The 144,179-nt window shown below is 43.5% G+C and overlaps 5 protein-coding genes and 3 non-coding genes across 10 annotated transcripts; 2 read left to right on the top strand and 6 right to left on the bottom strand.

Moving 5' to 3' along the window:
* Positions 1-29,148: 29,148 nt before the first annotated feature.
* On the top strand, positions 29,149-55,738 carry LOC134469149 (very long chain fatty acid elongase 4-like). 3 transcript variants are annotated; one of them, XM_063223225.1, is made up of 7 exons: positions 29,149-29,422; positions 35,381-35,471; positions 40,896-41,083; positions 42,424-42,504; positions 50,027-50,198; positions 52,754-52,881; positions 53,732-55,738. In XM_063223225.1, exons 2-7 carry the CDS (start codon positions 35,405-35,407, stop codon positions 54,032-54,034), a joined length of 939 nt encoding a protein of 312 aa, XP_063079295.1. In that variant the 5' UTR covers positions 29,149-29,422; positions 35,381-35,404; the 3' UTR covers positions 54,035-55,738. The 3 variants fall into 3 exon arrangements, with proteins under 3 accessions (XP_063079295.1, XP_063079296.1, XP_063079297.1); XM_063223226.1 differs by lacking the exon at positions 29,149-29,422 and adding an exon at positions 29,986-30,016; XM_063223227.1 differs by lacking the exon at positions 29,149-29,422 and adding an exon at positions 33,247-33,307.
* A 10,207-nt stretch (positions 55,739-65,945) lies between these two features.
* tcp1 (t-complex 1) lies at positions 65,946-81,708 on the bottom strand. Its single transcript, XM_063223224.1, has 12 exons — positions 81,589-81,708; positions 80,807-80,892; positions 78,635-78,763; positions 77,855-77,952; positions 77,439-77,549; positions 76,126-76,307; positions 73,954-74,080; positions 72,722-72,897; positions 70,970-71,093; positions 69,977-70,169; positions 66,955-67,118; positions 65,946-66,540 (listed from the first exon to the last, which is right to left on the bottom strand). The coding sequence occupies exons 1-12, from the start codon at positions 81,659-81,661 to the stop codon at positions 66,327-66,329; spliced, it is 1,677 nt and encodes a 558-aa protein (XP_063079294.1). The 5' UTR covers positions 81,662-81,708; the 3' UTR covers positions 65,946-66,326.
* LOC134469569 (small nucleolar RNA SNORA29) lies at positions 71,991-72,129 on the bottom strand. The gene has a single exon (XR_010039035.1). It is a non-coding gene; the product is annotated as a small nucleolar RNA SNORA29 (small nucleolar RNA).
* Positions 76,849-76,987, bottom strand: LOC134469570 (small nucleolar RNA SNORA29). The gene has a single exon (XR_010039036.1). It is a non-coding gene; the product is annotated as a small nucleolar RNA SNORA29 (small nucleolar RNA).
* LOC134469568 (small nucleolar RNA SNORA29) lies at positions 78,045-78,183 on the bottom strand. The gene has a single exon (XR_010039034.1). It is a non-coding gene; the product is annotated as a small nucleolar RNA SNORA29 (small nucleolar RNA).
* A 1,278-nt stretch (positions 81,709-82,986) lies between the features above and the next one.
* Positions 82,987-94,966, bottom strand: LOC134469147 (RING finger protein 212B-like). Its single transcript, XM_063223223.1, has 14 exons — positions 94,885-94,966; positions 93,546-93,646; positions 93,299-93,351; positions 93,089-93,166; positions 92,876-92,982; positions 91,075-91,123; positions 90,808-90,836; positions 90,596-90,639; positions 87,353-87,377; positions 87,176-87,239; positions 86,827-86,887; positions 86,578-86,611; positions 83,601-83,693; positions 82,987-83,436 (listed from the first exon to the last, which is right to left on the bottom strand). Exons 1-14 carry the CDS (start codon positions 94,887-94,889, stop codon positions 83,433-83,435), a joined length of 747 nt encoding a protein of 248 aa, XP_063079293.1. The 5' UTR covers positions 94,890-94,966; the 3' UTR covers positions 82,987-83,432.
* Positions 94,967-108,084: 13,118 nt separating this feature from the next.
* Positions 108,085-124,742, top strand: fez2b (fasciculation and elongation protein zeta 2b). The gene is made up of 8 exons (XM_063223222.1): positions 108,085-108,446; positions 110,021-110,129; positions 112,579-112,695; positions 115,931-116,084; positions 118,915-119,276; positions 123,275-123,350; positions 123,599-123,664; positions 123,845-124,742. Exons 1-8 carry the CDS (start codon positions 108,142-108,144, stop codon positions 123,859-123,861), a joined length of 1,206 nt encoding a protein of 401 aa, XP_063079292.1. The 5' UTR covers positions 108,085-108,141; the 3' UTR covers positions 123,862-124,742.
* Positions 124,743-128,395: 3,653 nt separating this feature from the next.
* si:ch211-57i17.5 (usherin) lies at positions 128,396-137,145 on the bottom strand. The gene is made up of 5 exons (XM_063222417.1): positions 136,662-137,145; positions 132,539-132,917; positions 132,221-132,292; positions 131,382-131,573; positions 128,396-129,264 (listed from the first exon to the last, which is right to left on the bottom strand). Exons 2-5 carry the CDS (start codon positions 132,860-132,862, stop codon positions 129,175-129,177), a joined length of 678 nt encoding a protein of 225 aa, XP_063078487.1. The 5' UTR covers positions 132,863-132,917; positions 136,662-137,145; the 3' UTR covers positions 128,396-129,174.
* Positions 137,146-144,179: the final 7,034 nt, after the last annotated feature.

Below are 144,179 nucleotides of genomic sequence, written 5' to 3'. Positions count from 1 at the left end.
GAAGGGTAGTGCGTGCTCGGGACCAGATTCTGTGACAACGTCGAGCACAGGCAAGCGCAGATGGACAGGAGGCGTTTTTCTCTTGACTTTCGAACAGGGGCGGCTGATAGCCGAAGACACAGTGGAAGGGTGACAGACCAGTGGCGGAGCTCGGGAGGGTGTTAAGAACTGAACTGAACTCAACTGGAGACTAAGACACAAGGAGCAGGCACCAACACAGGTTTTGGGGTGAAATGAGCAGAGATTCTTTATTATTGTCAGGTGAGGCTTAAATAGAGGTCACATGACCTGGCCTCAATCACAGTTGTTAATTGAGAGCACTCAGTTAGTCTCTAGGCCCTCAACGAGCATCAATCAACACCCCCACTTGTTCTCACATTTACAACAAGAAAAACAAAAACAAAAACAAAGACATTTCAAGGAAAAACAAAAACATTGCAAAGAGCAAAATCACCTTTCAGTTCGGCAATCACCCAAACAGAGACCTGTAAAAGGCAAGAAGCTTCCCTTTTGTAGCTGGCTTTGTGAGTAGGTCAGCAACCATTAGATCTGTTGGGCAATATTCCAAAGACACATCACCATTGTTTACAGTAGATCTCACAAAATGGTATTTAATATCAATGTGCTTACATCTCTGCCGACTAACTGGATTCTTTGCCAACGCAATTGTCCCCTGATTATCTTCGTAGATCACTGGTATGTCATAATTACAGTCAAGGTGTTTAAGCATTTGAGACAGGTACAGACATTCCTGTGTAGTGGCAGCTAATGCCATGTACTCAGCCTCACATGTTGATAGCGCTACAGTTGGTTGCTTTTTGGTCTTCCAAGAAATCAAAGGACCATTCTTACATAGGCTAACACAATAACCAGATGTACTACGTCGGTCAATTGCATCTCCTGCCCAATCTGCATCACTGTAAGCCACCAACTGTAACCCATCATCATGTTTCCTGTAACACATCATCTTATCACTTGTGCCTTTCAGATATTTCAGTACGTGTTTCACAGTTGTCCACTGCTCTTCTGTTGGCGCACTGAAATATTGTGAAAGTTTGCTCACAACAAAACTCAAATCCGGTCTAGTGCATGAACTGAGATAGATTAGGCTACCCACTGCTTCTCTGTATTTCCTGGGGTCACTCATCTTTTCAGCACAATCACTGTAATTCAGCTTCGACTCACAAGGTGTCGACCTGGGTTTACAGTCTTGCATGTCAAACCTTTCCAGCAATTTATCAACATAACTTCGCTGTGACATAGTCACAACTCCATCACATTGGTCAAACGTGATACCCAGAAAATTCTTCAGTCGGCCCAAATCTTTCATCTGGAATTTTTCAGTAAGCATTTTCTTGACACTTTTCATTGCCCTCTCATCACTAGCAGCAATAACCAAATCATCAACCCATATCAGTACTATCACTTTGTCATGTTCGGTTTCTCTTTTGTAAACACAATTATCAGCTGGATTTTGTTCAAAGTTGTTTTCACAAAGATAATCATGCAACATTCTGTTCCAGTTTCGTCCTGATTGCTTTAACCCATACAATGATTTCTCCAATTTACACACCACTTTCTCATTTGTCTGAGTTTTTACGTCATAGCCTTCTGGCTGTTCCATGTAAATTTCATAATCAATCGGTGCATGTAGGTAGGCAGTTTTAACATCCATCTGATGGAGAATCAAATCTTCTTGAGCAGCTTTCTGCATCAACACTCTCACACTTGTAAGGTTAGCAGTAGGAGAAAAGGTTTCTCCATAATCTACACCCATCTCTTGACTGTACCCTTTGGCAACATACCGGGCCTTGTACTTGTCAGATCCATCAGCATTGGTTTTGATAGCATACACCCATCTACCCCCCACTGCCCTCTTGCCCTCAGGTAAAGTGGTCAGAGTAAATGTGTTGTTATCCTTCAATGATTTCATCTCCTCATCCATTGCATCAACCCACTCTTTTGAATTGGATGAAGTCACAGCTTCTCTGAATGTCTGGGGTACATTACACACCATCCTGTAGCAATAATCAATGCTGATCTGTGCATGATCACTCCGCTCACCATAAAAATCTGGCCTCCTTCTCTCTCTAACAGGATACCTCCTCTCTTCACTTAAGGTGTCTGAAGAATGTGGTTCTGCTTTCATCACAGGTGGCGGTGGACTTGTCTGGCTACTGTCTGGGATGTCAAGCAACTTTGGGTTGTCTGGGTCAGATCTGGTTGTGCTGTACTGCACACCAACATCATCGTCATCAGTCATGTCATCAGTCATCTCTCCATCAACACTGGACATAAACCTCACCAGTCTATGTTTTGTCACTCTTCTGTTGTCAGGATTATAGACCATATAGGCTGGGCTGTTCTTATCATAGCCCACGAAGATGCCTTTGTCAGACCTTGAGTCTAGCTTCTTCCTGTCCTGCCTATATGCATAACACACAGTACCAAATTTCTGCATTCTGGATAAATTTGGTCTCCTTCCTGTCAGCATGAAGTAAGGTGTCTGTTTGGTGCGGTTATTGAAACATCTATTTCTAATCACTGCTGCTGTCTGAACTGCATATGGCCATAACTCCTTCGGTAACTGGCTTTCCAAGAGCATGCATCTAGCCATGTCAAACAGCGTTCTCCAGTTGCGCTCAGCAGTGCCATTTTGGTGTGGCGAGTATGGTGCTGATGTTTCATGTCTAATTCGGTTTTGGCGAAGTAGTGTTTGGTAACCCTGTCCAGTAAACTCCGTACCATTATCAGATCTGATGCAGGCAACCTTCCCGTATGGGGCTATATCAGCTAGAAACCTTTGGGTTGCATCCACTGTATCACTTTTATTTTTCAGGAAGTACACGAACACAGCACTGGAATAATCATCAGTAAATGAAAGTGTGTACCTATACCCATCTTTAGACACTGGATCAATGGGACCGGCTAAGTCAGTATGTACCAACTCCAAAGCTGACTTGGCCCTCACATCAGGCTTCCTGTTCCTGCTCTGAGTGAATTTTCCCTCAACACACACTTCACATTGCAAAGACTTGGGTGTTTCACCCTTGATTGTCATACCATCAACCACACTCTGTAATTTCTGGACATCATTAAAGTTGCAGTGTCCCAAAATCTCATGCCACATCTTAAGGTCATGGCAAGTCATGCATTGATCATCACAGTCATTGTTCACAGGCACAGTAGGCAAATAGAACAACCTGTTATGTTCATGAATGAGAAAACGTGTACCGTCTTTGTACTGCAGAACATCTTCACCCTCCTTGAAGATCACCGTTGCCCCACTGGAAGTTGCAGCTCTCACAGAGAAAATGTCCTGGGGATAGGAAGGAATGTACAGCGCCTGCTTCAATGTAGCGCTGATGTGCCTTCCTTTGCTGTCCACCAGACACACTTCAGCTTCTCCTCTGCGCTCTGCGACCCCCTTACACCGTGTGCCGTCAGCCAGCTCCACACAGTGCGTCTCGGCCTGGAACCTTTCGTCGAAGCTCTTGAACCTGGCCAGGTCGGTGATGATGTGTGATGTTGCACCGGTGTCCACCATTAACCCCTTTCTGGTGACACCACTCCCTGGCCGACGATCACTGCTCTCCAGCATGAAGGCGAAGGTGTTGTCCGTCTCCTCGCTCACCCCTCGCGCATTGTCCTGCCGCTGCTGTCGCCGTCCTCCTCGCCATGTGGTACTCTTCCCCGGGCTGTACCGCTGTGGAACACGACACCGTCTTGCTATGTGCCCTCTCTGGCCGCAACGGTAGCATTCGATGTCACTGCTCTCCGTGCTCTGCACCCTTGCGCCCACTGGACCACTGGACTTCTTTGGATGTGACCGGGCCCCCATCACGTTGTCGTCAGGTGCAGCTGTGCGCATCCCCTCTGTGTTCTCATAGCTGCGCAACTTTGTCTTAAAATCAGCAAAACTGAGAGTCTCATCACTTTGGGTCACAAAAATGGAGAAGGGCTTGAAAGATTCAGGCAGTCCCTTCAGAACCATGGCAACTAATAGTCCATCACTTAACGTCTCTCCAGCACTCCTCAGTGCAGTGATTGAGGTCTCTGCACGTATGACATAATCAGTCACACTCTCAGTGCTTAACTTTTGCAGGGAGGTAAGTTCTGTGTACAGACTCACGATACGGGGCTTACCCGTGCCAGCATAATAGTCTCTCAGGATTTTAAGTGCTCCACGTCCATCATCTGCCGCCTCTCGCATGACCAGGGACAAACTTTTGTCATCGAGAAACTGGATCAGCTCAGCATATGCCTCTGCATTCTTTGCAGCATCTTCAGCCAGTGCAGCTGCTTCCGCACCAGCAGCAGGCCCTTGCAGAATTGTGTTCTTCAACTTCTGTATATGAAGATGGCCCAAAAACTTTGTCTCCCACAGTTCATAGTTCTTCTCATCTCCGTCGAACACCAACCGAGACCAACGAGAATTTGTTCTTTCACTCATTTTGCCAATGCTAGGACAAATTCAAACTATCATAAACTTAAGCGCAGGGCAGCGCATTCTGGGCCCATAACCTGTTAAGAACTGAACTGAACTCAACTGGAGACTAAGACACAAGGAGCAGGCACCAACACAGGTTTTGGGGTGAAATGAGCAGAGATTCTTTATTATTGTCAGGTGAGGCTTAAATAGAGGTCACATGACCTGGCCTCAATCACAGTTGTTAATTGAGAGCACTCAGTTAGTCTCTAGGCCCTCAACGAGCATCAATCAACAGAGGGAATTGTGGGCATATTCCACCCACAGCAGGTGTTGAGCCCACATCCGAGGGCTGTGCGAAACCATGCAGCGAAGGGATTTTTCCAGCTCTTGGTTGAGCCGCTCAGATTGCCCGTTAGACTGGGGGTGAAATCCCGATGTGAGACTCGCTGATGCCCCCAGTAGTCGGCAGAACTCCTTCCAGAAGGAAGACGCAAACTGTGGACCCCTGTCAGATACCACATCTTTTGGTAGTCCGTGAATCCGGAAGACCTTATCCAGAACTACCAATGCAGTTTCCTTGGCAGAGGGCAGTTTCGGAAGTGGGCCATTTTGCTAAATCTGTCCACGACTGTGAGAATGACAGTGTTTCCGTCAGATGAAGGGAGTCCGGTGACAAAATCCAGTGATATATGTGACCAGGGTCGCTTGGGCACTGGCAGGGGTTGCAGTAAACCAGCTGGGGGACGGTTGGTGGTCTTGTTCCTAATACAGGTATGGCAGGCCCTCACAAAGTCTTGAACATCTCTCATCAGTGATGGCCACCAGAATCGCTGGGAGAGCAGACGAATGGTGCGTGAGACACCAGGATGGCAAGCAAGATGGGAGCTATGACCCCACTGGATCACCTGAGACCTCAGATTTCCTGGAACAAATAGGCAGTCCGTGGGACAAGTGCTGGGGCCAGGCTGATCTCGGGCAGCTGCTTTAACCTGCTCCTCAATGCCCCAGGTCAGAGCAGCAACTACACAGGAGTTTGGGAGAATGGGCTTGGGGTCCTCTACTGGTGCTTCGGCCTTCTGGAACATACGGGAGAGTGCATCAGGCTTGACGTTGCGTGATCCAGGCCGGTAAGAGAGGATGAAATTGAACCGTGTGAAAAAGAGGGACCACCGGGACTGACGTGAGTTCAGCCTCCTGGCTGTTCGGATATATTCCAGGTTCTTGTGATCCGTCCAGACAAGAAATGGAACAGTTGAGCCCTCAAGCCAGTGACGCCATTCCTCCAGAGCAAGTTTCACAGCCAGCAGCTCACGGTTCCCAATGTCATAATTTTGTTCCGCTGGGGACAGCCTGCGAGAAAAGAAGGCACATGGATGTAGCTTTCCATCTGATGCTGCACGCTGGGAAAGTATTGCCCCGATCCCCACATCAGATGCATCCACTTCCACCACAAACTGTCGGTCAGGGTCAGGCATTTGGAGGATGGGGGCAGAAGTGAAGCGTGTCTTTAGTGTCTCGAATGCCTTGTCGGCTGCTGGATTCCACCTGAACTGCACCTTAGTGCTGGTGAGAGCAGTTAGGGGAGATGCGACTGCACTGTAATTTCGGACGAATCTCCTGTAAAAGTTGGCAAAACCTAAAAATTGTTGCAACTTTTTCCGATTCTCTGGTAAAGGCCAGGATGCGACTGCAGTCACCTTTTCAGGGTCCATCTGAATGCTCCCCTCTGCCACAATGTATCCTAGGAATGACATGGATCTGGCATGGAACTCACATTTCTCCGCCTTGACAAAAAGTGAGTTTTCAAGGAGACGGTGCAGGACTTGGTGGACGTGACCGATGTGTTCTGACATGGTTTTAGAAAAAATCAAGATGTCATCTAAATAAACAAATACAAAAACATTGAGCATGTCTCGCAGGATGTCATTCACCAGGGTTTGGAAGACTGCGGGGGCGTTAGTGAGGCCGAAAGGCATGACCAGGTACTCATAGTGTCCGGTTGGTGTATTGAATGCCGTCTTCCACTCATCGCCGTCCCTCATGCGCACCAGATGATAAGCGTTCCTAAGGTCCAGCTTAGTGAACACTGTGGCACCCTGGAGGAGCTCAAAGGCAGAAGACATGAGTGGCAGGGGGTAACGGTTTTTGACTGTTATGTCATTCAATCCACGGTAATCTATGCATGGGCGGAGTGAGCCGTCCTTCTTGCCAACAAAGAAGAATCCAGCTCCAGCAGGTGAGGATGATGGGCGGATTATCCCGGCAGCTAGGGAGTCAGTAATGTAGTCATCCATTGCCTTTCTCTCTGGTGCTGACAAGGAGTATAGACGACCCTTAGGTGGTGCGGTGCTGGGCAGAAGGTCAATGGCGCAGTCATATGGCCGGTGAGGAGGCAGAGAGGTGGCTTTGGACTTATTGAAAACTTCTCGGAGACTGTGATAGCAAGCAGGAACATTGGGAATGTCAGGGACAGGGCTGGCAGGCTTGGGGTTGGTGGGCAAGACAGCATCCTTCAAGCAAGTCTGGTGGCATCTCCTTCCCCATTCTCGTATCACTCCAGTCTCCCAGTCGAGTTGGGGGTTGTGTTGGCGCAGCCAAGGATAGCCCAGAATGAGAGGTTGACCTGGTGAATGTAGAAGGTAGAACTGGATGGACTCCCGGTGATTTCCAGACAGAAGCATGGTTACAGGGGCTGAAACGTGGGTCACCATGCCGAGTGGGTGTCCGTCCAGGGCACGTGCGGGAACAGGTGGGGATAAGTTGTGGCGTCCCACGCCCAGTTGCCGGGCAAGTTCTGTATCCATGATGTTGGCCTCTGCTCCGGAATCGACAAGGGCGGACAATGTATGGGTAGTGTTGGTTAGCAGGAGGCGGAGCTGGAGCATGGGCTTACGAATGGGGGGAGGCTGGAGACGTGTTGAGCTCACCCGGATCTCCCCTACACCTGATGAGCTCTGGCTTTTGCTGGGCAGGAAGCAACTCTGTGGTTCTCACCTCCACAGTATAGGCACAGGTTGGAAGTGAAGCGCCGCTGACGCTCTTCAGGAGTGAGGGTGGCTCGGCCTATCTCCATGGGCTCGGGCTGGCTAGACTGAGGAGTGACTGTGGAAGGCAGGAAGGCAGAAGGAGTGCTGCGACCACGGGTGGCTGACTGGTTCTGGCGTCCTCTCTCTCGCCTTCGGGTCTGAATCCGGCGGTCAATGCGGGCTGCGAGGTCAATGGCGGCATCCAGGGTGCTGGGAAGATCGTGGGAGACAAGCTCATCCTTGATGTAATCCGCCAGGCTCTGATAGAAGGCATCCACCACAGCTGCCATGTTCCAAGGGCTGCGGTTCACCTGGGTTCTGAAGTCGATTGAGTAGTCTGCCACGGTTCGGTTGCCTTGATGCATGGTCAGGAGCTCACGGGATGCTTCAGAACTCGAAGAGCCCAGGTCAAACACCTTAGTCATCTCAGCAGCAAACGCTTCGAAAGTGGCACAGGCTGGGGTTTTCCTCTCAAACTCAGCTGCTCCCCAGAGCCGAGCTCGACCGGTCAGGTGGGTGATTACATATCCAACTCTCGCTCCCTCTGTTGCAAAGGTCCGGGGTTGCAGTGAGAATTGGACCCTACAGCTTGTCAGGAATGCTCGCACCTGTTTTGGGTCGCCATCAAATCTTTCAGGGTTCCCGATCTTGGGTTCTGGAGCATTTGGAGAAGGTGATGTTTCAACTGGAGCTGGAGCATCGGATGGTGCAGCATTGGGTTCTGGTTGGGGCGGAGAAGACGGGGTTGTCAGGCTCGTGAGTTTCTCTATCACCTGGGTCAGCTGCTGTTGTTGTTGCTGGAGTTGCTGTTGGTGCTGCTGGCCTAGCTGGATCAAGGACGCGATGTCGCCTGTCAATCGGGTGACTTCTCCCTCAGCACGTTCAAGACGGTCCATGGCATTGGGTTCGTGCGCTGGTTGCATGATGGTCAGTTCGTACTGTCAGGTACGAGGCAGGACAACCAGATGCGAGTCACGAACACCAAGTGTTCCTTTATTGAAGGGAAAAGGGGAGGGGAGAAGAGTTCTGTGTTCAGAGTTCAGGGTTCGGGGTGTGTCAGAGGTTACCGGGGTTCCAGGGGTTCCAGGGGTTCCAGGGAGATCCAGGGGTCACCAGGGTTACAGGGGTTACCAGGGTTCCAGGGGGATCCAGGGAGTTCCAGGGGTCACCAGGGTTACAGGGGTTACAGTGAGACCAATTGAGTTTCAGGGGTCACCAGGGTTACAGGGGTTCCAGGGGTTCCAGATTCTGAGTGTGTGTTCCCCCAGGAGTAGAGCACGATCTGGAGGGCTGGAGGATCCGTGGAGTCCTGGGGGGGGGGAACACACACAACAGAGCAGGTCAAGGGAGGCAGCAGTACAGTTCAGGGAATATCCAAAATCGTAATCGTATGAGAGAAGGCTGGTCAGATTTACCGGGAGTAAGACGTAGTTGGAGAATCGCTGGATGAAGGCAGGTCAAGATCCGGGGCAGGAGAGAATTCGTGGTCAGGTCAGGCAAGGTTCAGTAGCAGAGATCAGTCTTCAAAGTAGTCGGCCAGCAGGAACAGTGTTGCTTCACAGACGAACTGACACTGAGTGTGTGGAGACCTGGGTTTAAATACTCACACAAAAGGCAGCAGGTGACAAGGAACAGGTGGCAGAGTTAATGAGCACTGATCAATTGAGCTTCCTGATTGGCTAGAGGGTGATAGAGAGTTAGAGTGTGATTGAGAGTTGGAGTGTGAGAAGGCGTGACAGCTGGCAGTATGTGGTGGAAAGTTACCCAATTAGTGGCGCATGGAGCAGACTCGTGACACCGGGTGGTGAATGAAGAACAGTCCCCCAAAAGTTGTTGTGGCCAGGCTGACAGCGGAGAAACTTAATTGATTTCTCCACGGAGGAGGGGCGTCAGCACAACGCGAGGCCACAAGCACAAGTGAAGGACGGGAGCCCGCATATTGGAATGCACCCTCTGCATCTCATATACCTCAACGACACCAGAGATAGTCTAACAGGAGATTAAACACTTCAGAGAGCGCCCATAGGAATGAACGGGGGAAATTGGCTACGCTAATATGGCGCGTGCGTGCATATATCTGACCTGTCCGGCAACAAGAGCCAATTGCTTGCTGAGCTGCACTGTCATTTATCAAATCATCTCGCCGCCTTGACGCTTGCGCTTTTACGATATCTCAAACCTAATCAGTATGCCCTCAGAATATGCTTCCGCTGGTCGGTTGCTGATGACATGTGCGGTTCACATCCGGTAACTACACTTCTGATTTTTCAACAGAGTCCGCGGACACTTGATCCGCGGCGCAGAACGTGTCCCGTGAAATTCCGCGCATGAGCAGTTCAACACATCAGTAAGAAAATTATGATTTACAGCGTTGCTTTCATATATACGGCCAATCTGAGATTTTTTTTGAGCCATTGTGAACTAGTTTTCATTGTGATTCCAACCATATGGGTTGTGGGTTGCTCCTTTGTTCCATTTCTGTAATCATTCATTTTAGCCCAAACATATCCCCCTCTTCTGGTTTTCCGACAAATCGGGTCTTACTAATCTGAATTAGAAGCCCGACGCGTAGCCAATATGGCCGCCGAGTGTTCTATCTCCCCTTGGCAACAGTATCTCTGACGACACTCATTCACTTCTTCTACAGTGGAACCACCTGTGCATGTTGACATCTGCTCTCCACTGCCACCCACTGGTCTGTTGCATTAGTGAGATTATGGAACAGCTTGTAGACAGAGCGTGGTCTTGAAAAGATCACATAGACCAGGGGTGTCAAACATACCGCATCCGGCCCGCCAGAGGGTTCAATCCGGCCCGAATGTTTAAATTTTTTGTTTTGCTTTTTCAAAGAAATATCCGAAATGCGCAATTATGCCACTGGGTGCAAAATCGAGACCTGCATGACATTAAGTCAAGTCAAGTCAAGTTTATTGTCAATTTCTTTTCATGCACTGGTCATACAAAGAATTTGAAATTGCGTTTCTTGCTCTCCCATGCAGACATAGACTAATCTAGGTAAGGACATAGACAGTATAGACATAGACAGTACTCATACATGGACATAGACAGTATGGACGTAGACATTGCTCATACAGACATTTAAAGTGCAAGACTGGACAACAGAAGACTTGTAGAGAACATACATTAAGAGGAGGTATTTTGTTGTGCTTTTTCTAAAAGTCCTTTATAGCGTTCTGACATAGTAATAGTAGCATTTGAAGAAAATAAATAATAATAAAAAAAAAAAAGGTTTATTAAATACACCAGCAGCAGTATGTGTGTGTGTGTGTGTGTTTGTATGTGTTTTTTGTGTGTTGGTCAGAGGGGGTTCAAATAGTGTGTGTCTGCTCCATGCACTGGATTCCACTGATCAGACCGCAGACTCAATCACTGACATATTATGTGTAGCATGTTTCATTGCTGCCCAATTATTTGGATTAACAGTAAGCAATGAAAAAGCATGTTGGCCTGGCGAAAGCATCCTTGCTCGGTTCGCTCACTGTTTAGCCAATCAGCAAACAGTTGAGAGTGGTGACGCAGAACTCACCCGCAAAGTCTGTTACTGATTGGTTAAGGTAACACTATATGCTTTTGCGACACTATATCGTACCAGTCACGCTAATAAAGCACAATATGGGTTTTAATTTGTATTCCAATGAATTTGAACTCCAATGAATTTAAATGGCAGAGTAAGATCAGACCATCTCCCACCCTCCACGGAGACGGATTCCTTTTAGTTTTCGCCAAACTGTTTGACGGAGTCAACAGTCGGCTTTCGTCCAGGCTAGAGGTGACAGAAGTAAAAGTTTAAAAAAAAAAAGAAACACAGGAAATGGGATCTGTGTGCGAAACTTAAGTTGTTGGGATCAGAAGTATAGGCTAGTAGTCTGGTGTGAGTTTCTCAAAAGAGAAGTTGTTAGCCTGTTAGCAACTTCGGTAGTTGCCAATGGGAAAATGCATTGAAAACAACAAAGTAGCTAATGTAGTAAGAAAGTTGAGAAATTCACCCCTGGTGTGTTTTTGGTGTGCCAGTCCCAAAGCCGCCAGAGAAAGTCACATTTCCAAATGTTGGTGTTTTGAGTCAATAATCTGAATTTTACACAGACCAAAGGCATGCAGGAAAAATGGTTTGGCTTGTATTGTAAATGCAAGACAGCATTCTCTCTCTCTCTCTCTCTCTCTCTCTCTCTCTCTCTCTCTCTCTCTCTCTCTCTCTCTCTCTCTCTCTCTCTCTCTCTCTCTCTCTCTCGCTCCTCTCCCAGACATGTGAAGAGTCGTGCATGTTCAGTGACTCAGTCACCGCAGCCTTTCCCCACAGACATCTACCTCTGAAAAAGGGATAGTGAGTGAGAGAGAGAGAGAGAGGGGGGGGGGGTGGTGGCGATATTCCTCTAATCATGAAAATAAAGTAACAAGAAGCAAATGTCCTCTCCTGGTCCATGGTAGCTAGGAAGCTCGCATAGGCAATTACATAGAGAACATTTTGTGGTGGTGAACTTCCAGTTTTGTCCTTTTGTGTTTTTTTCGTTTATAAACAGCAAATTAGTGTGGAAAACAAAAGAACGACACTTAAGTATTTTAAATAGGCCACAGTGGCCTATAAAGCCAATCTCTTTCTCTCTCCCTCTCCTCTCTGTCTCTCTCTCACACTAACACACACACACACACACACACACACACACACACACACACACACACACACACACACACACACACACACACACACACACACACACACACACACACACACACACACACACACACACACACACACACACACACACACACGCTTGATATCTGCCTCCAGGCCATGTCCAGGCCAGAGGTAGTGCTGACACACAGGTGGTGTTATGGGGTCAAAGGTCATGGGAGCAGAGCAGTGAGGCCTGGCCGGCCGTCAGGGCAGGGCCGGTCGTCAGGGGGGCTTAGCTCTAACGCGGCCTGACACCAACGCAGCTCTGCTCTGCTGAGAGGCTTACTCTTACAACACTCTAGAAACTTCCGCCTCACCACCGTCACAGAGAGAGAGAGAGAGAGAGAGAGAGAGAGAGAGAGAGAGAGAGAGAGAGGGAGAAAGAGAGAGAGAGAGAGAGAGAGAGAGAGAGAGAGAGAGAGAGAGAGAGAGAGAGAGAGAGAGAGAGAGAGAGAGAGAGAGAGAGAGAGAGAGGCTAAGAAAGACATACACACAGAGGCTTAGCCTCTCTACAAGGCCCCATTCAGACACATGAGGGACGGACATAAGGAACAGCACAAATTGCTAATCACCTCCCAGACGGACATTATATGAGTAGAGTAAAGAGAGAGACAGGCAGATAGACAGTATGTGAGTGGAAAGAGAGACAGACAAACAGAGACGCAGATAGACAGACAGACAGTATATGAATATAAAGACAGAAAGGCATGCAGACAGTATACGTTGGAAGAGAGGCAGGTAGATAGGCGAGCAGGTAGACAGCAATATGAGTAGGAAGAGACAGGCAGACAGACAGAGAGACGCGGCCTGCCGAAGAGTGTTAGGAGCAGGGTGTGTGTGTGTGTGTGTGTGTGTGTGTGTATGTGTGTGTGTGTGTGTGTGTGTGTGTGTGAATTGTATCTGTGTGTGTGTGTGTGTATGTTTTGAGTTAGTGCAGGTTGAAAGTTCAGTCACAGATGTAGTAGTGCAGGTGGAATGTTCCAACAAGGAATGTTGTTAACCCAATGGTCCTCTCTCTCACACTGTATATGTAGTAGGCTAAAGTGCACATCCCACTTCTATTATAAATGGTGAATTTGTACTGTGACAGGCATTTGATGAAGCTCATATCATCATATAATAATAATATATAATAAGAATACTTCTTATTATTGTATTGGTATTGGTTATAATTAAACAATAAATATAACTGTATTTGTATTGGTTCGTATTGAGCTGAAACAGGAAACGGGATATTAAAATGCGTTAAAATGCAGCAGGGCAGCTGACAGCTTTGGCCAGGCCCAGGACAAATTTATCTGAAAGGGCCACCATTTCAATACATGTAAAGTACTGTGGACCCGATTTTGGGCCTCCTCTCTCCCTGGGCCTGGGACAACTGACTCGTTTGTCCCCCGGCTTCCCTGATTAGGAGTTTAGGACAGTACAAAGAGTTTGGACCAGAAGTGCAGAGGGACAGAGGCAGATTATGGAACAGAATAGCACAAGCTTCCGTAACCAAGACAGCCAGGATAGAGAGATATATTTATTCATATTTTATAATATGTTTCTATCTTACATTCATATATTATATTTATTGATTTATAAGTGTTTTTTTGTGCTTTTGGGGGTAGGGGTGGGAAATAGCCCAGGCCGGACTTGAACCCTGGTCTGTGTGGTACTGGTCCACTGGACTCGATGCATATGGTACGGATGCAGGCTGGACTCAAGCCTGGGTACCTATGCATATGGTACGGATGCAAGCTGGACTCAAGCCTGGGTACCTATGCATATGGTACGGATGCAGGCTGGACTCGAGGGTGGGTACCTATGCATATGGTACGGATGCAGGCTGGACTCGAGGGTGGGTACCTACGTATGCATATGCTACAGGTGAAGGCTGGACTCAAGCCTGCCTACCTATGCATATGGTACAGGTGAAGGCTGGACTCGAGGGTGGGTACCTATGCATATGGTAGGCCTACGGGTGCAGGCTGAACTCGAGGGTGTGTCCCCACTGGTCACTAGAGGGTGACATTTTTCAGGAATTCCCGTGGGTCACAGGATTGCCATGGAATGGGAGTCAAACGTTTTATCAATTCCGTGATTGGGATGGGACAGGAATGAACAATGAATATGAGCGGGCAGGATCAGGAATAATAGTGAATGGGAGGGGCAGGAGCTGGAATGTCAAAAATAGATGAGGTGATTTTAATCTACAATGCTGTGCGAAAGCCTGCCAACCCCTCCTCTTAGTAATACAAAATTAAATAGACTAATGCCCCCCCAATGGCCCAATGGCAGCTAAGCACCGCCCAGAAGTCATGCCCATCTAGAAGACCACAACTGTTAACCGTTAACCTTTTACTGTAGTAACCATGGTATGTCATGGTTACTCTAATAGCGCATTCAGGCTGACTGAGAACCGTGCTGGAGCCCGTTCGCGAACCAGCCGTCGTGTTCACGCCACAGATATTTGCGTTCGCGAACCGGAAAATTGGTTCGCAATGCGAACCGCAAAATACTAGGTTTTTCTCTGCGAACCGTGACAACAGCGTGGCCGTCAGCAGGTTCATCCGGGTAACACAGTCACGTGCGGAAAAAGTTCAGAGCCCGGTATGAACACTGGCGGTTCGCAGACAAACACTTCAGTGCCGAACGTAACTGGTGCGAGCACCGACACCGGCTCCGTTCTGGTCGGCCTGAAAGCCCTATAAGTACTCTGAACCAACCATAGTATTGTTATGACTTATACATTTATACATGACTTAGGCCTACATATTTTTGGGGGGTAATCATGAAAACCGTGGCCTTTGTTACAATACTGAGAATCTTTGATTCAGCCTCCTCTAACACCTATATTTCAGACCAGAGCAGAGAAGTGGTTGCCTGGTTACCACCAGACCTAATCACAAGTGAGATTTCAGATCAAAACGATTGTGTAGAACTAAAGGCAGTATGGGAGTTCCCAGGCTAGGGAAGTGGGTCAGAACGGAGGCGTTTTTTTACCGGCAGTGGCGAAAATACATGGAAACAGATCTGTCCTTCCACACCAAACTGTCCCATCGATGGGCCCATCTGCAATAGATGCTACCACTACTAGCTCATGATAGACCAAACTTGCATTATTACATTACATTACACTTAGCTGACTTAACCCCTTGAAAGACCAACGTTCTAAGGGACTCACTAGTTTCACGCTGTCTCGTCCCTGAGGGCTGTACTCTATATGCTAGGCCACATCAATCCTTGCCAGAGGTGCATCTTGCCACCAGGCAAGGCAGCCGCTTGGGGCCCCCAAGCCCCTACATAGTGAATAACAGGCCACATTTTACCACAGTAGCGGCGATTTTGGTTCAAATGCTCTTTTTTTGCATTTTCCCTTGGGGCCCCACCTGACCCTAGAATCACCCCTGATCCCTGCCAATAATAGTGCACATTTAGACAAGACGCATTACATTTACGCAGAGCAACCTTTGTAGATGTGGCTGCAAAACGGAATTTGAGGCAGCATCATATCCCCACATCACACTAAATTAGGACAACCGTATCTCTGTCATTTCGTGAAGTATTCACGAAAAAAATAACTTTAAAATTCGTGGTGCATTCACGTTATTGCTCGTTTTTCGTGGTTGGGCCACGATTCCGCTGCCTATTCATTTGAATTGCCCGACTGCTGCCTAGCGACCCACTAGTTTGACGCCCTTTCGGTACCGTCACATGGTAATCAAACATTTCAAACAAGCAATTTAGGGTTAGGGTTAGGTTTAGGGTTAAGGTTAGGGTTAGGGTTAGGTTTAGGGTTAAGTAGGGTTAAGGTTAGGGTTAGGGTTAGGTTTAGGGTTAGGGTTAGGTTTAGGTTTAAGGTCGTATGACATAAGGCGTAAGTACCGAAAGGGCGTCGAATTAGTGAGTCCTGAGTGTATCAGCAGTGTTCTGTCAGCACCCCCTCCCCGCCCCTGATGAATAGGCAGCGGAAGCGTGGCCCAACCACGTAAAACGGCCAATAACGTGAATGCACCACGAATTTTAAAGTTTTTTTTTTTCGTGAATACTTCATGAAATGACAGAGATAGGGCTGATTAGGAGCATGTGAGATACTCATGAACGGCTATCCGGGTACTTTGCTCATAAATGTCTCATTAACTTACATGCTACATAGGCTAGCTTAAATGAACACAATCCATGCTTCAGCCACGGCTGTTTGGCTATATTATTTGAACAGCCGGCAACACAACACGTTTTCGGCATGTTGAGCGTGGACAACGCTAGTCTACAGGTCCTTGTCTTTCATTTATTCTTTCTCAACATCATCAATTGACTGTTTTGGCTCTTTTCCCCCATAAATGGACGTAACGCACATGGAAAACGTCACACCGTTCATGAGTATACTGCTATGCATAGGCCTACACCAAGCTCTAACCACGAGGCCACACCTATCCCTGCCTGGCAGCTTGGCTCTGTCACTTTGCCCTGCAGGTGTCACCAGACTGCCTTCAGACCTTTATCCCATTTCCCTCTTTAGCCTACTGCACTTCCTTCTCAATGACTGTGGGTCTTTCTCAAAACCTAGGATAGTGTCCTTCCAAGTGTATCAGCCTAATTAGTCACACCCAGTGATTGGATACTCATTGGTGAACTCTACAGAATACCCAATCACTGGGTGTGACTAATAAAGAGTATGCAATCACTGGGTGTGACTAATTAGGCTGATACACTTGGAAGGACACTGTCCTAGGTTTTGAGAAAGACCCAGTATCTCAAAGTCAAGGATCCTGGCTTTGCTAGGACGTGAAACGCCCAGTGATTGGACACTCTTTGGTGAACTCTGCAGAGTATCCAATCACTTGGCGTTTCACGTCTTAGCAAGGCTAGGATCCTTGGCTTTGAGATACAACCAATGTCCCTACCTATCACCACACTCATGCTTTGCTCTGGACCTATGAGAGGGTTTATTGGATTTCATAAAGCCTTATTTTTACAGATAGAGTGTAACTTTATTTTTATTTTTTTAAATATGTGCTACCCATTCACAAATTTGTCTGTTCTTGAATACTATAGTAGTACATGGATATGAACTGATCTGACCAACGTGCTGCAGACAAAGATGTCTATTTCTAGTAATTCAAAATGGCGGTCATGGTGGTCACCTAGACAGCCCTTGCTTGAGGGTGCTTCAGCCATAGATAGAAGTGTAGGAAGAGTTAAGGGTTCAAACTTACAACCCTCTGAACTTAGGACTGCTTGCCTCACCATTAGGACCCAGCAGTGCATGATAAAAAAGAAAAAGAAAGAAAAGAAAGCCCACCTGGGAAACTCCAACTCCCATTGTCATTGTGACACAGCACTCCACAGCACACAAGTGAACACTGCACACTGCAAAGTTGCATTTATGCCTCACCCGTGCAAGAGGCAGCCCTGAAAGGGAGCAGTGCGGCGGGACGGTACCATGCTCAGGGTACCTCAGTCATGGAGGAGGATGGGGGAGAGCACTGGTTAATTATTCCCCAACCTGGCGGATCAGGAGTTGAACCGGCAACCTTTGGGCTATAAGTCTGACACCCTAACCGCTTACCCATGACTGGCCTAGTAGATCGCAAAGTGGATCTTATCTACTTTTGCTTGTGGAGTAAGTAGATCGTGTCGTGGACATGGAGAACAGAGATCAAGGGCGGGTCATGGTGTTTTGGCTCTGTACAGCTGGGAGCTGGACAGCTTGGCGTCATAGACGGGATTGCCCCTCTGATCCTACTGTAGAGTACTTACCTGAAGACCTCCAAGATTTCCCTTTCGACATAGCAGCAGGGCATTCTGTGTGGCGTGGTGTCGGCAGGGCTCTAAATTAACACCAGACAACCGGCCAAATGCTGATGAAATTTCAATTTGTCTGGTAGAAAAGACCAACTTACTAGCCACTTTGACCCATTAGTGAGTGTGTGTTTGGCTAGTAAGATTAACATCTACTGGCCACTTTGGCTGGCGATGAAAAAAGTAAAGTTTAGAGCCCTGGCCTGTGTCAGTGTTGTGTAGTGTAGATTAGAGTAGATTAAGTATTAGGGATGTGCAAAAAAATGTCGTGATCCATATTTTCAAGATATACGGCATCGATTTATGACAGGGTATCGCGATGCTTATTTTTACGATACATCATTTCATGACAATTGTTTAATATTTAATAATAATAATAATAAAATAGAATTTGCCATTGGTTTATTTTGTTCAGTTGAGAGTAGGTAATATTTATTTTGTAATGGAAGCTCTCTCCCAGATGCTAAAATGTTTGAATGAAATAAATTGACTTATGAATGCTACACAGCAACTGACAAATAAGCTGAATTTGTACACACATACTGAAGTAATTATTGAATCGCAATGCATTGCAATGGATCGCAATGCATGGGGCATGTTTATCATGATGCACATTGAATTGTGAGCCCTTTGCCTATCAGTATTATCAAAGATTTTCAATATGGTTACCAACATCAAGCGGATTACGCGTCACCAGTGCAACGAAGTGGGATCAAGCTTGAGATCAAGCCCAGACTCCTAAATGGGTGTGACTTACTCATTGAACTCCATTCATTCTTCTAACCTCCTAGTCTCCTTAACGGACATGGTAGGCATCTAATAACAGCTTAAAAGAACATACGTCATGGATTCTGGAAAAAAAAAAAATCTTACAAAATGTCATATAGTGTTCTATTGTGTTGTGTCGTGTAGCATATATCGCACGTCAGCAGTTGACAAGAAATGTAGAGCTGACGCTATATGATGTGTGGACCATGGCTAATGCCACATTATGTAAGGGGACACACTCTCTCTCTCTTGCTCTCTCTCTCTCTCTCTCTCTCTCTCTCTCTCTCTCTCTCTCTCTCTCTCTCTCTCTCTCTCTCTCTCTCTCTGCCTGTAGATTGCTATTTATCCAGGTTGTGTTGTTATCCGTTGGTTATCTGAAGGATTCAAGTTGTGAGTAACTGATCTTCTTGGGGCTTCATATTTTTGACATGCTAGCAAAGGTTTGTTTAAATCTGCTCTGATGGTTTCCCTTCTGAAAACACTGAAGGTTTTTTTTAAGAGGCTTCTCTCTCTCTCTCTCTCTATTTCTTTCTCTCTCTCTCTCTCTCTCTCTCTCTCTCTCTCTCTCTCTCTCTCTCTCTCTCTCTCTCTCTATCCATAGGTTACCCAGCTTCATACATTTAAAGCCTATTCAATATACAGTGTATTTTAAGCACTACTTGGGCTCGTAGTTTTACAAAGTTGCAGTCTCCTCCCTGTTGGCGAATAAATTCTGTCTAATGAGAAGGTAAGGGTTAGGTTGCTGTGCAGGAACTAGCCAACAAGTTTCAAAATGGCGACAATTAACTCCTAGTGTTTACAGCCTATAAAACAAGCTGTTCCAGTAACTCCTCACAGGAAAGTTATGACCGCAGAGTTGCTACTTGTAATGTTTATTGGTGTGTTGTGTTGATGTTTACTGGTGTAATATTTTCAAATGAGAGTGCAGTGTGCAGTCTTTTGTGTATTTCATCCATTGAGGATTGAAGCACAGATGCAGAGATGTACAGATGTTCTCTTGCATCATGCATGCACAGTGTTGCCAGATGTGTCTGAGCAAATCCAGCCCAAAAGGTTCTCAAAAACCGCCAAATTCCGCTAAATTCAGCTAAATTCCGCCCAATTTTAACAAATTGCATTGATTTCTATGGGCACAAAACTGCCAAAAAACCCGCCAAATTGCCAATTTTTCCTGTTTTTACCCGCAGAATGCCATCTCAAGTAGCCCAATTGGCGGGTAATCGCCCAATCTGGCAACACTGTGCATGCATTGTGTCATGAATAGTGGCAATGATAAACATACAGTATTTCCATGTGTGTTATGATGTGAATTGTGGACAGTGGTGTAGTCTACTTATCCATGGTGGGTATACTGTATATTTGAGCATTTTTTGAAGTGGGTATACTGTATATATTTGTGCTATTCAAAACAATGGATCAATCAATTTTAAGTGAGTATAAATCCCTGAAATTTAGAGGTGGGTATACTCCGTATGCCCGCGTTCTACGTAGACTACACCACTGATTGTGGATAATAAACAGACCCCCTGGCCTTAGCCCCTTAGCGCAGAGCCGGTTATAACCTTACTGTCACCGAAATTGTAATGGCTATGTCCTCATCTATTATTTAAGGCTCACAGCAATGTCATAGCAATGTTGTCAAGATGTAGAGAGAGAGAGGGTCTGAGGCACTCTGAAGTCCGTACTGAAGTCCTTACATGTACAAATAAAGGACTTTCAAAACGCAATTCAGAGTGCCTCTTTCCCTCCCTCTCTCTACTTCAAGTTTGCAATTTTGGATACCAATGAGCACCTGAAGGTTTTTACGTAATTACCCCACAGACGCAACTCATCCCCTCTCTCTTTCCCTATGTTGTTGCAGTTGAGTATTTTCAGCAAATAGTGAATAGGCCCGCCGTGGACCCCTTCTGCACTAAGAGGCTACATCAAAACCTTGAGGAGTGTGTGTCATGTCAAATGTCGAAGACGCTTTGTGTTGTATAAATACCCCCACCCCCACCCCCCATTTCTATTGAGAGGGCATAGCAGGGGTGAACCCAAACTCTGCTAAAGGCCCTGTACTTGTGGCTACCAGTTGAACACCGCAAAAACGTTCCCACATCAAAAACTGCTGCGCGTGGGTGTGTATACTTAACTACTAAAATGTTCTATCTGGCACACACACACACACACACACACACACACACACACACACACACACACACACACACACACACACACACACACACACACAGAATGAGGGGGAGAGAGAGAGAGAGAGAAGAAAAAGGAAAACGAGAGAAAGATGGCCACTAAAATCTGTCATAAAATATTAACAGGATTGCTGTACACCCTCCAAGCAACGTGTTTGAATTGTGAGAACTCGGTGTAAACCCCTTCACCCTCATTAAATTCTAATGAGGTGGGAGTTGGGACTTTGGGACTGATTCTAAGTCACTAGTGACCTCCCTCTCTCTCTCTCTCTCTCTCTCTCTCTCTCTCTCTCTCTCTCTCTCTCTCTCTCTCCATCTATAGTTTACCCATATAGCTTTATACATACATGGGTAGATGACGGATAGGCAGCAAAAAACATTTTTTTCACAAAACATTGTTTATGAGGGAAAAAAGTATATGTCTACGTAATGCAGCAATTAATCTTTCAAAAAATCCAAGTGGTCACAATGTTGGTCTATTCATTGATTATTTATTTACGTTGATAAAGCAATTTGCTGAAAATATGTCCTTTAGTGTGACGTTAAGAAATAAATATATTAAGTAATGTAGAAATGGCTTGATGGAGTTTTATGAACATTGTTACACTCTTCATATTTATTGCAATTTTTTAAAGTCTTAATTTAATGAGAAATTACCATTTAAGTATTTTTTCCCATTAGATGTGAGATTATTAGAAACCTTCGAGGAAAAACAGGGATATCTTTCTTTTAAATGTTCAAAATTGTCCAAATTTATACTAACTTTTCAGGGACGATAATTTGTTCTTCCCTAATGCAATATTCAGTGTTTATCAAACATATTGTTTAGCTCAAACAAATATTTGAGCGTTTAAAACATGTCACACCGTAGGACATTCATGTCACGCTAAAGGACAGAAATGCAAAACTGAGCCAGAAACAAATATATCAACATGATTATTTTGTCTTTTGATCATAATATAATGTTGTAGTCAATATGGACCTACACTTTACACTTATAAGTCTTTGAATCGTCGATTATCAGCCTAATGTAACTCTTAATGACAGCCATGCGGTCATTGAATGTAACCTGCAGAGGTCATAAGACTCATACTGAAGAGTGACCTTGGCATGACCATCACACTTTTGTAGGTATGCTATGACTGTCACACCATTGAACCTGTAGAGTGTAGTGGCCAGTGCCTGTTTGGTATCTCAAGCTGGACAGCACATTTATGCTGTATATAGAGCTCTCCACAGCATACTTTATTCATCTATACTCCTCTATATACTCTCTCACTGATCTTTCCTTCACTGTTACCGTTATATTTTATGGTTTTAAAGCACCATTAATGACATTTTATATCATTTGACAGTATCTAAAATCAACAGCAAATATTCATCAACAATGCATCAAAGTATAAATTCCAAAGGCCAATAAAGGAATAAGTAATTTGAATACACAATATTTATCTAGTCAAACAACAAAACAAAAAATATGTACTACCAGTTGTTTTAAAAGCTATTTCTCAAATATCTAGTCCATTGGTGTGACCTGTTTGTCCTTTGGTGTGATACTCCAAAGTGTCACACCATAGGACTTTTACCATCACACCATAGGAGTTTTACCATCACACCATAGGACTTTTGAGCTTTTGAGTTAATTTAAAGCCATGTCGTTGCCAACTGAAATACAATTTCACCTTTAGTAAGATGCATTTTCATACATCTACATAAGAAAAAAATATGAAAAATATACACTATTTTCAAAATGTATTTTATGGCTGTCACACCAAAGGACTACAAAACTAATACATCTTGTGGTAGCAAAACATAATTGATTGACTGAAGAACTCTGAGAGAAAAATCTAAAATCCACCCTTGTCATTGGCTTCTTAAGGGTCTAAAGTCACAATTTATGTAACGCTGGAGCTTCAACAATAGATAATTATCCACAGAATTAACCAAAAAAATGATGTCACACCACAGGACATTATTTTCTGTGACAAAGTTTCATAAGTCCATACGGTCTCAGATAAACAGGAAAAAAATTAAGCATTGCCACTTGCTAAAATAGACACCTTGAAAAACATGCCAGGGTTGTTTAGACAAATGACTGAGCTTTGATTATTTATTTAAAAATGTTTTAATATGGAGAACCAGGCTTGCCTCAGTCACACCATAGGACAAATGTGACATTTGACTCAAAATTAAGTATACTTATTTAAGCTCTGGATTTATTACACATTACTTTTTCACAACAACGACATTAGTTGAATCATTTAAAGCATTGACAATTTTGAAAGCATGAATTTACTTAATTTTAAGAGCCTGCAACAGCAAAATTCACACGTCACGTCATCTACCCATATACAGTATATACTGTAGCCTATATATACAGTAGGCCTATACATGCTGCATAAACAGGGCTCTAAATTAACTTTTTTCATCACCAGCCAAAATGGCTAGTATACTGATCTAGCAAACACACTCATTAATGGGTCAAAGTGGCTAGGAAGTTGGTCTTTTCTGAAAGCCAAACCGAAATTTCACCAACAGTTGGGTGCTTGGCTAGTGTTCATTTAGAGCCCCTGTATATAATACGGGTCAGTGACGTTTCAGCAATAGTACATGTCAGGGTGGCACAACCATTGTCATTCATTCATTTTATTTATTGTTTATTTAGCAGGGACAGTGCACAGTATACAATTGAGCCAGATTACAGCCACAAGGCTAATTTTCATCTGTAGTCCCTGGACAGGAATTGGTGTTAAGATTAAAAAAAACAAATAGGATTAAAATTAATAATAATTTGACAATACAATTAAAAGGTGCCCATGTGCAAATATAGGCCCACAATATTACATGGCCAAGAAGGCATATCTAGTTAAAATAATACACCACAGAAACAAAAAAAACAAGATAAAACCACAGCCAGTGCCACTATTGTGGATTTTGTCTTGCTTGTTTGTTTTAATGAACTTAGAAGCATATTCATAGCAACAACCAATTCCTAATTAATTTATGGGCATTACATGTCGTTACTCATACTCCACCTGCTGTCCGAGTCCAAAAACACGTCTTCCACCCATATACTGTGTATGCTGGCCCGCAGACAGGGGGGGACATGGAGGGTATGTTGTCCTGGGCCCAGGGAGATAGGGGCCCAGAATTGGGTTCCCATTACATTGCATGTATTGGGTTGGGGGCCCTTTCAGGTGACTTTGTCCTGGGCCCGGAAAAAGCTGCCAGTGGCCCTGTACAAATGTATGTGTGTGTGTTGGGGGGTCACACCATTCCTATGCAGAACAAGTGTAACTAGAAGCACTCAGAGAGCACAGACTTCCGCCAAGGAAGCTGCTTAATAGAACATTTGACTATGTTACACCCTAAGTCTTTCTGCCTTGTTTTTGTGGAGTACCCACAATTCAATTTCTGGTCACTAGGGGCCTCCAGCAATGGTGAAGAATCTTTTAAAAAGTCCTGGTTCCAGTTCGTGATCCGGATCACCACCAGAATTTAATCACTTGTTCCTTGGGTCATTATCAACGACTCCACAAAGTTTCGTCCAAATCCGTTAATTAGTTTTTGAGTTATGCTGCTGACAAACAAACAAACAAGCAAGCAAACAGACAGACAAACCAACGCGACCGAAAACATTACCTCCTTGGCGGAGGTGATGAAGGCCATATGGTAGTACTTGTTCTGCACTGCAATTATGAATCATTCAACTGAGGAAGAGAGAGAATAATCATTCAACTAAAAGCCACGCAAGACGAAAGACACAAGGGGTTCTGCATACACTCACAAGGAGAGAATCAGACAAAATGTGGCATACACTGTCTGAAACACTGAAACAGCATGCGAATCTTATATATCCAGTTTGTTTGAGTAATGATATGAATCAACATAGACACACACACGCACACGCACACTCACACTCACACTCACACGCACAAGCACAAGCACAAGCACACGCACACGCACACGCACACGCACACGCACACGCACACGCACACGCACGCACACACACACACACACACACACGCACACACACACACACACACACACACACACAAGCAGAGACTCTCACACACAGGTACACACTGTGTGTTGTATATTAGCATGAGGACATTGCATAACATCACTGCCAATTCACATTTTTGTATGCGCAGAATGTATGCGTGTGTTTGTGTGTGTGTGGGTGCGTGCATGTATGCATCCGTGCATATTTTTGTGTGCGTACGTGCGCACGTGTGTTGTTACTTTTTCAGTTTGCCTCTCATTTCTTCATGCTGTAGCCTAATTTGTACAATGAATTCTGTCTTGTTCTGCCCAGACATTGCACAGACATCTTCTCTGGGTCATTTATTTTGTTGAAATAATCTGTGTGTGTGTGTGTGTGTGTGTGTGTGTGTGTGTGTGTGTGTGTGTGTGTGTGTGTGTGTGTGTGTGTGTGTGTGTGTGTGTGTGTGTGTGTGTGTGTGTGAGTGAGTGAGTGAGTGAGTGAATGAGAGAGAGAGAGTGCGAAAGAGAGAGAGAGAGAGATAGAGAGAGAGATAGAGAGCAGGGGTTGTATGCTCTCTGCGTTAACGTAATAGATTGCAAGAAGTGAGTTGCTATGAAAGTATTGTGGTCATCAGTCAGGCAGGTATCTGATGTAAGGCCCTGTTAACATTGCTGTTTGTGAACCATGGGGCTGTGCACAGATCTGTCCAAATATATCAGAGTTCTTTCCTGGAAAGTTAAGAGGGCATGAGAACAGAGTAGTCATTCCACACCAGAGAGTTGTGTCCACATTGGGGGGCTCTAGGGCGGCGTTGAGAAGGATACAGCTGAGAGGGAGTGGTGCTTAGTGGCCATTGAGGGGCATTAGTCTTTGGGGGGCCTTGTCAGGCTTATGATGAGGTCAGGGGGACGTTGGGAGGCTTGTGATGGAGCCAATTGGGCGTTTGTTCAAATTGAAAACCACTGGCCTAGAGTCTAGACCAGGTGTCAAAAACGTTGTGCCCGCGGGCACCAGGTAGCCCTCCAGGAGCTTCTGAGGTGCCCACCAAGGATGTTATTAAACAGTGACGACCAGATTTTAGTCACAGTTAATGCTTTTCTTAATTTAAATACATATTAATAATAAATATTTATTATTTATAACCTATAGGCAAATTATCATTTAATACTAGTGTGATTTGAGAATGATGCCAAGAGATCAGTAGAGGATTTTGAACAAAAGTAGTCCTCGAGTAGCCCTCAGTAGCCCTCGGTTAGCCCTTGGTTGCCCTCAGACCTAGAAAGGTTGGGGACCCCTGGTCTAGACCTATACCAATGATTCTCACCTTTCTTGAATACACCCCCCCACACCCCCCTTGACCTAATAAGCGTACCAACACCCCCTTGACCAAATCACAATCAATACCCCCTACGGTACCCCCTTAAGATTTAAAAATGCAATTTTTGGTCCCACCATACTCTCTAGTGTTCAGTTCTGCATTTTTATTGAGTCGGCTACTCCATTGTCAATTGGTTAAATTTTTATATGGTATTTTGTTAGACCCCTATCCTTCCTTGGTGCCAGGGCTGGATTAACACACAGAGAGAGTGTGCGTGAGCGAGAGAGACAGAGAGAGAGAGAGAGAGAGAGAGAGAGAGAGAGAGAGAGAGAGAGAGAGAGAGAGAGAGAGAGAGAGAGAGAGAGAGAGACTTTATGTACATATTTTTGTGTACTTTTATGCCTGTATTATATAGAGAGAGCAGGAATTTGCATGTGTGGTCGAGCCGTTCGATTCAACATTTTTACTATGTTTTCCCTTCAGCAGAATCTTGCACAGCTAGGCCTCCTTAGTTTTTAATCGACCCAGGGGTCTGTCAGTTTTTTTTCCGCAAACGCCGGCAGTACTTCATAGGGAACCACCCCCACATTCAGCATTCAATATCTCCAAGAGCAACATCTCCACGTTCCCCGCTCCCGACTGCCCCTTAAATCACCACAATGTTATTTGCAGATGTCTTAGCATGACATAGCTGTCCCAGAGCCATCTAATAAGAGAGTTGTGACAACCGGGGACCCGGAAGTCATTTGGGGATGTGATTCACATAGATTTAAAATATTTCTAGACAGCAACTTTCTGTTTGCTGGAGACTAACACAGAACCATTACATACCAAACAAAGATTAAGTAGAAACGAATTACATTTGGGCCAACCTTTACCACACTTTTTGTGTTCTACGGCCACCTCCTGGAACTAAGTAACTACTTCTATTGGAACTTTTGTCAATGGCAATTTACATGTAAAAGGCTCCGTGAGGCTCCATGAGAGCTGCCATTGCTGTGGAAAGAATGAGGTCTATGGGAATGACATAACTCTCTTATTAGACGGCTCTGGACTAGCCATGAAAACGACAACCACCGCAAAATACAACCAGAGCTGCCAAAAGGATGAGTGATGTCATTCATTCTTCTGGCTCTTCATTGGCCAGGATTATTAGGAAGTATACTTGTGTCACTGGTGAGATGTAAAATCATATTCAGGACAAAAGTATATGGCATATTTGTCATTTTCAGCTCAGAGACTGTCACATAAATCATAATACTTGATCATGTTCATGCCCTGAAGAAGGCCATATGGGCCGAAACACAAAGGTACTCTAGCCATTTTTTTTTTTTTTTAAGTATAACAGTTGAGTTCCTCTGTGCCTCGGATTCTCTACACCCTAGAGCACTTAGGTATATCGAGGATGTGCACCAAGGGGGAAAAGATGAAGACCCTGAAGCATTCAATCTCCAATGTGTTGTTTTTTTAATGTTCATGTTTGATTATATTTATGATATTGAAGAGACAATTGCAGCAAGTTGTGTCCATGCAAATGAGCATGTATCTGTTCAGACACTTAAGAGTATGTTTTGATGGTTATTGCAGTGGTCTCAAAGTGGGCCCAAGGAGGATCAACATCACAGAGGTTGGGGGGTTGTGGAGAGAAAGGATTGTATTCAACAGTATTCACTTGTATAGGTAGTACATTTAGGCCTACCTTTTCTGTGAATCTCAAATTTAAGTTTAGCAATCACAAGCAGGTAATTGGAGTGCTTCTGGGTCTTCACCTTTTTTCCTTGGTGCTCATCAGTGTAGGGGCTCTCAAACTTGGTCCAGGAAGACAGATGCTGAGGCACTCAAGGTTGCATTTTTTTTCCTTTTTTATTTGGCTACAATGCCTACGCGTTTCGGCCCTTATGGCCTTCTTCAGGGCGTACGCCCTGAAGAAGGCCATAAGGGCCGAAACGCGTAGGCATTGTAGCCAAATAAAAAAGTAAAAAAATTGCAACCTTGAGTGCCTCAGCATCTGTCTTCCTGGATCAAGTTTAGCAATATTGAGGGATATTGGCATTTGGAATGTGTTGTTCCCGTGTAAATCTGGATGCATTTTATTACTGGGACATGATTATGTATGGAAAATTGCAGTGAAGTAAAATATTGTACAAGGTGCAAACAAAGTGAAATTAAAATGTTTTAAAAGCTTTGTGTTTGCTGTGCTTTTAGCGTTGTGTGAATGCCTTTCAAAGAACAGTGAAATGCTGCCACGCAGTGGTCAGTTGTGCATGGCGCAAGACCATTACGCATCAATACTCAGAGATATAAAAGTAAATTCCATGGCTGTTAAATGATCTGCCAAATTCTCAGATGCTCAAATACAGAGGGTATCCATAGTAATCAGATGGCAATTGAGCCTATATTAGACTACCGGTATATGATATGATATGATATGATATGATATGATATGATATTATAGGCCTATTATATTATATTATATTAAATTATATTATATTATATTATATTATATTATATTATATTATATTATATTAGGTTATATGTGATAAGTACATAGTACATAGGCTACACCTACATTCCAGGCGCAGTGCAACTTATGGACTAATAGACCTATTAACCAAACTGTCTGCAACGCATATGGTTCCTGCTCTTTTAACATAAAAAAACGAATTAATACCAGGCAACCAGGTTGTATTTGGGTAATTACTTAGGCCCAATCTTCTCAATTAACTGAGCGTTGTGGCCGTGGCACTTGAGTTAAGAAGCTACTTCTCTTTAACCACAGGTCCTCGTTTCCCATCTGCCCGACTTATTCTGAAATAGGCTTGAAGGCTCGGTGCCCAACCCTGACCCAGGAACGGCTGTTCGGACTGTTAACTCTTCAACCACGGGCACAGTCAGCCTTTCATCAAATGAATGGCCCAAGCCTAGGAAGCAAGTCTCCAGCAAGTCCCAGCCGCACATGCGCTTTCTGAAACGGGCTGCACCGGTTTCCCGGCGAAAGGGATGCGCGCACACGCTCTAACTTACGTACCTCGTGGATGCATCTAGTTCAATTTTCTACACTTTTCATTTTCAGTGTGGGTTACCAAATCTGTCACTTCATGACGCACTGTTACCGCCCGTGTGTAGTTTCCGTACCATTGTATTAAGCCGTATTGTAAGTCGTTGGCAATTCTTGGCATCTCACCGGATGTATCAAAAGAGACTGTAATCTAACTAAGGTAAGAGAAGCTTCATCATGTTCAGACTATCTAGCCTACTTTGTGGGATAGGCCTATGTTATTTTAAACAATCAGTAAAATCCGTTTTTGGGGGACACAAGACATGAATTAGGCTAGTTTTAAATGGTGTATTTGAGAGTCACTCCTGAAATGAACGTAGTAGGCTAGTTTAGTCGTCGCTTGGATTGCACACTGGTTATTTTTACACACCCAGCTTGGTGTAGGCTATGCATAACGGTATCTCACATGCTCCTAATTTAGTGTGATGTGGGGATTGGGTATGATGCTGCCACAAATTCCATTATGCTGCCACATTTTTTGCAAAGGCTGCTCTGCGTAAATGTAGCGTCTCGTCTAAATATTCATTATTATTGCATCAGATGTAAGCTTGCAACTTGTTGCAGATCAAAGGCCTGCTGTAAGATACAGGCGCAGCCGCATCCTGCTTTCAATGGACGTGGTCTGTTATGGTTACATTGTTTATATTCCAAGTCACTGGTTTGTTGAAGGAGAACAAAACGCAGTTGTTGCTTTTAGAACCAGGCAGGGCTGTGGGAAATGGCATGTGGTTCGTTTCGCTAAGTTGCGGCACTGGTGAGCATCGCTGTCAACGTTACCACTAGAGAGGATGTTGGACGAGCCCGGGGTGTGTACTTACATCTAAGCTCGTAGATCAAATGGAATTAAGCCGCCTGATATGTCCGCGTCAAACCTGCTGACACACGCGCCCTCGGGCTTTGTGTTTCGGGCACCCGCGCGGGTCCACTCAGGGGTTTGAGTTCTTTTTTTCCCAACCTCCCGGGTGACTCTCCGTTGATGTGAGGCTAACAGCTCTGTTTACTGGAGTATTTCAGTGTTTCGTCGTGTTTGATTGGCGCTAGTGTTACATCATTGGCTAAAGCAGAATTTGCTAGAAATCGCTGGAAATACACAGTGTTTAGTGTAGGTGCAGCGGAGAAAGTTGACTTGCCTGTCTAGTTATACGGACACATGACACCGACAGAGAGTATCGTTTCACAAGCCAGTGTCCAACAGCTTTTTTCCAAGACAAACGGAAGATCTCATTAATTAGTGATGGTTGCAACGGCTAGGAAAGCCTCCCAGCAAGTGCCCTGGGAAAGAACAACTGCACCCTGTAACTTGGCCAACAAACCCAACAATCGTACGAAGACTCTGGGAATAATTGAACAGTAGTATTGAAACGTTAAGAACTAAGTGTCCTCCCTCCCATGGGCGTAATTTTAGGGGGGGGGGGGGGACATGTCCATACCACTTTTGAGATAAACCTAGCTTAGCACTTTTTCACAAATATAATGTAAAAACAGCTAACACGGACAATTTGCAATTGAAATGTCCCACCACTTTCCACGCCAAATCTACACCTTTGCTCCCTCCCACTGAGATGTATGTTAGAATAAGGGCTGTGATCAGGAAGGGTTAAATTCTTCTTGTTTGTGTTTATCAAGCTGACCTCAGGCTATCTGCTGCAGACTCATAGGGTTATACACAAGTAAACTGATTTAGAAGTATTCAAAAGTAGGCCCTATTACTTTACAAGTTAGAATGGCGTCCTCTTTGTCTGCCTGTGTTAGCATACGCACACACACACACACACACACACACACACACACACACACACACACACACACACACACACACACACATACACACACACAGAGAGAGAGAGAGAGAGGAGGTTGAGAATCCCTGTTAAAGTCCAATCCTTTGTAATGAACTTAAACTTCTGTCACCATAGGCCACCAGAACTATAGCCTAAGCAGGTGGCCACCAAACAGAAGGCCTACAGAGCTAGCACTTAGCACCTAGGTCCCCTGCCTTGCCTACCACTAGCCTGATTACCATCGACTTTCAAATCTCTTCGAGACTTGCTCTGACCAAGAGCAGATCAATTAGTATTTCCCAAATGGCAAGGTCGACCCGCCTCCCTTGATTTGCTAATGGCTGTATGCTTCCCAACAAAGTGGGAGGAGTTCCCGATTTTTTTGGGAGCTCAGCAACGATATTTGTATTACTCTTGGCCTGACTAGAAGTAACGCTGAAGGTGTTGCGTCACTAGGAGGGCACTGCCTGGCTAGCCTACCACATCCTATCAGAGGAGATGATAGGAGGGGGGGTTGGTTGGCGTCAGTTGTCCAAGAAAAACGGTCAACCTGAAATTGGGTCCTCATTACATTTTATGTAGCCTATTGGGGCCTGGCCAAGGCTTACAGAGGGCCTGCACCCTATGCTGTGAGGACAGTGGAGTGGTGCATGGCTACCTGGCTCTGTGCCCTGTTGCACAATGCCAAAGTCAACGTCTCATAACTTCACAACCCTGGTCCTCAGTATCCTCAATGAGTCTATGTTATAACCTTACGGTCACCAAAATCGTAATGGCTTTGTCTTAATCTGTTACTTAAAGATCTCGGTAATGACATAGCAATGTTGTTACTATGTAGTTGAGTATTTTCAGAAAATAGTGAATAGGCCTGCGGGCAACCCCATCTGCACTATGAGGCTACATACATAGGCAGGTTCCTACAGGGGCTGTGTGCTGTACTGTACAATTCCTTTACATCTTCAATAGATGATACAGTGCCCCATTTTTAAAGTTAGAATATGTAATTTTAATGGTTTATTTTCACACTATGTGCAGCAGATTTACAAATGTGATACTTTCAGGATTATTTACTAAGTAGTAAAAAACTGATAGTAATTGGTCTGAGCAAAGTTTACACTTGTGCATGCACAGCATGGAAATTAACCACTAAAAAACGCCCATAGTACTGTACATTTCCCTTTAATGTAGTCTGTTCTCAACCATCTCCATCCATCCAGTGATCTAGGACTGGTCATCTGCTGCTGCCTGTCTGGACACACACACACACACACACACACACACACACACACACACACACACACACACACACACACACACACACACACACACACACACACACACACACACACACACACACACACACACACACACACACACACAATTTGCCTAGTGATTCAATAATCCCATTACATGGGTGTGGCATCTCCAGACTCGTGCCTCTGCGGTCGCAGATGTCCAAAATGTCCAAAAGCAGCAGAGATACCTCAGATGACTCAGGCAGGCCATGGGGACAGGGCCGGTTCTAGTCGATTTGGTGCCCTAGGCGAGCACTTCCTTTCCCCCTTTCCTTTTTGTGCATTTAGAAATCGGCATCTATAAACTATACATCTGATTGAGGACATCTGATTTAGTCAGTAGTAGTTAGGAATCTGAGGAAGACCGAGAGGTCGAAACGTCATTGCCAATGAATGAATGAATAAAAAGAAGAAAAAATAACTTAAAGAAGAAAAAATCCAAAGGAGTGTGCGAACCTTTTTTTTTTTTAAAAAGACATCTGATTTAGTATCTACAAATATACTCTGAGTGACCATGAACATTCATTGTTCATGTGAAGAAGTTTAATGGGTTTTTTTTTTGCTTGAAGTTCTAATTTTGTGGGAGTTTCTGGTTTTACCGGCGCCCCCAAGACATTTGGTGCCCTAGGCCTCAGCCTATGCCTAGCGCCAGCCCTGCATGGGGATACATGCCATTGCTAATATGGACACCGGAATGTCCGCTGCCAGAATGAGCAGCACTGTACTCTGACTGTGCCAGTGTTTCCCCCCACAATGTTAGTTAAGATGGTGGGGAATTAAAAGTATATATTTTTGGCTAAGCAACTTTAAAATTACATTCACAGCATGAAACATGATACATAATATATCTTTCAGGGGACCTAGGTGTTTCTTGTCAAGGTGGCTGCCTTAAGTGCTGGGGGAAACCAGAGGCGCATCTTGTCACCAGGCTAGGCAGGCAGCCACTTGGGGCCCCCAAGCCACTACATGGTAAAAAAAAAGCTCAACTTTAAACTATAATAGCGCCAGTTTGTTTCGAATATTTATTCTTTTGGGTTTTTGCTTGGGACCCCCACTGACACTAGAATCGCCTCTGGGGGAAACCCTGACTGTACTCAGACTCTCAAACTAGGGATGTAAACATACAGCATGTAAACGTCACCCCCAAAATGTTCCAATTTGACAACAGTAGCCAGTATGTTCGGCATGCTGCTGTGTAGCTGAATGTTCACTTTTGGAGCAGTCTCTATATACAGTAGTAGGGCATATTACTGAGAAAATATTTCAGTTGGTGATACAAGCACCATATTTGACACACTAATGCTCTAGACCCTACTTTAACATAAAAGTACGTTGTCCAAGTAAAAAAACAAGATGGCCGCCATTTAATAATGATAACAGTAACTTTATTTGTTCAGTTCCATCCATAGAAGGCGTACAGCTCTGCTCTAACACAGGGATGTCAACTCAGGCCCGGGGGCCAAATCTGGCCAGCCGAGTCACTTTATTTTGCCCGCAAGATCATTTCAAATGTGTATTACAATTGGTCCACATACACCATTAATGTAAAGCGTAACACTTGAACATGAAATTTGGTGTGTTACATGGATATGAGTGTGTCCAGGCCAATGAAACCGCTTACATTCATATGCTCCCCTTGTCATTGTGGCACAGCACTCCACAGCACACAACGACATTTTATTTTATGCCTCACCCGTACAAGGGGGCAGCCCTAAATGGCATCCCAAGGGAGCAGTGCGGTGGGACGGTACCATGCTCAGGGTACCTCAGTCATGGAGGAGGATGTGGGAGAGCACTGGTTGATTACTCCCCCCACCAACCTGGCGGGTCGGGAATCCAACCGGCAACCTTTGGGCCACAAGTCTGACACCCTAACCGCTTACCGATGATTGCCCATCCAATCTAAAAGTGATTTGTGATCAGCTTCATACCATGTTGCATGAATAATCTTTAAGTGCAATAACTCAAAAATGTGACAAAGTGAGTTGATGTGTTGATTGTGAAGAGTAGTTGCATCTTATAGTGCCACTGGTATCAATTTAACGTTTTGTGGTTTAACATGAAATATACGTTTTGTAAAGCCATCTTAGAAATTACCTAGGGACCTAGTGAAGGTGGGGTCTGTTGTGAAGGTGACCACCTTCAATATGCAGGGGGAAATCCTGGTTTGTGTTAGTACGGCCCTTGGATAACTTGGTAAAATTTAAGTGGCCCCTCAAATGAAAAAAGTCCCCCACTGGTATATTGCATGTCATACACAGTGGCAGTTGATTGTGTTTCGCGAATGCAATGTAAATTTAAAGTGTAAATGAAGAATTCAGATGCAAAACCCCCTAACTCCATTTCTGAAGACCTGCACTTCTATATTTTTAGAGAACCCCGTTGTTGGTTTGGTTTAAATTCGTGTGCATGATAATACATATAAATACTTATATTGCATAAATAAAATCAAACAATATGCAATTTTCATAGCTTTGTATTAAATAAAAATGAATTAAGATTATTTTCTGAAAAGGCACTTAGGGGGTTTTGCATCTGAACTCTTCAAATGTAAATATAAAAGCATATTAAACACACAACACAGTGTAGGGCATTTGATCCCCTCTCCAGCGTCTGGTAGTCTGTATGACAATATTCCACTGCATCATGTGGTCTGCCCATGGTTGTGTGTGTGTGTGTGTGTGTGTGTGTGTGTGTGTGTGTGTGTGTGTGTGTGTGTGTGTGTGTGTGTGTGTGTGTGTGTGTGTGTGTGTGTGTGTGTGTGTGTGTGTGTGTGTGTGTGTGTGTGTGTGTGTGTGAGAGAGAGTGTGTGTGTGTCTGTGTGCGTGTGCGTGTCTGTGTGTCTGTCTGTCTGTGTGAGAGAGCGAGAGTGTGTGTTGTGAGAGAGAGAAAGATAGAGTGTGTGTGTGTGTGTGTGTGTGTGTGTGTGTGTGTGTGTGTGTGTGTGTGTGTGTGTGTGTGTGTGTGTGTGTGTGTGTGTGTGTGTGTGTGTGTGTGGGATGCTCATGCTGATGCCTGTGTCCATCGTTGCTGCTCTTGCAGGAGATTTAGCCAGCAGCCGGAAGCATGGAGGCGGTCAGTCATTGGATCAATGACACAGTCGACTTCTACAGGTGGAGCCTTAAAATAGCAGGTACGTTTTAGACCCTGTGTGTGTGTGTGTGTGTGTGTGTGTGTGTGTGTGTGTGTGTGTGTGTGTGTGTGTGTGTGTGTGTGTGTGTGTGTGTGTGTGTGTGTGTGTGTGTGTGTGTGTGTGTGATTGGGTCAAGTGGGGGAGGTGTGTGTGTGTTTGTGTGTGTGTGAATGTCTGTGTGTATGAGAGAGAGAGAGAGAGAGAGAGAGAGAGAGAAATATATTCTTGATAGAGACACATAAGAGGGATGCTACTTATTTTAAGGGGGGGGGGTAATGTCTCTCTGTCTGTCTGTCTGTCTGTCTGTCTTTCTGTATGTCAGTACAGTTTATAGTTTTACATTTAATATTTTTCCCAAGCTCCGTGAGACTCTAAAATTGCTTTTGTCCTCATATGCCCTCTCCCTCTTGCTCTCTCCCCTCTCTCTCTCTCTCTCTCTCTCTCTCTCTCTCTCTCTCTCTCTCTCTCTCTCTCTCTCTCTCTCTCTCCCTCTCTCTCTTGCTCTCTGTATCTCTACAGTGTGTGTGTGCAGGCATGAAAGACTGAGAGATAGAGAGAGAGTGAGAAACCGAGAGAGAGCATGAGAAATGGAGAGAGAGAAAAGGGGAGACTTGACACAGTGACACAGTGGAATTAACAGTGGAGCTTGTGTGTGTGTGTGTGTGTGTGTGTGTGTGTGTGTGTGTGTGTGTGTGTGTGTGTGTGTGTGTGTGTGTGTGTGTGTGTGTGTGCGTGCGTGCGTGCGTGCGTGCGTGCGTGCGTGTGTGTGTGTGTGATCAGAAAATAAATCCTACATGTTACGTCTCATCTGACTAAAAGATCCTACCTTAACAGTAACCACTATTAAAATGAATAATGACAAGAACCCTATTATAAGTGTATTGTTGTCAGAAAGAGCTGAAGACAAGGAAAGGATTGTAGCCGTTTTCCCTCATTTTCCCGCCTTCAGTATCCTGGATAAGCACTTATTTAGGAGTTTGAGAAATATGGGATATGCTAGGTGAAGTACTCCGAAAGCAATCGGGATATTGACACATGGAAAGACCTTATCCCAGATACCGAAATTTCCCATTGAACGTTGCCGCTGGTCTCTAGGCCACACGCATTTGAAGAGAATTCTTTAACGGCCATGAATGTAGCCCGGGATATAACACTCAGTATTCCATATAAACACCTAATCCCGAATTTGATCATAACCAGGATAGGAATCATGGTAACGCTTTAGAATAAGGTTCTTCTAATAAGCGTTTATAGTCACTAGTAAGCAGGTAGTAATACCCTAACAAGTGCCCAATAACATGCATATTAACTTTGTTAACATCTTCTAAGCTGCTTATTATGTGTTTATAGTGGTTTATTTTTTTTGTCTTATTATTTAAGACTAAAACACATATCCATGTTGATATGCTGACTTGTACTAGATATGGAGGTGTCGCGAAAATGTGTACCGATTTCATGCTTTTACTCAAATAAAGTTAAGATGTTAACAACGTTAATAAGCATGTTAACAAAGTTAATAAGCATGTTATTGGGCACTTGTTAGGGTATTATTACTACATGCTTACTAGTGACTATAAACGCTTATTAGAAGAACCTTATTCTAAAGCGTTACCGGAATCATATATTGAACTGCATATAAACACCCTCACTAACAGAGTTGTAATGTATTACTAAGGAGTCTTTAGGAAAGACTCTGTCTACAATACCATAGTAGTGTACTTTGATGTAGAGTGGCAGTAAAACTCATTCAAAGAATATTTAAGTGTTCCACTGATGGAACAGTGGATATTATGAGGCTCAGAAGTATAAACAAATACAGCACATGTATGTATTGTCTAGACTCACAGAGACGGCATGGATGTGGCCACTGGCCATGTGAGCATGCGATTGTGTCTGTGTGAACTGCAGTGTTGTGCTGTATCCCCTCCGGGTAACGACTAAATTGCATCAGGGCTAATTTATATTAGCAGAGGCCGAAGCTCACCTCGTGCCCTGTTACACAAGACAATAGCAGTGGGCTGTAACACTCCTCGCCTCGGCCCCTACACAAGACAATAACAATGGGCTGTAGCCTCAGCTTGTCCCCAAACCAAGACAGTAGCAACAGCGGAATGTAGCATCCTTACAAAGGGGAAGGAGGAGTGTTTAAAAGAACCCCTCAGTGTGTGTGTGTGTGTGTGTGTGTGTGTGTGTGTGTGTGTGTGTGTGTGTGTGTGTGTGTGTGTGTGTGTGTGTGTGTGTGTGTGTGTGTGTGTGTGTGTGTGTGTGTGTGTGTGTGTGTGTGTGTGTGTGTGTGTGTGTGTGCCTGCAGTGCATACGTGTACATGCGTGCATGCTTGATTGTGTGTGTGAAAACAAGTCCAGAATGATGTAGAGTCTAAGGCAGAATCGTGTATGAACACGTGAACATATCCTATCAACAAATGCCTGATTTGTTACGATACATACTTGCAGGTCTCTATTGTAGTGTATTGTCTCATCCTACTTCGTAAAAGCCCTCGCATTGTGATAGGGCAGGCAATGGAACTGATCTAGCTAAGTACAACATGCTTCTTCCATCAGACATCGTCACCGATCAGATTTGAGGCAAACCTGCTACGGTATATGAAATGTGCAATGATGAAATAGAGAATTTGATTTCTGAAAATTAAATTGCAAATCAAATCATGATTCATTATCTGTCAGAAGACTGCAATTACATATTTTCCAAAAAAAATACATCTGTGCTTCATCGATGTACTATGTCTACTACTGAATGTGTGTGTGTGTGTGTGTGTGTGTGTGTGTGTGTGTGTGTGTGTGTGTGTGTGTGTGTGTGTGTGTGTGTGTGTGTGTGTGTGTGTGTGTGTGTGTGTTACATTTGTAGCACATACTGTATTTTTGTGTAATACATAGTTTCAGTGTGAGCAAACTAGTTACTAGTCTTTACCTTGTCAGATGTTGGGCAATGATGTCTTCTATGTGGTGGCTTGTTTCAAATCATTGCTGGCTAGTTGTTGCTGCTTTTTTACCTTGACCATCTACAAACCACACGGGTGGATGTATACTGTGGCATAGTAAAATACAGTGCACTAAATAAGCCAAGAATACAGAGCTTGAAGCCCGTAACTGATAGCCAGGCATGTGTCAACGGGCCCATATGGACAAAGCGCCCCTCTTTCTCTTTCTCTCTCTCTCTGTCTCTGTCTCTCTCTCTCTCTCTCTCTCTCTCTCTCTCTCTCTCCCTCTCTTTCACTCACTCACTCACTCACTCACTCATACACACACACACACACACACACACACACACACACACACACACACACACACGCACACACACACACACACACACACACACACACACACACACACATCTTTGCTGCACAGTGGTTAGGTTGAAGCTATATAATGTGGTAAGGAATAATGGCGATTTTGTGTACCGTACTGTACCTTCTGTTGTGCTATATTGATGATGATTTTAGCTCAAGAAGGAATTGCTACATTTACTGTAATACATTTAAGACATTGATTTAATGCACAGGCCAGGGAGAAGATTTCAGACGTAGGCTACCAAAGAGATGACACAATGACCTTGTCTGCCTCCCTAGGGCTGCTTTTTGAGTTTCAAGTGCATGCTTTGCATTTATGTGTGTTTGTTTTGGGTAGCCCTGTAATGCACGTCGTACCATCAGTGGCACGCTGTAATCATTGAAAGGTTAATTACCATAGTACTACTCTACCATGACATAACAGAGGGCCTTTAGTAATGCACTATGACTCGGTCATTGCCATTCTGGTAACAGCAAATTTATAGCGCTGTGTTTTAACTGGTTAATAGCCATACAGTTATGGTTGATGCAGGATGCAATGCACTGTATATTTAAATGATTCCAGCTTGTGGCATCTCTGCACAGTTATCCAAATCATCCTTTGCCTTCAATTTATGAGGGCCTGCTGTGTCAGCTAAAACTCAAACTGGAGACAGTGAGAATGGGATAGGGCAGAATAAGTTATAATCCAGTCATTTCCATAGAGTTTTACTCCTTTAATGACTTAATATGAATTACCTGCGCAAGCTTTTGTGAGCCCCTCTGTTTTTTTTCACAAGTTAACATTCATTTATCCTTTATTTAGCCAGGATTGTCCCATTGAGACTACAGTCTCTTCTGCCAGGGAGTCTTGGTAACATGCATTTACCTTGACTGAACTGTATATGTTTTACATGGCCCATAAACAGAAGCCCTTTTGTCATTGCCCTCATAGGGCTAAGGCACACATACACAACATACATAGCATACGTTGTACATTTTAGATGGAATGTGTCCTTACTCACAGGGCTGCACGATTATGGAAAAAATCATAATCACGATTATTTTGGTCAAAATCATAATCACGATTATTAATCACGATTATTGATTTTTGCTGATTTTTTTGAAAATTATAACAAGATGAAATATAACCAAGAATGAATTACATACGGGATGAGCAAAATAAAATGAATTGTAATAATTATGTAAAGGCAATAGCATGAAACTTAGGTGGACAGATTTCTGGCCAGAAACACCAGCCTGTCAGTATGTTCTGGCTTCAAGGACGCTCTCAAAAGTAGGTCACTATTGCCACGATTAAAATCATGAGTTCGATTTCACTATTTTATCACGATTTTGATTATTTTTCGATTAATTGTGCAGCCCTACTTACTCATTTGGTAGTGGGTGGCAGCTGTGGTCAACTAGGTAAGGAGATGGGCGTTAGTCTCTAGTTAGGTTGCAGGTTCAATCCCCACCCTTACCAATCACTTCCTCCCTCACGGCTGAAGTACCCTTAAGTAAGGCACGTAAACCCCACATTGCTCCAGGGACTCTAACCAATACCCAGTAAATAACTGTAAGTCACTTTGGATAAAAAGTATCAGAAACGTGTACTAATGTAATGTTAAGGTGTTATTTTGAATGACTTTCTATAAGCATATTTTTTTCCGAAGGGCACTTATGCGTCTCCAGTACTGCAGAATCTTAGGGAACTTTCAGAGCTATACATGGGCTCTAATTTTTTGTTTTCCCCTGGCTGCGCGACTCTTGCGGAGAACAACTCAACCTCTGATTGTTGGAAACTGCTATCGATCTAAAAATTACCTCACATTGTTGGCTGCCAGTGTCTTGACCTTCCTCATAACACTGTGTTTATAAGCAAAAAAAAACATGTGTAGTTAGATTTCTTTAGTCTGATAAAGTTGTGTAGATAGATACTAAAGACATGAAAAATGACAGTTGCATTTACCTGTGTGTGCGTGTGCGTGTGCGTGTGCGTGTTTGTGTGTGTGTGTCTGTCTGTCTGTTTGTCTGTCTGTCTGTCTGTCTGTCTGTCTTTCTGTCTGTGTCTGTGTGTCCGTGTGTCTGTTTGGCCAAAATATAACACGTGCATTTGACCTTGTGTATGCTCCAGACAAGAGGGTGGAGTCATGGCCGATGATGTCATCGCCGTGGCCCACGTTGGCCATCAGCCAGCTGTACCTGCTCTTCCTGTGGGCGGGGCCTCGCTACATGCAGCACCGAGAGCCCTTCACGCTACGGAAGACGCTCATGGGATACAACTTCAGCATGGTCGTCCTAAACTTCTACATCTGCAAAGAGGTGTGTCTGTGTGTGTGTGTGTGTGTGTGTGTGTGTGTGTGTGTGTGTGTGTGTGTGTGTGTGTGTGCGTGTGCGTGTGCACGCGCATGCGTGCTTGCGCGCATGCGTGTGTGCGTGCACGTGCACGTGCGTGTGTGTGTTATATGTGTGCATGCCAAGGCCCATGCCCTCAGTGCAGTCTTTCTAAACTTTTATCTGTCGAGGATGTGTGTGTGTGTGTGTAACATTGCTAATATAAATTAAAAAAGAGTTGAAATTGATTTGGTCCCACTAAAAAAAAACGTGTTAAATTTCCTATTGGGGCTGTGTAACATTTTCCGAGTTGATTCTTCTCAGTATGTGTAAATGTTAAGAGCTGGGGCCTCATGTACAAAACTTACTTACGCACAAAAAAGCACCGTAAGTAACTTTCCACGAACATTTTCAGATGTACTTATACTGACTTAGCTTGAAAAAGTGCATGTATAATATTTTTCATGTGAAATCAGACATATCACATGAATCAGCAGAAACGCCTGTTCATGCATGGACTGATACATGTGAGATTTTCAGGTGAAAATGCATTTTTTAAGATTTTCACTCACGCAAAGATTCAGTAGGAAATCTACGGAGCTCTTTGTACATGAGGCCCCTGTAGAGTTGAAATTACACTTACACAGAATTTGGCATGCAAACTTTTATACTGACTTTTTACTTTTTACTCAGTGTTGTAATTGCACCCATTTTATATACTCTCTTTTCCCCTTCCCTCTTTCCTTCCCCCACTCTATACTCCTCCCCTTCTTTCCTCTCCCTCCTCCTCCTCTTCATCTCCCTTCTCTTCCCATTCTGTCCTCTCCCTCCTCCTCCTCCTCCTCCTCGTTCTCTCCTTCTGTTCTTTCCTCCTCTTCTCTCCTATCCTTCCTCCTCCATCTGTTCTCTCATCCTCTTCCTCCTCCTCCTCTCTCTGTTTCTCTTCTTATCTTCCTCCTCCACCTCCTCCTCCTCTCCCTCCTCCTCCTCCTCCTCCTCCTCTTCTCTACTCCTCTTCCTCCTCTTCTCTCCTTTCCCTCCTCTCCTCTGCTCTCTGTTTCTCTGTTTCTCTTCTCCTCCTCCTCCTCCTCCTCCTATCCTTCCTCTTCTCCTCTCCACCTCCTCCTCCTCTCCCTCCTCCTCCTCCACCTCCTCTTCTCTACTCCTCTTCCTCCTCTTCTCTCCTTTCCCTCCTCTCCACTCCTCTGCTCTCTGTTTCTCTGTTTCTTTTCTCCTCTTCCTCCTCCTCCTCCTCCTATCCTTCCTCCTCTTCTCCTCTCCTCCTCCTCCCCCCCTCCTCCTCCTCCTCTTATGTCCTGTCTCTTCAGCTCCTCATTGGATCCCGAGCAGCTGGATACAGCTACCTCTGTCAGCCTGTCACCTACTCCAATGATGTCAATGAGCTCAGGGTAAGTGCACTGCCATTAGCCATGTATCTTTTTCTTTTTTCGGCTGCCTGTCTATGCGTCTGTCTGTCTGTCTGTCTGTTTGTTTGTCTGTTTGCATGCATGTCTGCCTGCTAACAGTTCCACTTGCCTTCTGTTTTCCTGTCAGTCTGTCTGTCTGTCTGGGTCTCTCCATATCTCTCTCCGTCTTGCTGTCTGTTTGCCTGTCTTTATGTCTGTCTGTCTGTCTGCCTACCTGCCTGCCTTCCTGCCTGCCTGTCTGTCTGTCTGTCTGTCTGTCTGTCTGTCAGCCTACCTATATGTGTGTGTCTGTGTGTTTGTGTCTGGTCTGTCCGTGTTTGTGTCTGTCTCTGTAATGGGGTTTGCCCCATCTCTCAGTTGTCTTTGTCCATGCAACACAATACACTCCCCAAGCCACAGTATTTATTTTGCATTGGTTTGTGCATTATGCATTGGTGATGGTACAGTCATTCTGTCTCCGGGCCGGCCATGTTGTCTGTTGGTAATTTGCACTGTTTCAGGGGATAAGACTCAGAAGTTGTACTGCTAGGCTCCTTGGTGCAGGCTTTATAAAAACTCTGTGTTGAGAAATGTGGCTGTGATGGTGTTGTAATACTCAGGCTGTGTTGTACAACAAAGGATGTGGTATCATGATGGTGAAGACACAGTACATTGTCATGTCATCGAAGGTGCTGTACTAGCAAAGACTTCCATGTGGTTCTGGAAACAGTTATCAAGAGAAAGTGAAAACCAGGGGCCTAATGTAGGCCTACAAAGATTGTGCATATGTACACACAAAAAAGCTCCATACAGTTCAGGACCCTGTTTCTCGACAGCGTTGTTGCTAACTAGTTAGCAACTAAGTAAGTCGCCTATGGGAAATTACATTGCAACCAAGTAAGTTGGCAACTTAGCCTAGTACATCAGTTCAGCACTTGGATGTAAACAAAAACAGACTCAAGGAATGTGCATCAAAACCTGTTTATGCATGGATACATTCATTTGCCTTCTTGCTGTATAAGAATCTACGCAAATACACAAGGATTCTATATGATGTAATGTCTGCCAAATGCAATGTAATATGAAATCCATGAGAGTCTCAGTGCATGAGGCCCCAGGTGTTTCAAGTAATGTATGCACACCACACCACATGCAGTTGTTGGTTTCATCTGTTTTGTACGTGTGGCTTGGATAACAGCATCAAATTATGCCCAAGGTGTGCATTAATCATATTGTACGTATGTGGTGGGCAAACAATGTTGAGGTGAAACATACAGATTTTCACAACTACACGCTTGAAAGATTTCAGGCATGATGCTTGATATCAGGCAGTGTTTCAGCCTGCTCCTCTCTGGTTTGTGTGCACTGTGTTTTGGGGTAAGACTGAGGTAGGGTGACCATCTCTGTGACAGCAAAAAGGAGGACATATTTTTGTATGGGGGGTTTGGGGGTCCTCCCACAAGAAAGAATACAAATCTTAGAAGCAATTTCATGCATCTTACGTAATGCATTTTAATCAATTAGGCGTCCGTCTTAATGCTGTGCCTTACGCCGGACAAGGCACTGAAAAGACGGACGGTCCGTCCTAAAGACAGACGTCTGGCCACCCTAGACTGAGGTCATGGATAGCCTGAATGTGAACACCTTCAGTGTAAATTGTATACACTGCCTTGAAAACTATGCATTCCATAACCGGGGACACCAGACTCGCATCAAGTTACTGTTAGCCTACTCACAGTACTACTGTACGTCTTTGCACTCAGTGGTAGTGGTTAGGTGATATGCTCTGGTATTTTTTACAGTTGGTTAGCTGTGTCTGCTGTTAGCCATTAGAGCTATAGCTACACAGTGACAAATGCCTGAATTTGACATGCCTGTGGTAGAGAAATGAAACGGTTGATCAAAATGGTCAGTCTGATTTTTTGGTTGCACTGTACATAGCTGTCAGATAACTTATAGTGCAATGCCATGATGATCAGGAAGTATGCGGGAAGTATGGCATGCGGGAACACTGCCAAGTTCTGTCATAGAGTTGTGAGCTTCACTGCTGGCCAAGGGACTGCAAATGGAAATAAGCCATATGGCAATAATCTGGCACAAGCCATCTTTTTACTTTTGTAAACAATGTCTTTGTGCATGGTCCCTGCTGAACTGAACTAAATAAACTAAAGTAAACTTAACTGGTATGTTGGCTTCACAGCAACTATGTTTTCAGGGTGTATGCAGGGTTATAAAAAGTATTAAAAGGTGATAAATTAAAAAGGCAACATTTAATGGCCTTAAAAGTTGTAAATTTGCTGAAAAGGTATTATTTTTTGAAAAACGAGGTATTATTTTTGTTGTACCATTTTGACAAAAATTGTATTGATTCTGTATCTGAGGACAGTATGAGGGCAGTCATGGGTACGCGGTTGGGGCGTCAGGTTGCCAACCTGCCAGGTTGGTGGGGGAAGTAATTAACCAGTGCTCTCCCCCATTCTCCTCCATGACTGAGGTACCCTGAGCATGGTACCGTCCCGCCGCACTGCTCCCTTTCGGCCATCTTTTTGCAAAAAAACGAAAGTGTAATGTAATGTTAAGGAGGTAGAAATTACAAAAGATGTCTCGTGAATACTCACATCAGAATGTCGTGATGGTTGTAAAAAAAATCTTAACGTAGTGAAAAAGGGTATTAAATGGTAGTAAATTTGACTTCAAGATTGGTGTATATACCCTGGTTTTAACCTGCTACTGGAAATTGGCCGGGCGTATTCTGCTGGAGCGTGCAATGCAACTCCAACCAGCGTCTGGGTTTCTAGAGGAGAGTCCTGGGGTGGTCAAGCTCTACTTGGCCTTGAGTTGAATAGATCAGCAGCAGTTCCCTCGGCGACGCAACCAGGTCACTGTGGGCCGGCACTTCATTAGGAATGGGAGGGGCTTATGTCTGGCCACTGCTTAGGCCCGCCCAGAGTCTTTTATCTGCCACAACCCAAACCACAGCCTCGTCACTCAAAAGAGCATGATTCTATTTAGGGGAATTGTCTCATTTGCGATGTCTGCTGTCTGAAGTTTCCCCTGAGTGTTGTGCTGCAGTCGATGCCCTTGTCTGACTGTTGCACTTTAGATTTAGGTTAGCACAAAATTTGTTCAACTGGATGAGATTCTTAACATGTTTCCCAGAACAAACCAAACATCTCTGATAGACTCCCCACTGTAAAGTTTGATTTGCATTCTATGCATTCCATATAGGAGGTAAAATCTTATTGGATTGTACATCTCTGACTAAACTCAGAAATAACTAAACTTGTGCACCTATCAAAGTGTCCCTTTACAGTCATTTTTTTTTTTCCCTTACCGGGACCATCACTGTTACTTGTCCTGTCTTGCACTTTGATGTCAGTCGGTAAATGTCAGTCCCGTTTATGTCTATGTCCTTTCATTGTATAGGAGAGAAAACATAATTTCAATTTCCTTGTACTGTATGACCTGTGCACATGAAGAAACTGACAATAAAAGCTGACTTGCTGACTTAAATGTGCCCAAGAGAAGCCGCGCACCCCTAACCGAAACTTCTACACGTGTATACACACTAAAAAGTGATTTCAGTGATTAATTGCCATGATTCTTACTTGATACATTAATCAATACATTAATTACTTTAAATGGTGACCAAAACATGTCTTACCTTTCTCCATTTGGCCAAATTGTAATGTTTCCAAACAGAATTTTGGTCACGACCTCCACTCAAACAAAGTGCACCCCCTGGAATCTGCACCCCAGGTTAAGAACTATTGCAATAGATGACGTGTTGTATGTCTGTTGAAACATCTGAAAGGAGAGCAGTTTTCCTCAAAAGTAGGATTATGTCTCTCTAGTTTTTTTCTGTGAAGCATGTGGCCAGTGATGCTGCTTACTCTTGCGGTACTTACTCAAGTGATTCTACTCTTCTTCAGTGTTTGGGGGGGGGGTAACTAGTTACAAAAGTAAAAAGTAATTTCTGTAATGTATTACTTTTGTAACACAGTAATGTAATGTAAGGCATTGTAGGGGGGAAAGCTGTAATGTGCTTACAATGCTAGTAATTAGGGCCCGAGCACCGAAGTGCAAGGGCCACGCCGATTTATCTCTTAACTTCACCTGGTTTTCACCTGAACCAGCTTAATGTGCCTTTTCCACTGGTGTTTTTCTGGTAGGCCTACAGCTTGACAGAGCGCTACTTGGTCGCCATTTTTTGCTTCATGATTGAGCTGTGTCGTGCCTATTCGAAAAGGAAAATGTGGCGACCGAGTCGCGCTGTGTCGAGCTGTAGGCCTACTAGAAAAATGGCAGTGGAAAAGAAGCACATGCATACCCCTCTGGTCACACTTCACTTCTTCTGTGGGCTATTGTGCAGCTGGTCTGTAATCCCGTGCATGGGCTATGCTATTGTGCACCTGTCTCTGAAGCCTGTAGCTTACAGTAGGCTCTCTTACGTATATCGCCATAGCTAAGACCCCGCTATACCAAGGCTAATCCTTCAAGGTGAATCCTTGGCACTCTTTGCAAGACACTCTCTCTCTCCCTCTCTCTCTCTCTCTCTCCCTCTCTCTCTCTCTCTCTCTCTCTCTCTCTCTCTCTCTCTCTCTCCCTCTCTCTCTCCCTCTCTCTCTCTCTCTCCCTCACACACACACACACACACACACAGAGGTTTCCCTTGCACAGTGCAGCCTCCAAAGCGAGCTCTCTGGCATACAGTGCTTAAGAGTAGGGTATAGGCGTCGGACATTTTGTGTTGCAAAGTTGAAATGACTTAGCAGCGTCACCCTGTGAACCTGCAGACACGCTCATGATCTCACCACCTTATGGTGGGGTCACAAAGGACACGACTGTGTGAGTGTCTTAGCATGCATGCATGTGTGTGTGCGTGCATGCTTGTGTGCGTATGTGCGTGCATACGTGTGTGAATGTATGACGTAAATCTTCACACTTCACTTCAACTTTATTTTACTGTGTGAGTGTGTTAGCGTGCATGCGTGCTTACATGCGTGCTTACATGCGTGCATGCATGTGTGTGTGTGTGTATGACACTTCACTTAAACTTTATTTTGTTAAGTAAACACATTTTGATCCCCTAATTCTCCATCAGATGGAAACGTCATTTTATTACCTAAATGAAGTTTATTTTTGGAGCATAAATGTGGTGCGCTGATCAATCTCCTGTCACTGTCTGACACTATTGTCCAGCATCACCTTGGATGTGCGCAGCCACTCTCCCAAACGAACAGATGAGAGATACAAAACATTACCTATGTTGTTAGTAACGAGCTGTTGTACTGTGAGTAGGTGGCATGTCTTCATAACATTTCAAAGGAACTGTAGAGCATTCTGAGAAATATGTCACTCCCACCTCCACACACACACACACACACACACACACACACACACACACACACACACACACACACACACACACACACACACACACACACACACACACACACACACACACACTAAAAGGGGTTCTTGTAAACTCTCCTTCCCCTTGTAAGGATCTTTCTCTCTTTCCGTCTCTCTCTTTCTCTCTCTCTCTCTCTCTGACATTTTGTGGTCAGACAGCACTTCCTGTGCAGTCATCTTTCTGGGCAGCTCACCAAGATAGCTCTTGGATGCAAATTGCAGGAGCTGGTCTTGCGTTTCATAGAACCGCAACTCCCACTCATACTGTAACAGCCAGCGTATGGTTTTTGTAACAGTAATTTGCTGCCTATTTAACATGTTTCTCTAGTTATTTGAGCGATGGTGGCTTGGTGCCTCCTGTCCTCCATCAGGTTCAGACCTCACTTGAAAATGATTGTTTTGTGCGGCCTCATGTCTGAAAACATTGAGCAAAAAGCTGTGAAGGTGAAGGTTCTTCCCCGCAGCAGAACATTCTGTCTGTATGAATTGTAAGTGTTGATTGTGATGAGTCTCGTGTATTTCTCCCTAAGGTCCCATTTAGTCAATATGTTTGAAACCTTTAAGAGTGTGTTTTTTTGATCATTCTATATAAAGAATGCAAGATTCCCGTCACACTGGTGTGACATTACACCTTTAAAGGTTAAAAACCCAGACCTTGGCCGTGGCTCAAAACGACTAAGGCACTGTACTTTCATGCCAGAGACCTGGGTTCCATTCTGGCCTGAGGCCATTTGTCCATCTTTCCCCGTCTCTCTCCTCCATGACTTTCATGTCTCTTTTTAAATTGTCCTATCCAATAACATGTGACCCACATTGGCCATGTTTACATGGTCTTTTTAATTCCGAATTCAGAATTCAGAGTTCCGTCGAGTTTACATTACACTTTCATTTAATTCTGATTCCGAACCCTTTACATGATGTTTTCGAAGCGGAATTAGGTTTTATTCAGAAATAAATTGAGTTAATTATAAATTAAATGCCTCTCATGTAAACGATGACATTGTCTCGCTCCTGTCTACCTTTTGTACAACAGCTCAACTTTCTTCTTCTGAGTACCATCGATATACATTATCTCTTCCTGTAGTATTACATATACATCTGGTCAATGAATTGGAATTTCATCTCAGAGGAAGACACAGTGAGAGGGATTTTAAAAAAAAAAATGGGGTTGGGGTTATTTGAGCAGAAACAGGAAACAAGCTAGAGAAAGATGGGAAATGAAATGACCCAGGCCAGATTCAAACTTGGGACCCCGTGGGCATATAGCCATTGCGCCCCAGAAGTCCCTAAGAGTGAACAATGTTGAAGTATTAAGTAAGAAACAATTGTGCAGAGATTCCCTTGAGTGTCTTGATTTACTCCAGTGTCCTTTTTGTTTGTCACCGAAAACATCCCACAGCTAGAAATGCACTCAGAGAGTGCAGACCTCTGCCGTGGAAGCTATTCGATTACAACATTTGACTATGTTACACCTTAATTCTACACCCCAAGTCTTTCTGCCTTGTTTTTGTGGAGTTCGAAATGGGAATGTCAAAATTCGCCCTATCCCGCAATGGTGAGGAATCTTTTTTTAAAAACTTCACCACCAACATTTTATCATTTGTTCCTTTTGTCATTTCCAGCAACTCCTCAAAATGTCAACAAAATCCATTCATAACTTTTCAAGTTATCCTTGGCGGAGGTTATGAGGGCAGTCATGGGGAAGTGGTTAAGGTGGCAGGCTTGTAGCCCAAAGGTTGCCGGTTTAATTCCCAACCCGCCAGGTTGGTGGGGGGAATAATTGCCCAATGCTCTCCTCCACCCTCCTCCATGACTGAGGTGCCCTCAGCGTGTTTTTTTGTGCTCTGGGGGATGTATCACCATGCCAATGGGAGTTTCCAGGTGGGCTTTCACATTAAAATAGATTGCTAAATGAACGTGTTTTTGTTTGTGTCTGTGTGTGTTTGCGTGTGAACGTTGGTGCGTGCGTTTGTGTGTGTGTGTGTGTGTGTGTGTGTGTGTGTGTGTGTGTGTGTGTGTGTGTGTGTGTGTGTGTGTGTGTGTGTGTGTGTGTGTGTGTGTGTGTGTGTGTGTGTGTGTGTGTGTGTGTGTGTGTGCGTGTGTGTCACAGATAGCATCAGCGCTGTGGTGGTACTACATCTCCAAAGGGGTGGAGTATCTGGACACGGTCTTCTTCATCCTGAGGAAGAAGTTCAACCAGGTCAGCTTCCTGCACGTCTACCACCACTGCACCATGTTCATCCTCTGGTGGATCGGCATCAAGTGGGTGCCAGGCGGACAATGTGAGTGAGATCCCCACACACACACATGCGTACACTACACGCACACACATGTATGCACGCACGCACGCACGCACGCATGCACGCACACACCCACACACACATACACATAAACACACACACATTTGTATGCATGCACAAACACACGCATGCACTTGTATGCACTCACACGCACACACACACACTTGTATGCATGCACAAACACACGCATGCACTTGTATGCACACACGCACACACACACACACACTTGTATGCATGCACACACACACACACACACACACACACACACACACACACACACACACACACACACACACACACACACACACACACACACACACACGCACTTCTATGCGCGCGCACGCGCACGCACACACACACACTCCAGGGCATTAACTATTGCATTCACCAGTCACTGTGGCTAGTGGTTTTCCTGATTCACTAGCCGTTCACCTATTCTACTAGCCACAAATCTGATATTGTTTTTTCTTTATCATGATACTGTACAGCTAACCTTTGAAGATGAGATGCTAAAGCAAGAAGATTAGTGCATAGCTTTGTACATAGGAATAAATACAAATAGAAACTGAGTAACTGGGCTTTTTCTTGAACTTAAATACATACAATTGATACACAAGGGGCAAACAGCAGAATGTAGGCTACTTCTGTACTCTTCTAATATAGGCTACTACACTGCAACTAAGGAATAAGCTACCTGCCGAATTGGCTAGTGACACTGAAATTATTACATGCCACAGCCAAGTTTTACCAGCATTTGGCCGGTTGCAGGTGGCAGTGTCAAGCCCTGACACACACACACACACACTTGTATGCATGCACACACACACACACACACACACACACACACACACACACACACACACACACACACACACACACACACACACACACTTGTATGCATGCACACACACACACACAAACTATCAAAGGTCGATGGCTGTGTGCTAAACATGAGTGTACTTCTCAGACAGAACAAGAACGTAATTGCATGAGACTCAGAATACAAATCAACAAGCAACATTTATTAGTTAAAACAAAAACTTCACCATTTAAGTATCTTTTGTAGGCTTGAAGCAGATTTCAGTAATTGTCATTGATGGCCATAATACTGATTGTCTATCAATTATGAGGGTGATGTACACTGTCAGAAGCACCTGGTAAGGGACTGTTCGTTATTTATTTTCGGGGTTGCCGGAAGATGTCCACCTTTGATCGTCCCCTACGGAGAAGTAAAATAGCCCTATTCTACCTTATTTTTGTGACAAATGTTGATTGAGCAGCGCTGCTGCTAACTGAATGTTATGGCAATCACCCCGAAAATAAATAACGAACAGTCCCTAAGTACAGTTTACTGTAGATGAGAGTCAAATGTATCGCAGCTTTGTCACGACATAGTTCACGCACAGTGCATGAAGCTAAAAACAAACTTAGACGACAAACAATGTGGCAACCTTACATCAACTGAATATACTAAATGAGACATGTCATAGCTGAGAATGTTACAACAATGTTTCCATCTCGTCTCAGCTTTGGCAGCAGTCGAGCCTTTCAACATTGATTTTCTAGACTTGTCTAGACAAGCTGTTGTATAGTTCAGATGAATCATTCAGGTGTGATCTGTAGAAACCGTAGCTTTCCGGCGTCATTCCCTGTAGCTTTCCAGACCTTGCATAAACCTGGGGGTCGTTTCTCGACAGTGCCTTTGCTAACGACTTTAGCCATTTTGTTCGTTCTTAAGACCAACGTTGTAACCAAGGTCTTGAGTTGGTCTTAAGTTGGTCTTAAGTTGTTCTTAAGTTGGTCTTGCGTCTAAAGACCAACTGAAGACCAACTTAAGACCAACTCAAGAGCAACTTACGACCAACTCAAGACCGACTTAAGACATTTAGCAACAACAAGAATCGAGAAACGGAGTCCAGAGCCGTCTAATAAGAGAGTTCCGTCACTCCCATAGACCTCAATGGTCCAAACTTTCCACAGCAATGGCGGCTCACATGGAGCCTCACAGAGCGTTTTACATGTAAATCACCATTGACTTAAGTTCCAATAGAAGTAGTTGCTTTGTTCTAGGAGGTGGCCGTGGACCACAGGAAATGCGGTAAAGGTAAATGTAATTCGTTTGTACTTAATCTTTGTTTGGTATGTAATGGTTCTGTGTTAGTCTCCAGCGAAGAGAAAGTTGCTGTTTAGGAATATTGTAATCTATGTGAATCACACCACCAACCGACTTCCTTGTCCCTGGTTGACACAACTCTCCTATTAGACGGCTCTGCTTCAAACATCACAACATCATAACGTAACAACATAAGCTCGATGAGGTAGACCGTAGCTTTCCGGCGTCGTTCCCTGTAGCTTTCCAGACCTTGCATAAACCATTTCCCCTTCGCACATGTGCAGTGTGGCTTAAAGCCATGGTTGACCCAGATGAGGTGAGCGGCCGTCATGGCCACTCACACGATTAACCTTTTACCTCTTTGTGTGTCTCTTATCTCTTGTCTCTCCTCTTGCCTCTCTCCTCCTGCCTCTCTCACGAACAGCTTTCTTCGGCGCCACCATCAACTCAGGTATCCACGTGCTGATGTACCTGTACTATGGCCTGGCTGCCTGCGGCCCCAGCATTCAGAAGTACCTGTGGTGGAAAAAGTACCTGACCATCATCCAGATGGTAAGAGAAGCAGATCAGTCATCTCCCCTTCTAAATTGACCCGTTCAGAATGACGTCACGTCATCACTGAATGCGTGCGCATTGTTGATTCAAACACACCAGAGAGGTTTTAAGAGTATTACGAGAGACTCCACTCTTCCGGGTGGTACTCTACTCTAGGGGTGCCAACGGAGGAGTGCAGACTCCATTCAGAATGAACGGGCTTTGCTCTCTCGACAGTGCCCCCTAGGTGAACTGCAGGCATGTGTAAAATAGGGAGTGGGGAGGCTGTATGTAAAAGAGGCTGAACACACACACACAAACAGACAGTGCACACCCTAGAAGACCTGCCGTCCTGAAGCGTTGCTAAAAATAGAGATTCCGAAAAGTACACTTGTTATGCTATTTCAAGAGGGAAGAGGCTGTTCCAGCATAGGAAATGTTTGTTGTTACAAGACATACAACGTACTGACTGGACTGAGGACATCATCAGGAATGCCCGTGTCGGTGGCGTCGACTGCATATCTGAAGTTATCTTGACCATCCATTTTCTTATTTCAGAAAAAAAAACACCTGGCTTGTTTCTGTACAAATGAACGCTGCATGGTCAATTCTGCTCCAACGATGCGCACGCAGCCAAATTACTTCATATTTGTTTACAAACAGTAAAGGGGTCTATAAGGCCTCCCCCTTGGAAATAAAATGACCATCCCCACCCTTTTAGATTCACAACTCCCCTACTGGTTCTATATGGGTGTTCATACGACGACAACGTTATGATAACAACTTTATCGTCAGTTTTCTTCACTGGAATTAATTTGTGCATCCCTGAGCAAGACTCATATGTCATCTTCTCTTGTGCCCGACACAGATCCAGTTCCACGTGACGATCGGCCATGCGGCCTACTCGCTCTACACGGGCTGCCCCTTCCCCAGTTGGATGCAGTGGGCCCTCATTTGCTACGCCATCACCTTCATCATCCTCTTCGGCAACTTCTACTACCAGACCTACCGCCGCAAGCCCCGCCATCCTGCCGGCAAGGCCGTCGCCAATGGCAACGGCTCCGTGGCAACCACCAACGGTGTCGGCGGCAAGAAGTTGGACGGGTCGGCGCCGGTGGAGGAGCACAACGGCACGAAGAACCACAAGAAAGGCAGAGCCAAGAGAGATTGAAGCCAATGGCGCGAGGAGAAGGGAGGGACCTGTCTCGTCTGGACCAATAAGACACGAAGGAGGACCAGCCAGTGATGGGATTGGGGTGTGGGTAGTGTAGGGGCGGGTTTTGTGTGAAGCCTCACTACCCCCCCATAGGTTGAGAATATGATTGACAGGAAGAGAGATTACTGTCTCTTTTTTTCTGTAGTCAGGTGTGGCGTTTCCTCTGTCCTTCAGGTACCTTTGTACCTTGTGTACCCAGATGTGCAATTGTCTTCAGTGTCTTTCTTGCTATTTCTGTCCTCTCTCTCTCTCTCTCTCTCTCTCTCTCTCTCTCTCTCTCTCTCTCTCTCTCTCTCTCTCTCACTCTCTCTATCTCACTCTGTCTGCTCTTTCTCTCTCTCTCTCTCTCTCTCTCTCTCTCTCTCTCTCTCTCTCTCTCTCTCTCTCTCTCTCTCAGCGTAACCAAATGATCATTCCATAAACCAAAGAGAGATGTTAAGACCAGGTAAAATAAACAAAAGATCCAACAGGAAATAGGCGGAATGCGGCCGTCTCCCTCTTTTTTTCTGGTCTTCATTCAGCATCATCTCACCATCGGTTGTCTTGATCTATCTATCTATCTATCTATCTATCTATCTATCTATCTATCTATCTATCTATCTATCTATCTATCTGTCTATCTATATGTCTGTCTGCGTCTTTCTATCTACCAACATCTACCTATGTGTTCAACTGTCTGTTCAATGACTGTTGGTTTTTGCATCTGTTTGATTGTCTCTCTCTGCAGTAATACAGCATCATGCATGCAGCCTCTGTGCCTGGTCCCACACAAAGGGTACTAGGTGAACAGGCACCAGGCATGGCTGTCCTCAGTACACCCCAACACAAAGCTAAGCCCTCACTTGTTGTTTTGGCAAGTCGAGCACTGTCTCTGCCAACTGCATGGTGCATCCCTACTGATGAGCATTGCTGTACATTTTTGGTAACCCTTTAGAATAACTACCTATTCACAGCTTTATAAAAACATATTTAAACGTATATCAAAAATAATTAACATTTAACAAAGCATTTACAAATGTTTGTAAATGAGTAATAACCAAACTACGACTGCACAGTGGAGTGGGAATCAACTTCTACTGTGTGAGTTTTATGTGGTTTCATGCCTTCTGGTCTTTGGAGGAGACACTTCCAGGACCGATGCGACTGCGCTGTGTGTTGTGCAGAAGTGTAAGAATGTTTGGCCAAATGACCCAATGGTTATAGGGACGTCATCTCAGTTTCAAAAAATTAGCCAAACCAATCGAGAAAAACTGTAACATAGTATTTCTTGCCCATTTATAAAAAAAATAAACATTTTGTTGATAATTAGTTCATTATTTATAAAGTGTTTATAAAGCTGTGAATAGGTAGTTAATCTAAAGTGTTACCACATTTTTTTGTCATCTGTGCTAATAACAAACATCCAGACTCAGTGCAGACGTTATTGTGTGTACTATATGTGTTGGGATAAGAAAATTTCAATAACTGATTGGTACACCCCAATTGGATTTGAAAAAGAAAAAGTGTTAGAACATTTTGTAAAATAGCATTTTTGAGTAGTGATTTTGTCGATTTAAAGTGTGGTAACCAAATGCTGGTATCCTCAAAACTAATGGTGACAATAAACTGATTTGACTTTTAAAAAAAGATTTCCCCTGTAGCTTGGTAATATTGCGCCTTTTTCTAAAATTCACTGACACTGTACAAGGAGGGAGAATCTTCATAGTTTGTTTGAAGGCCTCAAACTCATGACCTAAAGGAAGGACACATGACTGAAACTTTCTTGAGGCATATTGCTGCCAAATCACCACAGAACTTGGTTAGGAAGACATTTCACAGAGTCAAAGAAGCCCTTGTCATGAAAGGGGAAAAGCTAACTTAATTAGGCTAGCACAGAAAGCATACGTCTTTGTGTTACGAACGGTGCTGTTGAAAACTGTGCGGTTGACTCTAACACCAGAACTTCGAAGTGAAATACCATAACATAACCTTTCCAAGATAATCATGTGTCTCTGACACCGGCTAACCCTCCACCACCTTGATCAAATGTTCTGTGGGTAACACACTGACTAGTTTCTCTGTAAGTGCATAACCTGAACGTACGAAGAAAAGTCCCAAGACATAAAGGGGTGAGGATATTATCTTTTGTAAGCTATGTCAACAGTTCTCACCAAAACTGAGCAAAACAAATACAGTACAGTTCTGTACATTACTTAATTTGGATTTTTCCTAACAGGCTGATGCAAACATGTTTTTGCTTTGTTTATTTCTTCCCTTCTTTTTTCCCCATCAAAATTATGCTCAATTAGACCTAACGTAGTGATTTATTACAGTAGGCCTAATAGCAGGTGGGATATATATTTTTTATTTTATTTAGCAAGACCAATCTATACATCAGTTGCATTACTTAACATTTCTTCCATTTTCTGGAGGGTTATTTGCAGGAGTCTGTCTGGGTTTTGTATCACTCTTTCCCACAAAGTGTGGCCGGTAGCCTATTGACCTAAGTTTTTATTTTATTTATTGTAGATTTACAATGACACACACACACACACACACACACACACACACACACACACACACACACACACACACACACACACACACACACACACACACACACACACACACCCCGTGACTGCAATTTATACAGAAATAAAGAAGATGGTGGTTACTCATTGTTCATCATCCTATTTACTGTCTGATGAGTGTAGTCTATGTGTGAGAGCTTTGTGGCAGTTTAATGACTTTTATACAGTAGGTGTGTGTCTGTCAGTGTGCAGTTATGCATTAGCCCTTTGAGAAGTACCATCACAAATATGTGATTAGAATTTTGCCAACATTTTGAGTTCTCATTATGATGTCATAAGGACTTAGCGAGATTTTTAACACAGACTTCTATGGGCTCAGTAGATTTTTCGAGCAAAATTCTAGAAGAACGGGAAAATCCTTACTCCTCAAAGGGTCATGCATAATATATGCAATGTTTAGGTTGCATTGACATGTTCCTTGCCTGTTCCTTTTGATGCACACTTGACAATTCCTACCCCCACTGTTGCCCTGTTCAGGGTTGCAAGGGTGCGTGACACATGCCCACCCCCCTCACTGCACCCCAGTGTTAAACACATTGACCTTTTTGGCCTTAACCAACTTCGTGACAACCAAACCATCTGTCAACCCATCTAACTAACCCCAAAAATATAAACCCCTTAGGGCACTGTAGGAGAATGCCCCTGCTGCCACGCGCGCGCGCACACACACACACGCACACAAGCGCACACGCACACAAGCACACACGCACACAAGCACACACGCACACACGCTCAAAGCAAACACACATAATTGTCCTCTAGCTAGCCTGCCATGGTATTGAATCGCCTTCCACACTTGATGGCTTATATAGCTTGGCACTGTCCAAAGGTAAAAACTTCCAAAACATGAAAAGTTAACTTCAACTGCTGTTTCATGACAGATTAAAATTGTGATTCGCCCTTGCAGTTTACAGTGAAGAAAAATAAAGATAGATAGAGACATTACGTAACAATAAATAGGTACCTACACACACGCACACACCACTAACAACAGCAAAAGTACAATCAATAGACATACAGTGCCGATGGTCCTCTAGGCAGGCAGTACTGTAGTAGCTTCTTCTTGGTAGCTGCTTGAGGAATGTGGACTAGTATATACCGGTATATGAAGAGTTTATTTGCAAAACAATGTATCCACCAATTTTTGACTTTTGCATTTTATTATTGAAAATGACTGTTTAGAGGTCCCATCACCTATGTGTGAATTCTTACCGTTTTGCAATGCAATGCAATGGAATGCCCAATACAAAAATGTTAATTTCCCAACATTTTACAAAATGGAGATACACCGTTTTGCAAATAAACTCTTCATATATAGGCCTAACTGACGTCACAACACAACCAACTCCACAGTGTATCCCCGATCATGTTGTTCTTTTTTTTACTGGGGGTGATGAATGGATATGGGGTTTCTCGTCTCGTGCCTCAGTCGAGCTTCAGCGTAGAGGTTCCCAGAGTGGGGTTCAGGATCCCGAGGGGGACCGCAGAGGTTTTGCAGGGGGGTCGCGAACAGAAGGGAAATGGCATGAAAATGTGAAAGCTACAGGTTAACAGCTGTCATACTTCCACAAAGTGGCTAGTTACAGTAATCACTTTTATGATGGTTAATATATTAGTTTGCTTTTCATGTGAATTTCTATTAATATTAACAGACAAACTGGAATATCGAGCAATATAATATTAAGGGACAAAAGTGGTTAAGAATATGGGGGTGGGGAGGTGGGGTGTCACAAAAATATTCCCCGTGGGCGGGTTTGGGAATCACTGCTTTAGACATGGAGCGGCCACTGATAGACGGCCACTGTCACTAAGCTGCCACAGACATGGAGTCGATTCAGTCATGGCAGGTCAAAGGTTCAAAGCCAATATATAGAGATGAGATTACAGTACTGTAGTCACCAGGGCTCTAAATTAACACCAGCCAACCGGCTAAATGCTGGTCAAAAGTAATTTTGTCTGGTAGAAAAGACCAACTTACTAGCCGCTTTCACACATTTGTGAGTGTGTTTGGTTAGTAAGATTTCATCTAGTAATCATTTTGGCTGGTGGAGAAAAATGTTAATTTAGGGCCCTGGTAGTCACCCATCATAATCAGCAAGCTGTTCAGGAAGCACAGCCAGAGCTATACTATACCCACTCTGGTGCTCAATTGCATCAAGTCATGTCTGTGTGTGTGCACATGTGTCGCGTTCGCACACGTGTGTAAGAATGCCTGCATGTATTATCGTTTTAGCATTGGTGTATAGCCCCTGCCGTGGCCAACCGGTAGGGCACCCGTCTGCTATGCGGATGACCCGGGTTTGGTTCCCGGCCCGGGTCCTTTGCCGACCCCTCCCCGTCTCTGTCCCAATTTGCTTCCTGTCCACCTCTCACACTGTCCTATCAAAAAATAAAGCTGAAAAAGACCAAAAAAAAAGTTTGCGTGTGTATGTCTGCATGCATTATAGCATACCGCAAGTCTTGGTGTGTGTGTGTGTTTGACAGAGAGAGAGAGAGAGAGAGAGAGTATGTGTGTGAGTGTGAATGTCTGCATGTATAATTCTGTAAGAAGTCCTGGTGTGTGTTTGAGTGTGTGTGTGAATTTTGCGTGTGAGTGTGCGAGTGTCGTTCTAAACTGCGCCGGAGCTTTGCGGCCCTGTAGCAGACAGGCGGGCAGGCAGGCAGGCAGGACAAGACGGCTGCCATAAGCCTGCTGGCAAATTGGCTTTGTGGACAAAAGAGCTTACAGACACGTCACTGCTGCGCTTGGCCTGTGAATTCAGGTCACTGCTGAAGACAGACAGGCGCAGGTCTGGTAATCCAGCGCAGATTCGGAGGAGGAGGAGGAAGAGGAGGAGGAGGGGGAGGAGGAGGAGGAGGAGCATCCTACAGAAGGAAGGCAAGGTTCACCAAACCCCCCACCCCCCAAGCACACACACACACACACACACACACACACAGGGCCGCGGACAGCTTTTGCTGGGCCCAGGACAAGGTTATCTGAAAGGGCCCCAAAGCCAATACATGTAATGTAACGGGGACCCAATTCTGGGCCCCCAATCTCCCTGGGCCCAGGACAACATACCCCTTTGCCCCTCCNCCCCCCCCCCCTTGTCAACGGGCCTGCACACACACACACTCATGCCCGTGTGCACGGACACACAAGGTCTCCAATTAAAACATGAACAACATTTTCACTAAAACTTTCCAGCTCCTTGGCTGTACCGATCTTGATATATGCCTAGCTAACTCTATGCTTCCACACTTTTGTAGCTTGTTCTCGTAAGTTTCTTTGAACGGAAGCATTTGGTAAATGTAAATTATATGTAACACTGTGTAATATCTACATACGTAGGTCTTTTTTTTTCATTTGCATACTCATTACACTCCAAAGATAATTGCAGCCTATGTGTGTCTCGCCTAAAATACTTATTAGTATACTTAGACTAGGGCCCAATGTATCTTCTTCCACTCCTTTAACTTTATGTATTTGAATGAACTAATTAATTGCATTGTTTGTGATATTTTACTCATTGATGAGACAGGATGCAAACAAGATTTCTTTCTCTGTAGGATTTGTCCACCAGGTATAAAAAAAAGAAAAAGAAAAAAAAAAAACTCCTTACACTGCCATCATCGGAAATTCAGTGGCTTGCTAAGTTGGTCCTTAGAGGGGCGCTTGGGTGGTGGCTCGAGATAAGATGTACATGTCTATCTTTAAAGGGATTTGGGGAGGTGGTATGATAGTGAAGGCATCCAATCAGATTGAAGAGCAGATCCTCTGCAAGTCTGGCACAGCGCTTTAACAATGACATTTGAATTGCACAGAAAGTGTTGGAGGGGCAAAACCTTTTCAGTCCAGTCCAATCCAAGTAATACACCTCTTGCCAAACATGCAACCTACTGTAAGTAGAATGGAAATTGGGGGAAAGGTCAGTCTAGTCTCCAGGTCACTCGCACACACACGCGCACGGGCACACGGGCGGGCACGCGGGCACGCACGCACGCACGCACGCCCACACACACACACAAACTATTGTCATACCACCCACCCATCCATTTTTATTCATTTGCCATTATTTTTAAGTATACTAATTACTAATTAGTGCAGGGCCGATGACAGCTTTGGCCAGGCCCAGGACAATGTCACCTGAAAGGGCCCCCTGCCCAAAGGGTCCCTCTCTCCCTGGTCCATTGGACAACTGACCTGTCTGTGCCCCCTGAATTAGTGAGTCTTTATATCCATTCAGCCATCATTTACTTAGTGCTCCTCCGTCCACCTGGGAATGGGGGGTGGTAAGTTGCCCCAGGCCAAGGAAGAGAGGGGCTGTCGTGCCGAAAAGCGAGTGCCTGCCAGAACACGAGTGCCCTCATTGAAACCAATGACATTTTTTGAGAGAAAATTATACTAATTTTTGCGAATGAATTACATAATTTATGAACTAAAAATATGCTTATGAAACATTACTCGTCCTCCACTTAATATGAGCTATTTGAATGAAACTGTAACATTTGTTATGACAATTCTTCGATTCTTTTATGGAAATAATACTGAAATTGTAACCAGTTCTTTGTAATAATTCCAGAAGGAATGTAGATGCTTTATTGATAGGCTATCCATCTTAAATTGTGTCGGATTTATCTGAAAAAAAGCTAAAAAATATCTGAGAAATTGGTCATTGGTTTCCATTGGTTTCAATGAGGGCACTCGTGTTCTGGCAGGGACTCACTTTTCGGCACGACAGGGCCCCTGAACTATGTCCTCACTACACTGTATGTATTCTATTATGTGGGTGGTGTGGTCATTCTGTCAGATGACTTTGTACTGGAGCCGGCCAAAGCTGTCAGCGACCCTGCATCTACTTATCCACGTCTCCAATTCCACAAAGCTGTCTTCATCCCATCCCAGACCAGTGTGTCTGCTGGAAGCAGGTGGCGGTGGTGGGGAGGAGAGGTACTGGAGGTCGGTCAGCGAGTCTCACCTCTGCCCAGGTGAAAAACCCATATACTTAAAGTGTACTTTTTTTGACCGTACTTAGTACAAAGTGTACTATTTTCGGCGATTTAAAGTGCGCTTCATTGCACTAGCGCTGAAGCACTACTAAAGCAGTACTTCAGCACACTTGCAGCACTCTGAGGATGCTAAATTGGCACCGCTTTTGGACAACTTTAAGTGCACTACAAGCATACTTTTGAAAGTATGCTCCAAACACGCTTTTCATGCATTCGTATGGCATTAATAGTGTGCTTGAGTACACTTCTATAACATTTTATTGTTACTAGAAGTACAATAAAAGTATATTAACTTCATGCTTCTTTGGACTACATTGGAATATTTTAAGTCTGTAAAAAGTATATCATATTAAGTATTGTAAATATATAACAGGTATGCTTGAAGTATATTCACAGTACACTCCCAAGTACAACGAATAATATAAATCTAATACTACAATCCATGCTGGTCCTCAGAGCTTGTACATTACACACAGCCACATGTCACAGTATTGATACAGTATGCATGCCTAGCATGACTGACATTTACAATCATTGCATTGTTACAGAGATTTCAGATACACATTTCACTTTATTTCATACTTGTTCCACCTTCCTGCAGTTGATCATTTGAATTAATCACTAATGGTGACCCTTGATTCTTTGTTTGAACAACTAGTTCCAACTTACCTCTCACCATGGTATCATAGGAAGTGTGAGGCTATATATACCAGAACATACTGTATACGTGACCATCATAATGACGGTGGGAACATGGCCATTTTTTGTGTACCACTTTAAAATTTTAAAACTCCTACAATAAACGCAGAATATAACAATGAGTAATATTTTCATGCAAACCAAAGATATTCCTTAGAGGTAAATGGCTTTCTGTTTGAGAAATTTAGCTCCAAGAAGTGCATTGCATGATGGTACATGCATGATGGTGCATGATGGGTAAATTAACTTTGTGTAAGCACACTTTGAATATATTTGGGTGAAGTACAATCATGGTGCACTTAGAAAAAGTGTACTTGCAATATGTTAAAGCGATTTACTTTAAAGCGCACTATAGAAAATCACACTTAGAAGACATTTGGGTGAAGTGTAATCATATTGCACTTTAAAAAAGTACAATTGCAATATGTTATTAAAAAATACACTTTTAGTAAGTTCACTATTAGAACACTATTAGTATATTCCTCTAAATACACTTTTGTCAAACATCTTCGAAGTACACTTGAAGTATGGTTCGCTAAGTGTACTTTCTTTGAGAGCAACTTAATTAGGCCTACATCTAATTTTAAGTACACTTTAAATAAGCATATTGTAAACATACTTTTTCTTAGCACAAAAAGCACGAGTGCACTTTTAACATGCTAAGTACACTTCAGTCATACTTTTATTGTACTAAATTGAACCACTTTTTCACCTGGGTGGGACAATAAGGATATTCTACCACCACCCATAAGAGGATTGCAGACCCACTTAACGCAGCATAATAGAACTTGGGGGGCTGTGTGTATAAGGCTTAATGCACGCCGTACCTCCAGTGGAACGCTGTAAGTCATTGAAAAGTTGAGTACCATAGCACTACTATGACATGACACAGGGCCTATAGTAATGCACTACGACTTGGTCATTGCCATTCTGTTAACCGCACATTTATAACGCCGTGTCTTCACTTCACGGGTGAAAGGTATAGTAGGCTTATGCACTTTTTTTGAGTGTTTTATTTACATTGATGCTGCCCATTCACAAATCTTGCTGTTTTTAGGTATATTTACCTCCAGTCTTCATTTAACTCAGGGAAGAGCGCGACACTGCTTCTTCACAATTCACCACTTTTTTATTTTTCCTTTGGTGCTGACGTTTCGGCACTAGGCCTTCACCTCCACCATCATTTTTTTAAGTAGGCCTAATTCCTAATGATGAATTCTAAATGTACATTCTTTATATATGAATAGGTGGATCTTTTCCACCATTTTGAATCACCAGTAGGATAATAGACATATTTGGCTGCAAAACCATTATTGTAAAAATACATAGGCCTACCCTAATTAGCACTGCATCAACAGTGTATCTTGTTATAAAAATACACAAACAGCTTCATTCTCATCTGCCTTTGGTGATAGTTAATTGTCTTCTTCTATCTATAACATAATATGGATTCTATTTCTTTTTCTCTACTCTTTAGCACATTGAATGACAACTATGTATGATAATGTGCTATACAAGTCATTTTGATTGATTGATTGATTGAAAGTCGCATTGGCTATAAAGCGTCTGCCAAATGCAATGTAATGTAATGTAATGATCGATTAATATGTTGCCTTTAAGACAAATGCAGCGCACTCGGCATCTTCACAAAACTAGGGGTGCATCCCAATATGTGACCTTGCCTCCTCCACTTGCTTCTCGTCATGATGATATCACTGACAACAGCATTATATTTCAATATCTTGCAAAAGCTCAATTGTAAAGTCTTTTTCTCATTTGCAATTGGGATGGTGAATGAAAAACAGTTCCTCAAAAGTTGTTGTGGCGAGGCTGACAGCTGGGAAACTTTATAGTTTTCTCCACGGAGGAGGGGCCAGGAGGCGGGACGAGGAGACAAGCACAAGTGGAGGAGGCAAGGACACATATTGGGATGCACCCTAGGAATGGCTCTAAAAAGCCTGAAGTTGAACAATAGTCTCACTACTACAAACCTCAAAGACTAGCCTCACTACTACTAACCAGAGGTGTAGGTTTGGCTCAAAAAGTGGTGGGGACATTTTAATGGCAAATTGTCCGGATATGCTGTTTTTGCATTGTATTTGTGAAAAAGTGGTGGGGACAAGCTATGTTTATCTCAAAAGTGGTATGGACATGTCCCCACCGTCCCCCCCTAAAATTGCGCCCATGCTACTAACCTCAATCAAAGACTTTGCCTCAATCCAGGCATTAACAAGCATGTGCAACTCAACTAAAGGGGTGTCTTTTACATAAAGTATTTTTAGGCTGAACAGTGACTCAGTGAGCCGTTCGGTCTGGATATTTCTCTGATGACTCAAGTGTGACGGCCAATCACAATTGGACCTCCACTAATTGAGTGCAGTGTACTGTCCTCTGCTGGTCAAAAAGGGAATTGCTAATCCAGGCTAGAGTATTTGTTGGCCCACAGCATCCCAGACATTTCAAAACGGATCATTATCCCTAGACATAATCCCCACATGCAGATACTAGCGTCACAGAAAATTAGCCACCTATAAACAGTTTGAAGAGTAACAAGCAGAGCTTGACATTAGTTTTCCAGTCACTGGCTGTTCAGCCGTTATACAGGTAGCCACAGTTTTGTTGTATTTTTCAGACGAATTTCCTTCACATATGCTCAGAAAATGTGATAGAGACGACTAGTATAATGAACATAATGTGTTAAATAAAACCACCTACAGTCGGCTACAGTACATCAGGCAAATAGAATCTGAATCTCTCTTGAACCTTAAGAGAACTCAGCATGTATGCTACCGAGTTACCTGCCAAAGTGACTACTGAGACAGATATTGTTACTAGCCATGACCAAGTTTAACCCATTTTTGGCCGGTTGGCAGGTGCCAATGTGAAGCCCTGGTAGCAAGCTGTGGAAAGTGAATGACCAGGGTTCCAAGTCACTTCAAGACAGACTGAAAATTCCAAGTGACTTTCCTGGCCATACAACAGAATTTCCATAATCTCCCATAAAAGAAAATGCCCAACATACTAATTTTTATTATCATTTTTTTGTACGGGGTAGGGGATGACAATTTGATGGCCAGTTTTCAAACTCCCATTTTCAGCCAACTCTTGACACATGCATTTACCAGGCAATCTAGTTGCCATTACACTATATACCATCAAAATTCCTCGATATTCCCAGACATTCAGTCGAACTCCACAACTGGGAAAAAAACATTTGTAAACCATGTTCTTAATGTTGTAGAACAAATTCAGTTCACGTAATTTGCTGCAGTGACATCAGATATCTGAAATGAATTTTTCCAGGAACAATTTTATTTTAAGTGAAACTTGGGACAAGTGGCTATTTTTACAGACACATGCTTGTCTTGGTTTAGTTGTTGTCAGAAGCTAAACCATTTCATGTTGGAATGCATAAATATAACATTAAGACGATCTGAAACTCCAGACTCCAGTCGGAGTGATGGTCAAGGTTTAATTATCCTTAAATACAGATACAGTGGTTATTAGTTGAAGAGTTACCAAGAGTTAATTACAGTCAACAGCTGGTCAGCAGAAACTAAGACACTCGTGTTGAGGATGATTAAAGAATGAGCAGAGACTTCAAGTCAGTAACAAATAAATGGCTTCTCACAACCATTTGGGTTTATTTTACTCCGAGCGTCTCCAAAGCAGATATACCGACCAGATGATTGGATGGTGTTTTCATTCAGTCCCCCTGGCAACCAGTCATTGCTTCCATCGTAAACAGGCAAAATAAAAACGAAACGAAACAAAAAAAGTGCACATTCTACGGTAGCAAACAGAAGAGCCGAGCAAACGCATGTATATAAATACACAAAAAGGGCCTCAACGCGGTTCTCATATAGAACCGGCGTTGGGGACCCACAGAGATCCAGAGTGGAGTGGAAAACGGGGGCAGGGAACCCGACCCGCGTTACAGGATGGGATGCGATGTGCGCACGCGTGCGTGTGTGTGTGTGTGGTGTCTAGCCCTCCAGAGATCCAGACGCCACGGCGTCCTGGTAGGAGGGGCCGCCCTCCTTCTGGTCGGGGAAGAGCTTGATGAGGTCGTCGATCCTCAGGATGGTGATGGCTGCCTCCGTGGCGAACTTCAGGCTCTTGGTCTTCACCATGGTGGGCTCGTACACGCCCGCCTGCTTGTTGTCGCGCGGCTTACCGTTCACCAGGTCCAGACCGATCCTGCGGGCGGAGGAGGAGGGGAAAGAGGGGAAGAGATGAGTACAGGAAAAGGACCGCACCCGTGCAAGTTACGATGACAGATGTGAAGATGTAGGGGTGTGTGTGTGCACACAAGGACGAAAGGGACAGATAAGTACTGCGCCCACGCACACACACATGGCCTCACCACTTTATGTTCTTGCACTCGGGGTACACACATACACGGGTTGGAAATAAGCACCCGTCCACCCGCCAGGGACGAGTAAATTTCAGGGCTGACGGGTACATTTTTCAACCCACCAGTCACTTTGACTGGTTAAAATGTCAAGTGACTGGTAGATTTTATAATCTACCTGCCACAGTGACTGTCAGAGGTGGAACTTTTTTTTCCCCCCCACCAAACACAGACACACAGACGGGCGCGTTAGTCCTCACCATTTGAGGTTCTTGCGTTCGGGGTTGACCTGGGCCTCGTTGTGGAAGGCGCGGAGCTTGGCCACCAGGTCAGTGGAGTCCTGAGCCGCGTTCACCGCCAACGTCTTGGGGATTACCAGCAGCGACCGCGCAAACTCCGCTATGGCCAACTGCTCCCGCGAGCCCTGGGAGGGACACACACACACACACACAGACAGACAGACAGACAAGTTAACATCTCTGTGCAAACACTACTATGGCAAAGGGTCCCTCGAGCCCTGGGACGGACAGAGAGACAAACAGAAGGTCAACATCTCTGCCAACTCCTCAATGGCCAACTATTTTGTCGGGCCCTGGGAGGGAGGGACACGGACACACACACACACACACTTAACATCTCTGCAAACTCTAATGGTCAACTACTTCTTCGGGCCCTGGTAGGGAGGCATAAGCACCACTAGTTAACATCTCTGCACCAATGCACACTTGTTTTATCCTGAGATGCAAGTATAAATAGTATTGTGTCAACAATAATCAATTCGGCAATGCAACGCGGGCATGAACAAGTCAATCCAATACGCCAAGTTCCAGAATCGATGCAGCAAATGTTTTAAGTTTCGATTACTTTCGTGGATTTTTCAGGAGCAAATAAATGTTAAATTAAATAAAAGCACTTCAAAGCATTGAAAACTGCTAGACGGATACAGAAAACAGCCAATAAAATGTTGCTCAGTATCTGACTACTTGTATTGCCTCATCATGACTGATAAAACATTTGCTTTGCTTTCAGTAGAAATGTAATGCATTGCAATGCATTATAGAATTGAATCGAATCCTCCCGAATCGTAATTTAATCGAATCGTGAGGGCAGTGCCAATGCACACCACTAATAAATAGCCCACTGTGATGAATGGTATATTCCTTCAATGTTTGCAATGCTCTCGATTGCACTTATTTGGAAACAAATTGGGCACCCCTGTTCTAGAGAGTACATGTTCAGTCCTCAGGCACATCAGAAACACCTGCGTGTGTGTTTCTGTGTTGAAAGCTTCAGACTGAGGTTGCTGTATCCCACGCGTATAACCACACACACAACAGTTAGTGAGGCGGCAATGTAAATGGGAAACACTGATACCTAGTGATGACATGCTTATCACACAAGGCTTGTAAATGTCATCTCTGAAGTGCATTCATTGAGTCACTTGACCGAGAACTGTACAACAGTCCTGGAATTTGGAACATCGTTTGAAGATTCTCATTCGTCTACATTCTGCTAGTCAAAGGAGCGAAGGTCTTCTCACTTTTCATCCAAGTGTCATTTCAGTTATCTACTGTCAAAATAGCAGCGCATTTTCTCAACCGTTTGGCTGTTAAGGGCCAAATATGACATCACTGCTGAAGTCCACTCACAATAACCATCTGTGTGTGTGTGGTGTGTGTGGTGTGTGTGTGTGTCTCCAGATAGCTGGACAGAACTGCCTTCATGCAAGTGATGAGACACCCCACCCAGTTGAGGTGGTCATATTAAAGGATTTATCCGGAGTTGGAACAAGTTTGCCTCATTTTTGCATGTTTGGGATGAAATACAGTCACTCTAGAGCAAAATCAAGGCAAAAGGATGCGTTTTGAGAAAGTTTGATAATATCACGTTAGCCATATCAGCTATGCAATATGAAAGATTGCGGGCATCGTTTTTCGGCGGTTACACAAATTTAAAAAACACAACATTTTAAAGTCTTGCACAGGTCAAAACAACGTCAAACGTACCTCATAATATGTTGAGGGTATCCACACATAAACCGAAGTGTCCAAAGCCCTTCATGTATTCTTGAAAGGTCTGCAGAATGTGTTTTGTGAAGCTACTACCTTGAGAATATCTAAATTACGGTCAAGCCAACTATTTGACACTTAAGTCCACCAAGTAGATTGCCGAGTGCGTCGCATCATCAGCTGTGGTTACTCGCTACGGAAATAATCATAGCTGATGATGCGACGCACTCGGCAATCTACTTGGTAGACTTTAGTGTCAAATAGTTGGTTTGACCGTAATTTAGATATTCTCAAGGTAGTAGCTTCACAAAACACATTCTGCAGACCTTTCAAGAATACATGAAGGGCGTTGGACACTTTGGTTTATGTGTGGATACCCTCAACATATTATGAGGTACGTTTGACGTTGTTTTGAGCTGTGCAAGACGTTAAAATGTTGTGTTTTTGAAATGTGTGTAACCGCCGAAAAACGATGCCCGCAATCTTTCATATTGCATAGCTGATATGGCTAACGAGGCTAACGTGATATTATCAAACTTTCTCAAAACGCATCCTTTTGCCTTGATTTTGCTCTAGAGTGACTGTATTTCATCCCAAACATGCAAAAATGAGGCAAACTTGTTCCAACTCCGGATAAATCCTTTAACCACATATGCAGGGGTAACAGTGAAAAAAAATCCTGAGCCTGAACTTTTCTCCCTGCTCTAACGACGACGACAAGATACTGCATAGTAACGTAACGTAGGCCTATTTTGACACATTATTCAAACATTCAATAGCCTGTGTATGACCATTATTCAAGCCTGATAGTAGAAGAAAACCCTGAATCTGTAACAATTTCTGAGATAAGAATAACCTAATGGCTAACTATAATCAATGATTTTATTTTTGCAAACTCTGTCAAGCCTGAAATCAGGCATGGAGCCTGAATACCATCACCCCTGCGTATGTGTTCAATGAGGTGTGTGTTTGTAACGCTCACCACCCACAGGAGTGTGTGTCCAACCAGCTCCTGGTGGTTTAGTTCTCCAGGTAGTGTGTGTGTGTGTGTGTGTGTGCGTGCGTGCATGCGCTCACCATGCTGGTGGCGTAGTTCTCCAGGTAGTGTGTGTGTGTGTGTGTGTGTGTGTGTGTGTGTGTGTGTGTGTGTGTGTGTGTGTGCGTGCGTGCATGCGCTCACCATGCTGGTGGCGTAGTTCTCCAGGTAGTGTGTGTGTGTGTGTGTGTGTGTGTGTGTGTGTGTGTGTGTGTGTGTGTGTGTGCGTGCCCTCACCATGCTGGTGGCGTAGTTCTCCAGGTAGATGGACAGCGCTGCCTCCACGGCGCCCCCTCCAGGCACCACTGACTTGGACTCCAGCACCCTCTTGACCACGCACAGCGCGTCGTGCAGGGACCGCTCCATCTCGTCACACATGAAGTCGTTGGCCCCGCGCAGGATGATGGACGCCGACGTGCGCGCCTTGGTGCTGATGACAAGAGGAGGACGAGGAGGACATATTTACCAAAAGATTCTTGCCTTATGAGTTCATGAAATGTCTGAAGTAACTATTTCTTTTTTTCCCACAAGTAATAGTTAAGTAGATGGGTTTATTCAGCAACAGTCCGGCTCTGGCTTATTTGTCAAGTTCTTCCCTTTTCAGCATGTGATAAGATTGCGAGTCTTATTGGCATGTGATAAGATTTCGAGTTCTGACTGATCCTGCCTGCATTTGTAGATAGAGATTTACATCTTTGGACATTCTACATTAAATGTTGAAGATAATGAATTTAACTACATTTGGAGCAGTGTGTGTGTGTGTGTGTGTGTGTGTGTGTGTGTGTGTGTGTGTGTGTGTGTGTGTGTGTGTGTGTGTGTGTGTGTGTGTGTGTGTGTGTGTGTGCGTGCAGACGGTTGAAGTTATGAGAGCGCATGTCCAGTCCTCAGACACGTCAGAAGCATCCGTGTGAGTGGAAGTTTCTGTGTTGAAGGCTTCAGACTGAGATTACTGTATCCCACGCGTATAACCACACACACAATAGTTAGTGAGGCGGCAATGTAAATGGGAAAATGAGTGCATTGGACAGAGTCCTTGCACTGGACTAACTGAGGGCACCAAAGACACTTCCAACCTTAAAAAAAAAAAACCTCTCAGTTGCAAAGACATTGTGACCACACTGGCTTCCACAGATTGCCGTGAAAAGGGGGGCGGGGTCCACTCTAGTGTTCTACCTCTATAGGAGCAGGACTGTGTGCATGTGCGTGTATGTCCGTGTGTGCGAGACTCACTTCTTGACAAGGATGAGTTCGTCGTCACACACGCGCTCCTGCACCACCTCCTCGGCCGCGCCCAGCATGGCCGCCTCGAACGTCTCCTCGCCCTCCAGGTTGGACAGGGACGAACACATGGTGGCTGGGAAGGGACAAAAGGCACCGTTTAAGGTACATTGTGCAGGAAATGGTCAAAAGAGGTACTGCAGCTAAGCTGCTCATTGAAACTGGGTTGCCTATTGCCAAATTTTATTTTTTCACGAATGTTTACTAAGTAATAAACTAATATTTTCTAGTATGGTCCAAGTACAGTCATTGTTGCTGCTGAAAATGTGGAAATTCTGGAAATTCAAAATGGCGGACCATTGAGAAGACCCCCCTTTTTATTCAATACTTAGAATTTGATGGTGGTGGTAAGTAGAGGTGCACCGAAAATTCGGCCGCAGAAAATATTCGTCCGAAAACGCAAAAAAAGACACTTTCGGTTTTCGGCCGAAAGCCAACTGAGTGGCCGAATCGGAGGCCGCATAGAAAATGAATTGAAAATTGGCATTAATTAAACTAATTTCAGTTCTACTCTAACATTTGAAGACTACAGATACACATTTATTTTCTTTCAAAAACATGTCAAAACATTTATTCTAAACCGTAAATTTAAGCAATATTTAAAAATAGTGAAAAACCTAACTTCTGATAACTTTTGACTGAATTGTAATATTCGGCTTCGGTATTCGGCCAAGTGGTTCATTATGTTTCGGTTTCGGCCACAAATTTTCATTTCGGTGCACCTCTAAGAAAAAGTTAATATTAGTGAACGGGTAGCATGAATTCTGGAAATTAACAACAAAAAATCTTACACAGTTAACCTTTACAGAACACAACTCCCAGTCACACACATTCATCTGCAAGGCTCTAAACTAACACCAGCCAACCGGCCAAATGACATCAGGTGATTCAGAGCTGATTGGAAACCTCAAACTTGGGGATGTTTTTTGTGTACTACTTTCAAAACCCAAAGAATGACAACTTTACCATTGTTGGCATGATGTACTGTCAGTACATATAGAGGTAGCAGAGGAGGGCTGCGCACCCCTTCAGATCGTGACAGAGTTGCTCTTTCCTGTTAGCATAGCCACACATCTGGAGGGGGAGCAGATGCGCGGTACTAAAACAGGACGTGAAGGACAGTTATCCACCCACTGGCCACTTCTCAATGTCAAGTGGTTGTAGCTCAAAATGTGTAATTTACACTAACATCAACCAAGAGCAAAACTTTTCTACGTTCCACCCCTGTGCCATTGTCTATAAACGGCATGTTTAAACGGTTGTCATTTGGCACACATTTACCGTTTTAAGATAAAATAAAACAAGTGTAAAGAAATCCTGCACATTGCCCATTCCATCAACAAACTTTAATAAAACGTTTCGGTTATCCGACCTCTTCAGGTTGAGATGTTACCTGAAGAAGGTCAGATGACCAAAATGTTGCATTTAAGTTTGTTTTGTGGAATGGACAGTGTGTCGCATTTCTTTACACATAAATGACAACCCCACTGGGATAATATCCTAAACACCTGCCCAACTACAGGTGTGCAAAAGCGTTTTCTTGAACTGAAAGATAAAATAAAATATCTGGAACTACACAACATTAAAAAACACTCAGCTGGGCTTCTCCTTCCCCACCAACCTCTTGCCCATCGTCATACCCATGAAATGTACATGGTGTGTGCGTGTGTGTGTAAATAGGGGTTACTGTGACCGTCCCCTCACCTCCGGTGGCCTTGGCGATGCGTTTGAGGTCCCTCTTCAGCACCCTGCGTACGGCCATGGCCCCCACGTCCTCGAAGTACTTGAGGCACATGTCATCGATGCCGCCCGTGGTCAGCAGGACGTTGGCCCCCGCCGCCAGGATCTTCTGGATGCGCTCCTTGGTGATGTCAGACTCCCTGCAAGAGGGCAAAGGTCATAGGTCAAAGGCTAAACTCCAGGGAATCACGTACCACAACAGTTCGAACATTCACCATTTCCCAATGTCAAGTGCTCTGGCCTTGGTAGTGCGTGAAACGCCTAGTGATTGGATTAGGGATGCACCGATACCGACACTGGTATCGATATCGGCTTCCAATCCTGCTCATTATACTCGTACTCGTACTCTTCAAGCACTTGCCGATACCAGCTATGAGTACTACTATTACTCAAAACAATGCAAAATCTTGTCATGTTCTGTGGACTTGAAATCAGCATGGAAAAAAGTGCCACCTCATACATTTACTAACATTTGAATCTAAATGGAAATGGACAATAAAATATCACAGGTGGAAAAAAACAAGGCCATGTATAATTTCATTGTATTTTGGTGGTAAAAGGTATCGGTACTCGGTATCGGCAAGTACACACATTAATGTACTCGTACTTGTATCGGTTTTCAAAAAAGTGGTATCCGTGCACCCCTATTGGATACTCTTTTGTGAACACCGCGGAGTGCATGTCCAGTCCTCAGACACGTCAGAAGCATCCGTGCGAGTGGAAGTTTCTGTGTTGAAGGCATCAGACTGAGGTTACTGTATCCCACGCGTATAACCACACACACAACAGTTAGTGAGGCGGCAATGTAAATGGGAAAATGAGTGCATTGGACAGAGTCCTTGCACTGGCCTAACTGAGGGCACCACCAAGGACACTTCCAACCTTAGAGACAAAACCTCATGCTGCAAAACATAAAAAATAAAAATCTCTCAGGTGCTAAGACATCGTGAACCACTGGTATGTACACCTCACAAAAATACGAGAAGGTCTTCCTAAAATCAACTATATCCATTATCCTGTTCTCCCTTGAGCGTGTTGTGGCCTCATGATAACATCTGAAGAGCAATGCAGAAAAGTCCCCCAAAAGTTGCTGTGGCCAGGCCTGACAGCGGGGAGACTTGTTTGGGAACGGGATGGCTGAAATAATGGAACCTACCCTGTGTGTGTGTGTGTGTGTGTGTGTGCACGCGCCTTACCTCTGCCTGATCTGGTCGAGTTTGTCTGGGTCGCTGATGACCACCTGCACCCCCAGCTTCATCTTGGTCTTCTGCAGGCTGAAGTCCAGGCAGGCGATCTTGGCATTGGTCACACGCTTGGCCATACCTGAAACACATACACACTTAAATTTTGGAGTCCATACATCAATGAGGACCCAATTAAACGTCCTTGAGTGTTTTGAAAGGCCCTATATCAAACAAAAGTATTATTAGTTAAATTTTGGGACTTTTAATACCTTTATTCAGATAGGACAGTGTGAGAGCAGACGGGAAACAAAAGAGAGAGAAAGATGGAACGGGGCTGGGGAAATAATTAAGGTAACCTGGGGCCCCATGCATATGACCAGGTGCATAAGCCCCCAGCCATTGTACTCCCTGAAAAACATCTCTTCAATTGAGTAAAATCAGACATGTTAGCCATGATAGAAATACATTTTACATGTAGAAATCTCTTCCAACACAGGATGTCATCAAGTCATATGCATGAACTATCTCCAAAGACAATATTCTAATTTCTAGCTCACTGACGGATTCAACTCCTGCAATTACACTCAAGAGTTGTAATCTTGTCCAGTCCTAAGGCTCCTCAGAAGCACCCGTGTGGCTGTTTCTGTATTGAAAGCTTCAGACTGAGGTTACTGTATCCCACGCGTATAACCACACACACAACAGTTAGTGAGGCGGCAATGTAAATGGGAAACACTGCTACCTGGTGACGACATGATAGATAATGCTTCTGCTTCTAAAGCACTAATAATTTATAAATACACCAATATATAAATACTCCCCCGAGTGGGAATTGCAAAGACCTTTGTGATTAAAAAATAAGTAATTGAATATGCATAAATGAAAATGTTGGTAGGCTACTCGTGCGAGTGATTATTATTGGCTGTATGCACGCGCCAGTTACCAGTGGCAACATGGACGCTCACTCCCAGTCAGCCGAGCAGGAATGCCGAGTCAACTTGCTTTCTTAATAAGCGGCAAATACAGTTGTCAGTGAACGCGTGGTCTTTTGTTGTAGGCCTAGTGTAGGCCATGTTTTAGCATGCCTTCGGTGCTGTCTTAAATGTTGAACATAAAATGACGAAGTTTGTCACTGCATTGCTCGCCAAGGATTACATTTCCAGCAAGGGGTAGCAAGGAGCATAATATGGATTAAAGAAGACGCACACGCTACGTGGAGTTGCCTAAGGTAGGGGCGAAGAGGTTTCCTGTTACTACTTTGTCCGCTGTGACATTTCATGTCCTTCACGTAGGTTCTTAATTCTTGTCACTTTTACTGTAGCCTACAGTTGTAACTATGCGCGTGCAACCTTTCCTGATTTTATATTGACCGCATGGACATCAGGGGAAATGACATTCTCTTGGAGGGCCGAACAGGCTACTGTTCTTCGGGGTGAACTTATAGCCCATCCTTCTTAACGACAAGGAGTGGCATCTTCACCGGCTCGCGGGGATTTATTTGCACTAACAGTAACGTAACAAATGCGTCCATAGCCGCGCTGACTGCATCCAAACCGTATTCGTTAGTTTTCGCCTTTCTTATCCTCTCACGCCCCTCCCATGCATTTGATCACAGCACCCAACATCTCTGGTCTAACCGAAAGAAACATAAGGTGCGCTGTCACATGTATGCGTGTGTTTATACTTACTATGCGTGCATAACTAAATTAGGCTACAGCAAATTGCCTCATCCTAGTTGCCTATCCTGGCTATTTATCACGTGCTATTTTGAGTATGAAGGAGGCCACATAGAAAATATTGCTTGCGCACAGGTTCTGTTGTTATTACAGTGGTCTCGGGCTTCGGACGGGTTCGGACACAAACATTTTAATTAGTCTCGGGCTCGGGTCGGAGTTGATCACTTTTCTGTCGGCTGAGGGCCGGGCTCGGACAGAAAAAACCGGCCCGAGCCACGCTCTAGTGGCCACACATCCACTCCTCTGAACTTCAACGTTTTGCTAATTAACCATACCATGCCATGCTCATGGGGACCCAAGCTAGGATCTGACCTGGATCATTTTCCAACCCTACCTAGTCTTTCTCTCCCACTCGTTTCGACTCCACTCTTCTCTCCACCACCCTACCAGAAAAAAGCCTTAAAAACAAATACACTTCAAAGAAAGAAGTGAGGAAATGGTTGCGCACCTTGTGAGCCGACGGTGCAGTTGAGTGCGTATCCGTTGACCAGGAAGCTCTCCTTCTGACTGCGGCCGTGGGCCTTCAGCACGTTGACCGAGTTGATGGGGTAGCGCGCCACGCCCTTGCCGTCCACAAACTTCACTGCCAGCGCCGCATCCACCACCATGTTGGCGAAGAAGTCTGCATCACTGAGGGCGCCGACAGTCAAGGAAGCACAGGCACAAAGGGAAACTGGACGGCTGTGACGCGCCTTTAGATGCTAATTTGGCAGCATAGATACTAACACTAGATGCAGTGTTAAGCATTTTGGCAAAGGGACACTGTGAGATTTTTAGTTGTTTATTTCCAAAACTCATGCTGCCAATTCACTAATATTACCTTTTTCATGAATACTTACCACCAGCATCGAATTCTAAGTATTCATTATGACTGGAAAAATTGCACTTTTCATACATCAAAAGGGGGATCTTCTCCATGGTCCGCCATTTTGAATTTCCAAAAATAGCCATTTTAGCTGCAGAGATGGCTGTACTTGGACCATACTAGAAAATATTTGTTTATTACTTAGTAAACTTTCATGTAAAGATCAAATTTGGCAATAGGCAGCTCAGTTTCAATGAGCAGCATCGTTGCAGTACCTTTTTTGACCATTTCCTGCACAGTGTCCCTTTAAGGATGGTTTGTGTGTTCTACTTTCTAAACTCAAAGAATGAAGACTTTGCCATTGTTGGCATGATGTACTGTCAGTACATATAGAGGTAGCAGAGGAGGGCTGCGCACCCCTTCAGATCGTGACAGAGTTGCTCTTACCTGTTAGCATAGCCACACACCTGGAGGAGGAGCAGAGGCGCGGTACTAAAACAGGATGTGAAGGACAGTTACCCACCTATAGTGAGCTCACGGACCCAAAGACTAGATGTAGAAGCCTGCAGTTCAAGCTCACACAGACACTTTAGTCAAAATGTGCGGCCCTGATTACATTCTATCCACCGCGGAGTGATTAGTAGGTGTGAAGAGTCTCCGGGGAGGATGTCAGCCTAGAGATCCTCCCCCTTACCGACACTTAGAATGCCAGTAGGACGCATCTCATCCAATCAGATATCGCAAAATATATTGACCGGATCCAACTATTGTATAATTGGCTAATAAAGCAATGAATGCACTCTTTGAATTCGGCAGCATACTGCCAACAGCAAGCTAGCCCAGGAATAATAGCCAACACATCTGTCCACATTAAAAATTACCCGTTAAATAAAATACATGATTTAAAAATTAAGGCCCTGAAGTAGTTGGACAAAGTTCACCGATTGAAAGGATACACTCCGATGATCTTGGAAGACATGGAGGTCTTGGCAGCGTTGATCAGACACTCCCTTCCCAGGTCATCTGTGCCGATGGTCAGGTTCTCGTTGATGTAGCGCACAGCCTCCCTATGGACAGAGAACAGGCAAAAGAAGAATTTGGTCAAATAAAGAACGCCTTCAGAGGCATTCTACCATGAAAGTGTGTGTGTGTGTGTGTGTTTGTTTATATCTATGGCCAATTAAGCAGCTCTGGCTATTTCATGACCAGCACAGGTAACACAATTCACTTAAAAATCAACAATGACATAAATAAATAAATAAATGCATTAAATAACATCACATCAATACATTTAAACAGTTGAAAAACCTTTGAAGGGGTGTGTATGTGTGTGTGTGTGTGTGTGTGTGTGTTTGAGCTAGGTGGTCCTTACTTGCAGGCTAGCCGGTAGCCGCTGATGATGGAGGTGGGGTGGATCTTCTGCTTCACCAGCTCATCTGCATTCTTCAGAAGCTCAGCAGCAATGATCACCTGCACACATACAGCACACAGTTGCAAAATATGTCACACTGTCCCCACCGCCCAATCTAAATAACTAGACGACATCCTAGAAGGCATGACGTTGGTTTCTGTACAGTCAGTACATATAGAGGTGGCAGGGGAGGGCTGCACACCCCTTCAGATCGTGACAGAGTTGCTCTTTCCTGTTAGCATAGCCACACATCTGGAGGGGGAGCAGATGCACGGTACTAAAACAGGAAGTCACTGGACAAACACCAGGCCAAACAATTATAAGAGAGGGTTTCATTGTTTGAGAAGGATCACTCCCATTGGCCTCTATCGTACCATCAAAACATGCAGTTCAACCTAGATGGTGACTGCAGGCAAGTGATGAACAGGAAACCTGAATGGGAGTCAATTTTGCTAAATGCTTAATGCAATTTTCAGTCATCAAATACAAATTTCCAGTGAACGCATTTGCTGAATCTCAAATGTTGCACTTGTGCACTTCAGTGGTCATGTTTCAGTGCATATGATGTATTGTTACGCGCTGAAACATAGTGCCCGAAGTGCACAAGTGCGCCATTTGAGCTCCAGCAATTGACTCCTATGTGTCTTACAGGCTAGCCTTCCCATCCCATGTTAACCCTGGGTGTGCCTCGTAGGCTAGCCATCCCACCCCATGTTAACCCTTGGTGCGCCTGGTACGTACCACAGAGGTGGTGCCGTCCCCGACCTCCTTGTCCTGCAGCTCGGCCAGCTCGCACAGCACCTTGGCAGCCGGGTGCTCCACCTCCAGCAGCTTCAGGATGGTGGCTCCGTCATTGGTGATGGTCACATCCTAACATGACATCACACACAAAAATGTGAAATTATGGGATGGTGGCTCTGTCAGTCGGTGCCTTCACCAGCTCGGGATCTCTCGAGACAGCTGACGACACTGCTCACATGACAATCGAGTTCTGGAGTTTGGCACATGAACGCCACAGATCCCGGAACAATCGGGATTCATGCGTGTTTTGTTTTGGTTCTCTTTTCTTTTTTTTCACCTCACCTTGAGCCTCCACACAAACGACATATCATTTTAGCTTAAGTAGGCTAAATCAAACAGTCAGAGACCAGCATTACTGACATATGTACATCTGCAATTGAATGACATCAACTGGTGTTGTTGATAGTGATTACAAGATGATATTTTAGGCCACACCAATTTAATTTGTTGGTTCTCGGATTTTTTCAGGAAAAAGTTGAAGCGAGAGGGCGAAAAAAAAAAAAAAAAAAATTAGTCGTGTGGTTATACCACCTGTATATCAGCCTCACATGGACCTCCAAAGGAAGGTGCAAGACAGGCAAACACCTGGACACGGAGAAGGACAGTGTAGAAGGGAATTAAGGCAGCCAAATAGACCAGGCACAAAATTAGCTCACAGGGCAATTATTATATTAATCTGGTTTGAATAAACTGAGATGATTCAACAGTTGAACAGTTGTTTTTTTCTTTTTTAAAACTGCTATCCCACTCCACTAATTCCACTAAGAGCAATACTGTGTTTCACCGCTGCTACTGCTAACCCACAGGGGCTTCAACTTGCCATTGCATGTTTGTCTGTAAATGTTTGAATGTAACACGTTTCCTGATTCGCTAGTCGTAATCGGCATGTTGAAAGGAGTGGTTTTATTGGTTCTCTACGTCACATGAACTCCAACTACTAAAGAGACACCTCCCCGTTCATGAAAACATGCAGTCTTGGTTTTTTTTAGCGATTTCCTTTTTTGGGGTATTGAAACTGATTTTTTTTTTTTTTCCATTTTGTTACAAAATACAAGAGGCGAATCCGAGAACCAACAAATTAAATTGGTGTGGCCTTAGCATTTATGATACTGTTTACATGCTAGTTCCATGCATGGGCGCCATACTGATGATGCGCGTGTCGTCATACAAAACACAAGCTCGGGAACTCGTTGTTCTATACTTCCGCCAGAGATCAACCTCGATAATTATCGATCTGACATTGCGTCACCAGATCTTCACGCCCACTTTCCCCAGGTTTTAGGTCGGCTTTCTTGGGATTCTCGAGTTTTTGAACGAGCCAAGTGTAACAGTGATGTTGCAACATGACATAGGATGCACACACACATGGTTCACAAAAATGCAAGCTTCAGGATAGTGGCTCAGTCGTTGGTGATGGTGACCTCCCAGCATAACGAACAACGCACGTGCACGCACGCACACACGCACGCACACACCCACCCACCCACCAGTACCAACAACAGGGTTCACAAAAAAGTAAGTGTATTAGACTTTCAGTAAAATGTAAAAGGGAGTGAATTGGTGTACGCACAGATCTACTAGATCAGGTTTCTACTACATATGCTTAGACTTGTATGCATGCATGCAAGCCATGCAGTGGTGTTACATGGGTGACTGTCTGCTCTGCAATGCCCATATATGGTTAAAATAAGATACTGTATGTTACGGTCTCACACTCTCCTATTTGGAGAATCAGTTGCGCTGATGCTTAAGAGGAATACAAAGTTGTTAACAGTAAAAGAAAAAAAAGAAAAGAAAAAAAACCTGAAGCCCATTATACCGCTGAAATTGTCAGGCCCAGGGGGTTTATTTCGAAAGCAGCACAGTGCATTGCCTCCAGCTCAAAGCCCCAGGACTGGACTTAATTTATCCCACGCGTATAACCACACAAACAATGACAAGCGAGGTGGCAGTGTAAATGGGACAGGAAAAATATGAGTTTCATTCATATGTACAAAGTATAACCCGACATTCACCAAAATGTCATGAAAACTGTCATGAAAGTTATGCAATGTGAATAATCAAGATAAGAAAGTCACTACAACTACATCATATAAAAGGAGTGACTCTTACTCCGATGTCATCGACCAGCATCTTGTCCAGGCCGACTGGTCCCAAGGAGCTCTTCACGATGTTGGCGATGGACGATGCGGCCATAACTGAGCAATAACAAAAACACACACACAATCATCATCATCATAAGGGGCAACAACAGACATTGAGTGAAATCCACAAGCCTATGCAAGCTATTGTTCTGTCGGGCATTTGGTTAGACGACCAAAATCATCCTCCTAATGTTGACAGTTGACAATTCACTATGCCCTGCCTGCGAGGTCACTCATTCACTGGAGACGATATGAATGGTACCATAGCAGGGCGTAGTGATCAATAATGATTGCAGCGTTGATGGAAATACGCTTAACACGGGATGCATGGCTCGTGCACCATCAATTTCACATGCGCCCTAATATCAAAATAATTATTATCCATCCATAACTTCAGCTGGCATTACGATAGCTTATGTTAGCATAGCATTGTCTGCGTACCGTTATAATGGCAACTTCCAACTCATTTAGCCAACAGGGTGACAGCGCAGTAGTGCTTTAGATGACACCTTACTTCTGCCAGTGTGCATTCCAACATACAGTGCACCGGGGCCTACCAAAAGCGCAAAAGACGGTTTCATAAATGGATAGATTTAAATTGATGACTGCAAGTCATTACCACACGTGCGACGTTAGCCGGATAGCTAGCTAGCCTCGGCGGCACCATGACTTAATAATTTGCTCCCACCCGTGCATGGCTTTGTACATCAGTTCAGGTGCTTTTACGGTGAAAATGGACATTGTCCTTACCATTTTGAGTCCTCACAGAGTCGCCGGTCGTTCTCTGACCGAGCACGTTTAGTGGACCATCTAGCATCGACATCTTGAGCCACCACCTACAAGCCGAGAAGAAAGGAAACGTGGAATTGCATTCTGGGTAAACCGGTTAGACGCACAGATTTGTGGGGCGTCTCCAGAGTCAACCAGAATGTTCCAGATGGATGCTACTGCGATTGGACTGTCTGCGAACAAAAGCTGCGTCGATTTAAGACAGTACAAATTTTTCAATATGCTCAAAATATATTAGTCAGTTTTCAACGTGCACTATGTCAAGAGACACATTATGCGTGTACTTTAAGCTCATCAGGGTTCCATCATGCCCATGTAAACTACAAGTCCCATAAAGCCCACGTAATGGCCACCGTGCCGAGTTTTGTGGAAGCAGATGTGTGCCATCTGCTGGACAACTGCGTTAATGATGCTCCAAGCCACGCAGCTTGGTCCACAGACCGGTTAGTCTAGAACTAGGTCTGTGGCTTGGTCAATCAAGGTGTGGATGGAGGACCACCAGATCAATACACTGTCATGGCCATTGGCCAGCCCAATCTCAAGTCCCATGGAAATCCCCTGAACTGTGTTAAAAAAGAAGAGAGGTGGTCAGTCACAAGCCATCAAACAAAGCTCAGCAACTTGAATCTTTACACTGGGGTGTAGAATTAAATCATTCAAGAACCATGTGGTGGAGAGCATGCCATGATGCATGACAGCTGTGATTAAAATCCAGGGTTAGCTACTCTACCAAATATTGATTTCTGAACTCTTCCTGAGTTAGAACATTACTATTATGTTGTTTTAAAATGAATATATTCTTGTTTTCTTTGGATGGTTTGAGGTCTAAAAACATTGCATTGTTTTTTCTTTTGACCATTTGTAACTTTCTGCAAATAAATTCCCCAAATGACAATATTTTCATTCGAAATTTGGAGGAAATGTTGTCAGTAGTAGGCCTATACAGAATGAATCAACAATGTTCATTTTACTGAAACACATGCTAAATAGCAGTAGGACCAGAAAGACTTAATTTCGAGCCGAGGTGGTCTCTCAATTTTTGCCACAGCTGTACATGTTGGCAATGTGTAATTTGCCTTGCTTTAAGTATAAATATGTGTACTATATGCACATTTTCAGTGCATTTGTGAATAAATATTGAATTTGGGCCGTGACTTCATCCCAGATTTTGGTTTTGGCCAGCTGTAAATTTGAGTTTGATACCCTTGCATTAAGGGGACATAAGTTCTCGGTTTATCAATTAATTATCACAACTTACAATTTTCCACCCAAATCACAGGTTAATGTGACCCTGTAATGGTGATCTTTCTTTCAACTTCAAGAATAATTTACACCACATTAGTAGATTAAGATATTTTATTTTGTATTCATCAATATATAGACATAAGAGTACAATTCATGTTTTTTATTCAAATCTGAACAATAGCAAGCAAATGAAACATTTAAACGATCTGTTTGCATATTACAATCACCATAACAGAAGTGGCAGAGTGGCCCTCTTCCTGTTCTGGAGAAGTGGGTTGTGGGCCACAGATATCTGGTTCAAAGGGGGAATTTTAAGAAAGACTCTCTCAGCACAATTGAGCACCTCCTCCATAAGTAGGCATGCAGAGCATGTTACAATCACTTCCTGCTCAACACAATACTTCACATTACAGCACAATCATTTAGTCCTCGTACCACATTGCAACACGTTCCAACACGTGCCGAGGTTTAGGTAGTCGTCAAGGGCAGTGAGCAAGTGTTGAGGATGGAGAGTACTCATCTTGCTTCTCACGTCTAGAAACACTGAACAACCAGGACCGTCAACTGTTGAAGGGAAGAAAAAGGTAAAGAATCACACGCACGCACGCGCACACACAAACAGACAAGTAAGGCATCACACAAGGTTCACTGAAAGAATGCCATTGTCTGCCCACTTCACTGGCTACATCTACACTGTAAACCAGAGAGCTCTCGCGCTCTCCCTCTACCTGTGGCTTTGGCCATTCACCCATGTTCTGGGAGAGGAGCGGTTGAATCCAGACTGTAACCTCAACTGGAATATGGGGGATGTCATGTCTGACCTGAAGGAGAGAAAGACACAGTTAAGTGTTAAAGAACGGACTTCAAGCCATTACTCATATGCTTACTCGCTTCTTCACAGTGTATCAATGCACACAGCTTCATTTTTTTTGCTGCTGGAACAGCACAATGATTGGCTGACAGTGGGCCTGTTTACATTTCCACAATTATCAGATTATTGGAATAAACAGGTAATTGGAGATGCACCGGATCCTGATTTTTAGGATCCTGCCTGATACCGGATCCACTGCTTAAGATCCTGCCGGATCCGGAACCGGATACCGTATCCTACGGAAGGGTTGAAACACATAGCCTACTCACACACGTGGGCCCTTTTGTTATTACGTTGGCTCAAACTATTTTTTAGACTCATTGTCTTACTGCCACACTGCCTGCAACGGCCACTTCCAAAGGGCTTTCACTCCATGCAGCAATTGGGGTTGTGAAAGACTGACTGAAAAGCCTAGGCTACGCAAAAACTAGAGATGCACCAGATTCTGATATTTAGGATCCTATCGGATACCGGATCCACTGCTTAAGATCCTGCCGGACCTGGACCCTGTGAAAAACCCTCTTATCCTGTCGGATCCGGAACCGGATCTTGGATCCGGTGCATCTCTACATTGGAGTAAACTGTTTGTTGTCGTTTACATGCAGCCTGTCGGTTACATGTGTTCCACTCAAGTGTGTGACACGAAACTGAAATTCAAGGCTTGTGATTGGCTACTTATCATTCTAGAATGTCAATAACCCGATAATAGCCCGATTATGCTGGATACATGTCTTGAGAAATCAGTTTATTAGCCAAAAACCTTCCTGTGCTTATCGGATTTTTACATTGCATTTGGCAGACACTTTATAACCAAAGCAGACTTCTCATAAACCGATTATTATAAAACGTATTCCGTTTATATGAGCACTTGTTACTCCTAAAACCTGATCTCTAACGGTTTATTGATGTGCATATAAACAGGCTCACTATACAACCACTGTTGAGATTTCTATTGACAAAGCTTAAGTATACTGTATAAGAGTGATTCTACAATTCCCCTACGCTTTTGGCAAAAGCAAAATGTCAATTATCAGTATTTTTTTTCAACTAAATGACCTAGATGTTTACATAGTGTATATATTTAAGTTTCCAAACAAACAAATTGCCAAGCTTAATCTTAAATCATTTGATAAATACTCTAATGAAAGCGAACATTTGCTTAATTATTTTGTCAACAGTGTTATGGACAAATACTATTTCATTTCAAACATATATAAAAATACTACAGAGTTGAAACAATATATGTTTGAAAGTGCTTATGTCCCTTAGCAGTAATGTTGTCATTAATCTGTGCAACTGATATAGAAAATGTGATTGTTGAGCTTCATAAGTAGGATTTTATGAGTCACTGTGATACAGACTGACACATTTTTCATCATAAATCCCTGTAACGTCTGATTTGAATATAGTCACCCTCCTTACACAAGACTTCCTTCTCCAGAGATAATCCCTAGTGTATGTTCATAGGATTTTTCCAACACATAAGGGATCAATAGCGCAAAAACACTTTCAAAACAGTCAACCGTGTTACTCAACTGTGTTACGGTCAACAGTGCAGGGGAACAAGTCGGCACTTTTTTAGGAGAAAAAACAGAGCAGACAAACCCATCTCCCTAGAACACAAATTATTTTGTTTGTTTGTCTGTCAATATGGATATAAATTGGCAAAAACATACTCCTCAACTGTCATCAGTGTTGCCAGATTGGGCTGGTTTCCGCCCAATTGGGCTGCTTAGGATGGCCGTGTGCGGGTAAAAATGGCATCTATCAGAAAAACCTTCCCACTGCCATATAAATCAATAGAATTGGGCGGGTTTTTAGGGCGGATTTTGATCATTTTTTGGGCTGGAAATCATCAGCCTCATCTGGCAACCCTGACTGTCATACTTAATTGTAACACCATTGACGGTAACACCGTTGACATTTCAGCCATTTTTATGGTGTTGTGCTAACTGAGGACCTCAGAAGTTCCACCACAACACCTTTATCAATTCATGTATCTGTATGCTTTATCTGTGTTTTTCTACATGTGATTTCTAATTCAGATTCTTATGAATATGTTGATAACACCGTTGACAGGCAATTTTTCCCGCTATGAGAACATGAAAAAGAATGGATTAAATTATGGAAGGATGGAGCTCAAAATTTACCAAAAAGTCTTCCCGTATCCTGCCAAAGAGGTTATGACATCACGTGATGTTATTCGTATGGCCTAAGACCAAACCATTACTGATTAATGGAGGAGGTTTCAGACCGTGACACGGTTAACACAGTTTTCGTGGACACACACAAAATGGCAAATTTCATGTATAATGGAAAGGACAGTGGTCTTTCTGACAGTTTTGTCATATTGTGATGATTACTGTGAATCAACATTTGCAATCGTCTTGGGCAAAACAAGTTTCTTTACATGCTAATATGAAGACTGAATCTGACATTTGGAAAACAGGACGACATGAAAACGCCCAAAACCAGTATTAAATATTCATTCTTGCTGAGGGAAATAATGCTATGTCTACACTTTCTGTATTATATGAAAGATAAATGTTTTCTAATGTCCAAAACATCATTGGATGCAGTTAATAGTTGGTGGAATTGCCAAATAAAATCCACGGACTTAAAAGTGTAGGCGAATTAGAGAATCACTCATAAGTGTATAGTATAAGCATTAGTTGTTTTGATTTTTGCGTCTGGCTACACGGTCACTGAATGGTAGAAAAACATGACAAAGTGCAAAGAATTAGAATTTTCATCACACCTTTTATTCCTACCTTTTCATCTGTAATTCTGATTTGTTTTCTCACAGTTTTAGAAAAGCTACAGATTACTATTACCTTGTGGGAGTGAGAGGGAGGGAGGTTGGAGTCCCTGTTAAAAGAGGCAGAAGATGTTTGACATATACACTTAGACCACTTACAATTTGAGCAACATTTGCAGATGCCACATTTACAACATATTTAGTGTGTCTGTGTGTATTCAAAAGATACCACTTCTACTATTTTGAATGCAAAAAAAATCTAAAATCTATCAGGAAGCAGCAAAACATTATTATTACAAAGGAACGTCTAAAAGGTAATACTTACTCATCCCACGGTCATAGAGGAGGTTGAGACTGGGCGCTGCAGAGGCATTACTTGGCGGAGTCTACAGACACAGAGTGGATGGATGTGATTACGTTCACTTGACAGAGGAGGGGTTTTTTTTATCTTAATGCTCTAGATGGTAATATACACAGCTTTGAATAGATTCTCTATGTGCCATCAGTGATGCCTAGCCGAGATTTTTCAAACCATTGTTTTGATTTTTTTGCATTAAACTTGGAATTTGAGCAAAACCACTTCTGTGGTTATCATTAATGCTTACTGCAGATTAATCAAGTCATTACATGTCTGAGTTTTACATAGTGTTTTTCTTCCAAAGTAAATACATTACGTGTTGAGCGGACTGCCTTGACATTTCTCTCAGTCTCTGCAAGGAATCATATGGTCCTTGGAGGCTAAAGGACACAGGCGACACAAATATCATGACATCAAGTTCATATTAGGACTGATAATTTATCTCTGATGGTGGTGCATTGTCCTCAATGTAATGTCGGTGTGAGCTACCAACCTTCCACTTTGTTGATGATTGTTAACTGTGGGAAAATGGCAGAAAAAAAGACATCAGTACTATTTTACGTCAAGTTATACATTGTTTATATGACTATTGTAATACAACTGTACTGTCAGGGGTCCATAAATATTGAGACAACGGCAGCACAACATACATCTTTATGGCTCTATACCAGGGCTGGGGAACCTTTTTCATTTGAGGGGCCAGTTCAGTTCTTATAGTCCTCCAAGGGGCATATTATGAACACAAACCAGGATTTCCCCCTTCACTTTAGGCTTATATGGAATGCGGCCACCTTTACAGCAGACCCCATATTCTCTAGGTTCACTAGGAAATAAAACTTAATGGTGTTTCAAATGTAATTTTTAAGATTTCTTGACAAAACATGTCATATTTCAATTGAAGCTGCATAACATTAAAATTATATCAGGGGCCGGATAAAGACGTCCTTAAAGTGATACTGTCCAATTTTTGGAAATAAGCTTATTTTACACCTTCCCTTGACTTGAATAGTAGGGGGTTACCATTCTCCTGTACTTTCAACCGTTCTCTGGGTATGGCAGTGCAAATTTTACCTCCAAGCTAGCAGTTAACATTGAATCCTATGAGACCAGTTAGCCGCCAGCTGGTCGCATAGGACTAAATGTTAACTGCTAGCATGGAGGTAAAATTTGCACTGCTATACTCAGATAACGGTTGAAAGTACAGGAGAAAGGTAAAACCCAATCATTTAACTCAAGGAGAGGTATAAAATAAGCTATTTCCAAAAACGGGACAGTATCACTTTAAGGGCCGTAAATGGGACTCTATACCATGGATGCCGAGGTAACGACCCGTGGTTCAGATCCGGCCCGATTGCACATCCCATCTGTCCCGCGGATATTATAGAAGAGAATAAGGTGTATCGTCTTTGGATTGAACTGAGTGGATATCCTCACACTGTCTAAAGTAAGCCCTTCAAGGATCAAAAGATATACTTGTATATGCCCCAGTCAGACGAAAGGGCTGTATACGCTGATATCATCTTGAATGTTGCTTTAGAGGGACACTGTGCAGGAAATGGTCAAAAAAGGTACTGCAACTATGCTGCTTATTGAAATTGGGCTGCCTACCCATATGAAAAAGAATTATATGATTCATATACTGCAAACATGCATGTTCCTTACATGAAATCGTATGGAAAAAATGTGCCAGATTTGCAAGAGTCACTTATACGTTTTCTAATATATGTCTATCATGATAGTCGATTATGGCCCCTTTTCGAAAAGAAATACTATATGGAACTTATACGCATGCCATATAACATGACTGCATGCAGTATAAATTCTTATAAGAGTTTGACATGCCAACAATGCATAATACTATATTATATTGACTAAAACATAGGAGAAAACTACTATATTCCTATAGAAATAATGCACGTTTTATGTTAAAATCATATTGAAGTCTTATTCAATTTACGTGTGGGACTCTGACCGCTACACCAAAGAGCCAGGCTCGTTGGCATGTTAGTCAGAACACACCCACAACCCTAGTGATGGTCACTCCATCACATTGCCTTCCCCTTCGGGAAGCGTGCGCTTCACACACTCATGGTGTCCCTCACGCAACTGCCCATCATGCTTCTCTCCTATCCAATGTGCCCCATCATCAATGCTTCACCTATCACTGAGGTCCCTCACACGGGGGTAACCAATCCTGGGGGTCCCTCACATGGAATTACGGCTCACACACCATGGGTACGCTTCCGATGGCCTCACAGTACCATCCCACTTCTGACACCATTCATAGCGAAGGGGAGTAGAGTTGCCCAGCTGGGACTTGAACCCAGACCTTCTGGGGTAGTAAACCGGGGCTCTGACCGCTACACCAAAGAGCCAGGCTTGTTGGCATGTTAGTCAGAACACACCCAAAACCCTAGTGATGGTCACTCCATCACACGTATGTTCCGTACATGTTCCGTAGTTGGATTTTACAGACTTCCTATATTAAGTTTATATGAAGTTTACAACTTGAAATGTAATATTCGTATATAAATTTTATAAAGTTTATACATTTAATTATATGCAAACCTGATTTAATTTGTACATTTCTTAAACAGTTTCTGACACCAATATTTATATGAATTCTGCACATTTGTCATATGAAGCATGAGACTTTAAATGTAATATTTGTATATAACACAGGCCTAGACAGTCTAAATAAGCTTCCCAAAAAAAAAAAACAACCTGACGAAGAACTTCACTCATGATTTTTTATTTGTCTTTCTTGACTGTCACTTTGATTATATATAGGCCTATATTGCCTAAAGACAAATGTGTGTATGTGTGTGTGTGTGTGTGTGTGTGTGGGGGGGGGGGGGTGTCTGTCCCACATTGTCCCTCCGAAGCATACCCCTTGTCCCCCCTTGGACTTATTAGCAGGTGGTCACCCTAGCTGGAAATAAGCTACAACAAATATTGCATGGTGCACCTTTAAATATGGCATACACATAGGGCCTACTGTAACATATACAATAACATGGCACAAATACAGCACACATCTGATTGGCATTCATCCAAAAACAGCACTATTTTCAAATCTTTTTACTTATACGAAATATATAAGCCCATAGTAACATAAATCGTGTATGGCATATATTACTGAAAATGAATAAAAAAATAGTTAGATTTGTATATGTGGGTTTGTGCCTTGTATGACCCTTATACTATTCTTATGGAACAGATATAATCCATATGCGTTTTTAATAAGACTTTTTCATATGGGTATTGCCAAATTTGATCTTTACATGAAAGTTTACCAAGTATTAAACAAATATTTTCTAGTATGGTCCAAGTACAGTCATTTTTGCAGCTAAAAATGGCTATTTTTGGAAATTCAAAATGGCGGACCATGGAGAAGATGTATGAAAAATGCAATTTTTCCAGTCATAATGAAAACTTAGAATTTGATGCTGGTGGTAAGTATTCATGAAAAATGTAACATTAGTGAATGGGCAGCATGAATTCTGGAAATAAACAACTAAAAATCTCACACAGTGTCCCTTTAACAATGTACAAATGCACTAATTTTGCCATGCCTGCCTACTTGAGAAATCACCCACAATTTGTACATTGCTGGTCTTCCTTCCTCTGTATTCCCCACAATTATGTATGTGGTATGTCCTCTTTGTAAAGTAGCTTTGGATAAAATTGTCTGTTAATATAATATGATGTAATGTAATGTAGAATTCATTGTTACCTGGAGATGTTACGGCAACGGGTAAGCACACCTTTTGAATGCTTCTGCACAAAGAAACAACAGTAATTTTTTTTTTTAAATTAACAGCTGATAGAAAAAAAGCAAACAGTGCGTTTCACCGGAGAGCAGAGCAAATTCACAACACAGCAAAATATTAGCAGCAGCAGCATTGAAGAGTTACATTGAGGTGTAACAAATGAGAATAAGATTACCCGTTAGACTGATGCTTTCCTGGTGACACCTTTGGGGATTAAAAAAAACACAGGTTTGATGGCATCATGGAGAATGCTATCAGTTGTGTATGTTCGTTGTATATAAATCAATGATAAGGGCACATCTCAGTGAGTATAGCAATTATATTATTACAACATACAGTGTAGACACAGTTTGGTTTTGGCAACATACTGTGCTTAAACTTTAGCATTTTTGATAATTGTACACGTTTAAAAAGATAAATGTAAATAAATACAATTTATTACCCTGCTCACTGGCATGTGCTTCTTAAGATCCGCATTCTCCTTCTTTAGCCTGAAAACACAGAGAAAAAGAATATGAGTAGATTGTGTTACAGAACTGACACAGCCCACCTGGGAAACCCTAATTGTGACAGCACTCCACAGCACACAGTGCTCATTGCACACAACACAAAGGCATTTTATGCCTCACCCATGCAAGGCGGCAGCCCCAAATGGCGCCCCGTGGCAGTACTGCGACGGGACGGTACCATGCTCAACGCACGTCAAGTCAAGAAGGAGAATGGGGGAGCAGCACTAGGTAGTTACTCCCCTGACCAACCTGGCAGGTCAGAAATCGAACTGGAGTGAAATGACATCTGGTGTCTGTATAGATCCAGTCGGCACGTCTGGCTTAGCCAGGCCGCGCCCTCCTAGTGACACAACACTTTTGTTGTTGCTTCTAGTCAGGCCAAGAGCAATGTAAATATTGTTTCTGATCTCCCGAAAAATCAGGAACTCCACCCACTTTGTAAGGAACCAATCAACCAGAAGCAAACCAAGGGAGGCGGGTCAACAATGCCGTTTGGGAAACATTATTTGTTATGCTCGTGGTCAGACCAAGTCTCGAAGAGATTTCAAAGTCGATGATAAATCAGGCTACGTTTGGCCCACCCAGCGAAGATGCTTGTTTTCCCCTCCATTTCCCCCGCCCGCTGGGCGAGCCAGGCAGGCCGATTAGCAGGGATTGGCACCATACGACCAGTGGGCAGAGTATACGGAGGGGAAAACGTCTGGCCCGCCCAGTGGGCAGAGGAAACAGAAAGGAAAACAGGTTCGGGCCGGACGTCCCAACTGGATCTATAACAAGTGGTTACCTAAATGTGGGAAACACAGCGATTGCACAAAACTAATCTAAATTAAGAGTGACATTTACTGACGTCCAATCACTGTTGGGTTCTGGGCTTTTATGGAAATCAGCTATTCTGTAACACTAGCAACCCTTGGGCTACAAGCCTGACAGCCTAACCACTTATAGGAGATTATTGAGATAGCACCACCTCTGATTAGGGGTGGGTATTGCCAACCACCTCCCGATACGATACGCATCCCGATACATGTGTATCCTGATACAGTAATGAGTATCGTAATATTTCAGACCTACATTTTTTGTTTTTAACCATTTTTTTCTACATTTTTAAGAAAATGGGCATGAAGGACCTAATGTTACTTTTTCCTGTAGAGCAACAGTTACACTGTAGTGAATGTAAAAGACTAGCCTGGGCGAATAGCCGACTGTTGACTCCGTCAATCAGTCTGGCAAAAGCCATGAGGAATCCGTCTCCGTGGATGATGGGAGATGGTCTGATCTTACTCTATCATTTAAATTAATTGAAGTTCCAAACTCAAATTAAAACCCATATTGTGCTTTATTAGCATGCCTGTTACGTTATAGCGTCGCAAAAGCATACAAATAACAAAACGAAAGTGTGAATTTAGTTACCTTAACCAATCAGTAATGGAGCTCGCGGGTGAGTTCTACGTCACCACTCTCAACTGTTTGCTGATTGGTGAAACACTGAGAGAACCGAGCTCGAGGCTTTTGCCAGACGATGTGCGGAGCCAAAATCTTTGGGTGGAGTACAGAGGATGGCGTCGCGAGGCTAGTAAAAGACTGCCTTCACAAAACTGTAGGTCTGGCAGTTGCTGTGTGGCATTCAAAATTCAATTTACTGTATGCTATTAAGCTTAAATGAAGTATCAATACTGACACCTCTGAGGTCCGTGACGATATATCCTGATACCGATGTTTTGAACACACCCTTACCTCTGATACTCCTCAGCAAGTCCATTCAGTCTTCTTTCCAGCTCCACTGATCTTTTCTTGTGATACATCATACTCTTGTTCATCTGCTTCAGCTGGAACTGGGCAACCTGGCCAGAGAGAGACCCAATGAGAGGTTATGTACAAATGTTGGGAAGGTAAGTGAACACGTCACTGCTGGAAATGTTAAGCACATAAATATTTTCTAAAAGAAACCTGTGTCATGTGCTCCATGCGTGATTGTATAAGCTTCACGGGATCTCTGAAGAAAACTTGTTCTTCAGGTTTCATCTTCTTTCAAAATTGTATCCCCACAGATGACAATAAGGATAGAAAATAATACAGAATATGCATTTGTTAATTGTTAGTATGATTCGAGCAAGTGACGGGATATCACTTTTGCTTACTATTTGTTCCATTACTGACCTGATCACATATCTGGAGGTAGCTACAGCTATTTCCACAAATACCACAAACATCTGAGAGAGAGAGAGAGAGAGAGAGAGAGAGAGAGAGAGAGAGAGAGAGAGAGAGAGAGAGAGAGAGAGAGAGAGAGAGAGAGAGAGAGAGAGAGAGGCACTTTGAGAATCATGGCAACATTGGCTTGGGCATAACATACAAGGTTATATAACAGAACTTTGATATGAACGTGTAGATTTATATTTAGGCCTACTTGGAGTGATGCAGCTTTCACAGAAAATATGGCCACAACTGGAGATGGCGAACTTTTTGCCATCCTTGCGGAAACACCTGTTACAGTGGAACCAGTCCATCCTGCTGGACAAACCATAGAAATGGTACAATGTTTTAGATCTATGAGTTCTAACAATTATGGACTAATACAACATAGTTGGGGCATTATCAGATTATATAGATTATATTAGAGATTATATATTAGATTATATTGTCTGTTACACATGAAACAGAAAATTGTCTTTGGCGTGGCTCCAGTGATTCTCACAGACATTAGACAAGACTTGACAAAACAGGACAGTATGCATCCTGAGGCCGTTGTCATGCTCAAAAGCGACTGCCTGCCAGAAAACGACTGACTTCATGTACTACTACCCCCTGTAACTCTGGACTACAGAGGGTCAACCGCATCAAATTCACTGTACATACACCAGGCACCCTCGACTGTCACCCCAGAAATGTTGGTAAGTATTGCCCTTTTCAGTCCTGATTTACAGGGGGCAGTGATATTCTTGCAACCGCTAGGCGTCAGGATTGCAACGTCCAGAGCCGTGGTCTAGTACAGAGCCGTATATATCTCTACTCTACGGCTCTGGTCCAGTACTCGCCAAAATGTATGGGGTGATAGTCGAGGGTGCCAGGTGTATGTACAGTGACTTTGGTAAGCTAACTCTCTGTAGTCCAGAGTTGGGGAGGCAGTGTATGAAGTTTCTGGCAGGCAGTCACTTTTGAGCACGACACCTGCACCACCTGTCGGATAGCTGGTCATCATTGTTCATCTCTTTCAGTAGGGTTACAGCTGAGGGGATGAAGGATTTCTTGTGTAGGCTATCTGTTTTTGTGCGCCAGTGCAACATTGAACCGTCTACCCCATGACAGTAGTTGAGAGGATTGATGGAAGGGGTGAGAGGGATCCCATGATCTGGCCAGCTTTCCTAATCACTGCACCACTGTACAGCTCAGATAGGGGGGGATGGAGGTGAGCCAGTAATTCTGATAGCCTGGTTCACTATGCGTGACCGTTCTTTTGTCTAATAATGCCAATGAGTTGTAGGCCTAGAAAGCTAGCATAGTGCTAACGACGTTTACAGACAACAACAGTTGTAGCAAAACTGCATTCATAACCTGTAGCTTTTTTACACACAGATAGGGCTACTGAGTTTAACTGAAAAAAGTTAGTTAAAGTAAATCAACAAACTAAACTACGACTGTGGTAAAGAAGACATATGCGAATTATTCGACAGATTACTTTGGCAAGACCACATAAATTGACAATGCAGCCTAACATCACTTGCAAAAAAGATGTGTTCCTTACTTACCTCATTGAGCTTCCCCTCTTCAAACTATGAATCAAGCGAAAGGGAGTTCTTTTTCTAACTTCGCTTGGTGTTTCACTATTATGGGATACGCTTAGGGCGTGACCATCTATGGAAGCTCAAATGACATTAATATCTACACGGGTTCATGTTAGTTGGTCTCAGAGCTGTCTGTCTGTCTGTCTCACAGACTTCTATTATAACGTCAGTGGTCTGTCTAAATTTCAGTAGGCCTACCATATGTCTATCAAGGAAAATAGGCCTACAAGAGTTCCAAATCAAAGTAATAAAAGTTGGATTTTAATTTAATTGAATTCAATGCTTTAATTGAACATAATTCAATTAAACATATATTTCACTTCATTTAATTTTATTTAGGCCTAATTTAACTTAACACGTTTAATTCATTGGAATTTTTCAGGCCATTGATGTGTGAAGAAGACTCCATGCAAAAACACGATGAGTGTGTTAATGTCTCTAATGCATAGGTGTTGTTTTCTTGGCCTATGAAGTTAGAAATAGAAGCAGAACTTTTGTCTCACTACAAGTTACAGCGATAAAACAGGCCCAACAGATGCACAGAGTAAACAGGCCTTTATCACAAAACTTAAATAAAATATATGGTTACTTACTATGTAGTAAATGTACAACTAACAGGTATTGCCCAGTAGCAAAGACATATCGCAGAGCAGCCTCATAGCCCTGGCGTTTCAATGCTATTTGAGCAGGTGGCAGTGTTGGATGGCGAGGGCATACCTGTTGTGTGCCATGCTGAGGCGGTCACCTATGCCCTCCCCAAAACCTAACCCATCAGTGAAATCATGTTAGCATGAGGGTGTTGTTTTTCAGTGCAGTGGCCGCTTTATGCCAAAATGCCAAATGCATAGTAGTCTGGAGGGAATTTGTGGATTTTCATAACAATTGTTCACTTTTTGACAAGTTTCTGATTTTTTGCAAGGTGTTAGGTATGGGTCTAAGGTTTCCAAAAATCATCGGAGGCAAGTTTGCGGCGCCCCCTATTGGCAGGTGTCCATTACTTTCAAAATGGCCCCTGCTGAAAAGAAAACGGGTTGTATCCTACCTTATTATGGTCTGAAAATGTTGTAGGGTGCAGCTTTTCCAATTTCACTAAATAAAATAATTGTTATGTAAACACCATATTACTATTTGAAGGTAATTTCTTGAGAAATACCTGGTCATGGTCCATTTTTGCTCTAAAAATGGTCCATATTACCAAAATCAAGGTAAGCTGTGTTCAGAAACCAATGGTCAATGACTGAATTTGTAGGTGTGGTATTGCAGCTGGCTATCACAGTCAATTGAAGAATAAATGAGTTTCGATTGCGCGGCCTAAAATGACTAAAATACAAGTCATAATACAATAAACAACAATATACTGTGAACAATAAAATACTGTGAAGTCCCAGTAATATCTAAACGAACAAAAAATACACTCCTTTACAGTGTGGCTGTGTACTGTGCACATTACAGTAAACTTGAAATAATTGACAGTGATGTGCTGTGAAATTTTACAGTTAATTACTGTGACACCACGGTAATTCTTAACAGCGTAATATAAACCGTTTTTAAGTAAAAAGTGACCACACAAATGATGTGAAATTAAAATGGCCTTAAAATAGTAATAAAGAATTGCCATAACAACTATTTCATTGAATGACATGGGAAACATTGGACTATATAACAATTTCGGACAAAAAAGGTGAAATAAGGCCATTTGTCTCCAGTGATATGTATCCACTGATTTTTGAAAACCTTATACATAAACACCCTGCCAATAACCAGAAACTTCTCAAGAAGTGAATGATTTCATGAATAGCGAAATTTTCATAAGAATTGTTCACTTCTTGACAAGTTTCTGGTCCCACTTGGCTTCATCCTCCACGGCTGAGGTACCATTAGCATGCAACTATTCCACCACACTGTTCTCTTGAAGTGCTGTTTGGGGCTCTCGTTAGCTTTAATTTTATGGGATGCAGTGCTGTGTTAGAAAGATGGATGGGAGTTTAACCAATGGACATTCATGGGAGTTTCGCAGGCTGGCTCTAATTTATCAACTCTGAGGTGGGATACAAAAGAAAACATGATCCCCTATGGGGTATCTAAGTCTCCGCCCCTTCTGGGCAGCTCATGAGGCTGTGAAAGTCAACAAGTTTGACTGTAATGGACTGATCAAACCTGTTTTCCGATCCGCCTTACATTCCCCCCTAGATCACATGCTGTGCATATGCTGTACTTCAGAATTATTGATAACCAATGTTGTGCTTGTTGACTTCATTTGTCAAGCGATTTGTGAGATAAGTGCATGCAAAAATATGTAATTATTTGGACTACACAACAGAAGTCGCATATCTGACTTGCAAGCAGTTGGGCTGCTTGGGCACTTGCAAGCGGTTGGGCTGCATATGCACCTTCAGCCTCTGTTCATGTCAAATACTTGAGGCACAGGTTGTAGTCTTTTACTCAGTTTGGCACAAAAACTAAAATAACCTTTCTTGCCAAAAATTGGCGGTCTTACGACACCAATTGAAACCTTTAACATTCACTGCTATCATATTATGTGAAATCCACAGCACATGCCAAACTTCCATTCAAAATGTTGATAGTTACAGCCCCAGAAGAAGGGCGTGACTTACATAGGTGCCCCATGTTGATTGCGAAAACGACATTGGTCAGTCTTGCTTCAGCTGCATGAAGTAACACAGCAAGTACTAGCAACACTAAAAGCTAGCTCTCAAAGCAAAACATAATTTGCAACACTCAAGTCATCAAGTGAACTTCATTGTCGAAATCTATGGAACAGTGTGAAGTGTACAGTTCCTGGATGGCTGGAATGGGTGATCTGATGATCTTTTCTGCTGTCATCACCAGCCTCTGTATAGTGCCTACTTGTCTCTAGCTAGACAACTGTCATGCCAGATGGAGAGACTGCTGGTCAGGATGATCTCAATGGCACAGACCTGTAGAAGGTGGTGAGTGCAGATGTGGGGACGTTGGCTCTTCTCATCCTCCGCAGGGCTGTGGTGTTGGTAGTCTATGTGAGGTCATTTGTGATGTGCACTCCCAGGAACATTGTGCTTTTTGCTGACTCCACAGCACTTCCGTTGATGATGATTGGGACGTGTGTTTTCCTGAAGTACAGTTATTTATTTTGTTTTGTTGACATTGAGAAGCTGGTTGTTCCTCTCACACCATTTGATGAGTTGCTTTACCTCCTCTCTGTATTTAGTCATTGTTGTATCTGATTAGGTCCACCACTGTTGTTTCATCAGCAAATCTGAGGATGTGAATCATTTCAAATCTGCCACAGCATTCATGGGTCATCAGTGTGAACAGCAGGGGAGATAGCACACATCCTTGTGACACCCCGGTGTTAATGATGGTGGTCGCTGAGGAGTTCTTGCAATGCCAACTCTCACTGATTGCGGTCTGTTTGTGAGAATGTCCAGCAGCCAGTTGCACAGTGAAGTGCTGATGCCTATTGTACTCAGTTTGCCCATCAGATGTTGAGGGATGACAGTGTTGAACGCAGAGCTGAAGTCGATGAACAGCATCCGTCCGTGACTGTTTTTGTGTTCCAGATGAGCCTGGCAGAGGTGGAGTGCGAATGGATCCAGAGTAGGGGGGTGGATAACCAGCAATATGCAGCAATACCAGAAGTAATGGCACATGCATTGCAGAGCAGAGCAAAAAATAAGCCATCAAAGCAAGGTTTCACAAAAAGGTGGTTGAGAGTCCAGGTTTACAAGTGTGAGGTTACCATGCGGCCAGAGTGATCAGGCAGTTTGCAGGTGAGGCAGTAATTGAATCATGGCATAACATCTTTTAGTTTTCAGGGAAACCAAAGCACTAATATTGAATATTTATTGGGATTGGGCTGCTTGTTGCCAGCAGGAGTGTTACAGGTTCTTAAAATGTTTCAATCATTCACCCTTTCATCAATTTCACAAAAATAGCATAGTCTATCAAAAGGTATGTGCAATGTGCTATATTTGGAGCCATGTACACCATCCTACACCAATGAGTATGGTCAGTGACTGAAGTTATAGGGGTGGTATTGCAGCTATATGGCAATCACGGATAATTGAAGAATGAACGTGTGTCAAACAAGCTGCCTAAAATAACTTGCCAAAACACAGGAACAATGGAATGCTGGGAAGTTCGAGTAACATCTAAACAACAATAATACAGCAATTTACTGTACACCTGCACAGTGTGAACACTGTAAATCATTGAGCTAGAAATTTGGGGTGAGATTTTACAGTTAATGACTGTGATACCCTGGTAATTCTCAACAGTGACCATGACCACACATTTGAAAATGAGCTTCAAATGGTAATATGGTATTGGCATAACAACCATTTCATTAAATTGACTGTAAAACGTCGAATTATAGAACAATTTCAGACAAATATCAGGCAAAATAAGGCCATTTTGCATTTTATGGATAACGGCCAATAGGGGGCGCCGCCAATTTGCCTCCAATGAAATGGGAAATGGGAAAAGCTGCACTCTACAACATTTTCAGACCATAATAAGGTAGGATACAACCCGTTTTCTTTTCAGCAGGGGCCATTTTGAAAGTAATGGATACCGGCCAATAGGGGGCGCCGCCAACTTGCCTCCAATGATTTTTGAAAACCTTAGACCCATAGCTAACACCCTGCCAAAAATCAGAAACTTGTCACTAAGTGAACAATTTTCACGAATTCCCTCTAGACTATAGGCCTACTCATGGCATCCAACATTGCCGCCTGGTCAATAAGTCGAAAAGTCATGCATCGGAATGATATTATGTAGTGCACTGCAGCACTGTATTGAGTCTTGTCTAATTGACTGTGCTTGGTGTGTCCCAGGAGTCAATGAACGAGCAGAACTTCGAGCAGAACACTCTGACAGACATGTACAGCCACCAGGAGCAGTACCAAAGCCCCGAGAACAAGGTCCTCTTGGAGAACATCAAGCAGGCCGTGCAGGGCATCCACGTCTAATAAGCCACATCTAACCAATGGCTGAGGGCCATCACAAAGCCTGATGGCCGCGTCGCCCAATCAAATTCAACGATGTTGAGCAAAAACACCATGAAAAAATAACAAAATACTGATGACGAGGAGAAAGCAGAGGAGATCAGGATTGTAAAATCTTTTGAATTATCATTTTAATGGCCGTGATTTATCTTTTCTGCATTTTATGATCAATGCTGATATGTTCTCTGAAAAATTCCATCATTATATGGTTTAATGCCTTGGTTTAAATAATTACTGCTAATGGCAATTGTTTTGAACAGCATTCATATTTTGTAGGCCTACATTTTCATATGACCTGACATAATGTGATGTAATGTTTATAGCTGCTAATGTATGCACATTTTAGTGTATATGTGTGTTATTTTTATTTTTTTATTTTTTTAAGATTATTGCCTAAATGACAGATGTTAATATGTGCTGTGGGATGTGGCCAACAGATTGTTTGATGGAGCGGACTGACATTGGATAAACTTTTTATTCAATGGGTTTTAAAGGGGTATGCCACTATTTTGGGGCTTAATACAGTTAAAATCGTTGGCTGGGGTTTATAAAGGTGGTAAAGTGTCTTATTTTTCATGTTAAGCGTTGTCTTGCTTTAAGACAAGTTAAAAGAGGAAATATGTCGCTAAGCTAGTGAAAGTCAATGCATCCGTGTAGCATTGTAGCATGCTACATGGATACATTGACTTTCACTAGCTTAGCGACATATTCCCTCTTTTAACTTGTCTTAAAGCAAGGCAACGACTTACATGACAAATAAGACACTTTACCACCATTATAAACCCTAGCCAACGATTTTAACTGTATTAAGCCCCAAAATAGTGGTATACCATAGTGGAAATGTGTCTGGTAGCCAGGTTGTTCTGTGGTTGTACATTTATACATTTTGTAAAAACAGAAGAAAAAAAAACAAGAAAAAAGAAGGAACCTTGAATGAAGAAGAAAGTCTTCATGTCAGTCGTTGGTGATTGAGTCCTGTCATTGGTGATTTCTAATGCAGGCACCCTGTTGTAGAACAGTTTTGGGGAGGGAAAAAAACTTGAAAGTATGTTAGAATTTATGCCAAACTTTGAGAGCATCATGACACAGATACTTACTGGTGCATATCCCATAAACTAGGGTAGGACTTAACCAAGTGTGAAGTACCATCTGTTTGTTATCTTCGGAATCTCCCATTCGGACTAGATCTGAATACTAGACAATCCAGCGTTTTAAACCATTTTAGCTACATGGTCAAAACTAATTTCGAATACAGTAACTAGTCTGACAGAATATCAGCAATATGTGGCAATGACTCAATAATATCCTTAGCTATGGGATGCAAACATTTGGGTATATGCAATTTCGTATTTGTAAGCCTTTAACCGTTTTTGAGGTTTTGCACAATGTCTACTTAAATGGTTCCTGTGCCTGCATACTTTGACCTATCATGAAGTGGCTGGTACCATTTGAAAGTAGAGACTCTGTAGAATCCACAGGAAGTGACAGGAAGATGTGATGTACTGCCAAGGACTTACAGGGGTTTGAACATCTTTTTTTCTGACAGGCGGTTTTAGAAACTCTTGGAAATTACTACATTTCAGCAGTTTAGCTGATACATTTTGCCTTGGAAACAAATTTGATACTTACTCACAGGTCTACAGAAGCTGTTTGTCAAAGGGGATATTTTTACAGCTATATATGACCTTTCCCAAGACAATTATGTGTGGATATGCACATGCGTTTTGCCATGTGTTTTATTGTAGACCTTTTGATTAGTCAAAATGCACCCCACAAATAAGGTCTCACTGTTCAAGAACAGTTTGAGCTAGAAGCCTCATGATGGTCTCAAATGAAAGCTTACCCCTTGAGGTGTTCTACAGTCATCTGACTTAGTTGGATATGCCTTTTGGGTAGTATTACAGAGATGTTACTGCACAGTAGGCTACTGTACGGTACTGTACACTATGTACAGTAAAACATGGGAAGAAAGGGGCATTCTTGAGCAGATTTGAGATTCCTCTGTCCCTGGGTGTAACACAGAAGAGCTATATGACTCATTTGAAAACCTGGTCTCTAGACTATCATCCAGTCTTTGAATGGAGTTTCTAGCTCTTGCTTTGAGGGAGCTGCAGTCATTCAAAGCAAATGAGCCAACACAAAGCTGCGTAAAACAGGACCTGCCTACCTCTCTTCTAAGGCTTGTCTTTCAGGGTAGGAATGTCAGAGAGCCACTCCAATGGTGCCCATGTAATCAGCAGGGTCTGGGGATCATGTGGAATACCATTGATCATATGAAATATATGGAAGTGTAGGCAAAAACAGCACAATTCTTGAGAAAAAATGTTTTGATCGTTTTTTCCCCACAATAAAGTGGTTTAGTTTGAGTAGAGTTGTACAACTTGTGGTTGAAATAGAGTAAAAAAAGAATACACTTTCATAAACCTTGGATTGTAACAGACATTTTGAGACCATGATGATAAGGATATCTTCATGTTTGGATGTTCACGAAGGTAGGGAGACATCAGGCGGGGGGTGCTTGGGGGGGTCAAATTTGAAAGGTGACATTGTGTAATAAATTGATAACAATGCACATGAAATATGTTGAAATCCCTGTATAGTAGTGCTAGGTGTGTTCCTGAGGTTCTAAGCTTTCCAATGACATATAATGTTCCTGGGTTTATTACACCACCTGGATTTTAAACAATTGCGGACTGAAGATCAAGTTGAAGTTCAAAGTCATTCGGGTCGCCCCCGGGTCGCCTTAAAGGCAAAACAAGTGCATTTTTGCTAACTGTAAAGAATTACGTTTTTTGTATGAACCTTTTAATACAATCATATTTTGACAGTGAAACACCAACGATTCTAAAATGAGAGCGGTTTCATTCCTCTTTATCTTTTGTGACATGGTTTCCATGTTTTCACATTTTAAGTTTTCAACTTGTTTGTTTGTTTGTTTGTTTGTTTGTTTCGTGGTTTTCTAGTTTGATCTCAGACAGAGAGCGTGTTTTAAGAGTTAATGCCGGGTGAACATGTTGTGTGGATTTAATCAAGGGACTGGATATACAGGGTTTATGCCTCTACCACGTGACTGCACTTATTCTGTCCTGTACATACTTAAGCATCCAATCACCTCTGCTTCTAAGGGTCTGTGTAAAAGCCAGGTGGCCAGGGGCCCAACCAAGGTCACCTGACATCAATGGACAAGACGTCTGTGGCTGGTTCAGCTGTGGCCTGATCAAGGACTGGCTATCCATGAACTGATACACAAGTACTGATGATTCTGTCACTGCAAAAGAAACATTATGGCTGCACTTTAACCTCATACAAACCAGTGTGACAAGGGCAATTCTTCTTCAAAAAAAGACACTGTATGGAAACCTTTCTATAAACTGACATGGATATGACTTTCGAATCACTTCAACATTCACAACACATTGTTCCTCTTTTTTGAAGCACTTTTATTTTAAAAGGCATACTATAATGCCCCCATTCACATGTTGATTTGACAATCTTCATTTGTTTTTGGAGTTTTTGTTAATCACTTTGAATTTTGGTTTACAGTGAGCCTTTTCAGGATTAGCCACAGTAATGTCTACATACACACAGAAAAACAATAGCCTACCGTCCTGTTGCCAACTTTTTATACTCACCAACATATTGGGATAGTTTAAGTCAGACATGAAGCACTGCAACTGTACAAATTCATGGTAAAACTCAAACAGATAATTCGCTATAATAATAATTAGCCTACTGTATTGATTGGATATGGAATTTGTTGAACCACAATGGTACAATCATGTCCCATTCCCAAATTGACCGTGAGAGGAAAAAATGTGAAAATGTGTTTACCAATGTAGCTCTACTGTTACTTTGACAAAGTGAGAAATGTAAATGGACAACTGAAGGGACTTCATCGGGACATAGGCATATAGGAAATTCTGGGCCATTCACCTCTTACGGAATGTTGTGTTAACTGAATTGACTCTCATTGTAGCAGATTTCAATATTCATTTTGCATTATGCAGCTACATGACAGTTTTTATACCACAACCCATTTTAAAACAATCATTTTTCTTGAATTTCCGACAGAATCAAAGTGTTTCATTCCCTGATGTGACTGAGTGCTCCTGTTGTCAAACTCACACATCTCTCTATGTTGCCAATGTACTGTAGTGGCTCTGACCATCGCGGTCATTTTAAAGGGGGGGAGGGGGGAGTATATGAGGCACTAGCAAACCATACCACACATGCACTCTTGGAGGGTGGGGGGTTGGGGGTTTCAGATGAATCAAGGGGCCCAGGGTCCGTCCCTGGGGGACTTCAGCCCATGGTCCACAGCTTTGTGTATGCAGCTTATCGCCAATGTAGTACTGCTTCAAATAGACTTATAGCAAATGTTAAAAAAAGACAACTACAACACTTTCATGAACAGTCATCCTTGCTTATACTATCGTGGGCAGGATTTTAAGCACAATTCAGCTGCCTGAATGCTGCTGAGACATTCTTGTTATGTAATAACAAATGGATAAGGTTATATGTGACTATTTACATACAAAACATTATGGTGTCACATGCTTCAACACGGAGTACTTTTTTTCTTACGAGAACATGTCAAACTCATCAAGAGTGTGATAACATTTTCATGATTTAAAAATGTTTTGACTAATCCTTTGATGACAGGATTTTTCGCTTTCCTTCTCTCTTTTCTCTTTTACGTTCCTTCTTCCTCTCTGTCGCTCAATTAATTTATTTTTGTACCACATGGCATGGCATTTTGTTGATATAATACTTTTGCTATAAATGTTTTGTTTTTTTTTAAACATGCATTGCAGTGATATTTCATTTTGAAATTGTGAACTTTGTACAATTTTTATCATGCTGGTGTTGACATCTCTTACTCTAAATAAAACCATGTTGCCATAGACAATATTCCAAAGCAATTTTTTGTATGTATACAGTACCGGTACAATGACTAAATCAGATGATCAAAAATTACTGTAAATCCAAGTGTATCCTATCATAAGGTCTACTCCATTCTTTCTTTTACCTTTATGAAGGAAGTTATCCAAAAGATATTGCTCAACAGATTTTGATTATTTACCGGGTAGGTCAGAAAAAACTAACCCTTATCAGACTCACTCATAATAGTTTTTATTATTTATTTATTTATTTTGTACTTTTTTTTAATGTTTACTCATCATTGCTGGACACGTTGCTTTAGACACGTTGCACTACAATAGTTACAGTAGCCTGGCAAGCCATAATCTACCAGTAGTTTTAAAAGTGGAAGCCGGGGATCCCTGAGATGGGGGTGATGGGGATGGGGGTGGCTACAGCAGGATGGCAGGAAAACTACAGCAAAACCAGATAAATAATTGAATAAACTGAATAACTAAAGTAAATCAAAATAAACCAAAAGTAAGCTAAACAATCCGACGACTGTGGATGCAAAAGAAAACTGTCTGAACTGTCTGAAAGAGATGTTTGGGGTGCTAATGTATCCAAAAAGAACACAAGACCACAGCTGTCCAAATCACCTCAACTCTCCTGTTTCCATCAGAACAGTCCATCGGGAGATCCACAGGGTCAATATTCACGGCTGGTCAGTCACCCAAACATCCCTTTCAGACAGCTTCCTCTTGCGTCCACAGTTAATGCTGTTGGATGTGGTTCATCCTTCTTGGTGGTATGCAGACATTACCTTGGATACCGTGGCTCTTTATTCATCACAAAGACTTGCTGTCTCAGTCAAAGATGCACCAGTTACACCTGCACGGTGCACAAAGAATTTCTCCTTTTTGAACTCTGGTACGTCACTCATAGTGTTGAGCAAAAAAGTGCTCTTACCCTGCTAAACCTTCACACTTCACCTTAATGGTGCAATGTGCAATTGATGAAGATTGGCCAACAGGCTGGCCATGAAACTTCCCACACTAAAATGACAGGTGTTCCAGGTGTGACAGGTGTTTTATTGGCTAACCCCTGTATATGATCTGTAAAAGCACTGAAAAACTTCAGACCAAATTGTGTCCTGAACATGGCCGTAACTACCATTGAGGATAGAGAGGTCATGTCCTCAGTATTTTTTTTCAGTAATGCAAAATGTATCTATAATGAAAATCGATATATGATCAGAAATTATCAATTCAGTCTGTATAAGCCACACCCATTTATCCTCAATGCAGTGATTAATGAAAACAAACTTAAAAGTTTCACTGAAGTCTTTGAAACATTCTAAATGTACAGTATACAGTAGCCTACACACAGTATTTGACCTCAATATTACAAAATGTCTAGTTACGGCCCTGGTCCTGAAGCAGGTGCTGCACTATCTGCTAAAGAGGGTGGGGTGGTCCATCTGAGTGGAATCTGTGGACCACAAGCTCTTTTTAAGGCCCACCTTTCAGCTTTGGTTGTGGTAGATCCAATCAAAGAGCCTATGACATGTTCCTTGGGCTCTCCACCCACTAATAGAGGGAAATGCACATTAACTGGAGCTTCACGGATGGATGGTAATGCCAGGCTATGTCTAATGCACAGGTGTTAACGGACTTTACTACCCTACTCCTAGCCTACATGTGCTTCAGTGAAGCCACACATCTAGGCCACTGCAAGCTCATGTCCAAGTCACGTGCAGGCATGCTGTCTATTCCCTGGGGTCTGTCTCTATAACAACAACAGTCCGCTATTCAGCTCATGGTCTGCAAGTGTATCGTACAAAATTGCACCATTAATTTCATGTCAAAATTCAATGGTAGCCTACGTACAGTACAGAGGCGATTCCTCATTGAGTACAAGGGAGGCGCCGCCTCCTGTCCAAAATCACGGAGAATAGTATGTAAACTAATGCTTTACACGACTTAATAACATTGCTATTTCAGACCCAGCTCCATATAAAATGCATGTGCTCAACTTAGAGATGAAACCAATCTGTTATAAGATCCCGAGGCTCGCACGAGTTTTTTTTCCGCTCATGACAACGCAAGCGAGTCGAGTCTCAATGGACTTCAATGGCATGTGGGATTGTAAGCTTTTTCAATGGCAAAATGCTAAACGGTCATTGGCTATTGCCGTGAATTTTTTTTTGATTTTGAGACTGAGCCTCACTGGGAGTGAATGGAGAGGAGAGAGGAGGGGGGAGGGACCGGAGACTGGAGCTCCGACTTGTGATTGGGTGAACCCCGTGTCAGTATACAGTAGTTGATTTCATTTCGAAATGCGGATATGTTATTAATTTGACTGAGAAGTTTCGTCGTGGTAACCAGTGGGGAAGCTATTCATTGCGGTGTACTGCAGTTTTGTGTACATATTCTTGTAAACCTAGTGTTGCGAATAAAGTCTTAATAGTGGCACGTCCTTATCCTTTTTAATCTCCCAATTCAAAAGTTGAAGTTGCCTATTTTTCGTTAGGGCTATCTTGCAAGAACGCTAGAGAGCTATGCAAAATGCCAAGCATTGTGGATTAAATTCTGGCGAATTCCAGTCGTCCTTATGAGGAGAAAATGAATATCAAGGAGCAGAGCAGACCACTGCCTAATATTGACTTGGTGAAAAAGGTAGGGAAGAACAACCGTTTCTTTTGAGCTTTCGTGGTGTCTGATCAACTGGTTAACTGCCAAGTCCCGTGAGTGGCGAGTCCTTTTTTCCTACTGTGTTGGCAATGTCTGGTAAATAATTAAAGATTTTGCGACCTCTAGTGGTAAGTTACGCCGTGGACCCAGTAATGAACAAAGACAACGAAGGCAAACTCAATCACATCATTATGTGGCGGAGGTAGGCCTAATGATAATAATAATAATAATAATAATAATAATAATAATAATAATAAACATTTCCCTATGAATAGGCTACAAGGGGGATAATGATTAATGATTAACAAATTTGTTTCAACAAGAGTCCTTTAGTGTGTGAGGCCATATGTGGCTCAGGACCAATGTAAGATGTGTGTCAAAATTGATCCCCCCCCCTTTTTTTTTGCGTTCTGGACATATTGTAATTGAACAGCCTCCCCTGTTTGACAGACTACCAGCCGCCACTGGTACAGTATATGTGCCATACATGCGAGAAGGCCAGGGACTGTGGTCTGCTGCATGTGCTGTGCTGTAGTGTGCTCAAGTCACAGGGGAGGGAGGCGGGGCTCCAAAGGCTGAGCTCTCAGCTGCTAGAACTAGACAGAAAAGCGTCTGTCTCCCATGCGCGAACTTCAGAGTCTCTCCTCGTCCCGTAAACAGCGATGGCTGCCCCGTTGGCACATTTCGACGAGGACTGGCAGGACTTCAACGAATTCAGGCCAACATCTGAATGGCCAAATCAGTTGGATCAGATAAACTCCAATGTGGGCGATTCGACGGGATTCGAGGACTTTTCAGATTTTGACAACAGCTTCTCAGGGGAGATATGCAGCTTCAAGTCTATGGAGGACCTTGTAAACGATTTTGACGAGAAACTGAATATGTGTTTTCGGAATTATAACACAAAGGCAGAAAACATCGCTCCAGTGATGCCCATTACAGAGGACAACTTCCTCAAGGACGACGGGTATGTGGCCTATGGCATTCAAATCTGCTATTAAATGCCCATGTTTGATTGCCCAAACATCAGCTAATGCACCGTTAGCTTGCTAGCCTAGTCAGTGAGGAGCTTATCCCTGATGTTGTATGATGCACGCCATTTGCACTATGTTGCGTAGAACTAGAGAAAGAAAATACCTAGAGAATTAGACGTGGTTTCTCTCTTGGTGACTTCTAAACGTTGACCACCAGCAACGCTTTGTTTACTAGTCTCGGAGGTCGTAGGCAGCTAATGGTAGCAACCTTGGCTAACTGGTTAGCTAGTTTGCAGTGGCACTTCGTGGTGTTGTGGTGCGATAGCAAGGTGACTAGCCAACAAGACCTAAAGTTCTTGCCAAAACCAATGAGTTGTGTATACCGTCATTATACAAAACCTGTCACCTCGTGCTGTTCGACAAAGATCCCTGCTTTAACTAACACATGTTGACCACATGACAGAAATATGTCGCCCATCACTTGTAGACCACAGCTGTATAGAACTGGTCAGCTGTAGGTGTTGTTTTTATTATCTCAGAGGTACTGTCGAAGTCTGTGCTATGGCACCTAAAACGCTTTGGTACTGTCTCAAGAACTGACAAGAGATGTCAATCATGAATTATAATCTGAATTACACCAGCCATGCTGGAGGACACCAATGTTGAAGTTACACATCTTGGGTTTTGCTTCCGTTGTGTGCCTTTATAATCACTCACGCCATACCTGTGTGATGGTAGATGGCCGATAACCGGTATGTTTGTAGGGCGATTTGTTAGTCTGTTCTTCTAATCATAGTATTATAGAGATGTCATGTTGGGTTAAGCTGGTGATCAGAAGGATGGAAATGGCCTCTGCCCTGCCTTACCAGAGAGGGAATACAGGATGGCGAGATGATGGCAATGAGTGGGTGGCTGAGTGGATGGAAGGGTGAGAGCAGTGAGGCTGAGAGATGCTATGTGTGCGCTTGACTGCACTGTACTGTACTGCCTCAATGATGAGCCTTGCTTGGAGCCCTTGCAGTAACGAGCGCCAGCCTCGCCTGGACCATTCTGACCCCACAGTCACTGATGAAAATGCAGATTATAATTGTTCTGAAGGCAGAAGTCAGAAGTGATTTATTTAATCTGTGGATGCACTAAGGCCAGGACTATGCTGTAGTCTTCGCACTTCAAGAGTACAGGTTAGAGTTCACCTATTCGAAAAGTAAAAAGTGGTGGCCGACTCCCGCTTAGTCGACCTGTAGGCCTACTAGAAAACCTGCAGTGGAAAAGAGGCATAAGTATTTTAACTAGTGCCACACCGGATAACCATGCCATTGGAGCAGTGCTTTAAGTAGCAATAAAAGGTTTCAGATGCTTGCCTAAAGAATAAGGTGAAATGCAGTATTGCATACAGCTATGCCGTAAAAAAAAAGTTACGATCAGAGACCATGTCCCTGTACTCTAAGGGCTAAAATTGAAAATTGAAGTGGCAGGCAGCTACTCTGACACCATTGCGCTTTGTCTTGTTTAGCATCCTTCATTCACCTGTTTGAGAACATTTTTCACTCCTTTCTGCCTCTTGTAGAATCTGGAATGCACTGACTGATAACTATGGTAACGTGATGCCGGTGGACTGGAAGACCTCTCACACGCGCGCACTTCACCTGCCCACCCTGGACCTGAAAGAGCTAAGGGTAAGTCCAAGATGTCCTGTAAAAAAACGTTCTCATGGCTGAGGTGAGAGGAATGGTGGACAAAGTCTGCAGGTGATCATACACTTCAGAACTCTGTGGCCAATCTTGTCAAGTAATGTTACTAAGACTTAAAAATTGTGTTTCTTATCAGGAAATACCCAATAAAAGTGAAAAAAGTCCATGACGCTGCATGACTTTTTGCTGTTTTAAGTAAAATAGTGCAACGTTTTGACTTTTAGGCCTTCATCAGGCAAAATGAGACGATATTGAACATTGACTGTAGTGTGTCTGTGCTATGTGTATAGGTACTCTTGGTGTAATGTATGTATACTGTCTATGTCTAATTGTCTATGTCCATGTCTAGAGTCTATGTCTGTCTATATGGGAAAGTAGGAAACGTAATTTCAATTATTTGTATGAGCGCATGTAAAGAAATTGACAATAAAACCGACTTGACTGGACTGGGTACCGAAATTCAATTCTTTGATGGAACCGAATTAAAAGCTAGGTTCTACTTGGCATCGAAACGTGCCTTGTCTGTCGGTTCCACGTTTCGGTTCCTGAAGTCTGACTGTCAGAGCCATCAAATGTGTGTTTAAGCACGCGGCCATTTCAGCCAATCACAAGTGTCACAAACTGACCACGCTCCTCCTCTTCCCGTTTCGCACCTCATTTAAACGATTGATAAGACAGCTGATATTCAACCAGCTGATTGTACTATTGAGAAACAAAAACATGCCGTCGAAAGCGTGGCTATAGGCCTATTTCAGGAAAGTAGATAAGGAAGGAGCGCGCTGCAATATCTGCGATAAACTAGGCTATCATGCAAGAATGGCAATACATCTAACCTGTTCAAACACCTGCTCTTGCATTCCATTAACTTGCGTGCAGAGAGTTGCAGCATCTTTACAACGGCAACACAGTCAACCTCAAATATGCTTGCTGCAATACCGTCAACCTCAACCATGACCTCGACTCTTCAGGAAGATGTCTCTGACTCCTTGGAAACATGTTTTTCCATGAAAAGAGCTAACTTAGAAAGAACTGGTCTTGTGTTGGAGACGTAGGCTACAAATGTATTTAGATTGTCGGTTTAATTCGAGGGAACAAAGAACAGCGACAAAAAAGATTTCCCCTCAATCCGGCTGGAGAATAACGCCATTGTTTACTTGAAGTAGCGGCCGCTTAAGGTTACATAACTGTGGATTGAATGAACATAAAAACGTTCCGTAAAAAACTGTAAGAAGCTCAGCTTTCGAACAAGCCCTAACACATGTCTGTAGGTCTAGGTTAAGGAGATCGCTGGCTGTTAGGGAAAAAATTACGAGATTAAAAAAAATGTTTGGAAAGCGCTATTTTTTCACTTGCAACAGCGGCCGCTTACAGTTTAATAACTTTTGAATGAAAGAACATAAAAACGTTCCGTAAAAAACTGTAAAAAGCTAAGAATCTCAGCTTTCGAACAAGCCCTAACACATGTCTGTAGGTCTAGGTTAAGGAGATCGCTGGCTGTTAGGAAAAAAATGACGAGATAAAAAAATGGTTGGAAAGCGCTATTTTTTCACTTGCAACAGCGGCCGCTTACAGTTCAATAACTTTTGAATGAAAGAACATAAAAACGTGCCGTAAAAAACTATAAAAAGCTAAGATTCGCAGCTTTCGAACAAGCCCTAACACATGTCTGTAGGAGAAGGAGATCGCTGGTTATATATATATATTTAGGCCTATATATCGTTTAGATTAGGACTCTTTAGCTTAGATTCACCATGGCGTGAAAGCACAGTGTTGTCGCGGCTACTTGCAGCAGCTGATCATACGGCCCAGTTCTAGTCCCTGTATGGAAATGCGTGCGAGACAGCACCATCGAGCCCCCGTCAAGTTTCATGAATATTTATGAAGCCTAGTTGTGTTAGAACAGTTCTGCAGAACCTAGTAGAAAAGCCCCAGCTGTCGACAGACTGGGTAGCGTAGGCTACATTAAAAAATCATGTCAGGCACGCTTGACATAGGATTGGTACCAGAAGTGAAGTTGCACCGTACAGCAGAACAATTTTAATCAGACATGAGTACATTTATCAGTATCAAAACCGTTTATTATACTTGCCAAGCCATGCCGAGAGGACAACTTGCAGCATGCAATTAGGCCTATTCAAGAATGCTGTATAGAATTAAATGCCTTTAACCCGCCATTGCTTAAGTCACGATGAGCGCCGCCTTGTGGCAGGCAGGGAAACTCATGATTTACAGACCCGTTACGCCATCTACTGGCCACTTTGGGTAACTGCAGGTTTAATTCAGGGTTTCTAGGAACCGAAAATGGAACCGTTCTGGTACCGGAACCGAAACGAAGGAACCGGATATGGAACCGGAACCGAAAATTGTCAATCAATACCCAGGCCTAGACTTGACTGGACTTGACTTGACTTGACTTGATGTGTCATCCCATCAGAAAGAGGACAACTCCTCTCTGGATCTGTCGGACGACGAGGAGCTGAGGGAGCAGATGGACATGCACTCCATCATCGTGTCCTGTGTCAGCGATGAGCCGCTCTTCACTGCCGAGCAGGTGAGACCAGCCTTGAGATGAAAGAAAGTGAAAGCCCATTGGGAAACTCCAACTCCCATTGTCATTGTGACACAGCACTCCACAGCACACAAGTGAACACTGCACACTGCACACAACGAAATTGCATTTATGCCTCACCCGTGCAAGGGGGCAGCCCTCAGTGGCGCCGCATGGGGAGCAGTGCGGTGGGATGGTACCATGCTCAGGGTACCTCAGTCATGGAGGAGGATGGGGGAGAGCACTGGTTGATTACTCCCCCCACCAACTTGGCGGGTCGGGAGTCGAACCGGCAACCTCTGGGATGCAAGTCTGACGCCCTAACCGCTCACCCATGACTGCCCATAGATCATAGGTACAGGGGCAGGTGTCGACATGGTTAAGACCAAGTAGTTAAAGACTTTGGCCAGATTCCCTCAGTCCTGCCCTATGTCTCAATCCACGCACTTGTGTCAGTGCACTGACAGTTAGTGCTGAGGTCTTCAGTGCATAGTGTCGTGGAAAATTTTGAGCACTATGCACTGTGCCCTCGCTGGAAGTGACGGCGGAGCATGGCATTAGCTCGCCAAAATATCGGTATGGCTACTGTTTACAATGCACTGCGTCTCTTGCTTGTATTTACATCTCCTTCACCCCAAAGGGCAACTATCCGCTCGGCATGAAAAGGCTGGTGTCTCAGCAACATTACTTACAGAATTAGGAGACTGTTATCCTAACTCTTCTACTGAATTGAACGCCACGTTTCCTCTGTTTCATTGTCAACATGGCGGACGTTTAGTGCTTGCAGTGTCCATCATTCAAGCACTGTGTTTTCTGCCATTGTTAGGGGATCATCCGGGCGCTTTCAGTGCACTGACTTAACCGAAAGTTTCAGCGTGAGCGCCCTAGGCACTGAAACACAGTCCCCAAAGTGCACAAGTGTGTGGATTGAGACACAGGGCTGGTTTAAGGGACAGACACGTTCCTCAACAGCAGATTATCGGCAGTTAAGCATTTCACAGAAGGTTGAAATTGCATTTCAACATCAGATGTTGAAATCAGAAATATTTCGACATGAAATGGTGAAATGCAACATTCTCCCCCACATGCGTTCTTGCTGGTCTACGGCGATGTGTTATTACATTATACACAGCAATGTAAGTTCATTCAGTCAGGCTGATCCACCTCAAAATGACTACTTGGACATAGAAGGCTGGAGCACTCAAATACTTTTTTGTGTTTTCATGAACAAAATTCAGGAGACACCGCACACTGCTTACTTTTCTTTACTTTATTTCTCGGAGCGAACAACGCGTTTCGCCCAATGCAAACCTGATGACGCATTGGGCGAAACGCGTTGTTCGCTCCGAGAAATAAAGTAAAGAAAAGTAAGCAGTGTGCGGTGTCTCTTGAATTTTGTTCATTGATTCACCTTCTCCTGCCTCACACCTGCACCTGCATTACTGAGGGCTTGTGCACAAGGACTCTCTTGCACTTTTTTGTGTTTTATTATGGTCCTAAAATTAAGACCCCGAAGCAGACAAACCGCATCGAAACATTAGTCATTGTTGTCATGTTTCCTCCAAAATACAAAAAAAAAAAAAAACTATTTGAGTGCTCCAATTTTCTCTGGCCTAGTCTATATGAGGCGGACCAGCCTGATTGATGTAGTCCTGGATTCCACTGTTTTTAAGCAACATAAACGAGCTTATTTCCAGAAAGGGCACAGTATCCCTTTAAAAATGTCTTAATTTTCACTGGGCCACACCTGTAGACACCCTGAATGAGTTTTGTACACAGTAGTGCAGCTGGACGGTCCAGGACCTGCTACTTTGCACTCTAATTGGGTGCCATTTTCACAACAGTCATTCTCTGCTAGGAAACAACACTTGCAGGAAACGAACAGTGCAACACCATTAAAGCTACAGACAAACCATTTATTGTGTAAAAACTGACGTTTTGGTCATCATAGTCACCCTTGCGTCATAGCACCCTTCCGAAATCCAGGCTCAGACATCCTTCAGACTTCAGTGTCCACACAGTAGGACTCTTTTCTTGTTGTTTTCTAAGACGAAAGATAGCTGAAAGACGCTATCAGTCATACCGTGAGTTTTGCTGTGAGGAGGTTCTTGCTACCCCTCTATTAAAGGAGAAGTCCAGTTTTTTTAACATTAAGGCCATTTTCTGAGTGGTCTGCAATGTCCCCCTCGCCGTTTATTTCATGTTTGCTGCAGTCTCTGTTATTTGGCTGATTTGGATTTGATCTCAACCAGCTTTAGAATGGCCGTCTATGGGCACCTGCAACTCTGTTCTTAAAATCACCTTTAACATTTGCTTTCAGGAATATGCAACTCACCAAGTGTTCAGCAGTATTCACTGGTGTTCCTTAACAATTTCTGTAGCAAAATATGGCATCTGTCGTGTTTTATCTGTGTTTTATGTAGCAATTTGTAAATTGAGTTTCACTTTCACTTTCTTTCACAAAATGGTAAATAAAAAATGACAGAAGCCATATTTCGCCTTGAAACTTGTTAGGGACTGCTAGTGAACACCCCTAACCACTTTGTGAGCTGTAGACTTTCGAAAACAAATGTTTAAGGTGATTTTAAGAACAGAGTTGTAGGTGCTCATAGACGGCCATTCTAAAGCTGGTTGAGATCAAATCCAAATCAGCCAAATAACAGAGACTGCAGCAAACATGAAATAAACGGTGAGGGGGACTAAAACATTGCAGACCACCCAGAAAATGGCCTTAATGTTAAAAAAACTGGACTTCTCCTTTAAGGCTGGGGTGTCCATACGGCCCCATTGTAGCTCAATTAACTCTGTTCAATTTCTATTCATTTAAAAGTAGTGTCCCCAAAGTATGGTCTGAAAACAATACAAGAATAGGTGAGGCTGGCATACCTGCAAAACAGCCAATGGGGGGGAGGGGGGAGTTGCATATGGGTGTGTGACGGACAGTGACGGGGTAATTTCTAGAAAAGTGAAAAATGCTGTGGAGGGCTGTGTCAGTGTATTACATTTTTAAATTGTGTGTTTTATGTAGTTGCTATACTGTTGTCCTTAGGTTTGTGTATCTGCCTGAATCTGTGTGTGCTTGTGTTGTGTGTGTGTGTGTGTGTGTTTGGGGGATCTAGGCGATCATACAGTTCAATTATTTGATTTGTGCTGTTGCTAACTATTGTATTGTGTGTGTGTGTGTGTGTGTGTGTGTGTGTGTGTGTGTGTGTGTGTGTGTGTGTGTGTGTGCGTGCAGGTGATAGAGGAGATTGAGGAGATCATGCAGGAGTCTCCTGACCCCGAGGAAGATGAGGATGAGGAGGAGGGCCCGTCTCAGACAGACATGAACATGCTCTGCCAGCAGATGGACACGCTACACAGATCCAGCTCCACCAGCAGCTACGAAGAAAGTATGTTTGTGTGTATGTGTTTGTCTGTGACGGTGTGCGAAAAACACACACACACACACTCGTAGTCAGAGGAGACAGATGCTTGTGAGAGTATTTGCCTGTGAGAGAGAGAGAGAGAGAGAGAGAGAGAGAGAGAGAGAGAGAGAAAGAGAGAAAGAGAGAAAGAGAGAGAGAGAGAGAGAGAGAGAGAGAGAGAGAGAGAGAGAGAGAGAGAGAGAGAGAGAGAGAGAGAGAGAGAGAGAGAGAGAGAGAGAGAGAGAGAGAGATCAATGGTATACTTTACACCTATCTACTCTTGGCTGGATATCTACATTAACACACACACTCCAGGGCTCGACATTAACTTTTTTGCTCTACGCCCTATGGGGCTAGTGATTTTCCTGAGTCTTTCCACTAGCCAGTCAGTCTTTCCACTAGCCTCTGTTTTGTTGTCAGTATTATTATTCCTTCCTTCATTCCATGGGTAGTGAGTGAGACTTAACTTATTACTTGCCACAGCCAAATTGTACCCATTTTTGGCCGGTTGGCAGTTGCTAGCGTCAATTCCTGACACACACAAATACACGCACGCACACACACTAGTGATATTTGGTTACATGGAGACGGACATATAAGATGTCACCTTTGCCCCTTCCCCAACCTCCCCCTCACTCCATAGACTTCATAGAGATTTCCCATCCCCCCATGAAGGTTATGGCACATGAAGACTATGCGAGGTGACGACGACGATGATGATGACTCTCGATTGAGGTCTCGCTGTTGCATATCTGGGGGGGGGTCAAATGCAGTGAGCTGAGCTTTAATGTTGGCCATGCTAATTATTACGTAACTCCCATTGTTGTATAATGGCCCCTGTACTTGGCCATCCAGTCGCATAAATCATCAGAGATTATGTAAGACTGTGCCATGCCGTGGGCTGGGCAGACCACCCCCTAAGCCCCCCAGCTGTAGTGTGTGTGCGTGTGTGCGTGTGTGCGTGTGTGTGTGTGTGTGTGTGTGTGTGTGTGTGTGTGTGTGTGTGTGTTTGTGGACAGACATGGCATGGCCTGCATAGCTCATAATTTATACAATGCAGTTTTTTTTGTGTCTGTGTGTGTGTGTTGATTAAATACCAGTATGTTCTCTTTTCCATGTTTTTGTAAAGAAGTTTTGAGTTGGTGGCACCCTGCATTCCTGTTAACAGTCAATGCGCCTTCCCTCTGTGCTATTGGAAGACTGTGTGTAATACCATAGCATCTTATTCAACGTCCATGTAATGTGGGAAGTGTGTGTGTGTGTGTGTGTGTGTGTGTGTGTGTGTGTGTGTGTGTGTGTGTGTGTGTGTGTGTGTGTGTGTGTGGTGTGTGTGTGTGTGTGTGTGTGTGTGTGTGTGTGTGTGTGTGTGTGTGTGTGTGTGTGTGTGTGTGTGTGTGTGTGTGTGTGTGTGTGTGTGTGTGTGTGTGTGTGTGTGCGCGTGTGTTAGACCTTTCTGCTAGAGCTGCCGGCAAAGTGACATGCGCTGTCGTTCTGCATCACGCTCAGCTCTTTGCTTCTGAATCACTTCTGCGTTTGCCTTTGGAGTTGGGGAGGCCATAGCTATTTCTATGGCCTGTTTGTGCGTGTGGTTGCATTTGTCCTGTCACTGTGTGTTTTATGTCACGACATCATTAAGTGTTGTTAAAAATGTTTGCGATTCTGAACCGTATCTTTGTTTGCGCACGTGTGTGCAATCTGTGTTTGGGGTTGTGCGAGCAAACGTACTCATATTGTTCTGGAACCTGGGGCTTGAGTGTGTGCACGTGTGCATGTGTATGTGCTTGTATGGATTCTTTGTGACTTATCTATGAGAAAGACTTTGCTGTAACACTGTTATAATAATGGAAGCCACGCTAGAGTCCTTCAAGACTACCTAGAGTACACTACACTTAGCTGACGCTTTTTAAGAACATACTGACAGGCTGGTGTTTCTGGCCAGAAATCTGTCCACTTAAGTTTCATGCTATTGCCTTTACATAATTATTACAATTCATTTTATTTTGCTCATCCTGTATGTAATTCATTCTTGGTTATATTTCATCTTGTTATAATTTCCAAAAAAATCTGCAAAAATCAATAATCGTGATTAATAAGCGTGATTATGATTTTGACCAAAATAATTGTGATTATGATTTTTTTCCATAATCGTGCAGTCCTAATTTCGGTACAGGGTATTGGTTGCCGGCTCTGGAGCAATGTGGGGTTGGGTGCCTTGCTCAAGGGCACTTCAGCCATGGATGAAGCCAGGTGCTGCTGGTAAGGGTGGGATTTGAACCTGCAACCCTCTGATCTAAAGACCAGTGCTCTATGGAAGGCTTACTACTGTACTAAATATATGTTTATTGCAAAGTATGTGTGTATGTGTGCGTAATAAAGCACCAAGCAAGTGTAATATAATAATAATGGTAATAATAATAGAGATGCACCGATACCGATACCAGTGTCGGTGGATCGGCACTAAAATGGTGGTATCGGTATCGGCGAGTACCAACAAATAGGGCACCGATACCATTTACAGGTGCTTGTATGACACTTAAACAGCCTTGAAAATAGTTATTTCATAGAGGTATTTAAAAAGTATAAGAAGTTTTGCTGACAAAGCCATGCAATGATTTTACATCCAAGTAGCATGCACTACAGCCCTTCATATATATACATTTCATATAGGGTGGTATCGGTATGGTATCGGTATGGTATCGGTATCGACCGATATTGCACAGCCAGGTATCGGGTATCGGTATCGGGGCCAAAAAATGGTATCGGTGCAACACTAAATAATAACCTACTTCCCTCTCTGTACTGTGTCTGTCCCCAGGCCTGCGAGGCCTGTCTATGTCGGAGCTGAGCGAGCGTCTGGCGGGCGTGGAGGGTCTGATCCGGGGACTGTCGGAGGAGCTGGTGCAGCAGCTGGCGCTGCGCGACGAGCTGGACTTCGAGAAGGAGGTGAAGAACCGCTTCATCTCGCTGCTCATCACCGTGCAGAACCGGCAGAAGGAGCACCGGCAGCTGCTGAAGCGGCGCGGAGGCAAGATCCGCAGCCCCAGCCTACAGCAGGGCAGGGGGGAGAGGACGCACGTACCGGGCACGGTAAGCACACACACGTCAGTAAATACATACAAGATCCGCAGCCCCAGCCTACAGCAGGGCAGGGGGGAGAGGACGCACGTACCGGGCACGGTGAGAACACACACACACACACACACACACACACACACACACACACACACACACACACACACACACACACTAGTAAATGCATACAAGATCCGCAGCCCCAGCCTACAGCAAGGGAGAGGGGAGAGGACGCACGTACCGGGCACGGTGAGACGCATACCCGGCACATTGAAGGAGAACACATGCGCGTGTGTACACACACACACACACACACACGCACACACACACACACACACACACACACACACACACAGACACACACATGTACGTGCACTGCACACACCGTTTTAAAGTCAAATTGTCTTATCGCAGACACACTTTAGCTTGCATATCACTCAATCACTTGTGCATTCACTCATTTACTCACTCAGGTGCTCACTTTCACAATTGCTCGCTCGCTCGCTCACTCATTCACTCACTCACTCACTCACTCACTCACTTTGACATTCAATCACTTGCTTGCTCACACAATCTATGTCATGCTCTCTATCACTAATTCACAACTCTCTCACTCTTTCTATGAATTGTTTTGATTCTCACTCTTCCTCCCTTCTCTCTCGGCCTCTGTCTCCGTCTCTCTCTGTCTTTCTCTATCTCTTCCTGAAGTCAGCAGTTGATCACTGCAAATTATTTCTCTCTCATTCTTAGAGATGCACCGATACCGATACTGGTATCGGTATCGGCTGCCGATACTGCTCATTATACTCGTACTTGTACTCGTCAAGCACTTGCCGATACCAGGAACGATACTGCTATTACACAAAACAATGCAAAATCTTGTCACGTTCTGTGGACTTGAAAGCAGCATGGGAAAAAAGTGCCACCTCATACATTTAATAACATTTAAATCTACATGGAAATGGACAATACAAATATCACAGGTGGAAAAAAACAAGGCCATGCATTTATTTTCATTGTATTTTGGTGGTAAAAGGTATTGGTATCGGTACTCGGTATCAGCAAGTACACACATTAATGTACTCGTACTTGTATCGGTTTTCAAAAAAGTGGTATCGGTGCATCCCTACTCATTCTATGTAATGCTGCCCACTGGCATCCTCCCGAATTCTTTTTTTTCCCCTCTCTTCCATTCTTTCTCTCTGTCATACTGTATCCTCCATCTCAATCTATCTATGGTCTATCCCTCCCTCTGTCTGTCTTTTTTATCGCTGTCTTCACTTCTTTCTTTCTCTCAGTCTCCTGTCAGTTCACTGTGGAGGGCCAATCTCTCCCATGTTCTCTCTCTTACTCCATTCTTCCCCTCTCTTTCTTACTCTCTGACTTTCTTGTCATCTTCATGCGACTGTTTGCACCTGCTGTCTCTCGTACGGCTGTTTTCACTTCTCTCTCTCTCTCTCTCTCTCTCTCTCTCTCTCGCTCTCGTCATCAGCCTGCGACTGTGTGCTGCTGCCTGTCTCTCTCATACTGCTGTCTTCACTTCTCTTTTCTTCATTTCTTTCTCTTTCTCTCTCTCTCTCTTTCTTGTCTTCTTCCTGCTGCTGCTTGTCACTGTAGCGTTTCAGTATGGAGGGCCTCTCCTCCGCCATTCAGAGCGGCCTGCGTCACACGTTCAGAGGCTCAGGAGGGGACAAACAGGTGCCCTCTTCTCCACCTCCTCTTAACGGCATGCTTCACCCATCCATCCTTCCTTCCTTCCTCCACTATCCCCAGTGACTTCTGCATCCCCCCCCATCCATCCTTTCACTCATCCACTCTCTTGCTTACTTCTTCATCGCGCCATCCCTCTGCCGCTCTCCACCACTTAAGTACCTTTTGTGTCGCAATTTTTTAGGTTGCTAAAAGCATCTCATATTCATCGCACCATTGCCAGTAAAAACGGCAGTGCAAATTGCCTGCGGTAGGGGATGTGTGTTCTTAGGGACAAGCAATTGTCTTGAGTTTTACTTGAAAGTTTCTAGAAAGCTTCTCACTTGTCTGAGCTGTTTTTTAACACAGCTTCTCAATTGGCAATTCAAATTCAGACCACTCGCATTAATTTTTTTTCATATGGACTTAGCCATATTTATATCAAAGGTTTTGATCTAAAAGTAAGTACTCTTAAAGTAAAAAAAAAACCCTGTCACATGTTTCTTCTAACACAGGTGATTTGAGTTCTAACACAGTTCTTGAATCCTCAATATGATATGCTGACTCCAAGCTTGTTGGATAACATTTGTGGTGGCAGGGTTTTTACTTTCGGAATCTGGAATTGTTGCTAATTTCCTTAAGAACATGTCATGGTTGATATGGATGACTTCAGCAGCCTATTGCATGGATCAAAAATGAAAGTGTTTGGTTGCATGAATGATAATATGCAGTTAACAGCTGCTATATGAATGGCGGTTACTCATTGTATCTCTTCCTCCTCCTCCTCCTCCACCATCAGTCCTGTCTTTTGCCTCATTTCGTTTTGGTACTTTTCCATTTGCTTCCTCAGACATCTGCTTTAGATCATCCAGCAGACTGCCCTGCCAAAATAAAAATCAGCCACCACCCAAAGCTCTGTCACAAAATCATCTGTCATAGACATCCAATTACTGCAGCCTAAAGGGTAACGTACCTCACACTGACCTATCACAGTGCACCTCTACGTCTCCTCGACCAATCATCAACTACTTCCTTTTTTTATCCCCTGCATCAGTTCTGCCAGCTGCCAGCTCATTCAGTTTGCTAATGCACAACTCTTCACGTCACCACCACAGCTTTTTAATAGTCTGCCTTTCGGCACCCATTACTTTAAATATATCAAGAAACAGCATGGACGTTATTTGAATAAAATCAACATTTAGTAGATGAGACAGGGCGAGTGAACCTCTAAACTGTGAGGTAGTATTTGTGCTGGTTAAGGCGAGTCACACATGGAAAGAATGTCATTGCACAGTACTTTGGTCACCATCATATGTCTCATTACATTTCTGCCTCTGGGTGTCTGAACGGTGATGAAGATTGAGAGTTTGAGATTGAGGTTTTTTTCCCCGTTTGTTTGAAGGTGCTGGTGCTGCCATCCAGCTTCTCAGCACATGCTGTTTGATTTTGTTAGGTCATCCAGTCTCTCTCTCTCCCTCTCTCTTGCTGTCAATTCAACGTCAAGCAGTTCAGAGAAGTCACCCTAGTTCTGAGAAGTCAAGAGTTCTCTTTATCAAGTTGGTCTTGATGCTTTAACAGCTGGCTACAATATCTTTCTTCTGTTCCTTTTCTTTGTTAATCTGTTTGTTTATGTCTCTGTTATCCCTGCATGGGCCACACTGTGCATGAACTGATTGTATGTGTCACATTTCCTCAATGTATAGCCTGGGCCCCTAACAGTAGCCCCGTTCTTTTACTAACCTGGTCTGCAACATTCTTTAATAAATAAAAGCCTGCCTCTTTTAGTAGCCTGCATCACAACCAGTGTCTCTTCATCTATGGCAAATATGGATGTTTTCTTTTTCTTTTTGCATTTAGAAATAAAAATGTCTGCACACTTACAGTAAATCCTCTTTGTGTTCTAAAAAGAGGAAAAGGAGAGTGCTGCGTTGGGTCAATTGTTTGTAAAAGAATCAGGTGCTCTTCAGAAAGGACATGATAACTTCAGTAATTGGCTTGTGACTATCTGCAAAATGTGAAGGTCCAAAAAGAAGGTTCCTTGTTGAAAGTGGTAGTCAGAATGATCCGAGGCACACGGATCTTAGTGAAAAAAGTTTAAAATCCTTTATTTTAATGGATAACGCCTACGCGTTTCGACTACAATCAATCTTCATCAGGGCAAAACCTCTTTGTGTTCTTTTTAATCAGCCAAGCTTTCGCTCTGCTGACCTTCCTCAGGGCTCCGTCACAAATGGAGCATTTTTGCATTAAAAGCTCCTTGAAAAGCTCCTAAAAGCTCATGCAGGCTGCCCTTATTAATAGCCTGATTCAAATTATTGCAGCTTCTGTATTATTTGAGGAAATATAGTATTTTCAGATATACTGTACCAACCATGACGGCTTCTTGTCTTTCCCCTTTGTGTCATTTTCCACAGTATCTTACCACAGTAATTCCCTATGAACAGAAGAATGGGCCGCCATCAGTGGAAGACCTTCAGTTTCTCACTAAAAGTAAAGTAATCTTTTTTTGTCACCAAAGGCTTCTATACACCTTGAGGACATCCACTTTTAACTGTGCATTAGCACAGCTTCTGAACTTTATTACAGTCAAAAAGAAAAATATCATTATGATTTTGTTTTTCAAATGACACTCTATGGAAGCTTTGTAGAATTACCCCCATTGAAATGCAACAGTGTTATTTTTACAGTGAGAACGGTGTACAGTGGTGTAACTATTGTTTTTTGCTGCTCATCTTCAGTACTGAATGCCATGAAGGATGACAGTGACAAAGTCCCCAGCCTTCTGACCGAGTACATCCTAAAAGGTATGCTTCTCCAGGGCACATCAGGGTCGTGAAGTGACAAAGCAGTTTTTCACCTAGTTCAAGGGGTTTTGTCTTTTACTCTCGAATAGTGTATCAGAGCTGCGTTTCATTTGTCTGGCTATAGAAGTGTGGGCGACTGAGCTTGACTTGAACCTCTTCCCGTCCCTCTTCTCTTCGCAGTGTTGTGTCCCTCCTAGTTCTCTGAGAGAGTGGCGGAACCTTCCGGCTGGAGCCAGCAATGCAGTCAAGTCAACCACAGGTGTCCTCCCTCCACAGGCCTCATTTCAAACTTCAGGCCCTGTGGTTTCAAATATGTAGTTATGCTACATCGTGATTTTTATTTTATTTTTGGTTTATTTTTTAGTGTTTTTTTTATTTTTTAAATTCTATAACATATTTCAATTGTCACCCTAACTGTTATATTTTGATATCAAATGTTCGTTTGTTAGGGTTTTTTTTAATGCATGTGAGATCGTAATATTTTAGTGTTGCATATCGCCAGTCAGCAGTATTACTCCCATGTGTCATGTGATCGTCAAGGCTGGACGTGGCCAGTTGAGTTTACACAGTCCCCTTTCCTAGTGCCGCCATTGAGAAAGCCATGTGGAAATGACGTACATGGTGCCCGTACGTAGCACTCAATCCAGCTAGGGGACGATTCACCTTGGTTGGTATAGTGGTATTTCATTGGACAAAAGCTTGGTTGGCATTAGTAGGTCTGGGTCTGATGTCTAGAACAACAGGGATGGCAGTTGCCAGCAGCCTCAAGCTAAAAACTCTCGTAAAAATTAAGTTGATGGTCAGTTTTAGACAATAAGGGGATTTTTACCATTTCTTTGTCAGTGGCAGGTGAAGGTTCAGCGTTTTTATGGTGTTGCATTTCCAGCCCTGGTGCAGAGAGCATTATACAGGAATACAGTATGAGGGTAGCTCCAAGGGCAAAGACAGGGCTTCCAGCCCAGTGAGCAGCACTGTGAGATGATGTTGGTTGGCATCGTCTTATCATGTAGCACGTTGAAAACCCCAAGCCTCCAGTCCGAAGGCATTATTACACCCTGCTGGGGTGGCAAACACTTTGCATTGACAAAAAAAGGGAATCTGTGCTCATCTGCAAAAAGGCATCATCCACTATGAAGCACAACAATCTTGCAATAATTTCGTACCTTTCTTGCTCCTTTTTATATGAAGCATGTACTTTTTTTAAGCCTGATTTTCTTAACTGGTGGCAACACCATGGGGCATATTCTTGGGATAGAAGGAGACAATAATACTCAGAAAATTCATGTGTGTGTGAAGTACAGTGTCATGTCAGCTGTTTGTCTGCTAGCCATATGTGTTACTTGTACTTGTAAATAATTTACTTGTACTGGTACTTGTAATATGCACAGATACAGTGTAAGAGCTCGGGTCGGGTGCCACCAGCAGCAATAGGCTCAATAGTGCCCTCTATCCTGATTCTAGAGTGGTGCCTGGTGCCAACTGAAGGCTAACCAAGGCCAACGGGCCTACGTCATATACAAACTCTCAAAAGCTGCTCACACACAATGTAAAGGCAAACCAGTATCTGACCAAATAATGGACCTACCACCGACATAGTGGTATAGAATACACATGTGTGCATACATGAGTACATTAAGAGCCAGCCACAGCTTGAATTTCTCCTATTCTTATGCCACACTTTACTGTTGCCAGTGTTGGCATTGATGGTTGGTTATGTAGATAGCAGATATCTCACCCACCCTGCCCAACCTCAATTGTGTTCCCAGTGGAATGAGAAAAAAAATGTTTTCGCATCTTTATTGTTGTAACACTCACACACAGCAATATTGTAAGTGATAAGATTTCCCCCCTGCGCAAGTATCAAATATGTCCCCAATGAAGTGAGATAAATCCATGTGGATTGCAAAACTTAACTGTTACAGCAGTCTGTTATCTTGTGTGTACTGCAGACAGCATGCTGTCCAAGCAGGTCAGATCAAGTGGCAGGGAGGTGTTAGCCTGATTATCATCGAATTTCAGTTCTCTTCTGACCAAGAGCATAACAATTAACATTTCCCAAGTGGCATGGTCGACCCGCCTCCCTTGGTTTGCTTATGGTTACTTGCTTCCTGTCAAAGTGAGAGGAGTTCCCGATTTTTCGGGAGCTCAGAAACGATATTTACATTGCTCTTGACCTGACTTGGAAGCAACGCTGAAGGTGTTGCGTCACTAGGAGGGCAAGGCCTGGCTAGTGAGGTGTCACTATGCTGCATTACTTTCTGTATCCAGGACGTGACCTCTTGAACAGCCAGCTGATGTCCTCCATGGTCACGTCAACCACATGCTGGGCATGCACATTCAGTAGATACCTGAAGTTCTTAATAGTATGTAGAGTTGCATGTGTACCCTTTCCTTTTACCGTACTCATCTCCTGCTCATGTAGTTGGTATGGTCAGGCAGCAGTAGTAGCTTTGCCCTCGTAAGACCCCATTGGGACATTTGTAGTGCTCTTTGTAATGCCCCAAAGTTTGCGTTTTAGTTGGGCGTCATCCTTACTACTCTCCTGGGTCCTCTGTTCTGACTGTATTGAGTCATGTATTTAGTCATGTAGAAATGTCCAACCACAAGCCAGTTTCGTGTTTTGAGTTGACTTTTTTTTCCCCCAAGATGTCGTCATCTGTTGTCTTCAGGCTGAGAAAATGTTGAATGCAGAAGAAAAAAAACTTAATGCACTTTCTCTGATATTTTCTATTAAGAACGGTTGTTGGATTACAGAGGGAATGAGTGTCCGTACGTATATCATTTAGAAAAGTGAAATAACGTTGATAAAAGGAAATGGCGGAGTCCAGAGGGTACTTGTAGATAGTTACTTGTGCACAATCCCTGGTGCTGAACAAAAAATTACATACCGGTATTTGTGGGGAAAAAAGTTCGAACACTCCTTTGGATTTTTTTTCTTCTTAAAGTTATTTTTTCTTTTTATTCATTCATTGGCAAGCATGATGACGTTTCGACCTCTCGGTCTTCCTCAGATTCCCTAGAGGTGGAAACATCATCATGCTTGCCAATGAATGAACAAAAAGAAAAAATAACTTAAGGAAGAAAAAAAATCTAAAGGAGCGCAAACCTTTTTTCCACAAAGGAGTCCTGAGGGTAGGCGTGGGGACTTGCGAAGTGATCCCGGTACTGTACCGTGCAGAGAAACCCACTAGACTAGCCTATGGAGTGTCCCATTACACACTCAGGACTCTGTTTGGACCACAGCAGCTCGCCACTCTGGTCCAAGCATTAGCATCCATTAGCAAAGATCACGTAACCGAACAGGGTTTTCCTTGAAAGCAGACATTCAGCAACGTACAATGAAGTTTGGGAATGTTAAAACTTGATAATGAGCCAGTCTGTTTTCTGGGGAGCAATACTGCACTTGCATGGTTTCAAGGTACCATTTTAATTTTGTATAGTTTTGAAAATGATCTTTTGAAAGGCCCTAGTTTTACCAGCTACCACATGCATGTGTGGTGCTACTTTAACCTTTATTGGTGGTTTTAACATGGCAAAGCCTTCAAGCTACCTCCATGCCCTTTTCACTAGCACAATGAGCCTTTTCTGTAAAAACAAAAAATAGATTAAAAAATAAAAATAAACACGTTTACAATGCATCATAGTTTTTCTCCTCAGCAAACAACACGAAACATGGATCATGTTCTAAAATTCCCAAAATGCATTTTACAAAAAAAGTTATGAGAAATAGATGAAAATTCAGTGGTACACAATTTTTAACCTTTACCTTATTATTTTCTGATTTCCAAAATGAATATTTTAAAGATGAAGAAACGTGTATGAGCTACATAGTCAACTTTATTTTTATGTATGATGTTGGAAATTCATTTTAAAAGGTGTTGAATGGAATTTGGTGAAATCAATATTCGTGAATTTTCATCATGTATTGCTCTGTGGTAAACACAGTTAGCAAGGCAAGGCAGGAATGCTGTAACATTGAACATCAAATGCAGAATGTATCGAAACTGTTTTCTTTTCCCCCTTCAGTTTCTTTGGACTGTATGTAAAAGATAATTAGCTAAACAAAGAAAATGACAAGTCATGTCAGAATGCTTACAGTACAGTCAAAATGGCATGGCTAATCTATTTTTATCTAGACGATGTCTGTGTTTATATGAGCAAATGGAATCAAGTAACGAAATGACAAGCAGTCTCTGGGGTATCCCCAGGTGTCAAAACTAAAGATTTATATTTCTAGTCCCTCTTTTAGGTATTTCTATTGGCTGCCTGTGTACAGAAACAAGTTTTGTAAATAGAGACATCATTGTTATTTTTAACATGCTATTCTTTCCTCTTCATTCCTTACTGCTCTATTATTGTCATGCATCATGTCAGTCTCCCATTACAATGTAATGTGTTATAATTAATTTATTCTGTATATGTCATGGAAGCATATCATTGTTGTTAGTGGTACAAATGTTTTGTGCCAGTTTGCACTGGGACATGTGATCTAAATAAAATTTTAAAAACTTTTGACTGTACGAAACTCTGTTTCCATCTTGTACACATGAACATATGTTCTCATAATGACTTAGTCAAATTAAATCATCCTGTTCCAGCTTGGAAAATAGGAAAATTGTTGTACTTCACAATATACACACACAACTCATTGAGATTTTGGTGTCAACTCCTACGGACACTGAACACGATTTCACATCTATTTGAAGCAATAGAAGCCTTAAAACAGCCAAGTGAAAGAAGACATTTGAACATTATCCAAAAAAATATCCAACTTATTGAAACATTTTTATAAATGCGAAAGATCCAGGGTGAATGAGACTGTCTCTTGAACGGTCATGGCTGTTCAATGATCTGCTGTGCACCTATTGCACTGGCAGTCCCAGACCCGTGCATGGTAATCTAGCATACCGGGCATTTCCCCGATGGCCGACAGTCCTCAGGGGCCGATGCCATTGTTTCTTTGAGGGTTTTTTATATTTTCTTAGAGACTGGAGACCAATTTTGAAGGAGCTGCGCAAAAAATGCTGGGGCCTTTGTGTGGTCCCAGTCTAGCCCTGGGCCAATGTCATATTCACTGCTTAATTGGCCATAATGCATACAGGGCATTTGACCGGTGGCCTGTTGATGATTTTTGCCCTGTCCTCCTACTAATAGTGGTCAGTTACTTCAAGCTTCTCTGAAACGGTATAGCATTTTGACTGTTCCACTGAGCATTAGTTCAGGAATGCTGTGGGGTGGTTACTCTATAAAATAATGACCCATCAAACCACCCATGCAAAGTATTTCACAAACAGCGTTGCATCCATTTATACAAATTACAGTGGCAGCGGCCCGGTCTGGTTTGGAAATGCCCGCCCTAACTTTTTGCTCCAGTCCAGCCCTGGTCATGTTCCGTTGCAGCGGTTCTTTTTCCACAGAGGTCCCCGCAGGCCACAACCAACTGTTCTGCCGGTGTCATGTGTCCCCCAAGTCCGTCCAGTCCTAAAAGCAAAGCACGCACTTCCGTTCCGCTACAGATTGGTATCTGTGAACATGGTGTGCTCTTTCCTGACCGTGCTGAAGCCTTTGATGGTATCCACAAACTCCTCGTCCTCCATGAACTGCAAGACAACCATCAGTTGTTATTTTTTGAATCATGGCCGATGTCTATTGATTGACTGAGTGCAAGACATGCATAGTATAAGACAAGCAAGTTGTATGTACAGTGAGTCCAATATGTATTTGATCCCTTGCTGATTTTGCCGGTTTGCCCACTAATAAAGACATGATCAGTCTATAAATTTATTATAATATGTATTCAAACATGGAGAGACAGAATATCAAAAATAAATTCCAGAAAATAACTTAAAATAATATATTTCAATTTATTTGTATGTAATTTAGGCAAATAAGTATTTGACCCCTCTAGCTAAAGAAGATAAAGTGCTTTGTGGCAAAGCCCTAATTGTCTAGCACTGAGGTCAGATGCTTCTTTTAGTTGATGACAATGTTTGTGCATATAGTAGAAAATATTTTTGCCCATTTTTCTTTGCAGATTATCTCTAAAACATTAATAGTTTGTCGCTGTAGCTTGGCAAATGGGAGGTTCAGTTCTCTCCATAGAATTACTATAGGGTTAATATTTGGAGACTGTCTAGGCCACTTCACTACTTTAATATGCTTCTTATTGAGCCACTCCTTCGTTGCTTTGACTGTATGTTGTGTATTATTGTCATGTTGGGAGATCCAAAAATGGCCCACCCTTCAGTGTAGTGGTAGAGGGAAGGACGTTTGCACTCAGGATTGCACATTACATGTCTCCCTCCATCCATTCGTTGACGATGTGAAGTTGTCCTGTGCCTTGGCCACACACACACCCTCAAACCATAATGATACCACTTTCATGCATGATGGTGAGGAGGGTGTTCTTGGGATCATAGACAGTAGTACTCTTTCTCAAAACACATTGAATTGTGATAATGCCAAACAGCTTGATTTTGGTTTCATCTGACTACAGCACCTCCTTATCATATCCGAAATCAGTCTGATGTCCGTTGGCAAACCTCAAGTGGGACTGCACAGGTTCCTTCTGAAGTAAAGGTACCATGTGTGCACTACAGGATTTTAAACCTCTGTGGCATTAAGTGCTACCAGTAGTTTTCTCAGTGATTTTGGTCAGTAGCTTTGATATCATTGCCTAGTTCATACCGTAAAGCTCTAGGGTGATTTCTTTCTGTTCTCATGATTATCAAAAACCTACAAAAGGTCAAATCTTGTATAGAACCCCAGACAGGCTGATGGATAGTCATTTTGTATTCCTCACATTTTGGAAGAAATGCATCAACAGCTGGGAAATTAATACCCAGTCTCTTTCTTGAGGCTTTGCAGCCCATTTAATCTTTGTTCAGGTCTAAAATCGTGTCCCTGATATCATTTGAACACTCTTTGGTCTTTCCCATGCTGGTGAGGTTGGAGTGTGACTGATTCACTCATACTATGGACTGATTCTGCTGATTCAATGTGTCTTTTATGCATGTTAGTATGCACAGGTGTCTTTAATTCAGATGACAAGTTGATCGGAAGTGCCCATCTGGTCTGTGGGCCCGGAACTGTAATCAGTTGGCAGGGGATCAAATACTTATTTTGCTCGATGAAATGGAAATAAATTAATATATATTCTCTTCAGTTAATTTCTGGATTTTCTTTTTGATATTCTGTCTCTCCATATTAGAATACATATTATCATAACATTTATTGACTGATCATGTCTTTGTTAGTAGGCAAACCAACAAAATCAGCAAGGGATCAAATACATATTGGACTCACTGTAAGTGGTGAAAACGTGCTCTGAAACTTGAGTTCACGAAATCGAAGGTCAAAGGGGGAAGGCAGGCCCAACCTTTAGATCAATATTTTATACAGCAATCACAACCATGTAGGCGTACTACTAGAGCACCCCATCATCACATCTGCCTTCAAATCTGAAAGCTAGACATATGGTCACAGCTGGTCCCTCTATAGAAACTCTCTGATATGGTCATTAACATTTTAAATATAATCAAAAGCCTTTTTCTGCTGCTCAGGTCCAGGTCCTCCTAACTACATTGACCTCCATGGACACCGGAGGAGGTGCGACAGGCAGCAATGCCCAGCAGGTATTAACAGCTACCTGTACAATCCTGAGGCGCTGTCTCTAAAATGTTCAGCGACGACAGGGACTAGTTTTAATATGACTCACCATTCCACTGTCATATCGCTTTTGGCGTTCCCATGGCTCTTCCTTCCCCTCCTCCTGGCTTTTCGTGTCTATGACCTCGCTGATGCTTCTGTGCAAGGAATTTGGGGACTGGGCGTTGAGTGTCGAAAGATGCAGGCTGGACACAGTGACAATGCCACCTTCTTCCTCCACAACTTTTCTGTCGACCATTTCCTGGAGTTGAACAAGGCTACATTAAATCATGCTCAAAGTACGTAGGCTACTGTATGTCAAGAACAACAGTCAAATATTAATATTGAAGATGAATCTACTTTAGAGAAGGCACAGGTACTGCCCTTTACTCCTACATGTAGGCCCTACTCAAGCAATAGGTCATTCCACAGATAATCTCATTTATCAGGCAGAAAAGTTCAGATAATTAACTGCTCAGTCAATTTGCCAGATTTCTCCTAGATGATCATGATAACTGATTCAGTGTGCAACGTTGTGAGTTGTCCTCCAGTATGTTGTTAAAGGACCATCCCCAAACAAACATGATCATTATTGAAAATTGTACATTATATCCAGTGATGGGCAATCTGGACTCAGAAGCTATAATCCAGTTCCACATATTCCAACTTGGGTATTTCAATTCGCTTAGTAAACCAGCGCCACCCGCTGAATTACACATCCAATCTCACATTTAGGCTGGTTTCTTTGCTTGTTGTTCTGTATATTTCCTGTGCACTTTGTATTTGCTAGTGATGTTGGCTATGATTATGTCCTCTTTTGAAAGTCGCTTTGGTTATAAAGTGTCTGCCAAATGTAATGTAATGTAATGAAAGTGCTTGAAGGGGCAGGTGAACCGCTGAGAGTCTGACCTCACGATGAAGGGTGAAGCCTTTGAGGGTCACAAAGTTGGAGGCGGCCGTGGTGTCTGGCACTGTGTCAAACTGAAAAGATGAAGACATCATTTGGATTCAGGTACAGTACATATTTTGTCAAAGAATATAATAAGAAATTATTAATTTTATCATTTTATCCTATTTTTAATGTCTGGATTTATTTTTTTTTATTTTTTTTTGGGGGGGTATGGGGAAAAACACCACTTATCATTTAATCGTAAGTGGACAGATAAGGTCAATAAACTAATTCATGAATGAATCGATAATTCAATAGTTAAGAATGAGTCCCATTACCAGGTAGGAGTTGCTGGGTGTGGACACGGCCTTGGGCCCCCTCTTCTCCAGGGGCAGGGACTCCAGGGGGGGCCGCACCCTCTCCAGGGGGGGCTGCTGGCGACTGACAGTGCGGTGCAGCAACAGGCCCAGGGCGATGCCCAGCAGCACCAGGGCCACCCCCGCCATCACCACCATGAACCACAGCTCCCGGTGCACGGGCACCTCCCGGCCCTGAGAGCCTGCCCGCTCGCCTGCCGGGGTGGGCTCCTCCTGCTCCAGAGGCAGGGCGGGCAGCAGGGTGAAGGCGGTGGAGGAGGAGTTGGAGGGGCCGAACGTGAGCATGGGTAGGTAGGTGCGCTCATTTAGCTGCTCACACAGGTGTAAGGGGTAGGTGTGTCTGCAAGAGGAGGAAAATGATATGGTGTCTTGGGTTCTCAGAAAATGAACATGAGATGACTTGGTCACGCGTGTTGTCTTGTCAGCAAAAAAGGAAGCAATCTGCCCAAGAGGCTTTTTTTTTTTTTTTAAATTGTTGGACATGATGATTGTCAGCTGAATATACACATTTTTGTAACAACTGTTCCAAGTTGGTTCTCAGAAAATAAACATGAGAAGACTTGATCATGTGTGTGTCGTCAGCAATCTGTTCAAGAGGCTTTTATTTATTTATTTTTAATTTAGTCTGACATGTTGATTGTCAATGGCAGAATATATTTTTGTAACAACTGTACCAAGCATTTCTGAACTGTGTACTCTTTATGAATTATTTGTTATGCCCATTTGTCCTCCTCTGGCCTGTGCTGTGAACTGGGTGAAGTCGTTCATGTGGGCCAAATGATTTATGTAACTTGTCGTGTGGATATTTCTGTACCTTAACAGATGTGTCTGTGATGATGATAATAATGAGCATCATGATGTGTGTGCGTGCGTGCGTGCATGCACTTGTGTGTATGTGTACAGTTGAGGACGATATTAATAGCCCCCCTCCTGAAATTAGACATTTATCTTGAAGAATGACCATTATTAACCGTTTCTGTTATTCTAGAAACAAATACACTGATGGAGATAATGTTCAATGAGTTGAATTTGGATTTTTCTATTGTTACGATGAGTTTAAACAAAAAAGGGCAAAAATGACAAGGACAAAATGATTAGCCCCCTGATCATTAATAGTCAATATGGTGCCATTTATGAACCAAAACTGACAACAGGCTCTGATAAGTTGCTACCTAGGTTGGCACATGCCCCACTAGGGATTTTGGCCCATTTCTTCACTGCAAAGTGTTCTAGCTGGTCCAAATCGCATGGATGCTGAGCATAGACATTAACCACAGACTCTCAGTGGGATTGAGGACTGGACTATGAACGGGTGATTCCAATATCATGGTTTTAGTGTCCTTGAAGAACCTCTGAACTAATCTAAATGTATGCTTTGGGTTACAATGTTGTTGGAAGACCCAGCAATCCAGATTCAGACCCAGACTCCCTGTGTCTGAGGCTGAATAACAGACTAAACTTGATGCCCCATCACTATGTGTAACTGTGGAAACTGCTTAGCCTCATTAGACCAAAGACGCATTGGACACCTGCCTAGATGATTGTTATTGACCTGGCCTCACCTGGAGGTTTTTTCCCCCCCAAGAAAGACAGTTGTTAGGGCTTGTCATCATATTGGGCTTTGGGGCCATCATCACAGAAGAACCCCTTTACTAAAGGCAGTGCCTATCAGAGTGTTATTGAGCTTTGCCTGTGAACATTTGAAAGTCAAAAATGAGTTTTGAACGTCTCTGCTTTCATCTGATGATATTCAATTGCACCTGCTTTGATGCATGGATTCTGCTTCTGTCAGGTGAAGAAAGGGATAGGCCTTGAATCGTTATAAGATGGTTTCCACAATTAAACATGGTGGTGGATGCATCATTCTGTGGCAGCCTCAGCCACAGGAAACCTTGTTTGGGTGTACGGCACCATAAAAACTGAAAATTATGATAGAATGTGGAAAGTGACCTTGCAAAAATATGCTCATAGAGGGAGCTAAGATCTTCACTGGATCTTTCAATAAGATAATAACGCAAAACTTGCATCCACAATAATTCAAGGATACTAAAACCATGGTCATGGAGTGGTTCAGACCTCAATCCTTTAGATAGTATTTGAAGAGTGCTGAAAATGAATGTCCACCCTCAACATCCATGCAATTTGGACCAGCTTAACTATTTGCAATGAAAAAATGGGCCAAAATCCCTGGTAGGACATGTGCCAACATAGTTAACAACTAATCAAAGTGCCTGGTGTCATTTTTTTTTCATAAATGGCACTGTATTGACTATTAATGATAAGGGGGCTAATAATTTTGTCCTTGCCATTTTTACACTTTTTTGTTTAAACTCATTGTGAAAATGGAAAAGTCCAAATTTAACTTATTGGATACTATCTCCATGGTGTATTCGTTTCCAGAATAACATACATTTATTAATAATGATCATTCTCAATGATCAATGAAGAGATATGTCTAATTTCAGGAGGGGGGCTAATAATATCGTCCTCAACTGTATGTGTGTGTGTGCGTTTTGCATGCGTGCATGCCCTCGTGCGTGTGCGTGTGCGTTTGCGTGTGTGTGCGTTTGCGTGTGTGTGTGTGTGTGTGTGTGTGTGTGTGTGTGTGTGTGTGTGTGTGTGTGTCCTCCTGTACACACATCGAATATGCATAGCCAGTATTCCTACTATGGGGCCAGTGTGTTCCTATTACATGTAACTGCTGATTGAAACCTTAGAACACACAGCACTTAGTGCATGATAACAGTATAACAGTAGTCTGGTGATCTATGCTTGAAGTCAATGAGATACATTTGCTTTAATTAAAGGACTAGGTCCAGTGTGGACACTTAAATAATTGAGTATAGGCCTATAAACAGATCCATATGTTTTATGAGCCTGCTATTGTCACAGGCCAACTTTGTGGATAAAGTTGTAAATGTAAGTTAAGACGTTTTCTTTCACCCCTTCACCAGGATTCTGAGCAGCAGAAATTATAATGTCCTTTGTGGCTTGTTGTTTTAACCTAGTGTTTCTCAACGGGGGCGTTAGGGGGCGTTGAGAAGGATACAGGCTTATTAAGAGGTCAAGGGGGCGTTGGTAGGCTTGTGATGAGGCCAAGGGGGCATTTGTTCAAAAAAGGTTGTGAACCACTGTTTTAACCCATCGATTTTTTTTTTTTACTAAATCCTAAAAACATTATTTGTTGACAGAATGATACAGTGTTGTAATCACAGACGCTGCTAGCATACAACCAGACAGACATTGTAGACTGATGTAGTTTTTTTTTTCTATTCAGTCGATATTGTCAACACAATTCCTAAAGTCATAAATCACAAAATACACATGAACATCCATTAACATTCAATTGTTAAATCATTTCTAACAGCACATTTAAAAAAATCCACCGAGCTGTAGCCCATGTGCACATGATGTTTTGATCTCTCTCTCTCTCTCTCTCTCTCTCTCTCTCTCTCTCTCTCTCTCTCTCTCTCTCTCTCTCTCTCTCTCTCTCTGATGCACACGCGTGTCACGTTCTTGCAGAATGTGAGTTCTGACCCAGATCCCTCTGACTCATGTGCACCCTGCAGCAAGCAACTCTGACCCTATGAGGACACACACACACACACACACACACACACACACACACACACACACACACACAGAGATACACTCACAAAGATACACGCACGCAGGCACACACACACGCACACACACACACACACACACACACACACACACACACACACACACACACACACACACACACACACACAGATACACTCACAAAGATACACACGCACGCACGCAGGCACACACACACTCACTCTCTCTCTCTCTCTCTCTCTCTCTCTCTCTCTCTCTCTCTCTCTCTCTCTCTCTCTCTCTCTCTCACACACACACACACACACACACACACACACACACACACACACACACACACACACACACACACACACACACACACACACGCACACGCACATGCATAGGAATAGAAAAGGACAGATATGGAAAGGAGGAGAGATATGATCCAGAAGGCTGTGGGATAAAGAGATAGAGACAGCACCACAGGGGAAATCAAACACAAATGGAGATAATCACTCACCAGCCTGCGTTTCCATATTGTGTTTGGACTCCGTTTTTGGCATCTTCTATTATTGCGCTATACATGGGTCCCCAGGATGCTGTTGTGTTAGTATGTGCGTATTTGCAGTGGGAGAGCACCTCTTACGCCATCAATATTTCACATCACCCAACCGTCAGGCGGACTGACATGGTTCCCCAAAAGCCTCACACCGATTCCACGGATTGTAGGAATCGCCCCAATTCCAATAGGATATGTTCCTCTCAACATCAAAATTCCTTGATAGTGAGTTAAAGTTATGGTTACGCCATATAGGCAGAGAGGTCGTTGGTTCGTCGGAATGTGTAGCCGGAATTCCACACAGCTGTGTGGCGGTGCAGGCTGCCGTCCCCTGGGGTTCCATGGTAACGGGACCGTGAGCGAGGCTCGTCTCGAGTTACCTGGCCTGGCCTGGCTGGCCCATTATCATACCCGAACACCTGAGTGAAAGCTATTCTCCTACAACCATACACTGCACTACTGCAAGCGCATGCACATACACACAAATGCATGGCCATTAAAGCAAGCATATATGCCCATACACAGTACACAAATACACCTCACTGTGGCAAGCATAGGTCTACTGTGTACATATGTGACAGGTCTAGCTTATGGACACACTGCAGAGGAGGCTGGGTTGGTCTGATCTGTATTTATTGTCTGCAATGATAGGTGGTACACAAAACAGGATACAGGATTAATACAGGTTTCGTGGCTACTTCGGTCAACGTCGTGACATCCTCCAGGCGTGTTCTGAAGTAACCACGCAACGTACCACCATATCAACCCACGAGAGCTACCAATAGAGGGCGCTCTCGTACCATTTATGATAATTTTACAACGAACGCAGATGTACTCTGTTACATACACCCCCCTAAAATTATGCAAAAATGGTACACCGGACAGGAACGATGCAGAAAAATGCAAAAACAAATAAGAGAGACAGATAGATAGAGGACAGGAGAGAAAAAGGACTGTGGATCTCGAGCATTAATGTACTGAAGTCAACATAAGAAATTCTTCCATAAGAAGTGTGTAAGAATGGAGTGGTACCAACCCCAATACCTATCACAGAGTAAAAGAGATGCCATTTACACCTCACGGACGTACATATCTTGGCTCTATCGTTATAACCTTCAAGTCTGGTCTCAGCAGACAGGTCAGAAAAAGAGAAAGAGAGAGAGAGAAGGACAGAATCAGACTGTCTGTACAGCACTCCTGTGAGCGCTAGAGTTATTGAAACCAAAAACAGATCCTATGAGAGGCCCTGCAAATCCCAAGAGCCTTTGGCTAGACATCTCACAAATAAGCCGACGTGGGTGCCTAACGCTTCTCCCACACCTTGTCGTAACCAAAGGAGCTTGAATACTCTGAGGACACGTAAGGCCGACATGCTCAGGCCTAGTCTCACTAGAATCAGTAGTGTCAGAAGGAGTAAAGCAAGTATCAGTAGGTGTATGTGTGACGTGGACTGAATCAGTGGAAGGCTGTATGTGAGAAGAATGTGACAGAGTCTGGAGTGCCACTGAGTCCATGGAAGCATCGTCCGGCAGCACATCGGACTGGGCGTCATCCACACTCATTGGCAGGGGCTGCTCGACAGCAGTCTCATCTGGGGGGGTCCCATCCTCCATATCTGCTTGACTTGCTTGACTAGGCGACTGCATGAGCCAGTCCATGGTGCGCCTCTGAACAGCCTCCGGGCTGGCTACGGTAGCGGGGCTCTGAGCACTCTTGCAGGACACGGCAGACTGTGAGCCTCCAAGCGACACAGAATCCTCTTGATCAGCACACATCAGGAAATCGACTGGGAGTAGCAGGTTTCTGTGCACGACTTTCTCCTTCCCTGTGACACCGTCTCTGATTCTGTAGACATTGATTGGGGATCTGACTGACACAACGTCGTAAGGCGTTGAGTCCCACCGGTCAGCGATCTTCCTCTTCCCAGTGATCCCACGATTCGCCAGCAAGACCCTGTCTCCCACTGCTAGAGGCTGTCCTCTGACCTTTCGGTTGTAGATCACGGCATGGCGGTCTTGCTGCTTACTGGCATTTCTTTGAGCAACTAGGGCTGCGTCGGAGAGGTCCCTTCTAAGACGGTGCACAAACTCGTGGCAGCTGACAACATTGGTGTCTTTTAGGACATGGTGGAACATGACGTCAACAGGCAACCGTGGGGTCCGCCCAAACATCAGGTGAAATGGCGCAAAGCCTGTTGTCTCGTGTACTGTGGCGTTGTAGCAAAAAGTCAATGTCTGCAGCATTTGCGGCCATCTGGACTTGGCTATTGGAGGCAGGGCCCTGATCATGCCACCTAGCGTCCTGTTAAACCTTTCTGTGATGCCGTTGCCCATAGGGTGGTACGGAGTCGTATGGGATTTGTGCACACCTGCCATCTCTAGTAGATCCTTCAGAAGCCGACTTTCAAAGTTAGCTCCCTGGTCTGAGTGGATTCTTTGGGGGAACCCATAGATGCAAAAAAATTTGTCCCATAGACAGCGGGCAACCTGTTTGGCAGACTGGTTACGGCAAGGGAAGGCGAGGGCCAACTTTGAAAAATGATCTGTCACGACAAGTATGTCGACTGTCTTCTTGTCGTTAAGCTCAGCCGTCCAAAAATCAATACACACCAGCTCCATGGGTGCTGATGTGCGCACGCTCTCCAGAGGGGCTCTGGCGTCAGGCTCAGGGGTCTTGCCCACAACGCATCTCTGACAGCGCTGCACATGGTTCATGATGTCTCTCTGCATGCCTGTCCAGAAAAATCGCTCAGAGGCCAGAGAGAGGGTCCTAGCCCGGCCCTGGTGACCAGCAGCGTCGTGGACACCGTGGAGGACTTGTTGTTTCAAAGCGTCAGGGATAACAAACTGAAAAATCTTCCTGTTCATGTGTCGGTCTCTCCTGACTCGATAGAGGATTCCATCTTGAACTTTCAACTTCTTCCAATGTTTCAGCAGTCGGAGGACACAGCTGGACTCGGTTGCTCTCTCGCGTGCATCTGGACGCTTATGCCGTTGAACATAGAAGAGGGCTCTGCTGACTACGTGGTCCTGTTGCTGCAGGTTGTGTAGTTGACTCTGGGGGATGACGATGGACGGGTCTTCGTCCGGCAGTTGTAGTGACTCAGCGTCCGGGCACAGCAGCTGTGAGACACCACCAGTCTGATGAGCAGCCATCACTGCAGACACCTCCTCTGAGCTGAAGGAGCCACCAGTTGGCGGATGGAGGTCCTGGCCAGGACACAGCACAGCATCAGCACGACCATCTGGGACTTCAACGCTTTGGCAGTTCGTGGTGAGCCGGAAGGCATCCTGCACTCCAGTCCTGACGACTCCACTTGTGACATCCAGCAGCGATAGGTAGGGCTCCCTCACCAGACGGTGACTGACGAACGGCTCCCGACTTAGGGCGTCAGCGACAATGTTCTTGGGACCTGGTATGTACTTCAGATCAAAGTCGTATGCTGCGAGCTTGGCTACCCACCTCTGTTCACAGGCATCTAGCTTGGGCTTGGTCAGGACATAGGTGAGGGGGTTGTTATCTGTCCATGCTGTGAAATGGACCCCTTTCAGCCAGTGAGAAAACTTGTCGCAGATGGCCCACTTCAAAGCTAGAAACTCGAGTCTATGGGCAGGGTAGTTCAGCTGGGCATGGGACAGAGTCTTGCTGGCAAAGGCAACAGGCCTAGCGATGTCTTCACCTGGTAACAGCTGGGAGAGAACTGCACCGATCCCATCAAATGAAGCGTCGACTGCCAAGATGAAAGGTCTCCCGAAGTCAGGGTGGGACAGCGTCACAGCGTGTGACAGGTCATGTTTCAGGGCCTCGAAGGCAGTGTTGCACTCTGGTGTCCAGTCATCCGGCTTGAGCTTCACATAGCTATGGCGTTTCTTCTTTGGCCTCCTACCTCTGTGGACTTTACTGTCAGCCTTCTGTTCTGAGAGAAGCTTGAAAAGTGGCCTGGCTTTAGCTGAGCAGTCTTCAATGAAGTGCTGGTAGTAGAGCGCCATGCCCAAAAAGGAGCGGATCTTCTTCTGGGAGGGAGTGACGCCATCAGAGTCCATCAGGTCTGACACTTGAATCTGGCTGATTGCCTCGACTTTTGCAGGATCTGTCTGCACTCCCACCTCGAAGGGAGCATGTGAAGCAGAGGGTGTTGAAGGAGCATGTGTGGTGAATGTATCAGTGGGTGTATTGAAAATAGTGGGTGTTGAAGGTGCAGGTGTAGGTGTGTGTAGTGTACTCAGGCGTGCAAATATGCTATCTGCCAGTTGCTGACCAATATCTCGAATGACATCACTCATCTGATTAACCACCGTGGATGACTGTGTAGGGGGGGACAAGTTTAAGGATTCAGCAACCTGAGGGGCCTGCTGTATATACTCAATACCGGGACTACTACTACTACCCGTAACAGGACTACCCAACCCCAGGGCTGGAACACCTCTACCTCTACCCCTACCCCTACCTAAGGGAGGGCTACATGGAGTACTGTGTGACTGCTGCGTAAAACTCATAATGAAATAAATGATATGTAATACTGGAAATAACTGCAGTCAGTGAAAACAAACAAGCAAAAAAAAGAGAAGAAAAACAAAAAAAATGAGAACACTCTGTGATGCCAATATACTGTGAAGTACCGCGATAACCACAAGGCAGATGTCCAAACGGTCCCGGCTCGGGCGAAGATCCAACTCCACAGGTCACGGCACCAATGTGACAGGTCTGGCTTATGGACACACTGCAGAGGAGGCTGGGTTGGTCTGATCTGTATTTATTGTCTGCAATGATAGGTGGTACACAAAACAGGATACAGGATTAATACAGGTTTCGTGGCTACTTCGGTCAACGTCGTGACATCCTCCAGGCGTGTTCTGAAGTAACCACGCAACGTACCACCATATCAACCCACGAGAGCTACCAATAGAGGGCGCTCTCGTACCATTTATGACAGAGCCGTATATAGAGAGAGTCTGGCCAACTCGAATCATGGCGCCATTTTCGTTCTCCACGGCGAGGATTCTACAGTGTAACCCTATGGGCAGCATACCGTCAAAATCGCTGGATCTAAAATACAAATAAGGCTTCGTAGACCATCACACTTGGGTTGCAGTATTATCAAGATCCCAACATATGAAAACAAACGTTAACAAGTTCGTTCGTATAGAAGGGGTTTGCTTAAAAGAGGGTTTTGTCGGCATAGTTTTGATGTGCTCAGCAGTGCATTCTAGCGTTGCCGAGTTGTTGTTGCCTAGGTAGGCCTACAGCCAACGCCAAAGTCGATATTTAAGTAATGTACATAAATAATATTCACAACGATGGTCAAGTTCATGTACAGGGACCCTGGTGATAGCCTACTTGCGCCAAAGTTTCACGTTGTGTCGGGATTTAGTAGTTTAAAAATAACGATGAGTTCAGCAGTGCATAATCAGGATTGGCCACTGTAGGATGAGTCTGGATGCTCGTAGCAGTCTGGATATTCATAGTGAGACTGGACGTGAGTTTAAATCGCAGGGGGAAAGGACCTTATTAGCGCGACAGAAATAATAACTTGGTGGGCAAAGTTATGTTTTCACAGTAGGCATATAGCATACTTACAGGTGGCAATTAAGATTTGACAAGCTAATTTCAAGTTATGACAGAAACATAACCCCATGCCATCATCATGACTATTTATTTCTTACAAAAGTAATTGTTAACAAAAGTCGAAGGGGGAAAATACGTTTACCTCACACAACACGGAGAAATCTGCTGCTTTCCGGTTATTAATTCTGACCTTTAATCCATAAAGGGGAGTTTATATCCATGCATGTCCCAAATCCTCCGTTTATGTCACGAGTTAAACGATGCTGTTTGTTTCTCCTGACCCGGCCCTGCACTACAGCCATATGCACAACAGTTTGTCATAATAATAATGTTATAATATTATAGTGAAGCGTTGTTTTTTATATCTGATAATGCTCATTAATGGGAGCGTGGGGAACGAAAATGGCGTCCATAAAACATGTGACCAGCCCAGAACCAATCAAAATAGCGGGATAGCCCGAACGTTCGACCCCATAGTTGTCCAGACTCTCTCTATATACGGCTCTGATTTATGATAATTTTACAACGAACTCAGATGTACTCTGTTACACATACATACTACAGTATATACAATACAACTACAAGCATAGGCTACATAAACACTAATACATGACCGCAGGCATACATACTACTGTATGTGGACAGAAATGCACCATGACTGTTAAACCTCCACAAGCATGCAGAACAAACACACAAATACCAGTGGCGACTCCTATTGGAAGCTAGGGGAAGCACAGCCTACTGGAACTCAGCTCAAAATGAACCATATTTATTGATCAATATTGTCAAGATTCTATATACTGTATTTTCATGAATGATGCATTTAATTTCAACCAGGGGCGGGTTAAAATTGCAGTTATTTTAACATCTAGGCTATGATTTCTACCATGATTTCTTACCCACGAGTGCAAGATTTTGTTTGAGGAGTAACCATGGCGACGAGCAGTCTTTTAGTTCGGCTACTGCCGTGTATGAGGGGAAGCATGCATACAGCAACAGCATGTTGCTTCACCTGAGCTCTTGCCGCCGATTGATGATACATTGAGGAGCATTGGCCAATCAGAGTGCGGCTGTAATGCTGTGCATTGTACGGAAAAACTTCCTGGGTAAATTTTAGATGGATGTGCTTCTCCTGGCTTTCTCGTAGTGATTGGAAGTTGGCTTTAATAAACCCGCCCTAAAGCTGTTGACCACCAATATCAAATAAGTATTTTGTAAGAGAGATGACACTTTACCCGCGCTGTTCTTCAGTCTCATTCACGGACTGTACAGAGTTTTATATTGACACCATGGAGAGCAAAAGAGAACATTTCTTGAGATCGGTGTTGGGATTTCTACAGNGACAGTATTTGGACCATACAATCTATGATTTGCAAAGGAATTGGATAGGCGATTTGATGATTTGATGAACCTAATTCGAAGAGTGCTCTCGAGAGGCAACTGGTGGGTAAGTCATGTTTAGCTTACTAAATGTAATAGCACCGCCGAGTGCCTCGATGTTCAATCATAGCCTTTCTACCTATAGCCGTCCCACAGGCTATTCGCCCCATTATACAAAATTTGGCCGCAGTTCAATGGATTTGCATTAGGGGCGCTGTTCAGACTGAGCAGATTGGGGTTCCCCTATTGGGCTGGGGCTAATGGCCCACAATAAGTCCTCCCTAGCAACTGAAACCTGGACATATTACGGTCGTCTCTGACTGCAAATTAAACATTACAATTTAAAACACAGTAACCTAGGAGTTATATCCGTCTAGTTTCTTACAGCTTCGACATTTGTGAGTCAGTCTTCACTAGCTTCTAGCTAAGGAAATGACGACATCCAATTGGTGAATGGGGAACTAAACCGGATGCTAACGTCGGCGAGACGTAGCCTAGCCACAAGCTAACTGACAAACGTGAGGCCAACAACTC

Source organism: Engraulis encrasicolus, chromosome 18 (assembly GCF_034702125.1).
Source record: "Engraulis encrasicolus isolate BLACKSEA-1 chromosome 18, IST_EnEncr_1.0, whole genome shotgun sequence".
Lineage (NCBI taxonomy): Eukaryota > Metazoa > Chordata > Actinopteri > Clupeiformes > Engraulidae > Engraulis > Engraulis encrasicolus.
The sequence above is the reverse complement of the archived record's forward strand: the minus strand, read 5'-3'. Positions and strand labels throughout refer to the sequence as shown.

Excerpts from the sequence above, each read along its gene's own strand:
- LOC134469147 (XM_063223223.1), bottom strand. Across the intron at positions 86,888-87,175 it reads CAAGGCAGTCCGCTCAACAC|ACTCCGCCAAGTAATGCCTC; the intron begins GTAATGTATTTA and ends CTGTGTCTGTAG. Across the intron at positions 86,612-86,826 it reads CCTCTATGACCGTGGGATGA|GGACTCCAACCTCCCTCCCT; the intron begins GTAAGTATTACC and ends CTCTTTTAACAG.
- LOC134469149 (XM_063223225.1), top strand. The coding sequence starts at position 35,405 with ATGGAGGCGGTCAGTCATTGGATCAATGACACAGTCGACTTCTACAGG. Across the intron at positions 35,472-40,895 it reads GTGGAGCCTTAAAATAGCAG|ACAAGAGGGTGGAGTCATGG; the intron begins GTACGTTTTAGA and ends TGTATGCTCCAG. Across the intron at positions 52,882-53,731 it reads ACCTGACCATCATCCAGATG|ATCCAGTTCCACGTGACGAT; the intron begins GTAAGAGAAGCA and ends TGCCCGACACAG.
- si:ch211-57i17.5 (XM_063222417.1), bottom strand. The coding sequence starts at position 132,862 with ATGCTCACGTTCGGCCCCTCCAACTCCTCCTCCACCGCCTTCACCCTG. Across the intron at positions 132,293-132,538 it reads CACCCAGCAACTCCTACCTG|TTTGACACAGTGCCAGACAC; the intron begins GTAATGGGACTC and ends TCATCTTTTCAG. Across the intron at positions 131,574-132,220 it reads GCTTCACCCTTCATCGTGAG|GAAATGGTCGACAGAAAAGT; the intron begins GTCAGACTCTCA and ends GTTCAACTCCAG.
- tcp1 (XM_063223224.1), bottom strand. The coding sequence starts at position 81,661 with ATGTCGATGCTAGATGGTCCACTAAACGTGCTCGGTCAGAGAACGACC. Across the intron at positions 78,764-80,806 it reads TGCTGGTCGATGACATCGGA|GATGTGACCATCACCAATGA; the intron begins GTAAGAGTCACT and ends ATGTCATGTTAG. Across the intron at positions 67,119-69,976 it reads AGAACTACGCCACCAGCATG|GGCTCGCGGGAGCAGTTGGC; the intron begins GTGAGGGCACGC and ends TGTCCCTCCCAG.
- fez2b (XM_063223222.1), top strand. The coding sequence starts at position 108,142 with ATGGCTGCCCCGTTGGCACATTTCGACGAGGACTGGCAGGACTTCAAC. Across the intron at positions 110,130-112,578 it reads TGGACCTGAAAGAGCTAAGG|AAAGAGGACAACTCCTCTCT; the intron begins GTAAGTCCAAGA and ends TCATCCCATCAG. Across the intron at positions 123,351-123,598 it reads CCTTCAGTTTCTCACTAAAA|TACTGAATGCCATGAAGGAT; the intron begins GTAAAGTAATCT and ends GCTCATCTTCAG.